This window comes from Gadus chalcogrammus, chromosome 18, assembly GCF_026213295.1.
Source record: "Gadus chalcogrammus isolate NIFS_2021 chromosome 18, NIFS_Gcha_1.0, whole genome shotgun sequence".
Taxonomy (NCBI): Eukaryota; Metazoa; Chordata; class Actinopteri; order Gadiformes; family Gadidae; genus Gadus; species Gadus chalcogrammus.
In genome coordinates this window covers 17,729,021-17,873,199 of record NC_079429.1, presented here as the reverse complement: position 1 = coordinate 17,873,199, position 144,179 = coordinate 17,729,021, and the positions used below count along the sequence as shown (strand labels likewise).

The window sequence follows — 144,179 nt, the reverse complement described above, 5'->3', positions numbered from 1 at the left end:
CTGTTCTAAAATGTAGGTTGTGGTGACTACAACACTCACACTCTTGTCAAGTGAGAATAATGTTATTTTCACAACGTATTTCATGACATTCTCTCATGCATCTTTCTTTGAACAGCTCTCTCTTCTAATTTCATATCCAATTCAACCTGTAGAATTCTCATTTTCATGTCATGCTCTTCTTTCAGATATTTCATTTTCTGCTCATAAAATTCAAAGGCTAACTTTTCATGCATGGACATCCTTTTTGGTCTCTGCTGGAAGGTGGTGGCAGCATCTTTTCTCCGGGATGCCATACCAGATGTGGAGGGTGCACAGTCACTGTGCACTGGCTCTTCCACCAGTGTTAGAATGATTTCCTCTGGGAAAAACATCACAAAACATCACATGGTCCTTAGAATGAATTGAAAATAAAGATAGACACAGACAGTGGAATAATCTGTCTGTACAGAATGAGGTAACTAATTCACTTTCTATGGTATATTTACCATTTGTGCTCAGTTCTTCATGTCCACTGTCCAAATGGTCATCATCTGAGGCCTGTTTCAGGTAGCTGGTTTTGAGGCAACCCCGAGTTTGTTCGCTCTGAGTTAATGGAAACTCTGGGTTTTCCGTTTCAGGTAGCAGGTTCAGCGCAACCGAGAGTTAGTTGCTGCGGCAACATACGCCGTGGACCTAACCTGCTCGGGAGGTGGTTAGACCTACTCTGAGTTTGTTGTCTATAAGGCTGAAGGCAGCTCTCCGACAGAAGGAAGTGTTAGAAATGGCATGTCCTTTTCTAAGAGAGCCCGTGGACGTAGAGGCTGCGATCCTCAGAAGGAATCTCCGTGAGGAACGATTATTAAGACCCCGTTTGGATATACTTTCTTTTCCTGATCATTTTCTTCACGAGCGCTATCGTTTTTCAGCGCAATCTATCATTTATTTAGACCAACTTCTCAGCCCCCATGTTAAGTGTCAAACGCAACGGGGGCATGCTTTAAGTTCAATTCAAATTATTTGTGTGGCACTCCGTTTTTTTGCAAACGGCAGCTTTCTTTACAACGTCGGTGACGCCGAGCACATTTCAAAGGCAACCGTGTGTCGGTCTGTCAGAAATGTGACTTTGGCACTGAAACGTTTTCTTTACACGTTTGTGATGTTTCCAAGTCACCGACCTATATGAACAATCAAGGAAGAGTTCTACAGAATTGCAGGTAACAGTAGCAACAATGTAGCCTATTTGTTTCTTGGAACGTTTTAATTTAATAAATAATATGCACAATTTAATTAAATTAATTAATTTGTAATGTTCTAGATTTTCCGGGTGTCATCGGGTGCATCGATGGAACTCATATTCCTATTAAAGCTCCTTCAGTGAATGAAGGAGACTATGTTAATAGGAAGTCCTTCCACAGCATCAATGTGCAGGTACAGGTGAAGGCCTAGACCTTCAGCATTTTAAATTAAAGATACTTAAAACAGCCTCTGTATCTAATTATACTCCTCTGCAATTTGAAGGTTGTATGTGATGCCAGAATCATCACCCAAGTGGAGGCAAAGTGGCCGGGGTCTGTGCATGACGCACGCATATTTCGGGAGTCTAATTTGAGCACTCGCTTTGCCCGTGGTGAGTTAAGCCTATATTTGAAGGATTTATAATCCATATTTGTTCAGATTATTAATATTTCACCTGTATCGTAGGAGAGTTTGACGGTCATGTTTTAGGTGACAGAGGGTACCCCTGCCAGCCTTGCCTTCTGACCCCGTATGCCGATCCCGTGCCAGGACCACAGCAGCGCTACAACCTGGCGCATATGAGGACGAGAGCCAGGGTCGAAAACACTTTCGGGATCCTGAAGGCAAGATTCCAGTGCCTCAAAATGCTGCGAGTCACACCAGAAAGGGCATGTGATATAATAATTGCATGTGTGGTTCTTCACAACATCGCGATTTTGAGAGGGGAAAATTGCCCACCTGCAGTTGCAGATGAGCAGCCCATAAACCCAAACCATGCCATGGATCCACAGGACGGAAGGGTGGTTAGAGATAGACTCTGCCAAAATCATTTTGTTTGAGTTTTCTATGTAGGCCTAGTTAAATGTATTTTATTATTTCCGAAATGTTTTCTTTGGCATTCTTTCGCCTTCCTGTATAATAATAAATTTAATTTAGAGGCGCCTTTCAAGACACCCAAGGTCAAGTTTGTATGATAGTAAACTCGTGTGACAGTCCCAGCCTCTGGTAGGGGTTGACACTGTTCAACAAAATAACTTGTCCCACCACAGCCTGTGTTCTAATAAAGACATTCTACTTTTTATGAGGATTTCTTTATTTCCTGAAAGCACAAAAAAAGTCATTCATATTGGGTATGTTTTGGGAGCAGGAAACAGCATCCCAGTTTGTACCTCACCCACCTTTAACTTGTGTTCCAAAATTTGGATCTCCAAAGCATCCTTTTGCATCTTTTGCCTTATGTGGTCCATTTCTAAGTCTGCTTTGTTTATTTGTTTTCCCAGATAGATTTTATAGAGCTCTTTGACTGGAAGCTATAGGAATGCAAAAGATTACATTGGATTTCACAGTGCCAAGTACAGCGTTTCATTATAATTCCAGGGAGAATCTTACAGAGGTAAGCTGTGAAGTAGAGCTAGAAGTGGATGGCCTCTCATTGAATTCGATTTCATCCTGTTTGAGAGAAAGAAGATGTCAGTTTTAAATTGTACAACGCTATCATCAACTTTTAGATGTTATTTTTAAAAGGTGTTAACCTCAATAGGCCTTTCCTCTTCCCTTTCAAATGCCGCAGACAATGTTTCTCCATCATCTTCCTGTAATGACATTAACAGTTGGGTTCAGCAATTATCAAGACATTATTAATAATCTGTGGAAGGTGAAGAATTGTTACAATTGCATGGAGGTTGGTGAGGGCATCTGGTTCCAGTAGGTTGATGACGCCATCAGTAACTGGAAGAAGATGATTAGACAGTGAAATTATTACTTGAGCCAGAATATTGCCCCATCTAATTTGCAACGCGCTGGGTTGCGTGTACACATTTAATTATTTTGAATAACCAACCTCTGATAAAGGCACTTCTATCCTGGGGGGTGGGGGGATCAGAGGAGCTCCCTCCAGGGATGCCCTCAGCCACAGGACGCATACTCTGTTGGCTGAGGGCCATCTCCTCAGCCACTGTGAGGGCTGCAGGTGGTGGACCCCCTCCAGTCTTCCGGGCCTCTGCTTTTTTTCGATTTGCTAACGTGGAGGAAAATGTTACCCTAATATTCAGTAAGCGCTATTTTGAAGACACATATATATGTATATACATACATGCATACATACATACATACATACATACATACATACATACATACATACATACATACATACATACATACATACATACATACATACATACATACATACATACATACATACATACATACATACATACATACATACATACATACACACATACACACATACATACATACATACATACAATGCATTTTGCCTAGGAGTAGCCTTCTAATATATCTAAATCCTATTAAATATTGGCAGTGTTGGGGTGGCTGAGAAATGTAAGCCTACTACTTACATTTACTGCTTAAATATAGACCCATCACATGGGTTGGGTTGAATATAGCTGTTAAATTAGGTAGAGCAGGCAAAACAGCACTATTGATTTGATTTCAATTAAACATTAGTTTACCTGTTTGAACTATACTTCATTTTCATTTGCTGCCAAGTCCTCTTGGGGCAACTCGGGTTGTTCCTGTGTAAATTGACACACAGACACACACACAATTTACATATTGAATAAGTGGAAGATATTAAACTTTCCTCTTATTTTATTTTACTATTTTATTTTACTCACGCATTGACTTGTTCGGCTAGTTCCTGCCAAGCTCTCTCGTGCTCTCGTTGCCGTGGTGGTATTGCTTTTTTGGGTGAAAATGTGTTCCTGCTCGGCATATGCGTGCATTAATATTTCTAATTCCGTGTGTGAAAAGTAACTGGATCTACGTTTTTGGTCCATATTGATCATGTTATCAGAGATCCATTGATGATGGCTCTTTATAGTCAACAGGCACGCCCCCAACCCAGCGTGAACACGTTCAGAGTTGATTAACCCAACGCTGATCACCTGTTCTGAAAACAAAAACCCAGAGTTGCTTTTCAACCCTGAACTCTGAATCAACCAACTCAGAGCGCAGGATTAAACTCAGAGTATGTTAAACCAGCTACCTGAAACAGGCCTCTGGTATACCATCCAGAGGTTGCTGGTCCTCCATTATCCCAGTCAACAAGTCAGCCAATTCATCGGTCTTGTCTTTACTAGGTGGGGGTCCACCACCAGTAGTAAATCTCTCTTCTGGCCTCTGCATTCCTTTTTTTCAAATCTAATATGATGTTCTTCCACAGAGTCTATGAAGGCAGATATCATTCAATATAAACAATGTCACAAAACTATATGACATCTGTGATATACAGATCATAATAGACATGTCTCACCTGCAGTTGCTGTAACGCTCTTGTGGTTACATTTTCATTTGCATTGAATTCACTGCAAATGGCAGCCCAAGCACTCCTCTTCCTTTGTTCAATAGCAGCACTATGGCCTTTACTTTCAATAACAGCATGATTTCCCACAATTTGTTTAAGTAGAGTTTTTTCATACTCAGTATAGTTCTTTGAGCGTGTTCTTTTAGCTTCAGCCATGTTTGGTGTCAAAATTCCCTCCAGCAAAGCTCTCCTCAATTCCATTCCAGGTTTTTATGAGCACCAATAGGCTAACAGGCTGTGCTCCCACTTAGGCTAATGAGGCTTGACCCAGGTGTTCTCGTTTAAGCTTACTCCAGGACTCCACAGTCTGGGACTAATTTAAGACAAATGTAAGCCACGCTCATGAAAGCCACTTACATGACCTAGCTTTACTAGTCTGACTTGGGCCTACTCCTGGCTTGATATAAGCCTTGTCTGCGAAACCGGGCCTATATCTAACTCGCAAGTCTGAACTACCGGATGTTTTGGGCGTGGCCTATGTGAAGTGGGCATGGCCGGTGTTACGTAAATGCTACGCCTTCCTCACCAGTCTAAAGGTGCTGCCATCTGTGGCTGGAGTAGTTATTGCAGTTTATATGTTCAACCCTGCTTCATTAGTGGCTATGTGAGGGTAATACAGCTTGTGTGTTCGATCCTGCTTCATAGTGGCTATGTGGGGGCAGCTTATGGGGGCCTGCCCGTAATTCCGACGCCTCATTGTTCCGACGTCTCAATGTTCCGAAATATTTCCCATTAGATCGACATGCCACTATTCCGACGGTTCAATGTTCCGAAAACCAAACCCATTGGTCCGAAGGTCCTTTAGTCCGACTTTTCAAAAAGGAGGCGCATTAGGCCGACGGTTCAATATGCCGAATAGGAAAAAGAGTTTTATACCTCGCTCGCTCTCACTCTCACTCTGTGTGTGTGTGTGTGTGTGTGTGTGTGTGTGTGTGTGTGTGTGTGTGTGTGTGTGTGTGTGTGTGTGTGTGTGTTGAGAATTAGACCTCCGCTCTCTGTCCATGGTGCTGCAACACTGTGTCGAAAAGAAGTGAAGCGTTGTCTTTTTGCACTCCAAAATTCATCGTGAACGTGATATGTAGGCCTAGGTTGTATTTTGGAGACAGAGAGAGAGTGAGAGTGAGAGAGAGAGGGAGAGGGAGCGAGCGAGGTATAAAACTATTTTTCCTATTCGGCATATTGAACCGTCGGCCTAATGCGCCTCCTTTTCGAAAAGTCGGACTAACGGACCCTCGGACCAATGGGTTTCGTTTTCGGAACATTGAACCGTCGGAATAGTGGCATGTCGATCTAATGGGAAATATTTCGGAACGTTGAGACGTCGGAACAATGAGGCGTCGGAATTACGACATGGCACCAGCTTATGTGCTTAAAATACGTAACAACACACACACCCTTCTCAGCCCCTGAAAGCACTGAGCCTGCCTCATTTTCTCTCTGCCTTTTTGAATGATTGCATTTTTATATTAAGTGCAGTATTCTTTGGAATTTAAGGAATACATTTTCTAATTAAAATGAGAATCCACAAACCAAGATACTATTGATTGCGTATAAAATGTTAAGGATATTTGGGAAGATAATGACAATGTTGATGACAAAAAAATACAATTGAAGGGTTTGATTTCAAAACGCTATATATATTGTTATTGTGAATCTCCAGTGATAAACAAAATAGCGTTCTATTTCATGTAGGCTATGCCCTTATGGGCTTGTCCCGTGCGCGCAGTTGCGCGCACTGAAAATTTCAACTATGCACCAATCAGCGTGGGCACCACCCACATTTCCCACGGTATCGTGTCTATATAAGGCGGTGTATACCGTCGCTCATCCTCCCTTTTCTTTCAGCACTTGTGCTTATCAGCGGAAAATCGAGAATACATTAACCCTTTAACTGCCGCACCAAGAAAGCTGCTATGGAAAAAAAAAAGAAATTGTATTCCCTTGGGTTGATTATAATCAGAATCAATAAAAAATAATTCAACAGGACCCATATTTTTTTAAATATCAGCCTCTACCAAACGATTGAGATGTCACTTAATGGTCGAAGTACCGGAACTCCGAGAAATAGCTCCAAATAGTAGAAAAAGTCAAATATTTTACCATTGGATCCAGTTTTTTTTATATTGTCAGTATTGCAAAACACACAGGAGAAAAATTGCACCTCTAACCCTGCGTTCACACCAAAAGATGCATTTGCTGCCCGAACGCGTTGACGCCTGAGTTTTGCGGCGCGTCAAATCAAGTTTTGCGGCGCGTCAAAAGTTTTGCGGCGCGTCAAAACTTTTGACGCGCAGCAAAAGTTTTGACGCGCAGCAAAACTTCTGCTGCGCCGCAGTTTTGCAGCGCGTGAAGTTTCGCGGCACGGCAAGTTTTTCCCGCGGTGCTTCTGAATTCATTCACAACCATGGCCGACATTATGAGCATCATATCTCTTTACCTGTTGTGGAAGAGGGAGAGACGTCAGAATGCTCGTCGTCGTTTATGGGTTCATGAGACCATTCGGAGCCGTACAGAGCTCGGTGAATTTCACCGTCTTCTGCAGGAGCTCCGTCTGGATGGCGAACGCTTCCAGCGCTATTTGAGGCTGACTCCGGCCCAGTTTGATGACCTGCTAGCTAGGATCGGTGCTAGGATCTCTCGGTTGGACACCAACTACAGGCGCTCCATCTCAGCTTCGGAGCGCCTGTCTATCTGTCTCCGGTGAGTGGTTTCATAATTTGTGTCTCAAAAATCGAAACATAAACATTTGACTTCAGGTTCACCAAGCAGGCGTTTCCATGGTAGACACTACCATTATTATTATCCTCTTCCGACAATAGTATAGTATGTAGTCAAATACAATAAATAGATCCATTATGTTGATCAAATATGACTCCTGCCTTTGTAAAAAAAATATATTACAAATAAATGGGGAAAAAATATTGTAAATGTATGATACCTATACTATCTTCACTACAACACTTTTTTTTAATTCTGCAGATACCTAGCCACTGGGGACTCCTACAGGACCATCGCAAATAGTTTCCGTGTTGGGATCTCCACTGTCTCCAGCATTGTCCCTGATGTTGCCACTGCAATCTGGGACACTCTGGTGGAGGAGTTCATGGCTGTGCCCAGCACAGATGAGTGGAGGTCCATTGCAGGGAGGTTTGAGGAGCGGTGGAATTTTCCTCTTTGCTGTGGAGCATTGGATGGGAAGCATGTGGTCATTAAAGCCCCTGTTCACTCAGGATCCCAGTTCTACAATTACAAGGGAACTTTCTCACTTGTTCTCTTGGCGGTTGTAGACGCAGAATATTGTTTCCGGGTGATTGATGTCGGGGGGTACGGAAGAACCAGCGATGGTGGGATTCTGGCAAACTCTGCTTTTGGTGCAGCTTTTCAGTCTGGCACCCTTCAAATGTAAGCTTGCTGGTAGTTCTACCAGGAGGACTCAAATCACGCGCGGCTGGCCGCCAATCACCAATCACCAGCTACCAATCACCTGCCTACACCTGCTCTATAAAGAGTAGTCTAACATATGTCTTTGCTGCTCAGGTCTTCGTTCGACGCATATTGCTGCTTTACTGTGCTTCTGATTATCGCGTCGCTTAGTTGCTACGTCGGTTAATACACACCAAGAGGTTATAACTTCGGATTCGTGCTGGTCGGCCTACTACTTCTGGTCCCGGCAAGCGAGCGCAGAAAGCCGTTTTTTCGGTCCCCGGTATCCTCAACAACACCACCAACAAGTTCCCAACACGGACATCCGCCTGGTTCTACAAACCCTCGCCGAGTTGGTGCAAAGCATTGGCGCCAGGATGGACGCCGTCGAAACGCCATGCGGAACTCCCGGACGGGTCCAGGCCCCCAACCCGCTGTCGTCGGTCGCCACGGCGCCTTTCTACTTCCAGCAACCATCAGGCTCGGCTTGCTCCGCCTTCACAGGCTACGCACCTGGCACGTGCCCTGCTACCATGGCTACTGCAGTCCCCGCGTTAGCCCCCGCAGCGTATTTTCTCTCACAGCTCTACAGTCCAGCTTCAGGTTGCGGCTCCCTCGGTTGGGTTAGGGGGTTTATTCCAAGGGCAATGGTTTGCTGAGGGATGGCCAGTCGAAGCTGGTATGTTCGCCCTCGGGTCAGAGTCGTCTGCGCTGTTCGAGCTTTACGCTATCGTAGCAGCTAGCGTTCTGTGGGGCAAAGCATGGCGGCGTTAACGTATAACCATGTTTTGCGATAACAAAGCAGCGTCAAAGCGGCTGGGAAGGTGGTCTTCCACAGCATACGGATTTTACATCCGGTTGAATTCGTTGAGTTCGTTGCACACGTCGGTGTGGTACAACACAGAACTCTACGTCCGCAATCAAAGGTTCATAATTATCTTTATACCGTGCACTGTTCGGTTAACTCCTTGTGTCTGAGGTTTTTCCCTTCACTTTAATATGAATGAAGTTGATGGGTTTTAGGCACTGTGGTAACTGATTATTATTAAAAGGTTTTTATTGACGAAGGGCCTTTTAGATTGGTTCAGCTGCTGCTCACTAACTCTCACGTTCCTCTGCTCGCAATGCGATTCACATATCGTTCAATTTATTCAAAAGATCCAAAGACAAAGAACGGGTACATTATGGTATCATTTTATATTATTATTTATAGTCTTATTGTTAATAGTTTCAGTCGCGTTGGTATTTAATTTTTCATTTGCTCGTTTAGCTACGTATGACAGTTAACAATGTTGGTGTAGGCCTATTACAATTATTTACGCGTGTAGGCCACTCCAACGCACTCGATATCTCAAAAAGATTAGTGTGCTCTCTCAGAGCTGGGAGATTTCATCCTTATTTTAACATATTACTCGAGACGGTGTTTTCTCACAGTTCTACGGGTTCATGCGTTCCCGGGTTCATGCGTTCATGCGTACACGTCTCTTACTCAGACTTTTTCCCCTACACGGGGTATTTAATTTTTCATTTGCTTGTTTAGCCATGTATGTCAGTTAACAATTTTGGTGTATTACAATTATTTATGTGTGTTGGCCACTCCAACTCACTCGATATTTTGAATAGATTAGTGTGCTCTTTCTGGGAGTTTTCATCCTTATTTTAACATATTACTCGAGTCAGTGTTTCTCACAGCGTTCTACGGGTTCATGTGTTCTACGGGTTCATGTGTTCTACGGGTTCTTGTGTTCTACGGGTTCATGTGTTCTACGGGTTCATGTGTTCTACGGGTTCATGCGTTCTACGGGTTCATGCGTTTTACGGGTTTATGCGTTCTCGGGTTTATGCATTCTTGGGTTTATGCGCAAATGCGTACATGTCTCCTACTCAGACTTTTTCCCCTACATGGGGCCTAACTTTCGCTGATGTCACCTTCTCTGCAAGGCATTTTTCATCTAAAAAGCTGAACAAGGGTTGCCGGTCGTGTCTATCAAACGGCTGGGAAGGCGGTCTTCCACAGCTTACGAATCCTACATCCGGTCGAATTCATGGTTCTTCCTTCAAGCGCACACGATGCTCTAACGTCGGTTAAGGCAGGTTTATCACGTTTGCTACTACAGCTGTTTTTGGCGGTTTCCATTCTAGTCTTAGTCTTTGTGTCAAGGTGTCACTTTTGTTTTTATTAGTTTAGACACGTTCATACTCTTTCTTGTGATATGTGATAAGTATTTTAAGAAGCTGCATTTCCCTCACATAGCCACAAGGGGAGCAAAACCTTATTGAAGGCTGCTCCACTATAGAAGGAGCCGAAGCCTTTACGTCACCCCGGCCACGCCCACTAGGCCACGCCCACTTGACGTCCTCTCTAGCGGGTGGTTTCGAACTCGAGAGGCCAGAGATCAATAGGTAGACGGCAGAGAGCCACCCCGGGCCTATGCCCGGGGGCTTGAAGTAGATCACGGTATTTTCCTCTCTCACGCGTTAGATACAATTCCCTCCGTTAAGCTTCAGTTACCATACCGAAACATGCCGACTTTATAATAAATGAAGTCAGTTAAAAGCATCCCGGGATTGGACAACTTTCTTCAAGAATATGCAACATATTGAAATTCCGTTTAGGTATCATCAAAGATACAAGTGCGTAGATTTGTTAAATAAGGTAAACGGTCGAAAATTGATGTTATGTCTTAAACAGTTGAAGTTCCGTTTGGACAAAACGTTATTACAGTTTATCGCCTAGTTTAGGTCAACGGAAATGAAGACATTTTAGCAGTCTTATTTTGTAAAAACACTTTCAGTCTCGTTCGTATTCGCCAACAACATTGCACTACGCATTTAATTATAGTATTGTCATATGACCAGCATTGTTTTCCTCACGCGATAAAGGTTTGTTGATGACGACATTTAGTCATAATTTTCGGTGTCAAAAGCAACACTATTTGCAACTACTGGTGGTGGTGGTTATCAGGTACTAAACTCATAAAGCAAAATCGGCTATATAACTTAAGGTTAACCTGCAGCAACCCCGGCAAGTTCGACCACGTCGGTGGATCATCTAGAAAACACTCTGAGTTCGGTGTCACGTTGGTGGCATATCATGGAAAAAATAAAACTCAAGGTTCGCAGCGGCGACCCCGGTGAGTGCGTTGACCAAAGCGCAGCGGTAACAACTCGGGCACTCGTGACTATGACCACGTCGGCGGCACGTTATCTATTACTCATGGTTGACTGCAGTAACCCCGGTGAGTGCGTTGACCACGTCAACGCACAACTGGGGCACAACTCAGGCACTAGTCGTGAGTTCGTTGCACACGTCTGTGCGGTACAACACAACTCGACGTCCTACATCCGGTAGAATTCAAGGTTCTTTCTTCAAGCGCACACGATGCTCTCTAACGTCGGTTAAGACAGGTTTCACACGTTTGCAACCATAGCTGTTTTTGGTGGCCTGTTTCCTTTCTAGTGTTGGTCTAGTCTTGTGTCAAGCTGTCATTTTAGTTTTTATTAGTTTTAGTTACATTCATACTCTTTCCAGTGTTATCGTAATTCCATTTAGATATTATCGAAGTTACAAGTGCGTAGTTTTGTTTAATAAGGTAAATGGTTGAAAATTGATGTTATGTCTGGAACAGTTGAAGTTCCAGTCGAACAAAATAACGTTATAAGTCTTTATCGCCTAGTTTAGGTCAACGAAAATGTAGAGACATTTTAGCGGTCTTATTTTCGTAAAACACTTTTTAGTCTTGTTTTATTCGCCAACTATATTGTACTATGCATTTAATCACTGCTATTGTCACATGCCCAGCATCCACGTTGCGTCCAGTCTCGTTTTTCTCACGCGATAAAGGTTTGTTGATGACGACTTAGTCATAATTTTCATTGCCAAAAGCAACACTATTGCAACTACCGGCGGTGGTGGTTATCGGGTACTAAATTCATAAAGCAAAATTCGGTTTCATAACTCAGGTTAACCTGCAGCAACCCCGGCGAGTGTGACCACGTCGGTGGATCATCTAGAAAACACTCTTGAGTTCGCTGTCACGTCGGTGGCGTACATAGGAAAATAAAACTCAAGGTTGCAGAGGCAACCCCGGTGAGTGCGTTGACCACGTCGGTGGTAACAACTCGGGCACTCGTGAGTATGACCACGTCGGTGGCACGTTATCTAATACTCATGGTTTGACTGCAGTAACCCCGGTGAGTGCGTTGCTCACGTCGGTGGGAACAACTCAAGCACTCGTGAGTTCGTTGCGCACGTCGGTGCGGTACAACTCAGAACTCTAGTTTGTTGCAGCAACCCCGGTGAGTGCGTTGTCCACGTCGGTGGGAACAACCCAAGCACTCGTGAGTTCGTTGCGCACGTCGGTGCGGTACAACTCAGAACTCCACGTTCGCTGCAGCAACCCTGGTAGTGCGTTGACCACGTCGGTGGGCACAACTCGGGCACATGCAAATTTAATTACCACGTCGGTGGCATAATATCAAACACTCAAGTGCAGGGCACTCGGAGTTCATTGAACACGTCGGTGTTCAACACGGAAGTACACAATATTTGCTGCAGCAACACCGGTGAGTGCGTGACCACGTCGGTGGCACATCAAGGGCACTCGTGATTTCGTTGACCACGTCGGTGTTCAACATGAAAGTTCACAATACTTGCTGCAACAACACCGGTGAGTGCGTGACCACGTCGGTGGCACATCAAGGGCACTCGTGAGTTCGTTGACCACATCGGTGGTTCAACGCGAAAGCACTCAGGTCACGCAGCGACCCCGGAGAGTGAATCGACCACGGCAGTTGGTACAGCACGAAAGCACTCGTGGCTCGCTGCGTAACAGCTGCAGAGTGCTCTAAATTTTAATTGATCTCGCTGAGGTATTTCAAGTCAACTGCTTTTACGTGATTCATCGATCTCGCTGACGGTTTTAAGCTTATCGTTTTACGGTATGTATGATTGACTCTTAATATGTCGTATATTGGGTATGCCTTTTATCTTCCAGAAGCAGTATAGATCCTTGTCCACTTCTTCTACGCGGGTATGTATGGTCTCATTACCTCCTTTCGCTATTCTATTTTTGGGGTCGGCTCCGCCCCTGCCAGTCCCGGCAGGACATGCCGAGTTATCACCTATTTCCGGCGTAGGCCTACGTCCTCTCTTTTGGGGAAGGCTCCGCCCCTGCTAGTCCTGGCAGGATACGCCGAGTCCGCACGTCACCCTGGATCAGTGACGGGGCTCATGCCAAAGATTTACCATGCAAAATATTCCCATGTCGTTATTTAAATAAATCCTGTTCATACTTATCAGTGATCGAGTCTTTATGGGAGAAATGTAAGCTTGCTGGTAGTTCTACCAGGAGGACTCAAATCACGCGCGGCTGGCCGCCAATCACCAATCACCAGCTACCAATCACCTGCCTACACCTGCTCTATAAAGAGTAGTCTAACATATGTCTTTGCTGCTCAGGTCTTCGTTCGACGCACCTCCATCCACCCCACCACCACCAGGTCGGCCTCAGTCTACTTGTCCAGGGGAAGGCTCCGCCCCTGCTAGTCCTGGCAGGATACGCCGAGTCCGCACGTCACCCTGGATCAGTGACGGGGCTCATGCCAAAGATTTACCATGCAAAATATTCCCATGTCGTTATTTAAATAAATCCTGTTCATACTTATCAGTGATCGAGTCTTTATGGGAGAACTGCCTGCCGACCTGCCACTACCAGGAGCTGACCACCGAGGACCACAGCCACATGTTTTTGTGGCTGATGAGGCCTTTCCACTTCGGAAAAACCTCATGAGGCCATTCCCTGGTCGCAACCTGGCAAGAGAGCGCCGGGTTTTCAATTACCGTCTGTCCCGAGCTCGGATGGTTGTGGAGAATGCCTTTGGGATCCTTTCTTCCCAGTGGAGGGTCTACAGGCGTGCCTTCGAGGTCAACGTTGAAGTTGCGGAGAAGTGTGTGAAGGCTACCTGTGTTCTCCACAACTTCATGCGGAGGACCACCCCCCCAAGTGCATTGAGGGGGAACATCCCAGTTGGCGAGGTGGACCCACTGCCAGGTCTACGGAGAGTTGCTGCCAACAACTCAGCGAGGGAAGCCATCAGGATTCGGGAGGCCTTCAAGTCCTACTTTTCTGCTGAGGGAACCGTCCCATGGCAAGACAACGTGTAGCGCACCAGCACACCCAAAACGGCTCTTTTAAGAGCCACCCACCCATTACTATTGAGCAAACTTCCTGAAATTACTGTATTGACAGTGATCTTCTGACTTAATGAAGAATGTCTCCTTAACATACAACAGTAATATGCCATTATTAACTAAGTTTGTTAAAGTTAGTTTATATTTTGTAATCAGGTAACTGTGACAGTCCTGAGCCGTCTTGCTTCCCTTCTGCTGGCCTCTGTTCTTCTTCCAGGGAAGCTGATTGGCTGGCCACCTCATTGAGGGATTGAACTCACCTGTAGGAAGCCGAAGAAGCAGAAGATGGGGGGGAATCCAACATGGCGCTCTCGCTCTCCCACCTGGAAGTCTGGTGCTGCCTGGCACCCAACTGGGTTTTGTTTGGGGTTGTTATTCTAGCCCTTTAGCATACTCATAGTTAACTGTAAACACAACTCTACACTACAGAATGCTGATTTGTGGGTTTTTTCGAGTTACTAAATAAATGTAACGTTCATTTAACTGTTGCTGCGTGGAGCTCCCGTTCTTGGTTGTGCTCTTCAACGAGCAGGGCACAACATAACTGACAAAAATACCTTAAACCAAGTTGCTTGGACCCCAAAATCTGTGGCACAAAATAATTTGCAACATTTCCCTCAAGCAACATAAATGGCCATTCAATAAAGAATATGAAGACACATTTTTGGTATAATTTTTTTTTATTGGTGTGTGTGTGTGTGTGTGTGTGTGTGTGTGTAAACAAAAAAACAAAACAAAATGGGCATGGATCATTCCCTGCAACGATTGTCACCCCAGAACTTAGTCATCGACTGGTCCAAATGGATTTATCAAATTAAACTCTACTGGATTATGCACACAGTTTGCCTCGTGCAATAATGTATACATTTGGAGGCAATCATTGCAGGGAAGGAAGTATGGCTTTTAAAAAATGCTCATCCTCTGAGAGGACAGGTGGAGGCACAGGTGCGTTCTTCTTCATCAGCACCTCCAGCAGTAAGGTCTCTATCTCAGTCTCCCTTCTTCTGTTTTGTGTCCTCACTGTTTCAAATGGAAACAACATTTTTGGGTCAGGTAACAGACAAAAATACATTCAACATGAAATGCTACGAGTACATAACTAGTCATACTCATAACATACCATTCATGCATAGGGACCCTTATGACCACATAAAACGAAGTGTAGCATAAAATAAATGTAATTTCTCTCATGTTAAATGACATACCTGGGGCAATAGGAGGAGTGGTGACAGCAGCAGTAGGTGGTGGTGGGGGAATGGGTTCAGAGGCAGCAGCAGCCTCCGGCTCCTCGTCATTTTGAGGTGACAAGCGGTAGTTATCAATCTATAGAACAAATCATGCTGTGTATGGGCATGCATGTGTGTCTTCGCTTATCGACCAACCTCCTAGGTCACACGCTGTCCCTGCTGCTGCCTCTGAACCGTGGTCCTCGACTGGGTACTCTGCAATCCTGTCTACCTCGACCCCCAGCACCATATTGCTACTGGTCTCCCTCGGAGTAACAAATGGGCCGAGGAAAGACAGGATTGCAGAGTACTTCCAATTCTTCAACGGACCTGCTGCTGACCCACTCCTCTTTCCTGCCTCCTCCCTGCGTTTCACCCTGAGGTATGTGTCCCTCAGGACCTTCCACCTTCGTCGGCATTCCTCCTCTTGACAAGAAAAAAGCCTGCGCTGTGTGTGTAATTCGAACTGAGCTGTTGAATGCTAACTGCTAGCTTGGTCCATTTGATAGCTGGAATAAAGTAACTTTTAAAGTAAAGTAAATTCAAAAAGACTTACCAGTTAGCCCGACCTCCTCGCTGACCTTCAGCCAAGCCTTGGCCTTGACCGTCCGGTCCCGGTAAATAGCCAAGGTTGTGTTAAAGATTGCCGGGTGTGCGGAGACGGCAATGATAATTTTCTCCTCCATTTTAGCGCTTTGTTTGCTTTGTTCTGGATCAGGTAGTGAACTCTAGGTCACTCCAAATGAGTAACCCTGATTGGCTGTTACGGCATGTCACTCAGTGGCAACGCCTCAGTGGCAACGCTGTTGAACGCTGATTGGCTGTCATCACGCGTTTGCTGCCGAAAAGTTGAAATATTTCAACTCAAGCAGCATTTGACGCGCCGCAAAATACGTGAACGCGCCCTGACGCGCCGCAAATCAAGTTTTGCTGCCCGTTTTCTCGGCAGCAAATGCTGCAGCAGCAAAGCAGCAACGCGTCTCTACATTCACTTTGAATGGGATCACGACGCGCGTCAACTTTTTGCATCTTTTGGTGTGAACGCAGGGTAACATATCTCATCACACTTTCATTGTGTGGTGGTCCAACAGCACAATTATTTTTGGGGCGAAAAATGCACATTCCTAGTTGAATACTAAGCTGGTTTGCAATTAAACATTAGAGAACAATGCAAAAGCTGGGAAACATTGGAAAACACAAGGACACATTACACTTTTGATATTCTTTATCTCAACACAACTGATCTCTGTGGTGGGGCAACAGCACCAATGCAACAGCACCATGCTCTTTGAGCATTAGATCCACTTTCCAATTGGAAAACAATGCAAACACAGTTGTACAACACATTGCAAAAGACACAAACACATTTCAACAACACAAAGCATCAGTGCAACAGCACCAATGCTTTTAGATCCACTTTACTTCTAGTGGTATGCTGCAAAGCATTCCTGGTTTGCAGACAAACACAGGAAAACATTGCATTTCTGACATTTCCATCTTGACACACCCTTCGGACAGAGGTTGCATCGCCCCCGCTTGTCACTGTGAAGTGGCCAATGTCCCATGTTGTCATAGCGCACATCTGGTTGGGGTTTTGGTCGTGAGGGTCGTGGGGTGTATTTTTCATTCTCTGGTGGGGGAGAGCTGAATGATGTTCGGCCAACTTTGGTTGCATACTTGTTGACTTTGATCAGACTGTGGGCGACTGCCAGGCGAAACCTTTTTAGACACAAGGGTTTCTCGTTCAGTAGGCCACAGTCCCTTTAGTAGACCAGCCAGGAATTGGCGATGCACAAGTCAAGGATGTATCCGAAGAGGGGAAAGTACCATCTCCTTGACTTGGCTGGGGTCTTGTACAGGTGCACAAGCATGTCGGACAGATCAATCCCTCCCATATGCTCATTGTAGGCAGGGATGAGTGACGGGCATGGGACAGCAATCTTTGCCTTAGACTCTTTGCTCCACCGTTTCACAGTTGAAAAAGGCATGATCCCACAGGCGTTGCTCAGAAGATTGACACATTTGTTGTCAAACCATTTGACTGCAACCACTCCGTCAGCAGACATGTAATCACATGCTCCACGTCCTCTCTTCATCAGCTCTTTGTCTGTCATCAAGGGAGCTCCACCAATACGGTTTGGTCGGACGGTGCCAATGCACTTGACACCCAGCAATGTGTGCAGGTCTCTGACCAAGTTAAAACTGGTGAAGTAGTTGTCACAGAAGACGACAGAAAGGCGTGGCTGTGCTATGGTCTTGCACAGCGTTGTCACTACTTTTGCTCCCAAAAGTAGCGTCTGCTCCTGCTCACTGAGGACAACATTGAAAAATGTGGATGCCCCTTGGTACATCAGCAGGTCGTGGATGATGCCAGATGAACTGGCTCGGCAGAACATCTTGAAGCCCCATTTATCTGGCTTGTTTGCAATATATTGGCGAAGACTGCCAGCCCTTGTGCCTTTATATGCGACCATGACTTCATCCACACTGTGTTTGTAAGTGGATGGAATCAGAAGGCATTGCTCTCGAAGCATATCAAAGAGGGGACGGATTTTGTAGAATCGGTCTGGACTCTGATTCCACTGATGATTGTCATTGAAATGAATGTACCTGCGTAAAAGCTGGAATCTCTTCTTTGGCATGATATCAGCTATCACCTCGAAACGTGACTCATAGTGCCAGTAGTCCTCCAGTGATGGGAAGGTAAAAACACCCATGAAGAGTAAGATTGCCAGGAAATCTTGCATCTCTTCAGGGCTTGTCTTGATGGGATCCCCCAACTCTTGGGCGGAGTAGAGATTGGTATGATGGCCAAAATGTTTTATCATCTCATCAGTGAAAAGCCTTTTGAAGGGTGTCTCTACAGCCTCAGGGGGTTCAAATCTTGAAACCGGAGCCTCAAATCCCTCAATGTCTTCATGCTTCCAGATGATCTCTTTTCCTTTGTTTGGACCTGAGGGGGAACTTGGGTCAGGGGTATCCCCCGTCTCCTCCAAGGAAACTGTTTTTAGGGCGCTCTTTCCTTTTCTGCTTTTTTTGAGAGGCGGCTGTGTAGTGGAGCTGCTTGTTGAGGGAGCCTCTTCTTCCAGGGATTCAAAAAGACTGTCACCAGCAACTTCTGCTGGTGGGGGATGATAATCCGGATCCTGTATTAGGTCATCATTATCACTCAGATCAGCATCCGAATCTTCAGGACGTTCTGGTACAAGGGCCAGGAGAGTGCGTTGTCTTGCACCGTAGAAACTCTTAGCATCCATCTAGTTTTTAAAAACAATTTAAAAAATGAAATAACAATTATTATTATAATTATAACACATTATTCTTCAATGGTATTCATTAGTATACCAGCATCTTTCATTTGGTTAAATTGGAAATAGTTGTGATAGTTAGAATTTTCCCGATTTCTTTTTAGATATTTACCACATTTATTTTGAAAACAACTCAGAAATTGTCAAAACTACATAATTAAGAAATTATTTCGGCACATTTATGTTGGAATAACATTCCATGTTTAGTATTTAAAGCAATAACAGATAAAAGGTTTTGATTTCATAGAACATTGTTCATTATAAATTAGATTAGCTTAATTTGTCTATGTCTACCATAAAGTGCCAAATCAACCGTTTGGTTGATGTAGTTTAGAAAAAAATATTTAACATGTAAAAGAGTTTATTTTGCGGAATAATTTAACAACATTCTGTTCAGTAAGCTTTCTTATACTATAATATGTTAAAAAAATGTACCTACCTTTCAAATTTTAACCAAAAGCCGTTCACATCGTGGGAGCTATTTTCTCGTTTGGGATTTCCTGTTTTGAGTGAGACTTAAAAGGCGTACTATTGGAAAAAACAGTGACATCTAGTGGCGGTCTTTGGGATAACATACCTCAACCGAATGGTAGAGATGACTCAATCAGGTTGAATTAAGTTAAACATTCCTATCAATAAGATATTGTGACGTAAAATTAGCTCTACCAAACGGTTGAGCAGGCAGTTAAAGGGTTAAGATGACTTAGACAAAACGGATCTCCCAAGCCGGTGGCAGCGGCTCGGGCGAGGCCATGGACAAACGGCCCTCTTCAGGGCCACCTGAGAGCACTCCTAGAGCTAGGCCCTTTTCAGGGACCCTATGCGCCTCCTGTCCCTCCTCCCTGGCACTGGGTGACGGGCACTTGGCGTGCTTTTGGTGCCTCGGCGCCGACCACGCCGCGGCTGCTATGGCGGCCCCCGTCTCCTGTGTCGCCTGCCGGGAGAAGAGGGGATCCTCTCCAGGCATCTCTTCTTTTGCACTTCGGTGGACCTCGCTCAGGCCATCGACCTGTTCAGGGCCGGGGCCCCTGACCTGGACGACGACGGCGGCATCATCGACGTCGACGATCTTGTTGGCCTTGGTTTCTGCCAAGCGGGCCCGTGAGCTAACCGCTCACCGTCTGTCAGCTCGAGTTGCTTGTTGCTAAACGAGGACAGCTCCTTTGCGTTGCTCAGACCTAATCCTCCGTTCCTCCCGAAGAACATTAATAGTTATTTTCGGTCTAGGGATATCGTGCTTAAGGCTTTTCACCCCCCGCCTCATTCTAGTGAGGCGGAGGCGGAGTTGCATCTCCTGTGCCCGGTGCGGGCATTGGCTATGTACGTGAATCGCTCAGCCGCGTTCCGCTCCACACAACAGTTGTTTGTGTGTTATAGTGACGCTAGCAGGGGCCGCGCTCTCTCTAAGCAGCGGTTTTCTCGCTGGATATGTGAGGGTGTTTGCTTAGCCTACTCTCGGCAGGGCTTGGCGCCACCGTTAGGCGTTACGCCTCGTTTCCACATACGTACATTCTCGTATGCGATCCAACCGTCTCCGACCGAAAGTCCATTCATTCCTATGTGATTCTCCGTAATGTCAGTTTTTCCTCCGAGACTCCTCCCCTCCGTAAAATTTCTGTCCGGTATGTCCGTAATATACGTTCAAAAAATTTTACTTTCACCGTCGTTTTACGGAGATACCGTATGAAAGTTTTTATGTTTTTCACAAAACATGTAAGTACCTGGCAGGCCAAACTCCTCACGATCTCTTTCCAAGCCTGGTTGGTTTTGTTTTTATCTCTGTATATGTCGATCCTCATGTTCCAAAGTACCGGTCTCCTAAAAACGGCTATTATCATACGCTCCCCCATCTTTTGTCCGTAAATAAATTCATGTCCGTACGTAAAACACTTGCGACTCCTTCCGTAAATTTACGGAAGCGCGGATACGAAAAACATACGTATGTGGAAACGAGGCGTTAAAGCTCACTCCACACAGAGCGTGGCCGCTTCAACGGCTCTACTCAAGGGCGTTTCGGTGGAAGACATCTGCGCGGCTGCGTCTTGGTCTTCCCCCAGCCCCTTTGTCCGTTTTTACATGTTAGACATGTCCAGGGGTTCACTCGGCAACTCTGTGCTGGAGTCCGGGATCCCTTTTACGGCTTAAGAAACATGTTCTTTAAAGCGTCATGGTTGGATTTCCTCTCGCCGGCTGGCGAGTTGGACTTGACTACCAGTCTTATGCTGCTATCCATTTGGATGGTACGCTGGTACGAACGACCAGCTTCAGCGAGGACGTGACGTATTTCCCTTGCTCCAGCCTTCCAGTTTGCCATTTGTGTCCGACGAGTTTGAAAAGAATGGACGCCAAAAGGAGAGCAGTTTTGTCGATCACACTGGATACTTTCCTAGAACAGGAAATCATGGCTGTGATTTTCCTGAAACAGTTCCAGAATCTCGTGGAAGAAGATAGAAGTAAACGCAAACGGTATGTCCTCATTTCAGTATGTTTACCCGTGTATAGACGTTTTTGCAGCGTTATAAAACGCTCGAAGGCTAGCAAACTAGCTGCCGGTGTGCTAAAAACAATAGCGACGTTGACTGTTGTGATACCGAAGTGTTGCTCTGTATTTCTATAATCTTCTATCAACTTCAGAATAAATGCATTTTAGAAGCTTAAGATAACGTTTGCCGAACGTGAATGTAACCTTACATCTACATGACAATACAATGAACACCCATATCTTGACTTTTTCTTTAGTTTATGTGGATTTGCAGTTAATGATGTAATGCAATAGAAACACAAAACAGAACATGATTGTGAATGAATTATTGTTATCTATATTGATAACAGTTTTCTCTCTTCCTCACACAGGGCTGTGGTTGAGGCTCTGTCTGTGCTGCGGCCCAGAGTGAACATTATCCTGAAGTCTGGCACAGTGGCAGAAAATGCTAGACATGGATGACCACACATTTGCCCGGCATTTCAGAATATCAAAAACCCGGTTTGCGGTCCTTAAAGGGTACCTACAGGAGGGTGGCCTGCAAAGTGACCACAACCATGGGCGGCCCCCCCTGCCTATTGCCAAGAAGGTACTCATGTTCCTGTGGTACATGGGCAACCAGAACTGCTTCCGGGAGATATCAGACAAGTCTAACGTCTCATCTTCATCAGCAAACCGCACCATACTCCAAGTGCTAACCATCATGTCCACCCTTGGCTGGGCTTTTGTCTCTTGGCCTAAAGGCTGTGAGAAGAGGGTGTCTGCCACCAGCTTCCAACGCACATGTGGCCTTGAGAGGGTCATTTGAGCGATTCACATTAGAATACAGTGTCCACGGGTCAGAGGAGTGGACTACATGAACAGGGAGTCCTTCTACTCTGTCCTCCTCCAGGGGATTGTGGATGCTGAAGGCCGATTCATCAATGTCTTCAGTGGAATGCCTGGCAAAGTGCATGATGCCCGGCTGCTGCGGTCCTCCTCATTTTTTGAAGAATGGCAGGAGAGGATGGGGGAGTACTGTCTGCTGGGGGATAGTGCATACATCGGTCAGGATTTTCCCTTCATCATCTCCCCCCGGCATGACAACGGGGCTCTTACTGATGCAGACCTTCGTCGCAACACCGACATCAGCCGGGGAAGAGTCATCATTGAGCAGGCATTTGGGAGAATGAAATGCAAGTGGAGACTTGCAGAACACATGCTCTGTCACTATTGCGAAGATCATCTTGGCTGCATGTTATCTTCACAACTTTGCCCAAGGTGCCTCGATAGGTTGTGATGAACACCCAGATGGATGTCCAAGAGAGGATGATGCCAACCAGTAGGAAGAGGTATTCAGGCAATTCTTGGCCAAAAAAAAAAGACTATTTCTGACTTCTATTATGTTCATTATTCATTACGTTCATTCATCTATTACGTTCACTATTCCTGTGTTTTGGAATAAAAGTGTTAAACCTTAAAAGTTATGCTTCTTCATCTGTAAACCAATTTATATAATGGGGGAAATGGAAAGGCTTGGGTAGAATAGTAATCATATTGTAGAACCAGATCAAAACATTTAAGTCAATGTGTGAAAGGGTTAGGGGTTAGGGTTCGGTTTTTATAACGACGTTCGGCTCTTGATGGTCATGGACCCTGGGTGCACTGGCACACCATCTCCCAATCCTTTCATATAATTTTCTTCGGTTATTTCTTTTTTTGTGTTATTTTTCTTTTTTTGATTTATATTTTTTTCTTTTTCATTTTTTTGTGTGTTCTTTTCTTTTTCTGTGAAGAATAAAAATAAAAAGATAAAAACAGAGGAAGGGAAGGAAGAGCAGGGGGACCAGCAGCTGGGGTCTGAGGAGGCGCGGAGCAGTCTATTTTGTACCCCCAGGGGGATCAAAGGGAGCAGGGTGCCGTCATCGCCAGAGTGCCCAGGGGGCCGGGGCCCCGAGAGACCTCCCATAATGGGGTAGTCGGCGCAGCAAACGGGTCGATAAAAACACTTCTAGTTAAAATGGTGCATGCTAATAATAAAAGTGGGGGATCCAAGGATCCTGCCCATCAACCTTTCGTATAAGTATATATGCAAGAATAAAAATAAAGGAAAGATAAATATATAGATATATAAATAAATACGCACTCATACGTACTAGTTCATTCACACTAATATTGTCATCAAATGGTGAAACATGCGCATAAATAAAAATATATATATATATGTAAAAGAAAAAAGGAGCAAGCTGCAGTATCGAGAGAATTCATTGGTGAACTGCAGGAGCCCTTTTAATAAATAAAACAATTCGCATGCACATATAAAACCATGGTAGGAACATATAAGACATAAATCAAACTTAATAAATAAAATAAATAAGATGAATAAATAGGATAAAAATAGATAAGTGAATAAATAACAGTAAAAGAGACATAATAAAACCATTCAAACATTCAGAACATCCTGTTGTGTGAGGGAGAAGACATAAAATATTATAAAAGAAAGCACACAGAAGGGGTAAAAACATGCAACACATTAAAACGCGCAGTCGACCCGATGCCGCGCAAGAAGAAAACCCAGGGAGGAATCCCGAGACAATCCAGTGCCCCCAGCACCGGACCAGCGCGGACCCTACTCCCTGATGTTAAGGCCCAAGGGGGTAACGGTCCTAAGTTTGGATATCCATCTGTGCTCCGCTGCCTTCCTCTGTCTGTCCGACCAGCACGCCTTCATCTCCAGCCCGGTGATGAATAATGAGGTAATGGGGTGTGTTTGGAAATGTTTGACTATTTGAGTGTTGAGTGTGCCTATGTGTATTGTATATAAATGTTGTTTTAGTCTGTTGAGTATGGTGTGCTTTGTTTCGCCGACATAGATGATGTGGCATTCGGAGCATGTAATGGCGTAAATGATGTTTTTGTCCAGGATGGTGAGTTTTTGTATGATAGGGCTGGAGGTGGAGGCGAGCTGGTTGCGGATGACCGCCAACTGCTGGAAATGGCCTCGGTGTTGAGAGGGGGCGCCTCCAGTGTCCGTGGAGAAGCGGGCCCGCACCAGGACATCCTGCAGGTTCCGGTTTTTCCTAAAAGCTGAGATGATTTTGTGATTTTGAAGTGCGGGAATGTTGTGTTGTGCGTGTGTGAATATGTGCTGATGAGGGGTATGATGCGTGTGTGTGGCTGGCGCCCCTGATCGTCTCCGCTCCTGATGGCAGGGGTCCCCTCAGGGAACCTGTTTGGGAAGACCACCTGACTCAGGGATCCAGGCACTCCTAGTGGAGGTGTCACGTTAAAATTGTACCGGGGGCGAAAATTGTACCGGCCTACGTCATCGTTTGTTTACATCCTGACAACCTGACAACCTGCCCTGCAACAGACGACGCGATGCAGAAAACATGTTTCCAAACGACGAAATAACATAATACAGATAGCGGATCGCTATCTGTATTATGATAGATAGCGATAACACTTGTTTTTACTTTATATTTGTATTGTATTTAATTGTTTAATCGAAACAATAAAAAAAAAATCCCGCGAGACGGGCGATCGCGTCAAATGACGCGTCAAATCACGTAGGAAGGTTCTTGAACATTCTAGACTATGAAACCTGCTTAAAACACTCAGTTTACTAGCTAAATTCGATTAAACAATTCAATACAATACAAATATAAAGTAAAAACAAGTGTTATCTAGCGATCCGTTATCTGTATTATGTTTCAAGAACCCTCCTACGTCATTTGACGCGATCGCCCGTTTTGCGGGCAAAACATTTGTCATTTGACGCGATCGCCCGTTTCGCGGGCAATTTTTTGTATTGTTTCGATTAAACAATTAAATACAATACAAATATAAAGTAAAAACAAGTGTTATCGCTATCTATCATAATACAGATAGCGATCCGCTATCTGTATTATGTTATTTCGTCGTTTGGAAACATGTTTTCTGCATTGCTTCGTCTGTTGCCGGGCAGGTTGTCAGGATGTAAACAAACGATGACGTAGGCCGGTACAATTTTCGCCCCCGGTACAATTTTAACGTGACAGAGGCCCCACCTCAGCCGGGCTGTGGAGGAAAGGGGCGGACACCAAGTCCGTCCCTCCAGTGTAAGTGAGCCGGCTGAGGTGAGGCATAGAAGAAGGGGACTGGTTAGGGTCAGGGAGATGGTGGGGGCCCACAGTGGAAGCCGCAGGCTGGTTAAAGTGAAACGGAGTGGGTGACGAGGGGTTATGGTGAGACGTGGTGATTGTGCGCTGACTAGAATGTAACGTGGTGGAGAAATGGCTAGGGTGAGACGAGGTGGGTGGTGAATGGTGGAGAGGAGACGGCGCGCGGAGGGTTAGTGGGTTAGGGTTAGGGTTAGGGCACGGGGTGGAGGGGTTAGGATTAGGGTTAGGGTGAGGGTTAGGGTCAGGGCAAGGAGAGGTAGGGTTAGGGTTAGGGTAAGGGGAGGCGGGGTTAGGTTTAGGGCAGGGGGAGGCGGGAGAGTCCAACACACTGGCAGCGCCCAGAGACGAGGACCCAGACGGGGAGGAGGATCCCGAGGGGGCCCGTCGCCCGAGCTCCGCCAATGTGCTGGACAAGATGGAACGCAAAAACCGCTTGGTGTACCCCCTGCCCCTCAGGACCCTGAAGAGGGTCCTGGTCGCCCCCCGCATGTCCGTCTCCTCTGTGCAGAGTCTGTGAAACCGGATGATTTGTGATTTAATAATACCCGCGAATGTGTGTTTGGGGTGATAACTACTTTTATGGAGGAGTGCGTGTGTGTCGGTGGGTTTGAAAAAAACTTTTGTATGAAGGACTGTTTGTGGTGCATTTGTGTGTGGGAAAAAGACAGTTGTATCTAAAAAATCTATGTGTTGTGCATGTTGTGTATATTTAACCTTAATTGTAGGGTGATGTGTATTGAATATGTGTATGAATTGTAGGAAGTGATCTAAACTATGTGGCCAGACCCCGAAGATGTCATCCAGGAACCGACAGTACACCTGTGGCAGCAATGGGCAAGACTGCAGAGCAGACTGTTCGAACCCAGCCATGTAGATGTTAGCATAGCTGGGTGCGAACTTCTTGCCCATTGCTGTCCCGTGCGTCTGGAGGTAATGCTTATCATTGAAGACAAAGTCATTCCTGCGCAGCTTTATTTCTAGGAGCTCCAACAGGTGACTGTCGGGCCTGTCGGGGTCTGGGTACCGGAGGAGTGCAGAGCGGACAGCCCGCAGGCCGCAATCTATGTCGATATTGGTGTATAAAGAATCTATATCAATTGAAAATAAAAACGCTTGTGTGGAAACCGGTGTGTTATTTAGTGTTTGGATGAAGTGGTAGGTATCTTTGATGTAGCTGGGGTGTTTCCGGGAGATGGGGTTGAGGTAGTATTCTATAAACTCAGCTGCTGCAGAGGACTCGCTACCACAATCGGAAATGATGGGCCGTCCCGGCGGCACTAAGAAGGGGACCGTCCAGGACTCAGGCGCCTTGTGGATCTTTGGCAGAAGGTAAAAGAGGCGTTCGCGTGGAGTGTCTGGACCATCTAAATATATTTTCTGTCTATGTGTAATGTATTTAAGTTTATGGAGGTCAGTAAATATATTCCGAATTTGATGTTGTGTGGCCAATTGGAGTGAATCCTGTATGGGTCTGTAATGTAATGTGTTCCCTAACTGTCTGTGTGCTTCTAAGAGGTATTGTTGTGTATCTAAGATGACTATTTTGGATCCTTTGTCTGCAGGTTTAATGACTATGTGTTTGTAATTACGCAGGTGTCTAAGTGCCATATATTCTTGTTCAGTAATGTTGGGTGTTTCTAAGGTGTTGGTTGAGTGGTTATGTGTGGCTATGTATTTATTGCAACGGAGGAGTGTGGTGAGGTTCCCCGACAAGACGCCCGGCGGTGGTTCCCAACTGGACGGTCCCTGAAATGGTGGAATGGGCCCACCGGGACGGTCATGGAAATGTTCTATTAATTTTAATGACCTGTTGTATTTATGGATATCCCTGAGGAATTCTAATTTGTCTGAGGTATGAGGGGTGGGGATGAAGCTGAGGCCCCTCTGCAGCAGCTGAGTCTCCATTTCTGACAGATGAAAGATGGTTGATAGATTTAAAATGTTAGATTCCTGGGGGCGGGGGTGTCCCTGTTGGGACTTAGCCCCCGCCCGAAGTTTAAATGAGACAGCCAGTGTTGTAATATGTGTGATGCAGTGTTGGTTGTCCAATGTATGTCGTCGTGAGCTGTGTAGAATTCGGAGTGGTGTATTTCAAATAGTGTATTGTATTTAGTAGTGATGAATGCATTAAGTTTTGTTAGTAGTGTCTGATGTGGTGCTGCTAAGTGTTTGGAGAAATTAATGATGGGGACATAGATTGTGGCCTGCGGGTATTTTTCTAAGGTTTTGCGGTGCAGTGCCTGGAGAGAGCCCGTTACCGACTCAAACAGGTTCTCCCTGTGGTTGATGCCCAGAGAGAGCACCACAATCTTGGTGTGTGCATTGGGGGGATTTTTATCTAGAATCTGTGTGATGTGTTGGAATTTGGCACCTGGATAACTGTCAATTTGGATATCTATGTGTGTGTGGGGAGGGATCCGACTCAGGTTTGAGTCACCGATGATCACTACGGGCTTGGTGGAACAAATAGTCCAATCCCTAACTTTATGCCCAGTAGGATCGTGTCTGTTTATTTTGAATGTCATCTTGTTCGGTCGAGGCTGCGTGCCGGTGGGTACACTCGGCCGCCTGCGCTCGGGAGTGATAGTGCGGGGACTTAACGTGGCCGAATTGAGGGCGTCATGGAATTCAAGCTGCAAAGTGCGCTGTGAGGGTGTGCTCGCGGACTGGACGGACCGCGGAAGAGACTCTATGTTGTTTGAGGTGTCCCATCATCATTTTGTTATGCTTAGCCACCTCATTGGGTCTCTCCGCTGTACCTGTGCCAGTCCGGTTCTGTGACTGGGGCCGCTGCTTGGTGGAATCTAAATGAGGGGGAGGAGGAACAGAGTGAGTGGGGGGTGGACTGATGTCTAATTCTATCGAGGGGGAGGCTAGGGTGACTATGTGGCTGAGATTATGTGTATTAATGTATGTGTGTGTAGGTGCCGGTGATGCTAACTCTGGGCTGGCAGTGGGAGAACGCTGTGAGGATAACGGGCTACGCAGTGAGTGAGTGACCGTATTGAGAACCTGGGCCTCCACGTGGACCGTTTTCCCTGCTGGGATATTTAAGGTGGGGAGCAATGGGAAGACCGGGGAGGTGGGCATGTTGTTGGGGGTAGTGGGAACAAGGGGTGGGAAGTCCTCCGTAGAGAGGATGTAATCTGGGTTAGGGTCCCCGATGGGTGGGGCCCCAACCCAGGCAGGGGGATGAGTAATGGATTGTGAAGGGGATAGAGGGGGTTGGGAGGAGGTGGAGGAGGAGTGGGAGCTGGTGTCTGGCGACCCCCGGTGGTAATGTAAGAGCACAGCAGGGGTCTAGCCCCGGCTGGGAGCGTCAGGGTGTTCGCCAGACGACTCCTTACTCGTGGGACCCTGGGGGGAAGGCCCGGTGGTGGGCTCCTCCTGGGGGGATTTGGGAGAAGGGGGACCTTTTGTAAAGGTCTCGGTGCGGAAGGAGGGGGAGGAGGGGGACGAGAGCGGAGGGGGGGAGGAAGCTGGTTATTGGGTGCTGTGGTGAGAGGGACCCGAGAAACCGGGTTCCTTGGCTGGGGATGCAATGGCTGGGTACGGGAGCTATGGAGGAGGGGGCGGGGGGTGATGAGAGGGATAGGGGGTCTAGGAGGTGGTGAGGAGAGGACAGGGGCGGCAGTAGTTAAAAGTGTGTGTGCCTGAGGGAGGGTGGTGGGCCGGAGCCGGTGTCTGTACCGGGTGCGAGCCCACTTCGCAGCCACGTCAAGAGCGCCCCCCTCAAAGGGGAAGCCTGTGGGAAGGAGGGTGGTTAAAAGTGTTTGGAAGTGTATTTGGAGGTCTTTCAGGTTACTCCTCAGCCATTCGTCTGTGTTCTCCTGAACTCTATAAGAGATTTGTGGGTTGGGGCAAGCAGGTTTAATAAATTCTGCTAGCTTTTTCACCTGTCTAAGCATCCCTGGTGGAGGAGTGTTGGTGGTGATGGCGTGTGTCATAATTGCCTCGTGATGTATTGCCTGTATTATTTTAAAGTATGTTTTGGTTATGAGAGTGAGTGGGGGTAGGGAGTGTGTGGGGGGAACCGGTTGTCTATGTATGGCTGCATGTGTGGAGTGCATGTGTGTGTGTGTGTGTGTGTGCGTGCGTGTGTGTGTGCCTGTGTCTCCATAGGAATGGGACAGGGGCACAAATCTGGAACCCTGCTGGTGCATAGTAACCAAACACAAATGGGGAAAGCCGGGCAAGAAGAGCCAGTAACAATAAAAAGGAAAAAAGACAATAAAATGATAAAACCAAGGATAAATAAAAGGAGATAAAACAAAGGTGGTGGATCTGTGGGGTATAAAAACAGGTTAATACCAGCGGGATGTAAAAACTGGGCTTACCCCAAAGCAAGCCAGGTTGTAACTCAAGAGTCCTTGGTGTGGATGGTTGTGGTGGAAATTTGGAAAGATTTCCACCAGGTAGTCCTTGGGGCCTTACAACTGAGGCCTAGTTGGGGCTCAGTTGAGGGCAGATGGTTAGCTCCTGGTTCTTCTGGTCCGAAAGGACTTCTTTGGTCTTGCTTAAACGTTTTAAAAGGTTTTTTCCTTAAAAATTGGTTGTTAAAAACCCCAGGTAAGCGCTTACCATAAAAAAGTAAAGGAATAAAAAGGAATAAAAGGAATAAAACAGCTCCGCCCGCCTGGGAGATTTGGGTTGGTCACTTTAGCTGGAGAAGCTATTAAAAAAGGAATAAAAGTAATAAAAAGTCCCGATGGCATGGAGGATTTGCCTATTGAAAGAACTCGGGATATTAAAAAGTGGGGTTAAAAAGGTAAAAAGGAAGGTACCTGACGTTTCGTTGTAGTCAACTTCTTCAGAGGCATTAAGGAGGCACATTTCATCAAGTGAAATGCATAGGTAATACAAAAAAGTTATCTTCAGAACACATTTAAATTGTAGATACTGCACTTTGAGTACTTTGTAGTACTCTAGTTGTTCGAGGTAATACAAAGGCAGAGTGCAGAATCTACAATTTTGGGTTCAAAGCTCATATCGTTGGTCTTTTCTTTTTCGATAATATTTTCCTTCCTATAAAGGTATCACCACTATTGTACCTGCAACAGGTTTGGCTGACCAGTATGAAAACTTTGAAGGCATTTTTCTCAGTTTCAATGTTGGCGTATGTCGTGTTCTTTTGGAAAAAGTCTAGAATTGACACATGATGAATGGCCTCCTTTATGGGCTGAACGCCTCCCTAGGCTCCGGATCCCTCCTTAGCGTGAGACAGAAGCCTCTTTGAATTGGCAAGGGCATGTGTCCTGTTGGTATGAATTTCTGAATTATGTTACACGTAGTTACTGCACTTTGCCTTTGTAGGGCAGTATACCAGAGGTCACTAAATGGCGTACTCCGGTCCGGATCCGGACCGAGTGCCGGTTCTTTCTGGACCGCGACACATTTAAAAAAATATATTGAGAAATTAATAATAATATTGACAGAGCGTATTTATCAACCGGCGCGGCTTTTTTGCAGCTTGTCCAGCTTCCGTATGTACGTCATGAGGTCATAGCGCTTCACGCTACTCAGCCAATAAAAAGCGATTGTTTAGAGTGCGTGGAAAGAGAGGCGGGTAATTGTGGAAAAGGCTCGCTAGAGAGAATCTTTAATAGGTCCATGGAGAGAAAGAGAGAGGATCAGAGAGAGGATCGAAGAGCTAGCAAAAGGAGAGATAACAGCATGTCGTTATAGTTGTTTTTGGCGGCCTGTTTTCATTTTAGTTTTAGTCTAGTCTTTGTGTCAAGCTTTCATTTTAGTTTTTATTAATTTTAGTCAAGTTCATACTCTTTTCAGTCTAGTCAAGTTTTAGTTGACTAAAAGTCTGAGCATTTTAGTCTTATTTTAGTCAGATTTATCCATCACTATTTTTGTCTAGTTTTAGTCATATACAATTTTATTTTAGTTTATTTTTAATAATGCAATTCTATTTAACTCAGTCAACATAGTATAAGTACCTAGTAGTATAGACAAACAAACATTTTTATTTAGCAAAACCCATTTCACAATTCAAACAAGGTAATCTTATTATAATGTTATTGTTAGCTTATAGACTCAAGAATACATCCATTCCAGACACGGAAGACGGCAAGACGCTCTGATTTGAATTTACAACATATTTATTTTCCCAACCAATCATGTTAAAAGTACACACACATAAATTTAAATAAAAAATAAAATAGCATCACATGACAATGGCAGAAAAAAAATTATGCATTGAAGTTTAACATAAAGAGAAACAAGGTGCTTGAAAAAATAGTGCAAATAAAATGTGTGTGTCTGTGACTTGTATTGCTTGTAAACTGAAGTCAGATTTTTCATCACAACAATTATTTACAGATAACAACACTACAAATGGTTTTGAACTTAGGCAGATGTAATAGGATGGGAAGCACTGGCTGCATACAGTGGAATTCGTTGAGAGAAAAGAACAAACAGACAGTACTGAATTATGACTACTGACTAACTACTAAACAAAAAACAGCAACTACATAAACTGCAACCTCCTGAACAAAAAAACAACTGCCCAGCACTCATAGCTCTATGGCTGTTAACACTGTGGGCCCTATCTTGCATCCGGCGCAAGTGACTTGGTCACTGGCGCATGTGTCGTTGCTAGTTTACAACTGGCGCAGAGCGTTCTTTTCCCACCACCGCCACTCGCCGGTAAATTAGGGATTGATCATGCGCCCCAAGGGGCGGTTCGGCGGAAGGAGGAGGCGTGTTCTGGCGCAAACGGTATTTTGCCGTTTCTGAATACCATTGCGCTACTGACCAGGAAATACCTGGTTTAAAGTCAGTGGCACGTTGTTCAGATGCTATTTTAAGGGCGCATGCATACATGCGCATGCGATGCATACGGATTGCTTGTGCACCTCGCGCATACACTTTGCTTCTCCCATCTACCTAGCCGCACATTCTTGGTAAATTATTTGGGAAAGAACAGCTGATGCAGCGGTAATAATAACTTTTAAATCAATGCATCTGCAAACAGCGTACAGCAAACACATATTTTCTTGACCAGTGTTGGGGGTAACGCGTTAGAGTACTCGTATTCGTTTTTTTCAGTAACGAGTAACCTAACGCGTTAGTTTTGCGAATTCAGTAATCAGTAACTCGTTAATTTCCAAAATAACCACTCGTTACTCCGTTACTTTAAGAATTTCCCTCGATAAGGAAAGTCCCGGGTTTTCTGCATTTAGTCAGATGCTGCTGCCCTGCTCCTTGTCTCTGTCTCTGTCTCTGTCTCTGTCTCTGTCTCTGTCTCTGTCTCTCTCTCTCTCTCTCTCTCTCTCTCTCTCTCTCTCTCTCTCTCTCTCTCTCTCTCTCTCTCTCTCTCTCTCTCTCTCTCTCTCTCTCTCTCTCTCTCTCTCTCTCTCTCTCTCTCTCTCTCTCTCTCTCTCTCTCTGCGCGCGCACACCTGTGTGTGTAAGCTACGTGTGTTTGTACCGCGGCAAGATGGCCGAGAAGATAGCCTTAGATTCCTGGAGGTACGCTCATTATTTTGAGTTGCAGAGCGAAAAGGACAAGAAGAACATAGTGGTCAAATGCAATCTGTGTGTAGGTGGAAAACTTCTGTCAACTGCCAAAAACTCAACCTCGAATTAAAAAAAACATCTCTCCTCAAAACACCCCTCCACCAAGTTGGTCGGACTTCCTGCCGAGGGAATGGAGGACAGTGGTGGTGCTCTGGCTGCTAAGCAACAGCGTCTTAGTTTTAGTGCTAGCTCGGCTGTGGCTAAAACGGTGTCCGCCAGTGAAATCCACAAGCTTGTGGCTGGTTACGTAGTTGAGGAGATGCTCCCTATTTCTACTGTTGAGTCTCCATCTTTTCGTAGAATAATCAATAAAATACCAACGACAAGCAAAACAGGGGAAGCGATGCCGGATCGAAAAACCTTTGCCAATTACTTAGACAGGCGGGTCACTCCAGGCTGCTGCAGTCATCGTCACTGTCGCTGCTAGTTGTATCATCCAGGATGACCGGTGAAGGACTCGGAGGAGGAAGACTGAACTGCTGGGGACCTGGAATGTAGAAGATCATCGTTAAGCGTACAATTTGGTAACATGGGTAATGTTTGGCTTTCTTGCTTTCTAAATCAAGCTTATGGTATTAATGCCATTGACTTGAATATTATTCTGTTCAATATCAATGATGAAGCCCTGTGATAGTTTTAGCAGCATTTTCTCTCAACACGTGGCTACTGATTGATGTGCTAACTAGCTTTTTTAATCTCTAGTGCTAGTTAGATGTTTGCCAAGAGTTAGTGGGAGACTTTCCCACTTCCTTACTAAATTCGTTCAAATTCGCTCATCATCATTGTTCTAAAATTAAAGAAATAGTGTTGAGCAAAGAAGACAAGTTTGAGGGGAAAATAACATCCCTGAGACCGACGTCGTACAGTAGCCTAGTTATGCTATTTTGCAACCATGCTTTTGGCGATAACGGGAAACGTGCTTTCTACATTTTATGGTGAAATCCAAACATTACTTACCGATTTTAAGAACTACGATTAAAGTTACCAATTGCAAGTGGGAAATGTAAAAAACGTGTGGATAGGATATTGTGCCAATTTGCCATTTGGGGAGTTTATTTTTTTTGTCATTACGTTTAGAATTGACTTTATATCTTGTCTTTCCATAAGATGCAAGGAATATGGCTACATGGGTTTATATTAGAGGGCAAATGTTAAAGAAATACAAGTCAGATAGTACATGTACCCACCATTGACAGGAGTGCCACAACGCGTTTCACCCAATGCGTCTTCAGGTTCGAACCTGAAAACGCATTGGGCGAAACGCGTTGTTCGCTCCTAAAAATAAAGAGAAAAAAGAACAGTATCCAGTGTGCGGTGTTTAATGAACTTTTCATATTTGATCACGTTTTCCTGCCTAACACCTGCACCTGGAAAGCTGAAGGGTTGTGCACAAGGACTTTCATGCACTTGGATCTTTGGTAATGCATTGTAGCAAAGAACTGAAATATATCAGTATTATAGAAGTCATGACTATACCAGGGCCTTTTCCTGGGATTTCTCCCTCAGAAGATCCTCCACCCTTTGAAGGTCTTCCTCGCAGTTCATTGGGAACTTAAATTCCTCAGATAGAGTGTCTGCTGCTGCTGCTGCTGTAGTTTTTTGCCTAGTAAGGGCCTGGAGGAGGAGGTTGTTCTGCCTCACCAAGGCCTTCAACTCCTCCACAGCACGCAGGAGTGCATGATCCCGTTCTACAGGACAGAAAAACATCATGACTGTCATGTCAAGACCCTTTGCTAAAATTAACAGACTTAAGTTTAAACAGATTTTCAGTATTGCTGTGTAAGGCCAGATGTTTGTGTACCGAATTGACTTTGAATGTTGCCAGAGATCTGGGCAGAGCCTGTTCAAGAGCAGCTGATGTGTGGGCAGCAACTGTAGGCAAGAAGATGTATATTTATAATCAGAGTAGTCAGTGTATTGAAGTTCATTACATTCAAATTTCCCAGATTCGAGACATTCAAAAGAGATAGTGAGTAGAATAGCAGAATTCAGATTTGGAATGATGTGTTATACCTTTATGTATGTCCTGCTGTGATGATCTAAAAGCAGGTGGGGAAAGCAGGGGCTTGTGGAGGACTCCTTTTTTTTCTTTTTTCTTAGCCCTATACATTGGAACAGTACAAGAGTATGAACAACAACAGTTTTGTAAGACTGCAAACTTGCCAATCACAAAATGTCTTTATGTGAGTGATAATGCATGGCCATCTGTAATCAGACCTTGTATGCTTCTCCCCCTCATCTGCAGGCACAGTTTCTTTCAGCTTTGAGGAAGGGCTGCATTAGAAAATAAATCACTCAATAAGCATGCATTGTTTTGTGTAGCTGATGGTTTTCATAGTATAGATTACTGCACAGTGCTTAAATTCTCCTTTTACCCCCTTCATCATCTGATGTCAGGGTGCTCCTGGTTTGGGCTTTTTTCAGGTTCATACGCGCTGCATCATAATTGGCTGTTGAAGACAACAATGAAGTGAGTAAAGCTTTTAAAGCCTAAGGGGAGAAAAGTGGTACATCCTACTTTTGTCTGTCTCACCACTGTTTCACCACCTCCACAAAAAACTCTCCCCAGGTCTCATCTGGCATAGCGCTTTGGATGACTGCAACTTTCGTCCGCTTGGTGTCTTTATACGGTGGCCAAAAAGACACCTTGCCATCCAAACTTAGCCACGAGGAAGGCACAACCTCCACCTCGTTTGACTCGGTAAAATCCACTACCGCATACATCTAAACAGAAAATAAGTTTTGAAAAAGTTGAACACATTGAATTTAGATAACCGATTTAATTGATTGAAATATGAATCATTTTTAAATTAATTTAGTTGTGGTTGAGTGGAAATGCCACAAGTTTGTTCTTGTATTCTAACGTGACCATCTTAAAGTCAATATCTTTAACGGCAATTGACGTGGTCTCTTCTGCCAGGTTCCCAACCACAGCTGTCCCCAGTGCAGTTGAATCAACAGGGTGGTTGAAAAATGGACGTTGGTCTAAATATTGCCTCGCCACAAAAGACGTACCACCAAGTGTCCTGCTAATTGCCTCTATTTTAAAAGTGGCACCACCACACGAAACTGTGTTGTTCCCATCCTTTGTGGACAGGGTAAATCTATCAGTGGCGTACTGTGTTGTTGAGGGTGAACTTTGGTTATGGGAAGATGGACAGACTGGGTTGATGCTGGATTTTTCCGTTAATCGTTTAACAATTTGTTGTAATGTCTGGTTTGGCTTTCTAATTAGTTTCTTTAATTTATACAAGAAATTTTCGAAGGGAAAGGCTGAAATTTGGGGTAGTGGGCCATATTTTCTAACATCACTTGCCAGGTGGATCAAGCTGTGGACGTTATACACCAAAAAGTCCCCATAGATGAAAATTCTGAACGAAAACTACCAGGAGATTTTCCGCATAGTCACAATAACGGTGGTGGAGACGGGGGGAACATAAAATTGTAATTGCTACGTGGAGTAACAGAAAATGTTGATACATGTGTTTTGGTAGTTTTTTTTTTAATGCAATGGGGCCAGTGTAGAGTAAAAAAGTCCTAAATTCAGTGGCCTTCCACCGATCAACCTCACGGATGGACCTTCCCTTGCGTCCAAACTCCTTTGGCAGCCTCTTGCCCAATTTGATTAAGTTCTCCGAAATAATGCAGATGGATTGACTCCCAATGCGGGTTGGAAGGGGCCCTCTCTGCCACAGCCAGATCAACTTTCTCATCACTCCTAGGCACACCAGGTGCATAAAGTCCAGCACAAATTGGGTCACCAAGCCTACATCTAGGTGTTGTAATGGACTGTCGCCCTCTTTGTGATGTTCCTGGTTGACTTTTGTGGCAAAACTGTCATCGGTTCTGAGAACCGCATCTGTTTCGGAGTAATTTTTTCAAGTTCTAGTGTTTTTATTTGTCACATACAATAAATTGAAGTGAAATGTTAAAGGGTCAATGCTCCACACTGTGCAAAAATAAATAAATAAAAATAAATAAAAATAAAATAAATTAGTTAATTTATTTAGATAAAATAAAAAATGTAAATAAAATCAAATTAAAAAATAAGGTGTTGAATTAAAATTTTGAATTCAAGTGTCTCACTGCCTGTGGATAAAAACTTCTCTTCAGTCTCTCAGTCCTTGAGTTAAGGCTTCGTAGGCGTCTACCCGACGGCAGCAGGGTGAAGAGGCTGGCATTGGGGTGTGTGTCATCCCTCCTGATGTTTTTTGCCCTCGACTCCACCCTCTTGTGGTAGATGTCCTTCACGTTGGGTAGGGACGCTCTGATAGTCCGCTCAGCTGAGCGCACCACCCTCTGTAGGTTGGCCTGGTCTTGAGTGGTACAGCTTCCGTACCAGACGGAGATGCATCCTGTGAGGACGCTCTCCACGGCTGAGGAGTAGAAGGTCTTCAGGATGGAAGGGGTGACCTTGAATTTCCTCAGCCTCCGGAGGAAGTACAGTCGCTGCCTAGATGACTTTGTCACATGTTGTGTGTGGAGGGTCCAGGTTAGGTCTTCAGTGATGTGCACACCCAGGTACTTAAAACTAGGAACCCTCTCCACAGGCTCCCCGTTGATGATGAGGGGGGTGAACCCGCTGTCCTGCTTCCGCCGGAAGTCCACCACCATTTCCTTTGTCTTTTTTATATTTAGGGCCAAATTGTTGGACTGACACCACAGTGCCAGGTCTGCCACTTGGTTCTGGTAGGGCTGCTCGTTGTTATCAGAGATAAGACCCAGCACCACAGTGTCGTCTGCAAATGTAATGATGGAGGTTGAACTTCCGGAGGCTGTGCAGTCATAAGTGTAGATGTTGTACAGCAGCGGGCTCAGAACACAACCCTGGGGGGAACTGATGTTGAGGGTCAGCGGCCCAGAGGTTACACCACCCTCCACTTTCACCACCTGGGGGCGGTCAGTAAGGAAGCTGAGCACCCAGTTGCACATTTGGGTGTTGATCCCCAGCGACCTCATCTTGTCGATCACGCGGAGGGGGACTATGGTATTGAAAGCTGAACTGTAATCAATGAACAGCATCCTCACATAGTTCCCCCCCCACCATCCAGATGAGTAAGAGTGGTGTTTAGCAGGTTGGAGATGGCATCGTCTCTGCTTCTGTTTGCTTTGTAAGCAAACTGGAGGGGGTCGAACGAGTTTGGCAGGGAGGTGCAGATGTAATTTTTCACCAGCCTTTCGAAACATTTCATCACTGCAGAGGTCAGGGCCACTGGACGGTAATCGTTCAAACATGATGGTTTACTATTTTTGGGCACCGGTACAATGATAGACTTTTTAAAGCAAGATGGGACGACAGCTTGGGCCAGGGATGTATTAAAGATCATGGTGTACACTGGAGCTAGTTGGACAGCACAGGATTTAAGGACCCTTTCAGGGATCTGGTCAGGCCCGGCAGCCTTTTTCCCATTTACCCCTTTGAACACCCTCCTCACATCACTCTTGCTTACTATGAAGGGGGGTTTGGTGTTATTCCCAAACATGTCGGCCATGACTACCATTGAGTTATGATCTTCACTCTCCATCTCAAACCGTGCAAAGAAAGTGTTGAGTTCATCAGCAAGGGAGGGGTCAGAGCTACACATCGAGCCGGCCTTGTTCTTAAAGTCTGTCATTATTCGCAGGCCCTTCCACACACTAGCGGGGTCACCAGCGGTGAAGTCGGCTTCCACTTTGTCCTTATATCGGCACTTTGCAGCTTTTACGACCTTCCTTAGGCCATAAGCAGCCACTTTGTAGTCCAACATGTCCCCCGTAGTAATCCCAACATTATAGGCAGCAGTACGCGCTGAAAGTGCTGCTCTGACAGTTCCATCTACCCATGGCTTCTGATTTGGGAAAACTTTTATTTTGACTGATGGTATAATGTCATTTACCAGTAGGTGTATGTAGTTCCCGACTACTTCCGCAAACTCACTGACGTTGTCGGAGGACTCCCGGAACATTTCCCAGTCAGCGTTGTCAAGCGCGTCTTGCAGCAAGCCTTCTGATTGGTCATTCCAACGTTTTACTTTTTTAGTCACCACAGCTTCGTGAAGGATCTTTTGCTTGTATTTAGGGAGAAGGAAGATGGCAACGTGATCGGACTTTCTGAATGCAGGCAGGGGGATAGCCTTGTAGCTGTCCTTGAACGAGTGTAGCAGTGATCCAAGGTGTTGTCTCCTCGCGTCGGGAATTGGATATGCTGTTTAAATTCAGGCAGGCCCCGGGAAAGTTTGGCTTTGTTAAAATCACCGAGAACGATGATAGCAGCTGCCGGATGACGATGTTGTTGTTTGTTTATCACCTCCTGCAGCTCGGATATGGCAGTATCTGTGTTGGCTTGTGGGGGGATGTAAACCGCGGTGGTGATGATTGCGGTGAACTCAAAGGGGTAGATAGTGGGGGCGGCACATAATGGACAGATGTTCCTGATGGGGAGTACAGCCCTGGGAGAGAACGGTAATGTTCCTCGGATCACACCACTTGTTGTTAGTCATGAAACAAACTCCTCCACCCTTGGACTTTCCGGACTCTTCCGTTCTATCCATGCGAGTGATGGAGAAATGCTCGGCGGGTGTAACAGAGTGATCCGGGATAGATGGGGACAGCCAGGATTCGGTAAAACATAAAATGCTACAATCTCTGACGTCACGCTGGAAGGCAATCCTTGCTCTAATATCATCCATCTTATTCTCTAGATACTGGACATTTGCTAGCAGAATACTGGGCAAAGGTGGATGGTTTACCTTCCTCCTCAGTCTGTCCCGGATCCCCCCTCTTCTCCCTCTGTGTTTTGACCGTTTCCAGGGCTTGTCGCTATTACTGTTATGACCGTCAGTTTGTCGGAGAATCTCAGCTGGAAACGCCGACTTGCTGTCAAAAAGCGTGCTAACATAAAATATGCCGCACTGATCCCTTATTTCTAAAAGCATTTGGTGATCATATGTGATCATACTAAAAGTCACATCAGTAAAAAAGATTAAATATAAAAAAAAGGTAAAATGCACAATCTAAACATTGAGACCCTGACGGCGTCTGGACACAGCCGCGCCGTCACCATGGCAAAAATGTAGGCGTTGGTTCGCCCATGAGCCCTCTTGCATGCACCTTTCGCAGCCGTAATAGGAATTGTGTGCTTTTATGTATTTTAGAAATGCCCTTGCCGGTGCATCACAGACAAAACAGGAAATTTCGATTTTAATTTTTTTTGACTGATACTCCAAGCCATCAGATGCAAGCTTCCCCATCTCTGCCACAAAGTCAGAGAGGTACTCGCTTGCATCGGTTGGCTTGGAGTATCCACAATATAAACCAATTAGAAATGGGGATCTAATGGGGTCCTCTTCAATTAGTGCAAGAATTGGCCAAAATTGCTGGCTGCTGCTTTTAAAAAGGGGCAGGCCATCCACATTTATTTGTAGTTTTAGTGCTTGGTTTAGCTAAGTCCTGTTCTTGCATTCGGCCCAAGATCCCTTTTGCCACACCAAAATAGTGCATGTTCCCCCCAGCTTTTGGTACTATCACCGCATAAGTAGGGGTTGACAGGAGAGTGCGGCCGTCTTTTGGCAGTTTGGAATCTGGGAAGTGCTTGCGAAGCACGGAGAGCAGGCTGGAAATGTGGGAAATTGGTGTATTTGTTGTGATTGCCCATTCCTTGAGCTCATGTCTTAAGTCCCTTTGAAAACTGCCCCCCTCCTCTGAATCTGAGCCACTGCTAGAGCTCGACAAATCATTGAACTCCCAGTCATCCTCGCCAGAGGAGGCGCTCTCCTCTGATGCCATTACCCAATCCCCATCTCCGCTTTCAATTGCGTCGTCGTTGTCTATTTCGGTGTAAGCTGGGACACTTGGTGGTGTATCTAATGTGTCTGCGCCAGCGGCCAGGTTCCGCTGGCGCGGCATCCGTTCCTCTTTTAACATGCCTTCGCAGCGACCTCTTTGATAAAATTATTTTACTCTGCCATTTTTTGTAATTTTGCTGTCGTAAGAGGTAGGCTATAATTGAATTATTTTGTAGCGGCTAGACGGTAACCCGGCTGGCGGCTAGCTAGCTGGCTGGCGGCTAGCTACAGTTGTTAGCGAATTTGTGTACAACATTACGACTAGCGCTAGCAATTTAGCCGGTACTTTGTCAAACGGGTGGGGTTTGCCTTACCTTGGCTAAGTGAACCGGTTTACTTTGTTTTTTTTGGTATTGAATGCCGTGTTTACTGGACGATGTGAAGTTGTGGGCATCAAATTTGGTTGTTGGCAGGCAGCTGACGGTTATTTTTTGTTATATGGTCGCGAGCTTTGTTGGCAGGCAGCTGACGGTTATTTTTTGATGTTATATGGTCGCGAGCTTATTGCTGTTATTGTTGCATATCATATCAGTTTGGACCCGTTTCTCTAAAAAGAAAACATGCTACATCAGGGGTCCTGTACTGATGAAGCAATATTGTAAGCAAAGCAATAAAGTAGTGTTATCAGGGTAGCACCAGTGCTATCTTGTACTCATTTCCCTAATATGTGGTTTATCCCCCCCTGGTTTATCTGTCCCTACTCCCCCAATCCCTTAACCTCCCCATCTACCAATACTTTTCAGTTCCCATCTCTCAGACTTACCTGATCCTCCATCCAAACTCTGATGTTGGAATCCATGCTGTCCAGTCCATGTGAAGAGCACAGGAAGGCTTGTTGCAGCACACTTAATAGTAAGCTGTGTGTGTGTGTGTGTGTGTGTGTGTGTGTGTGTGTGTGTGTGTGTGTGTGTGTGTGTGTGTGTGTGTGTGTGTGTGTGTGTGTGTGTGTGTGTGTGTGTGTGTGAGAGAATGATGTGCGCTCCAGGGTTTGACATTAGCTTTTTAGCAACTGTTGTGACTTTTCTTTCCAAAGACTTACCTGTCAAAGTGAACACTGAGACCGAAATTGTTTCTAGCCACAACCAAGTTTTACCAGCGCTTTGCCGGTTGGCAGGTGCCAATGTCAAACCCTCATGTGTGCCCATGACTGTGTTTGACTGTTGATGAGCATGCATTGATATTAATCTCTCCTTATTCCATGTTGTGTACTGTGTCTGTTTTTACTCAGGTAGGGTATCACCATATGTCTGGTTGAGCTCCACAAAAGATCTCGTCTGGCTCAGCTGTTTGAAGCGCATCTACCTAAATGTGTCATTGTAAGGTGGTCTCCCTCTCTCCCTCCCTCCCTTATAACTCCTAGGCACACCAGGTGCAAAGTCCAGCACAAATTGGGTCACCAAGCCTACATCTAGGTGTTGTAATGGACTGTCCGCTTTTAAAGCCTAAGGGGAGAAAAGTGACCTGGGGGCATATCCCTTCCTTCAAGCAATCACCCTTGCGGAGGTACCTTCCCTTACACCCAAAGTCCTTTTCTGTACATAGTTTCTCATTTATTTATTTTGTCTGTTCAGTCAAATTGCAATGGTAAGATTGTATTTATATATTGCATTTCATTTTCATCAGTTGTTTGCACTGACATACACATGACAATTAAAACTTACGTTGTACAATTTTATACATCAGTGTTTTGCCTTTTTTTCTTGCTAATGAAACATCTTAGCCTGCAGTGAGCAGGGTCGATCAATCATTGTGTTTCAATGGGGTTCTTTGCTCTTTATTCCACTGTTCCCAACCAGGTCAAATGCAATCTCTCCATATAAGCCATTAACCTCACCATTTAAATCCATACGAAAACACCTGAGATTAATGCTTGGGGGGAAAGGGTCCCATTGTGAAGAGGGCCAACAAAGGTGTTTATAATTCTTTTGACAATTATGTATCAATTTGTTAAGTTAAAATCGTTAGATTGGTTTTGCAGGTAAGTGAACAGCCTGACTGCTTTGAGCCCTCAAACTTCAGCTACACTGTTGTGATGGTGGTTTCTGTTCTACTGTAGCATACAATAGGCCTACATAAAGAAGGCATTAAAAACAAAGGTGTTGGGGGGGGTGGGGGGGTCTTGCATCATGTGTGCTCAACATACAGCATGCTATTGCTGAAATGGCTTTTTTTTGGGGGGGGGGGGCAGCACGCTGTACCTATTGGGTTTTACATATTTAAGATCAATTGCTCCATGTTCATTAACTTGCACGTCTGCCTAAATGAAAGGGAAAGGGGAAAATCTTCTTTTTCAGATGAAAATGTATAACATTTCTGAAAAGTAAAAAAAAAATACAATGGTACAGCTCAAACGGGCAGTCATGGGTAAGCGGTTAGGGTGTCAGACTTGTATCCCAGAGGCATAAATGCAATTTCGTTGTGTGCCGTGTTCACTTGTGTGCTGTGGAGTGCTGTGTCACAATGACAATGGGAGTTGGAGTTTCCCAATGGGCTTTCACACAAATGTGCTTTTTTTTCTGGGAACTGCTGTACCTATTGGTTCAGGCTGTGTTTACAATCATTGCTTCTGTTACAATATAGAGCATTGCCTGCTCTATATTCAACTGAGCCAGGTCAAATTCAACCTCAATCCATCTATCACACATGTAAGCAGCCTGAGAGCTTGTTGGAAAGTGTACCACTGTGTGTGCCTAAAGGTGTTCATAACTGTTTTGCCAGCATAAAGAGTTCAAAGTAGGCTAAAGGAAAAACATGAAGGCCTACCCTACTGTGAGGGTTATAATTCATGCCAAGCTTGAGGTCAGTTGTTTGACGCCAAAAGCTTGGTGTTGGGCCAACGATGGACCAACAGTGGGTTGACGTTGGAAGTCCATGGATTAAAAAAAAGGTTCAATTCCACAGTGCTGAGTTAAAATGTTTAGAAAGTGATGAGCCTGTGACTTACAAAAAAATTCCTCTAACTCGTGATTTTTTTACGTCGGCTTTCTGACCAAACGCCAACGCTTGCTGCTGCTTGAGGTTGGGCCAACGATGGCCCGAGGGTGGTTTGACGCCAAAGCTTGGTGTTGAGCCAACGATGGCCCGACAATGTTTTGACGTTGGAAGTCGGGGATTAAAAAATACATTCAGACCGACTAAATAGTAAAGGGAAATGTTTAATTCGACAGCGCTGAGTTAAAATGTATAGGAATTGATCAGCCTGTGATTTTTTTTTTAATCTTCTAACTCGTGATTTTTTACGTCGGCTTTCCAACCATACGCCAACGCTTGCTGTTGCTGAAGCCGAGGTTGGCATGAGGGCGGCCCAACGTTGGAAATCCACCGCCAACCTTTCCAACCAGTCGCCAACCAATGCCGCAGTTGGGCCAACGTGTGCTTGCTATATGGGGTGACAGTGTTACATTTGAAGATCTGAACAATGTGCTGTCCGGCTCTGATGGTGATGCCAATGACATGATCAGTCTCCCTCCGCATCACAGATGCGCCTCACACACGCTGAATCTCATATCCACCGACATAGAGAAATGGTTGTCTTCCAACAGTGACACACGAGCAGTGTACAGGAGTGCCACCGCTAAATGTTCGGCACTCTGGACCAAAGCAAGCAGGTCAGCAGTAGCATCAGAAACCGTGGAAAAATTCAGCAGGAGGAAGCTGCTGGTTCCCACATCAACAAGGTGGAACTCCTTCTACGAAGCTTTGTGTAGGATCACAGACATCACCATCACTGACCTACAAAGCTTATGCACGCAGCTCGGCATGAGGTGCATCACTGACAAGGAGTACCACTTTGTTAAAGAGTACTGCATAGTCGTCAAACCGCTGGCCATGGCCCTAGATATACTTCAAGGGGAGGATAACTGTTTTTACGGGACTACCCTGCCCACACTGGAGGCCCTGATGACGAAAACACTGGATCTAAAGGCCAACCTCTCCCGGATGACATCTGGGCCCCGTTTCCCGAAAGCGTCGTTAGCCTAAGTGGATCGTGAAGTGCGTCGAAAGGGCATCGTAGAGTTTTCACCGCGTTTCCCGAAAGCATCGTGGGGAACGAACGTCTTGAAAACGCTCGTAGCTAACGAGTACTCCAGGGGTGCTCGTAGGTACTCGTAGGACGCTAAGAGCATCGTCAGCTATAGCCTCAGTGGCGACACCATCGGACATTCCGTCTATTGGATGCGTTTTATTAAAACGCATTGCGCCTTTATGTTCTTAGTTTGGTAATTAATAAAGATTATTAATTAATTTATTAATAAAGATGTTCAAATGGCCAAAATAAAACGGGACAGTCCAGAAAATGTTTGCGCAGGCAGGGCACTCAAAATGTGTGAGAGAAAGTGGGGGGATTTGTGCAGACTGAAATAGGCTACTCATAAAACGTAGCATAAAATAATGTAAAAAATAAATTAAAATAACGAAATAAAAGAAATTAAAAAAAATAAGAAAATAAATAAATAATTTTTTTTATAAAAAACAAGCAAAGGAGCAGGCAAAAGGCTGGGATATGGTGGGGATTGGTCACGTTGACGGGAATGTTTAGTGACATGAGGGAGGGTGGAGGGGGTTATAAAAAAGTCAATCACTATTCGACGCGCATGAAAACCAGCCGCGTAGTTATGAGGGAGGCCGTCCTCACACCGATCTTCCTCATCGTCATCGTCCTCAACGTCCTCCGGTTCAATCAATGCCACCCCAGCCTTAGCTGCAATGTTGTGCAACATAGCCGTCACACATATCACGGCGCATGACTTGGCCGGAGAAAACTGGAGCCCTCCGCCTGACTTGTGAAGGCATCTAAAGCGCTACTTCCACCTCCCGATCGTGCGCTCAACGATGCACCGGGCCAGACGGTGGGCTTCGTTGTATTCCTCATCATGGACGTCTCCCGGGTTATTCACAGGTGTGAAGAGAAATTATTTAAGGGGGGAAAATGCCGTGAAACGCACAGTGCATTCAGGATTAGGACTGATATATGTCGGTTTAAGCCTAATGAATTGTGTTTTAATGTCTTTAGCATTCATACAATTGCAGTCTATTTTTTTCGTAGGCTACTCTGCTGTTGTCCTTGATGGGGATATATTTTAACCCTTTTTAATACAATTTTCCTGCGACATTCCTGCGTCTCCCCCTCCTACGGAGCCCATTTCAGCACCGTGTCAGTAGACAGTTACAATCCTACGACGTCGTGAGTGCAGCGAATGCGCGTTCACGTTAAGAGGAGTTTCGGGAAACGCTCCAAAGAAATTGACGATGGATCGCAAGATCCATCGTGAGAATGATCGTACGAGCGTGGATCCATCGTTATCGGGAAACGGGGCCCTGGCCTGCCCGATGTCATAGTCAAGGTAACTTCGTTTTTCTTCTTCTTCTTCGTAATAGGCCTTATAATAATAATAATAATAATAGTAATAATCTTATAGCCTAACTGTAGGCCCAAGAGAAAATGGAAAGGGATGACTTGGGCTACAACTAAAAATGATGTCATAATAAATAAGTAGAAATCAAGAAATACAGAGAAAAAAAGAAGGCTTAAAACCAACAGGATGCAGAAACAATAAGGAGTATTATATGGTGATGACCTTTAATGAACATCGATTTACAGGTTTCAAATGAATTCATTTTAATATCTTGCAGGCCATAAAGACACGTTTTGCATCCACGCTGGATAGCAAAGAGGCTCTGCTGGCTGCAGTGACAATTCCTAAATTCAAACTGCGCTGGTTAAGGGATGATGAGGCCAAAAAAGACGCAGCGAAGTGCATGCTCGCTGCCGAGTGTCGTGCCCAGGGTCATCCACTGCCAGAGGAGCTGCCACCCGCACCTTTCAGCGGAGGAGAAGACGAGTCCGACTTTTTTTCATTTACACGACAAAGAGGACTCAAATTCGGTGGAGACTGAAATTGCTGATTATCTTAAGTCAGGAGTCGAGATCGACACATTAAACAAGTTCCCCACAATCAAGGCGGTATTTTTACGCTTCAACACCCCAACACCCTCGAGTGCGCCTGTGGAGAGGCTGTTCAGCCTCGGGAGTCTTGTTCTCACTCCTAAAAGAAATCGACTATCAGACAAACGTTTTGAGCACCTTCTTCTCCTACGTTTCAACCATTACTTTGGTGATAAATAGGCTAAAGGTAGCCTACGTGATTGTTATGAATGTAGGGCTATAGGGTCACACGAACATTTTCAGTTCTTCAATGTTTTTTTAGTGCCATGCACTGTTCTTTTGTGCAACGCATACGGTTAAATTGAGTTAAATTTCCAATTCTAAAAGGTTGCGTGCCTACCTGTTAAGCACTTTGTTAGGCGCCTGCACTTGTAAAGTGGATAAGCTATGAGTGACGCACTGTTCTTTTGTGCGCAGCCAATACGGTAAGCTACATTCTGTTAAAATAACTGCTTGTTACCGGAGTATGTTATTCATGGAAGCTGTTCAAATGATCAAAGGATGAATGCCTGTTTAATAAAACGTGCAATATGATGACTGTCTTTCCTGTCATTATGCTATAGGTTCATGATTGATTCATAAACAGTCAGCACTGTTGGTGCATCTAAAGGAGGATGTGTGTTGTTGTTGCGCTAGGCGGACACGCACGCACCCCAAACGCATTTTAATTGTTGGTAACGCACGAGTACTCTAACGCGTTTCTTTTATTTATAGGTAACGTAGTAACGTAACGGATTACTTTTAATTGATAGTAACAAAGTAACCTAACGGATTACTTTCAAAAGTAACGATACCCAACACTGTTCTTGACAGAGAAATCGTGTCGGCCCACATGCCCATATCTTTTAGGATTGATGAGTATTTGATCGTGAAAAACATTGTTTAACCGCGAGTGAGTGTTAAAAAGAATGAATGAATGCGGGTGCGCTTGTGTGCTGTTTAAACACACGCAAACTAAACACGTAACGCATAATACAATCAATGGCAATGTCTATTACCGCGGGGACACATGCATATTAGGATAGCATACAATACTGATAAGAAACAATGTTTATAATGTATTGCGTATATCATTAAATAGAACCACAGTTACCGCATATCATATGTTATATCATATACGTTTTCTTTGCCGAATTTATTTAATTTATTTGAGGACTCAGTATTTCTGAAGTTGTGGAAGAAAACCCCTTATTCCATGTGTGAATTAGGCCATATTATTTGGCAATAAACTGAGCCATTTGCAGTTTGAAATTCATGTGCATCTGTCTCATCGGAGACTGCAGACGCGCTGTCAAAATATCAACTCGTCCGATTCAAATGCGCTCATGGCTCTTAAAGGGGATGGGAGCTGGCACTCTCATTGGTTTGTTGGACGTTACGCCCAAACCACACCTACGGGTAACTAGGCTGCTTCAAACCAACCCTTTTGACACTTGCGCCGCGACGCAAGTGTCATTTATCCGCCTGTAAAATAGCGATAGCGCCGTAGAACCGCCCACAAAGCTACTTGCGCTTTGCGCTTCCCACTTGCGTTTCAGACCGTTAAAATAGGGCCCTATGTGTTGGACTCTGAACTTACCTGAATATAAAAGGTTGAGGTTATGAAAGGTTGCTTATCAAAATAGTGTGTGTGTGTGTGTTTGTGTTTTAAGGCCAGCCATTAACTACTACTTAGGCTTGTTTACTTTGAGGAAAGCGCTTCTTTCCAAAATGTTCCTAGCCCTGTTCCTGCGGCTACAGGAGAGGTAACCAGTTACACTGAAGACCCTCTCTGTAAATGCCTGAGAGGCTTGCATCGCCAGGAGGTCCAAGGCCAGAGGTTTCAGTGTTGGAAACGCAGTAGAACAACACTGAGTTAACCAATACTCCATGCCGGATTCCTCAACCTCAGCACTTGTAGCAATAGTCTGGTGGGACTCAGACAGCCCCTCTTTATATTTTAAAATCTCCTCCCTGATGTTGGTTGTCTTGGGCATCTTGGGCCTCGATTGACGATTGGCACTGAAGAACTTAAATCTACACCGTTTTGCGGGGGTTGACTCTGGAGCCTCTGCACCCTCATTTGCGACTTGCTCATCATCGGTCAACTGCTCTTCTCGTATTTCAACTCTTTGTGGCACAAGATTAGCAATGTAGTCTTCTGCTTTTCTGTCAAGATTCCGTACTTCGTTGTCATAATTTTCCGGAATGGTTTCAGCTACACAAGGGTCCACAAAGCATGCTGCTGCAGGAAGTGGTGAGAAGTTGTCAGCTGTTGTGTCAAGAAACACACTAAAGCGCCTATCCATGCTGGACAGCACCTTCTGAGCCAGAGTAGCTGCATCTTTGTGGTTTCTCCCATGTGCAAGTGAGAACTCCGACAGGGTTTTTTTGAGATCCAGGAGTGCTGGCACAACAAGGGAAAGTGATTGAGTGTCACTTTCAAGTGACTTAGTGTGCTCCGCAAATGGCAGAAGAAGGTCTCTCAGAATCCCGATCTTCTGCCACTCACTGGGCTGCAGGCTGTCCCAGCCCATGGACTCAGCCACAGATGTGAGGTGCTCCTTGACTTTAAGACAGCGCAAAATCATAGCAAAGCAACTTGAACACCTGGTGGGACAGTCTTTTACCAGAACCATAGCACACTAAATAAATAAATAGATAAATAGACTAAATAAATAGATAAATAATAATCCTGCGAAAGTGACCTGTATCAGGTCGCGAGCGTCTGCGCAGTGCAACCTGATACATCCCCAGAATTAAACGAGACGAAATAACGTTGTAGTAATTTTCATTGCCTAGTCAACAAAAATTAAGAGACATTTAAGCAGTTTTATTTTGTAAAACACATTTAGTCTCGTTTTTATTCGTCAACAATATTGCATTATGTATTTAATTATAGTTATTGTCACATGACCAGCGTTTACGTTGCGTCTCGTCTCGTTTCCGTCACGTGATAAAGGTTAGTTGACGACGACATTTAGTCATAATTTTCGTTGACAAAAGAAACACTACATGTCGGTCTCAAAGAAAGAAACGTAGACTCCAAAATCGAGCTTTCAAGGATGAATGGACAAAGCAATATGTCCAGGGTTGCCGCGGATCTTGAAAAGTCTTAAAAGTCATTAAATGAGAGTGCTTCTCCATCTCCGGAATTAAATTCTGCGGTGCGGCGGGAAAAAGGAGAAACGGTAGCATACGACGCTGTTAAATCCATTTTTGCAAATCCCTGTAGCCATGGGCAAGTGCAAATTTAATGAGAAGTGGCAAGAGGAAGATAAATATCGCGGCTGGCTAAAACCATCGGCTGATCTGGTGTGAGCTGTGTATAAAAACCTTCAAACTCGGAACAATGGGCTGTGGAGCACTGGATTCACACATGAAGTCAGAGAAACATCAGCCGTATTTAAAAATTCAGAAAACTAATATGGCCATTGACCCGTTCGCTGCTGCTAAAAGATTTCCAAATATGCCCGACAGTCTCCGCAACAGATTCAGATTTTATTTGTCACATACACAATACATTGCAGTGAAATGTTCTCAGTCGGCTCCATGCTAAATAGTCACATAACAAAACCGTAAATACATTCAAGATTAGGGATGGGGATCATTAATATTTATTGATATCGATACCATTTTCGATACTCCTTAACGATCCGAGTCTTTATCGATATACCACTATCGATACTTTCCTATTAATTGGTGGAAATTCGATGTGTTTTTAGTGATGAGGAAAATCTTTAGGAAATAAATAATTGTATTTTAAATTAAATATGTAATTCTTAATACATATTGACATCAGTAGTTTTAATTATATATACTAAAATGATTCGAGCACTATACAGTTGTATTAGTAATACAGAAACATGAGTAATACAGTATTACTCATGTTTCTCACCAAAAGCTCAATTTACCGTTTCTCTGTTACATTTGAACGCATCATGATAACCGTCGTTTTACAGAGCCAACCTCAACACATCATCACGCAGCACATCTGAAACTTTATTTACTTTTTAAGATAACTAGCTTGTATGCTACGATTACAACACCGATTACACAATTGGATTACTATTTTTAACTGACGGGATTAGCGACAATGTCTGTGTGTGCGATTACCGTTCGTACTTTGAGTGGATGATTAAGACAGCCCCGTCTGTGGTGCGACAGGAGACGGAGGAGACAGGGGGAGTCTTTTAAATTCTGAGACAGTTGAAGGTACTGCATTTGGCCTTTATTTGATGCACAATGCTAATGTGCTTGGCCATTGAGGTTGTGTTCCCCCTTTTACAATAAATTATTTTCGCCCGTTCAGCCACCCTCGCGAGCAAAGTTAACCGCCAGACTTCACTTGTTTCACTTAATACGTAATACATGTTTGCCGTGACGCGACTCGAGGGACACAACATTACGTTACAGGACCTACGGGATATTTTTTTTATAAATGAGCGACGGGACTCGATAGTGGTATCGATTAGCCCAAACGTTAATGATTTTCGGGTTTTTGAAAAAAGTGGAACCGGGTCCTTGATAGAACCGGGTTTCGATCCCCATCCCTACACCTTAATGAACTAAATTTAAAGCTACAGGGCAAGAAGAACTCTGTTTGTGATTTGATGACAGCTGTCAGCTCCTTCCAGAGGAAACTGGAAGGGTTCAAGGAGACTGTGAACACTTCCCAAACGTCCAGGAACAGATTTAGGGAGAGAGATGGTTCTCAAGGTCTGCGCCGATCAATTGGCACCAGTGTTCACGGCTATATTCAATCTGTCCCTGGCACAGTCCATCATCCCCATATGCTTTAAAAGGTCCACCATCATCCCCATACCCAAAAAACCTAGACCAGCCTGTCATAATGACTATCGCCCAGTTGCTCTTACCTCTGTGGTGATGAAGTGTTTCGAGAAGCTGGTCAAGGCCCACATCTGCTCTTCACTGCCCAACACCCTGGACCCTCTACAATTCGCGTACCGGCCCAACAGATCCACTGAGGATGCCATTACTCACATATTACACAGTGTCCTATCACACCTGGACAAGAGTAAGGAGAAAGTGCTGAACTATGTGAGACTATTATTTGTTGATTATAGTTCAGCCTTTAATACCATCCTCCCCTCCACCCTCATCAAAAAGCTCAGGAGCCTGGGGCTGAACGACGCCCTCTGCAGGTGGATCCTGGACTTTTTAACAGAGAGACCTCAGGTGGTGAAAGCTGGCCGGCACACCTCATCCCCCCTCACCCTCAACACAGGGGCCCCCCAGGGCTGTGTTCTGTCCCCTCTACTGTACTCCCTGTACACCCACGACTGTGAAGCCATCGCAGACTCAAACACAATCATAAAGTTTGCTGACGACACCGTAGTGGTAGGCCTAATCCAAAACAACGATGAGACGGCCTACCTGGAGGAGGTGAGGTGCCTGACACAATGGTGTCTGAAAAACAATCTGCACCTCAACGCCAGCAAAAGAGATGCTGGTGGACTTCGGGAGGACACAGGAATGGGACTACACGCCTGTATCCATCAATGGGACCCCTGTGGAGAGGGTGGATACATTTAAGTACCTCGGTGTCCAGATCACCGATGATCTGACGTGGTCTACCCACCTGGACACCGTGGGAAAGAAAGCCAGACAGAGACTGTACCATCTCAGGAGGCTGAAGAAATTCAGAGCCTCCAAACCAGTCCTGCAGAGCTTCTATGCATGCACCATAGAGAGCATGCTGACTGGGAACATCACCGCTTGGTATGGGAACACCACCATTCAGGACCGTAAGGCTCTGCAGAGAGTGGTGCGTTCAGCTGAGCGTACCATAGGGGGGAAACTCCCTAATCTAGCAGACATTTACACCAAGCGGTGCAAGGGCAAGACCAGCAGCATCCTGAAAGACCCCAGCCATCCTGGCTACGGACTATTCTCCCTGCTCCGCTCTGGAAACAGATACCGCTCACTGGCGGCAAAAACTGAGAGACTAAGGAAGAGTTTCTACCCCCAAGCTGTGAGGTATCTAAATGCCACTGATTAAAGCACTTTGAGCAACTGCACTTATTGATATATATATATATATATATATATAAGTAACCCCCCCACCCCGCTCCTTAGACTTTGTGCAATAACCTCTGACATATTGAATGTATTTACTGTTTGTTATGTTTGTTATGCATATATTTAGCATGGAGCCGACTGTGAACATTTCACTGCAATGTATTGTGTATGTGACAAATAAAATCTGAATCTCCTCATGCTGACTTCATGGACAAGCTGATTGGAAACTTCAAAAAACACTTTGACAGCTTCAGCCTGGGATCGCAGCTCCTCTTGCTCATTCAGAATCCATTCCTGGATCTGCTGGATCTCTCCAGATGGAACTGATTGATCTGCAAGCAAATGTTGCACTAAGGGCGTGTTCACACTGGCAGTTATTTTTTCAGGTGCGAGTGGATGTTTTACATTATATTCCTATGATACATAGTGTTTTTGTCAAAACATCCCGGGTGCTTTTAAAAACACCGCTGCCAGCGGGTTTTTTTCACTGCTCTGGGTGGTTTTCAAGTTGGGAAAAGTTCAACTCGCCAAGAAAAAGCACCCGACGTCAGGCAGTTTTTTGGAAAAAAAAAGTGAGCATGTTGAACTATACGACATGACCAACAAGTTGTACCATAACATCTATCACAAGGAGAGTATCTGGAGGACGATCACTGGGATTTTGGGACATAAGTGTACGTATTCATTTTAATGTTTTTCTGCTCACCTAACAAGCTAACCAGTTAGCACAGCTGAGGGCTGTTGTTACGGACAACGCAAGCGTTAGTAGCTGCTTGCGAAAGTCTTGGTAGGGCTAAATCCTAGCCTGTTGTTTACTTTTATTCACTGTAGGGGAGGATTGCCGTGACAAATGGAAATACCTGAGAGGCAAGTATGGCAAAGAGAGAAAGGAAATGAAGGAGAGGAGTGGATCAGAGGGAGGCCATAAGCACCATTGGAAATATGTGAACATATTATCTTTCCTGGAGCCTTATGTACAGGAAAGGCTCACTGTTAGCAACTTCGACCAGCCAAGCCAGACAGCAGAGAGCATTTTGAATGCAATGTGTGAAAACAATGAGGTAAGACTCGATGAGATTGAGCTAATGTGCCATGATGAAAAGGTAAATTCATAATTGTAGGCTAAATCAAATGAGTGAAGCTCATCAGCTGTATGACTATGTCCTGTGTTTAATCATGTGGATTGCGAAGGATTATTATTTTTTTTTATGCTGTGTGTAATGTTGTGTTTTGTCCTGTGTTTCCTTTACCTGACAGACTACATTCGATGACAGTGATTAGTCAACCATGTCCTGGGCCTGGTTCTTCGAATGGCAGTTAATCTAGGCCCCAACCCTCTCAATCTCCACCCCCACAACCACAACAGCAGCAAGAATTGGGGCCCATGAGAATTCAAAGAGGGAGGAAGAGGCAGGCCACTGCAACCATAACCCCATACCAGCAACAGGTCCTCAGTGCCATTGCTAAAGAGGAGAATGGGCATTGGAGCCTCGCAAACAGGCATTGGCAAAGTGTTGAATGAAGTGTCACTGTTTTTTGATATTGAATTTGGAGAAGAATGAATGAAATTATTAAATTAAATTATTACATTTATACACTGACATCTGCTTTTTACCTCTTTCTTTACATTAGATATTCTAAAGGAGATTTAACATTTTATCTTGTTTTATCACTTCAATACCCACTTTGATATACATAGGAGCCACACAATTTCTATTAGGTATACAACATTTATTCAAACTTATGTCAGCTTTATCGTTCATGGGTGTGGTACTGCTTCCAAGATTCAGAGAAAACTTCACAACATCATCTGGTGTTTGCTGGTGATGAAATGGAATAGCTTTTAAGCAGAAACTTTGGGTAGCTCTTAAAAGAGCTGTTGGTTTTGTTGGTTCTTGTAAGGCTTAGATGTTATCCTGCCAGGGAACTCGTCCAGCTTCAGACATGAAATACTGAGCAAATCTCCCTCACTTCCACAACATCTCTGCCAGCATTGTTGGTGCCAAGGCGAGGTGCGTTCTGGAGACCTTGTGATGGCTCAGCTGTGGGGGCCTTTACCACGTTCTCTGCCACTTCTGGAGAGACACACAGCACCCGACGGTACACTCTCCATTGGGATGCCAGTATGTCAAACGCACACTCGACCACTCTGCGCAAATGAGAGAGACGGGTGTTAAACACTTTTTTTCTCCAGTGTTGTAGCCAGGGTATGGGCACACGATGTTACGGCGCAAGGGGAAGGCTTCGTCTGCCAAAAACACATGAGGCATCGGGCCAAGATGTTCTGCCCCTGGGAGGATGGAGTCATCCGGGATACCCAATGTGTTCTGCCGTAGGGCAGTACCAAAAGCGGAGGAGGAGAGGGTTCCCCCATCACTGTTTCTTCCATAGGCCCCGATGTCAACAAGCCTGAAACAGTACCTGGCGTCGTCTACAGACAGAAGGACGATGGAAAAAGTGCCTTTGTAATAGTAATAAACAGAGCCACTGGAGGGAGGAGCCTCAATTACTATGTTTTTCCCATCCATTGCCCCTAGGCAGTTAGGGACATCCACTGGAATCCAGTGGCTATCTTTCTCCACGCTGCTTTGTCTGGAATAGGCATGTAATCTGGCAGGAGGCAAACCCAAAGAGCTGTGCAGACCTGATGAACTATGCCTGCCACAGTGCTGGCACCCATCCTGAAGGTGAAAGCGATGGACCGGAATGAATCGCCAGTTGCCAGATACCTGCCCAAAGAGTGATATTTAGTTTAGTCTGAAACAATTTAGCAAGCATGCCTGTTGATCTTGATGGTGGCCGTTAGCAGTTAGATAGCAGTTTCTATTTCATTTGCAGGCCTGACAGTCAGGTAGGTAATGCTAGCAGTCCACATTCTGTCCAGCGAGGGGCGCTATACATATAAAATATGCCTACGTATGCTGAAAAAGTGAGACCCAGCTCTGCAACACCAAAGAATATGGGAGGCAAGACAACATAACTTACATTAGACCTGTAGCTAGGTAACCTACTACCTGCTTGTTACAAGCAGTAAAATAAGCTACGAGACATACGTCTGATTTCATAGGCCTTTTTATAAATATATTTGTGGATTTACCTTAAACAAATGCTGAGTCGTTCCTCTGGACTGATGGCTTGCCTCATATGGGTATCTTGCTTTATTATTGAAGGCGCAACAATGAGCAAAAGGGTTTCAAATTGACTCTTGTCGAGTCTGAAATACGCACTGAACCGTGCATTATCAGACCGTAGCTCTTGTATCAAACTATGAAATGCACCGTACTGCTGCCGTCCCCGGTTTATATCATGCACCCACAAACGGGAAGGTTCGTCGTTATCCTTGTCGTTGGCACCTAACGCCAAAACAAGGGCTGATTTTCTCATCCTCGCCATTGTAACTAGTTGACACTGATTCAAGTAGCGTAGTCAAACCACTTTGATAGGGTAACCGATTTGGAACGTATATGTGCTCTAGAACATTGTGCTCTAGAATGAACTAGACAAAACCCCCCTGTCAGTTTTTTAGTTGGTAAAAGAACGCTCGGGTTAGGTGTTTTTTTTATATTAGAAAACTGCCCGTGTGAACATGCCCTAAGAGATCATTTTGGGGTAACTGACCATGACACTTTCTGGCTACAGACAGTGCCTGAGACAGTTTTCCCTTGTCTAACGAATGTAGCACTGTCCACCTTGACCATGTTTGGCTCCACGTATAGGTGCGAGACAACTTTCTCCACTATGAAAATAATAAAAAATAAGTACTGTTCTAGACTCACCAATGAAAACCTACATATGTGCATGAGAATGGCACTGACTCCATTCCAGACAAGGTTCAAGTTACTGGCAGGGCAAGCAAAAGCCCATTTCTCCCACTTAAACATTTGTGAGATGCAGAGAGTGTGAAAGATGGTAATTAAACCTGTGTTATAATGTTCATATTTGTTCGAAAAATCAAAGCACATTGTTTAAAAAACAGACTTCTAAGTAATTTTTTGTGTTAAAATTTGCGATACAGGCCTGTTATTCATGATTAGGCTGCTTATTTATTTTAGTTCATGTTTAATGTGCCTGTATTGAAAATATGCGATAAATATTGTTGACATTTTATTGAAAATACTACTTATTGTACATACAATAACTACATATACCCATGAATCATAGCACAAGTTAGACATTTGAATGGTTCAGACCTTTGCTGGGCGGAAATTTGAGTCACTGGACCTCTTTGAATTCTAATTGGGTACACCTGATCTAGCAGTTGTGCAGAGCAGAGTCAGGGGACTGTGTTATTTAAATGCTCTTTATGCACATATCAGCAACCCTTTTCTAAATCAGATGTTTTCAGTCATCTCAAAAAGCATTCGAAAAATCATGAAACAGTGACGAGCCCATATAAGGATTGTAGCTATCGCACAAATGTGTACTCCTCATTTAATTCCCATAAAAGTAGAGAACACCAAGAACGTCTTGCATCAGACTTTCAAACTGATATTGTCAGTGAGGATCCCCATAATCTTCAAGCCAGTATTTCTGAGGGAACTAGTGATTTGCATGAAGAATGCCCAGGCCCGAGCAGAGAAGTGGGGGTTCGTACACCTTTTTCAAGGCCATATTCAGCTTTTGCAATAGCCAGGAGTCGTATTGCCGCTAATTTAGACCTACATTTGGGATCAATATTACCTAAGCTGTAATAAACCATTAACAATTTGTTTGGTCTGGCATAAGAACCCAGGGGATTGCATATTTCGATCTCATCTGCATACACTATTAATTGCAATATGTTGGGCTTCATAGAATACAATGGATGATTTATGAAAATATCCCCATCAACAAAGTCATGTAAGTATCCCTCTCGGCTTCTTGGTGGTACAGTATTAAAAATGGTAAAGATTCACGAATCAGAAAAGAAGTTGCTTAAGGCTTTCAATTAGTGGCACATAGTAAAAGCCTCTGTTTCGTATGGCCGTAACTTTTGAACTGCCCTTTTTGACCCAACAAATTGTCTGAGAGACAACGACTTCTTCTGGACTCAATGGACTGAAATGTTCTGAAATAGCTCTTTCTAGTCCATTTGCAGTAGTGGAGAAGGGATCAATGAAATTATCAAATGTAGCCAGTGCCGCATCTTGACACAACACACAGGGAGAGCTGCAGCTTCTCCCTGATCAATCAGACAAATACCACTTAGGCTATGCTATTGGCCATTTGTAGTTAAATTTAAATCCCACTTAGCAAGTCAATTTTAAATCATTTATTCAAAGTGTAAACTGATTGCTTATATTAGCTGCTTAGAGCTTAGATCCAATAGAGTTTTTCAATGAATTTCAAATTCGTTATTCTAACAACCTCTACACATCACATTCCCCCCGCACATAGAAAAGGTAGCAGAACTAGGCTCAACTGCATTGCATGATTGGGCCTCAGGCATCTCTGGTGGGTCCTGCGTTCCAAGTTCGAGAAGAAGGTCAGGTGATGATTCCATGGAGCTGTCCATGGTAGGAGTCATAGAATTGCTAAAATATCGATACGCCAAAGTTTTCTAATAAAGGTGGTGCTGATGTGGGTGTCGTTCTCCATTGAAATGGTTGACATCCAGACGTTACATACAGGGGATGTGTTTGTTTCAGGTGACGAAAAAATGAGTTAAAAACTTTGAACTCTGGCTCACAGCCATCAATCCCACAGAAAACCCAAAATTCTGAATTACGACCATGTGTGACATTAATGTGGCTGAGAAGATTCTTTAATCTAAACGCAACAAAAATGATACAGATCATGCAGCGCCACACCGACATGTCTCTGACGAGGTTGATCTGTGATTTTGGCGGTTCCAGAGTTTCACGGCTGGCTACCCTGTTACCTGTTTGGCCTTCCTCCTGATCTCCTGATAGGTTAACCGTCAAAGCAATTGTGTAAAAAAAACATGTATATTATTACATATGAGACAACGTAGCATTCACAAACGATCCTGAAGATTCTCTGAAAAAATAACATATCATTTTTTTAAAAGATCTTCTGCGCCTACTGTCCGTCACATCTGAATGACGTTAGTGAGGTGAACAAAATCGGCGCCTAAACAGGACTGACGCAGCAAGCAAGTTATTGATGAGTCAATTTCTACTGAATGCAATTTAAACGTAAGTATTATGCTGCTTTGTCGTGCAAAATTGTTTTAGGACTATTTTGTTTGACTGAGGATATTGATTCCACATTCACATTCATTTGGTAACAGCCAGCTACAATTTAAAAAAAAAGCCTCAATGGCTAGCAAGCCATCCACATAGCTGATGTGTAAATCATTAACCAGTGGTGGACAGTAACGAAGAACAAGCAATTCGTTACTCTACTTAAATAACTTTTTAGCGTATCTGTACTTTACGAGTATCATTATTTTGTGAGACTTTATACTTTTTCTATATTTCGTAGGGGAAAATCTTACTTTTTACTCCACTACATTCCAAAAACCTGTCGTTTCTTTCAACGTTCCATTCCACGACATGCTTGCGTGACCATAGGCATAGCTAACCATTGCGGACGTCGCGGAGCCTAAACAATGTCAATATTTAACCTAGAAACACCCTGTCAAGCCTGAACGGTTACGTTAAAATTATTAATCGATTCGGAAATAACGGAAATATGATTGTTGTATATATTGTTGTTGGGTGTCTTTTTCAGGACAATTTCAGGACTTTCGCCCCGGATAGAGATTTTTTCACACATCCCACGTTGTTCACTGGGGTCATATTAATCTATAACAGTTGAGATAATCTTCGCTAAATGAAGTGCATACAAATCGTATCCAGGACCTCTAGGATTTATATGTAGGCTACGCATATTGAATGAGATATTGCCTCATTTGCATATATTTTTTTTTTTTTAGACAAAGTGTAATACAAAAAGTATTTCTCTTAATATGAAGATTTATCTGGTAAAGTATGAGAATATCTATAAAGGGAAAAAAAAAAGTCCCATTCACCACGTAGTGTGATACTAGTGTCACCTGTCAGGAATTTCGTCACGGGTCATATTCAGGGGCGATTCTAGGGAGTGTGGGGGCCCTAGGCAGAGGATTGTTGACGTGGGGGGGGGGGGGTATGGAGCGATTGTTGACGGGGGGGGGGGATCCCTATTTAGCTCATGTACCAAACATACATTTTCTGTGGCTGTGTCACACACACACACACACACACACACACACACACACACACACACACACACACACACACACACACTTTAACCTTTATTTACATCTATGTGGCTTTATTAAAACATATTGTCAACCTCACCGTATTTTCTGCAGGATCTGCATTTTCTAGTTTCAAATTATATCAGTATCAGGTATCAGAAAACATTGTATTTAAACCTTAAATGATTTGACTGAGTGTATAAAGGACAAACAGGACATTGGAACTATATTACACCAAATTACTTTTACTTTTGATACTTAAGGTCATTTGAAGCGAGTATTTTTATACATTTACTCAAGTCAACGTTTAAAGGGAGTATTTCCACTTTTACTGGAGTAATATTTTACACAGGTACGTGGTCTGAGTACTTCGTCCACCACTGTAGGTAACTATCCCAGAGGAGCTTTTCTGAACTTGATTCTGTTTTTGGGACAGGGATATGAAGAGCTGGAGAACTACTGTATGGAAGCATATATGTAGCAAAATTCAAATGGCAATGCAATTTGCAATTTGCAATTCAATAAGTAATTACGTTATGCAATTGACAATGCATTATGCAATTTCATAATGTAATTTGTAAATACGTTATTCAAAGTGTATTTTAATATGCAAAGTGACAATGCAATCCTCAATTACATTTGCAAAAGTTACAATAAAAGTTACAATAAAAATACAATAACATTTTGTCATTCTTTGAGTTCCTTTATTCAAATTGAAAAAGGTATAGCGTCCCCGTGATTGCAATCCACTTCGCCACGCTCCGTGTGTTGCGATATTCAAATGACATTTCAATCCGCAAAACGGAATCCAAAGAGGAATCCAAAAAGTCAATATGCAAAGTGGCAAACGTATCAGCCAATCAGCGTCTGGGCGGGAACTACGTCACTTCCTCGTCAGACCGGCTGATCATCCACGCACGTGGCACGTTATTTTTTATGCCTACCATTGTGCCCTATCAGTTATTACTACTGCAATACGTAGTAATAACTGAAAATGGCGGAAAGGACGGTCGCGCAACTGCTGCGGGAGGCCGCTGCAGCTCTAGATGAGCAGCGGGGTGGAGGGTCAGCGACCAACATGCCTGCCCCGGATCGCACCGGAGAAGGGCGCGCAAACCGGGGTATGTAGGCCCCTACTGTTCAATGTCACCTTTATATACGACGGAGTATTTGGGCCACACGTGAAGAAAAAAAATATTTTTGCCGTGACGAGATTAGAATCGACACGTCGAAGCGTGCAGCGGATGACACCAAGTACTCATCCGCTTTAGTAGTGCGGCATTGCCATCACAGGTTGCATTGACGGTTTTAGTCGGCTATATTGATTGGATGGAGGCCTACACCACAAACAATGACCAGAGGGTTAAGGTCGACTACTTCGTGTCATCCGCTGCACGCTTGGGAGGATGCCCGGAGCGTCTGCGTGGAGATTAAAGTCGGTATGATGTTTCAATTTTATTCTCGACATTTCGAGTTTAATGTCGACATGTTGACTTTAAAGTCGACGCGTCGATTTTAATCTCGTCACAGAAGAAAAAATAAAATTCTTCACGTGTGGCCTGGGCCCCGTTTCCCGAAAGCATCTTTAGCCTAAGTGGATCGCAGAGTGGGTCGTACGAGCATCGTACAGGTTTCACACCGTTTCCCGAAAGCATCTTTGGTAACGAACCTCTTAAAAACGCTCACGAGTCACGAGTAGCTAACGAGTGCTCCAGGGTACTCGTAGTACGCTAAGAGCCTCATTAGCCTGCTATAGCATCAGTGGCGTAACCAGCGGACATTCTTAGTATTGGATGCGTTTTATTATAACACATTGGTAATGGTGTATCACGTGCGTCTGAGCCTAATGTGGGCCATTATGTTCTTAGTTTGAGAGATTAAGCAGGCAAAAGGCTGGGATATGGTGGGGATTGGTCACGTTGACGGGAATGTTTAGTGACATGTGGGAGGGTGGAGGGGGTTAAAAAAAGTCTCAATCACTCTTCGACGTGCATGAAAACCAGCCGCAGTTATGAGGGAGGCCGTCCTCACACCGATCTTCCTCGTCGTCATCGTCCTCAATGTCCTCCGGTTCAACCAAAGCTACCCCAGCCTTAGCTGCGCCTGCAATGTTGTGCAACATAGCTGTCACACATATCACAGCGCATGACTTGGCCGGCGAAAACTGGAGCCCTCCGCTGGACTTGTGAAGGCATCTAAAGCCCAACTTCCACCTCCCGATCGTGCGCTCAGGATTAGGACTGATATATATGTCGGCCTAGGCTTAATCAATTGTGTTTTAATATCTTTAGCATTCATATTATTGCAATCTATTCTTTTCGTAGGCTACTCTGCGGTTGGCCTTGATGGGGAGATATTTTAACCCTTTTTAACCCCATTTTCCTCCGACATTCCTGCGTCTTCCCCTGCGTCATAGCCCGTTTCAGCACCATGTCAGTGGACAGGTAGACTACAATCCTACGTTCGTCTTGAGTGCAGCGAATGCGCGTTCACGTTAAGAGGAGTTTCGGGAAACGCTCCAAAGAAATGATCGATGGTTCGAAAGATCCACCTTTCGAACCATCTTACGAGCGAAGATCCATCGATATCGGGAAACGTGTGGCCAATACTCCGTCGTATTTATATATTAATATGATACACGTGGAAAAAAAAATAACATCAATAATCAATTAAACTAAATAAATAACTTAAACAAGAAAAGTTTAGCTAAAAACTAAACTAAACTGTGCCCCCCCCCCCCATGTCACCCCTGTATGTATTACAACTAGTATGGAGGAATGTCTGCATTATCTCAGCATGTATAAAAAGTGTAAAAGCCCTACGAAAATATTCATGGCCACTGGTTGTTTTATTGCAGGAGAGGTTGTACGGATGTTTAGGCCATACCAGGCCCCCCACCAGCGCCGTCCACATCCCCCACGTCGCACACCGAAAGCCCAAACATTTACACACAGGTTTTTCTGTCTCACTGGAAGGCGCCAGGAGGAAGTTCCTAATCCTGCTCAGCGATTTCTGTCGGAGAGGGCAGGACTGAGGGAAAAAAAAATTACATTTCCAGGTAAAAGTACAAAGCATTATGTCCAAACTGTTGAATTTGGGGGAACGTATTGTTGTTTTAATTTTCTTGAGCTATTGAGTTAAGCCAGAGGGGAGCTGTCACGTTAAAATTGTACCGGGGGCGAAAATTGTACCGGCCTACGTCATCTAGTAATCCATTCCAAACCTGCCTGGCAACAGACGATCGCGTCGAACGACGTGGAAGGTTCATTGAGCGCGACTAGACAGATAACACTTATTTTACAAATTACATTTATTAGGGTTCCTAACTTTATATTTGTATTGTATTGCATTGTATTTATCTATTTCCCTACACAGTAATAGCTAAATGTTATGGGGATAACGTGAATAATAATAATCATTTACCAGTAAGTAAATGCCTGCTCACCTATCTATCTATCTATCTATCTATCTATCTATCTATCTATCTATCTATCTGTCTATCCGTCAATCCGTCTATCCGTCTATCCGTCTATCCGTCTGTCTGTCTGCCTGCCTGCCTGCCTGCCTGCCTGCCTGCCTGCCTCCCTGCCTGCCTACCTACCTATCTCTATCCATCCTCTAAATGTAATTAAGGAAATTAAATTAACACAAGCTTGCTAGACTATGATACACATTAAACATTCAGTTTACTAGCTAAATTCGATTAAACAATTAAATGCAATACAAATAAAAGTAAAAACAAGTGTTATCTAGAGATCCGTTATCTGTATTATATTATTTCTTCTTCGGCAACATGAGCCCGATTGAAACCTGCCTGGCAACGGAGAACCCCTTACGTAATCTGTTGTCCGTTGCCTGGCAACGGACAACTGATGACGTAGGTCGGTAAAATTTTCGCCCCCGGTACAATTTTAACGTGACAGAGCCAATACTAGGCAGGTAGGTTGTACATTTGTAAATCCAGACCATTAACAATTGTTTGTGTCACTTGATTTCTTGATTGCTTGATTTCTTTTTACAGATAAATTCTGCACTGCTACAGAATTCACTGCAATTCTGCTATCTAACTATCCGGCCCTGAGGGACTGTGGGGGATACCAGCTCCTGAGGGCCAGGGGAGCTACAAGGTCAAGATGCCTCATCCCCATCGACTGTCCCAGGGAAGGGTACACGCCACACTACTTATGTAGTACGGCAAATATCGGGCAGGCAATTCTGTATGCCAGGCCCCTTCAAAGGGATATTGATCTTGAGGTAACAATATTTTGTTTATGAAGACTGTAATTACTTTGCATGATTGTCTATATCTATATTCTATCCATCATGTGCTGTATGTCAAATTGAGCATTCTGCATTAGTTCTGGCAGGCTATGTAGTTAATGTAGCCATGGACTCTCCCTTCCTTTTCCTTTGCCCTATTGCTATTCTCTAATCAAGTGGTTAATCTTGCACCTAATCTCTGTATTTGTTGTAAATTCCTGTTGTAGAGTAGTATGTAATTTCCTTTTACACTCAGGCAACAGAATTTGAATTATCTAGAAGTCGCTTTGTAAATTAAATTGTAGCCCACCATATCAGCTGTTAGTATGCTAAAGCCAGCCCACATCAGCTGTTCCACACCAGCTGACAGAACTCTTTCTCTTCACTTCATTTTGTCTTTCCAGACCATCTCCCAGACAGAGGAGCCCGGGCCGCACACACAGTGTGAGGTGGAGTGTATGTTCTGTGGTCAAGCGATTAACATGGCCAGCATCCAAGACCACATTGATGTCTGTGAAATGTAGGTAGTCACCCAAACAATTATAAAAAATGTCTACACAACAGACCTGACACAATGCCTTATGGACTTCCTTTTCCAGTCATGTGCAGTACAGTGAACAGAGATAGCACCATTGTACAACCTGTGAAATGTTTTATTAGCCTTTGTCTTATTCTTGCCCTCTGTCTGTGTTTACAGTTCACATCAACAATCAACCTCGGCTGCCCAGACCTCTGCTGCCCAGACCTCGGCCCAGTCCTCTGCTGCCCAGACCTCGGCCCAGTCCTCTGCTGCCCAGTCCTCTGCCCAGTCCGCTGCCCCGACCTCAGCTGCCCAGTCTTCTGCCCAGTCCTCTGCCTCAACCTCAGCTGCCCAGTCCTCTGCCTCGACCTCAGCTGCCCAGTCCTCTGCCTCGACCTCAGCTGCCCAGTCCTCTGCCTCGACCTCAGCTGCCCAGACCTCAGCTGCCCAGTCCTCTGCCTCGACCTCTGCTGCCCAGACCTCAGCTGCCTCAACCTTGTCCACTGGCAGAGTGTCAGAGATTTGCAACGAAGGTGCTTTCCCTACATTACGATCAGTTTTATGTGGTTCTGTATTGATTTGTTGGATGTGTCCTATTGATCCAGTTGATTTCATTTTTTTGTAGCTTAGATTTACTGCATATGATTTTAGATGTGCGTATCCATCTCTTTTGTGTCCGCTATTTCATGTAAGAGTTATGCTACTTGTTTAATACTTAGAATGGAAGCTGGAGCCAGATACCAAGGCAGCAGCCAAAATGTTTCAGACCCATTTGCTGAAAGATGCCGACCAGAAACCAACCTTAAAGTTGACTTTGGACATGCACGTAACAGAAGAGGACAGAGAAAGAGCAATTATTGGCTTCTACAAGCAGACAAATATTGATTGGACCCGTCCTTTTGAAGTCCAACCCAAGGGTATGTAAAAAACTAAAACATGTATGTATCCTCACCTGCGACTTCCTTACTCGGTTGCACTCGGTAAAGCACTTGAACTTTTACCTGTATACCACAAGTTAGCCCCCCCCCCTCTCCATGCTGAACAAAGCATGTACATATGTATTGTATGGTACATCTACTACACCTAGTAACACACCTAAAATGTGCAATCCTCAAGAATTTTTCATTGTTTTGTATATGACAGGAGACTGTGCAATTGGGGATGGCGTGAAGAAATATTTCTTTTCGCTATGCCTGAATAAGCTCCAAACAGGCCTACATTTACACCTTGGTAAGTCAATGTTAAGTTATACGTTTCTGAATGTATGTGGATATACGGATGTGCTGATAGCTCAGTTCTTGGTTTATCTCCTTAGACTACACTGGTGGGAAAACAATTCTGTTCAATGGAGCGGCAGACCACTTGGTCCCATCCACCTCCTTGCCATTGCTCCAGGGGGATCTGTTCCGCCTGGCAGGGAGAATAATCGGACATTCTTTTTTAAATCGGGGTCCACTTTTGAGTGGGATGGGCCAGTGCCTTTTCCCTCTGCTGGCCAGCAAGGACATGGGGGCCATAGACGCTGCAGTCTTGCAGGTGGAAGATTGTCCAGATTTGGACATTGTGGAGATTGTCAGCCTTGTAAGTGTAACAATTCAATTTGTGCTGCCTCTTTTCATCTGCCCATGTGTCATCTAATTGTTGACCAGTGTTGTATACAATGATAACTGCTTTCCAACAGCTTGAAAGCCAGACTGTCCTGACCCCCGAAAATGTGGACCAGGTGAACCACTTGGCCCTCAGCTGGGACCTGCCCAATCTCACAGAGAACAACAGGAGGTTGTTGGCACAACAAATCCTCCATCATGTGGTATGAGCCCAATCAAATATAAAAATAATAAGAAAGCTATTTACATGTACAGTAAATGTGTTCTTGGATACAGTATGCTGCTAAATATGGTTTCCTGTGCCATCTCCTTTCTAAAGGTAATTGTCAGACGTGAGAGGCAAATGGCGCAGTTGCGGAAAGGGCTGAAGGACACACGCGTCCTGGAAATGTTAAAGGAACGGCCTGAACTGGCATCTGCCCTGTTCCCCAGATCTGCCGAGGCAGAGCTGGAGCCAGAGGTAACCTGTCGTGCCTACAGACCATGTACAGGGCTTGCATGGTCGTGTTTTTATAATGCATGTTCTCTTTCAGATGATAATAGAACGGATTGTGTGGCCAGAACCAGACAGCGATGAAGAGGCAGAAATTGATGACTACTGCAGTGTGGTTGCTTACCTGCGGCAGTACATCAGCTTAGGTGAGAAATAGCTACAGCGCTCTCTCTCACTTATTCACACACACAGACACACACAAACCTCAAGCAAAATGTGTTTTTTTGTTGTCTGTTCCTTAGCTTCATCCTCCGAACTGCAGCAGCTAATTGAGTTTTGGACGGGGTGGGCGGCGCTGCCGGACGAGCTGTACGTCAGTGTTGACCGGGATGCCACCTACCCGACAGCTTCTACCTGTTTCACCACATTGAAAATCCCAACAGGATGTGGTTCCTACAGGGATTTTTGTTTTAAATTGGGGGCAGCCGTGAGCACCACTAAGTTTGGTTTTAGAAGGATCTAGGTTTTGGGTCTTGGTTTCTATCATTTTACCTTGTCTTACCTTTTTAGTTCATATTGTTCATTTTCGTTCATTTTCTCATATTGTTCATTTTGAATAAAAGCAAAGCTCAATAGGCAGAAGATAGTTTGTCACAGTATTGTCACTCATTTATATTATTTTGGTTCAGTTCATGCCAATGGAACTGCAGTATGTTTGGATGAGGAAAAATTAAGCATACACTGCATGTAAAGGGGAAGGTAGATTCATATATATTTACAAACATTAACAAATATTTACAAATCCTTGGAGAGAACATCATGCTGTTTGAAAGATGTCATGTAACTGCTCAACAACTGAGCTGTAAACAGCAATAGCGTCATTCAGTGAAACATTTCGCTGAGGCAATCGTGAGAGCTCCTCAGCAGTCAGTTCACGTGGTAGTTGGATCTCCGGAACGTCGACTCCAGCCAGGTCTTCCAGGTCCGGACCATCGACACTGGCACCATAAAGATCGTCAACCTTAGGAAATAATACCAGTATGAGCAATCAGAGCAATAGCAATCTACATAGATGCATACAAAGACATTGCTAGAACCATCAGAGTAAATTACATGAACAGAATTAGGAGTTGCATAACCTCTATGCGGATGTTTGGAAACCCTATTTCAAATTTACAATTTACAATACAATTTACTTATTGTAATATCCTAGTTTTGGGCCCATATTTATAGCTGAACCTACCTCTGGGGGATCAGCAACAGCACTTATGTTGCGTAGCCACAGCTGGTAGGGTGACTGGCTATTTTCAGTCCTCAGGCTGTGAAAATTCCAGGCATCTTGGAAATGCCTGAGATGGCTCTGGACCAATGACAGGAAAACCCAGTGGAGAGCGAAGAGGTGGATCTCACTGTCTGGATTCAACATCCATGATGCTTCCATTTCGTGGAAGAGAGTGTGGAAGAGATCGAGCACTTGTGTGTAAACATCTCTCCAAAGTCGCTCGATTCTTAAATACAAAAAAAATAGGTTAATTAACATAAAATGGCCTCTATGACTTTAAAATATTGAGTTGTAAAAGATGTATAAAGCCAAAAGAGCTTGGTTGGTTGTTGGTACAATTCAATAACCTATTCAACTTACCTTTGATTATGCACACTCCTCCCAGTTATGTGGGAATTGCGGTTGGGTCCGCAGTTGTCCACCATGTAATATGCCACCTCAAAGTTCTCTCTCCCCTTATCCGACCGGACACGAGATGGCACACCGTACTGCCTGACCGCTCCAAGAAAAGCATCCAGCACTGTTGTGGCACGGTTGTTGGTGGCTGCTGACAAGAACACCACTAGGCGGCTGAAGCCATCTATCCCACCGTGGATAACAAATCTCCATCTTTTTGTTAAAGGATAAAAGCTGTATAAGTTTACTGAACTATAACTAATGTCAAATACTTGCCTGGATTATTTGACATTCATTTACCCACCGTATTAATTTGTGATTGCCATCAATATGCCACATACAGTTGGGCCCAGGAACTGAATATTGCCGCCTATGTAGAGTTCGGTTGGCCAGGGCTCTTTGTTCTGTGCCCTCTGGGTCCACTCTTTTTAAGGATTGGCGTACTCTGTGAACTTCACATAGCACAGATAATCAAGAACAGACAACAGCATCAGTCGGGTGCTTATAGGTACAAGAGGTAGGTGGACATACTTTGGACCAGATGGCCTCTTCCCTGGAGATGGTATCGCAACATCCGGTATCCACACAGATGGATCCTGTGGATCTCCAGCACCAGGGCGTCCAGCTGCGTATCACTCATCTCAGAATACATGTCTGACACACTTAGGAAAGGGATAAAAAAATGTTTGTGATGAGCTACTGTTCCACTCTCAAACGTGGTCATAGTAATTGATGAAGAGAAACTCATTTTCGTCGGCCAGCGAAATATTTGACTTTACAGACGTGTGTTGCCAGACAGTTACCATACTGGCCACACACATAAGCACAGTCATCGTCATCCCACACCTGTAGTTACATTAGCCCCCCCCTCATACGATACATTGTAGAATACATACTGTAATGGTCATGTTTGAAATTCCCTTAAAAGATAGAGTGGTGCATGCCCCCCACCCCTCGTGCGTGTCGGTGTCGGTGTGTCACTATATTCTATCACTGACCTGAGTCCATTTTGTTGCATTTTGCGGTGTACGCTGGTTCTGTGGACACCATACATGTCCGCGATCTCCTGCACCTTTAGGCCATGGGAGAGGTATCCCTCTATTGCCTCCAAGGGTATCTCCACGGTGGGTCTCCCGACCCTATGTTTCGCACCCAGTACCTGTATCACTTGGGAAATATTCGTGTTTGCCACACTGGCGTCAAAACGTACCAGTGAGGATAGGTCGTCTACCCTATCTCCCAGAACACGCACTCTATCTATTGCATCTGTGTCTTGAACACGATTGTTCTCAACATCATCTGCCAAACGTCGGAGCGCATCAATAATCTCCTCCATTGGTGACCATGGACCTGACACGAACGTGAACAAGGAAATTAAGGAGCAAGTGACGTAGTTCCCGCCCAGACGCTGATTGGCTGATACGTTTGCCACTTTGCATATTGACTTTTTGGATTCCTCTTTGGATTCCGTTTTGGATTCCGTTTTGCGGATTGAAATGTCATTTGAATATCGCAACACACGGAGCGTGGCGAAGTGGATTGCAATCACGGGGACGCTATAGCTTTTCAATTTGTATAAAGGAACTCAAAGAATTTGACAAAATGTTATTCTATTTGTATTGTTAGAACTTTTGCAAATTTAATTGAGGATTGCATTGTCACTTTGCATTTTAAAATACACTTTGAATAACGTATTTACAAATTACATTATAAAATTGCATAATGCATTGTCAAATGCATAATGGAATTCCAAATTGCATTGCCATTTGAATTTTGCTACATATATGCTTCCATACTACTGAGCGGCTGACGCAGCATGGATGACTTGGATGACACAACACTGTCTGTGTTACAAGGTAAAATGTATTTGGTATATTTATATAAAGTATTAGTGAGTGCATGCTAATCCAACTGCGTGTAGGCTAGACAAGATTAAACAAGTCCGTGAGTGCGGGCTCGGTTGGCATCGTGGAGGAACGTGCAGCTTATTTGCAGAGATAAGTAGCTAGCCTACTTTGTGTAGTACTGGGGATGATTAGTTGCATCCGTTATCCACGACTTGCAGCAAAAGTAGCTAGTCCACCTGGCTGTCTGGCAAACAATAGTACCATTCATTAACGCACCGGAGATCAAAATAATAAGCTGACAGATTTTTCGTTCTAGCAAAAATTTCCCCATATCAGCTTCTGAGCAATATTTTCTGTAGGTTTCATTATATCATCCATGTGTCACAATCAACAGCTTTCTCTGCAATGGGGTTCAAAACTCAAATTGCAGCGAACTCTTCCATGCAGTAGAGTAGGGCCAGTGAAATTTGAAATACTAAAGCATGTTTGCTTGCCTGTTCCTTCTAGGTAGGGGTCTGTAGTGCATCTAGTAGGAAGCGGTAGTGCCCTAAATGATTTATTTAAAAAGCCTATGTTATCTAGGTGGGATATAAACTCGTAATGAAACATCTCCCACCCTACCATATGCCATAGAGAGCAATTTTGCAATGTATTTTTATTACAATGGTTTTCATGGAAAGTAGACATGGTGCTCTAATGGGGAGTGGATCCCAAAATAATGTTAGGTGTAAATTCATCCATAGCCCTGTTGGTGAAGGTCACATTTTGCTGTCCTGTCTACAGTCAAATTTGTTAATAACCATTAGCCAGGTCAACCTAATGGATCATCATTATGGCATTTAATGAGTAATAGGCATTTTTGACATTATTATGTTAAGTTGCTGTTAAAATGAGGGTGCATTGAAAAAAAGGAAATCATGGTTTGATAGTGAAGCTGATTATGTTTCCTCTTCCTGTAATTTTAAAGCTGCTAATGTTGATGAAGGGGTTTTAAAAACCCTCTCTCAGGAGTGTTTTTTTGGATATTTTTCCTGGACCACAGAACTTTATGCGAAGAAAGGAGTTGTGGGATCGAATTCATCCAAAGGTAAATGTCCACATACATGGCTAGAGAGAACCTGGCTGTTCAAGGTCTGTAGGAGAATTGGCAAAACTAATAGAGGATCAACAGTTATTACTGGCAAAATATAGATTGTTTTTCTGGCAAAGTGTTTTTCTGACACCACACTGTAACCCTTAATAACAAATTTCATTTAATTGGAGGTACAGAGTGAGAATGCAGTGAGTTAAGCCGTTGATCAGCCATCCACAAATGCCATGTTGCCAAGCCCGCCAAGACAGCAATCGATAGTTGCGTATTGTAAATAGATTCTTTGAGTATAGGCGCAGCCATTTAAGGCTATCGCTATTGGGTTATCCCTAGGCGTGAGCCGTAGCACTGAAAAATGTGCAATCCCCGCCCACCAACAGCGTGGGCCTCAATTACGTCCGCGGGCCTCAACAATGTCCGCATTTCGCAGAAATAGGCGGGCGCCGGCGGACGTTCTGCTCCCAATAAACAGCTTTTCTTCAGCTATTTAAAGGACAATGAGGCGACGCTTAAAAGGCTGTTCTGCAAACAGGGGTTCATACATTGAGAAATAAGTTTGGAAGGTTGAATATTCATTCTAAAAAATTTGTGAAGGTGTACATTTACACCATTGCAATGAATTTTTCTGAACTGACTTTTCAGAGATTTGACCACACAGGCGCAAGCTTTGAATCACGTAATTATTGGCAGTGTTCTATCGCGCATTCGTTTTGAAACTCCTGACAGTCAAATGTCTGAAATCATTGATCTGCAAAAAGGGGGGCGGGACCATTTGGCTCTAAACCTATTGGTTGTGTTGTATTTTAAGCACATAAGCTGCCCCCACATAGCCACTAGGAAGCAGGATCGAACACACAAGCTGCATTACCCTCACATAGCCACTATGAAGTTGGATCGAACACAACACTGCAATAACTACTCCAGCCACAGATGGCAGCACCTTTAGACAGGTGAGGAGGGCGGAGCGAAGACGTCACACAGGCCACTCCCACTTGATACTAACCAGCGCGGGAGAGAGATTGGAGGGCAGAGAATCATAGGCGGACCCGCAGAGAGCCTCGGGCCTAAGCCCCGGGGCTCGGAAGTAGTTCGACGGTATTTTCTCTCCACGTGTGTTAGATACAATTCCCTCACTTTTGCTTCACAGTTACCATACCGAAATACTTTAACAAATAAAGTGAGTTAAAAGCAACCTGGATTGGACTACTTTCTTCAAGAACGCGACAGTGGCTCTCTTACAGACATCGGCCTGCTGGCACATGACATCTCCACCGTGGCGGCTGACCCTCATCGTCTGGCCGAACGGGTAGTCACCGTGGCGAAAACTGCCGGTGTCATCCTCTGCCTCTGCTCCACCGGTGCGGTGGAAGCGGCCCGGACGACGAAGGCTGCTTCCAAGTAGGCAGAGAAATTCCGGAGACACTTCTCCGGCCCTCCACCTCAGCAACAGCGCTCCACTCCGGGCTCCCGTCGCCGCAATAGGCCTCCGACAGCCACTGTCACGGCGCCACCGGCAGCTCCTCCTCCTGGCCCCCCGGCTTACCAACCTTGCCCGGCTTACAAGCCCCATCCGCCTCCATCCCAGGCTGCGGCGAGCAGCCAGCAAAGGCCCCAGGCAGCGGGCTCATGGGGCTATGTCCCGCCCCACAAGCGCCGGCGAAGAAAATGACGGGGCGAGGGAGAAGCGTGTGACAGCGAGAAAACTGCTTTTTTAAGAGCCACCCACCTCTTTCTCCCCACATCCCAATTAACGCCGGAGCCATTCGGCCCAGCCATAACCGTTTCACATGCATAATCCACCACATATACTGTAGGCAGGCCGTCAATAAACCTTGTTTTATTGATCGAACCAGCCCTACGTTACTTTACCCTCGTGGCGGGACGGATACTTCCACGTCGCAGTGATCCCCAAACACAGGAAATTCCTGCGTTTCTCATTTCTGGGGTCACACTACCAGTCCAACCGCCTCCCGTCCGGCAACAGGAATGAGAGTAGTGTTCTACTTAGATGATCTACTTTTGCTGGCTCGCTCCAAGGAGGAAGCAGCTATTCAGACAAGAAAGCTGGTATTTCACCTGTCAAATTTAGGCTTCGCCAAAAATTGGAAAAAAAGCTTCCCCCTCCCCTCACGGAGTGTGATGTATTTGGGGGTAGAGCTGGATTCAGCTGTAATGAGAGCACGGTTCTCACAGCAGAGGATGAAGACGCTGTGGTCTCTCCTCCGCCGCTGTTCCCCGGGCAGCGTCGTGACAGCCCTCTCTGTCATGAGGCTGCTGGGCATAATGTCAGCCGCTCAAACGGTGGTGTCGCTGGGGCTGCTTCACATGAGGCGGCTGCAGAGATGCCTTTCTCGCCTGCGCATCGACCCGGTGCGCCAACGGCGGAGCAAAGTGACCATTCCCCGATAAGTGGGCCCCGATTTGACCCACTTGGGCGATCCCCGAACCCTCACGTGAGGAGTGCCGTTGGGCAGAGCAACATCACACATCTCAATGTACACGGATGCTTCTCTGTCGGGCTGGGGAGGAACATGTGGGTTTCACGTGCCGGAATGGCATACCAGTTTCAATGAACTGCTGAAGGAACATCCCAACCTTGGCTCTTGTCTCAAGAGGATAGACCTCGTCTTCTTCATCAGCTGACTCAGTCGGCCAGATGATGTGATCAATCATGACCTAGTTGTCACAACTTGTTAGTTAGATAGTTCCTCCAAATCATTCTTATCTGCTGAGTAAGTCTGTTTGCACTTTACACTTTTTTTTTGTATATTAATGTTCAATGGCACTAAAGGATAATCTGATTTGATCAGGACACAGTACATCTCAGGAAGAAGAAAGCAATTTTACAGTAACATAAATAAAAAATATTTACACAATAAACAAAAGGTTTTTGATATAGTAAGTATAGCAACTCATAATCTCCATGGTGAGTACCAGTATATACGTAGATAGAGTACCCATTGTAAACTTAACCTTTATTGATTTGTACCTACATCAGTTAAAAATTAAGATGTTTCTCAAGTCTGGCATTTGTTACATATTTTAAGCACATAAGCTGCCCCCACAGAGCCACTAGGAGGCAGGATCGAACACACAAGCTGTATTACCCCCACATAGCCACTAGGAAGCAGGATCATTCACATAGGCTGCAATAACTACTCTAGCAACAGATGGCAGCACCTTTTGACAGGTGAGGAAGGCGTAGCCATTATGTCACACCGGCCACGCCCACTTGACTCTAACTAGCGAAACAGTGAGATTTGAGTTCAGAAACATCCGGCCGGCCATACTCGAGTTAAAGTTCTGCTGGTTGTCGCTCCCACGCGTGTTAGATAAAATTCCCCTCCTTTTGCTTCATAGTTACCATACCGAAATACTTTAACAGATAAAGTGAGTTAAAAGCGATCCGGATTGGACTACTTTCTTCAAGAACGCGGCACATTCTTATCACTAGTTGTACAATGTGTAATTTGTGCTTGTGATTTGAAAGTATATGCTGCTTAGCTTAAATTTTATACTACTATGGAGGCAGCCATTTGTGTACAGCATTTGAGTCCAAAACAAGTGTCTCCATGGGGACAGTAAAGTATATTGTTTGGTAATGTTCCTGGGGGCTGCAGATCACTTCTTTCCCAGATGGGAAGATAGCTTCAGCCACATCTCTTCTTTCGGATAATATCGGCCACACTCCAGTTTCTTTTAGGCCCTTTCTCATTTGTTTTCTCTGAGAAGAAGTTCTTCCCAGAATCTGCAACAATCGTAACACACATACACACAAAAAACATACATTTCACATAACAAATTAAACAATAACTGAGAATGTGAATAAAAATCAATATTGTGGGTTGTAGCTAATGATTAATTCACAATAAATCAGTGGTCTTACTTTAGAAAGCTGTCCTCGGCTCCTGTCTGTTCCCAAAGTTACAAATCACGGACTGCAGTGCCTTTTCAAAATAAATACATGCAGGCAGCATCAATACGCTCAGTGGGAACCTAAGGCTTACGTCCAGGGCCGCTGACAGGTTTGGCTGGGCCCGGGACAAAATTCTCTCAATGGCCCCCCCCCCCCCCCCCCCCCCCCTGAATCACTGTGTCTTTCTCTTTCTCTCTCCCTTCACTCTCCTCCCCTTCTCTCTCACTGGTAGCCTGTTCTTCCTCTATCTCACTGGTAGCCTGTTCTTCCTCTCTCTCATCCTCTTTGGTAGCCTGTTCTTCCTCTCTCTCATCCTGTTTGGTAGCCTGTTCTTCTTCTCTCTCATCCTCTCTAGCCTCTCCTATAAAGGTGAACATATTTCGATAAAAAGGGCTATATCTAAATTAACAGGGGTCAAAATGAACCATTTAAAAAATAACAAATTGAAAACCCCTTAATTTGACGATTTAACACAGAAAATAATAGACTGATCAACTTGGCTAACTCTATCCCAAAGACTACAAAAGTTTAAAAATCTAAGGTTTTTTTTTTGTTCCCAAAATTGTCAAACGCCGAAACACAACCACAGAATTCCCTTGTGCAGCTCCCAAACACATGACGTCGGGATGACAAGCCCATTTATTACGGATAAACCAAAGTGAAAGTGAAGTTATGGCTTTCAGAATCATACCACAATAAAACTCACGCTATTGTATTCACTTAGAGCTCATTAACTGCACATTTCATCGACCATTTTTCACTTGACCAAGGGGAATCATGTCAAGGGTACTTTTATTTATCGCCAGACCCGCGTTTATGTCCGCTGAACTTCCAGAGAATGTTTGGGGAACAAGGCGGAGCCCATTCATCTGGCGAGTTTCAAGTTAACGGCAATCAGAAACTAAGTTACAGGCTACCCCAAAACGTCACGTTTATAACCCATTCGTTACATCCAACTCTATCTAAATGGCAATTTCGCATGTTGCCATGCCACTGGCTTATTTTAAACCATGAGCCGCGTTACACTGGCTGTAATTCAGCTGACTGGGAATGATTCTCAAATCAATTCACCCTGATTGGAGTGCGCAGCGCGTGCCTGCCTGATAGATATAGGCGTATGAAACACAGTGTAATAAAGCCGTTGTAGTTATCAAATTATTCAATGCCCCCTGTCTGTCTGATATTGATCTCCGTGTGACTTGCTCATGTGGTGCTGCGCTAATATGTTTGACACGCCGCCTGTGCCTGTGTTACTTGACGACGGGGCTGGAAAAAGTTGGCCGTGTCTTACCTGGCTGTGCTGCACAGCTGCCTTTACTGGTACCGGCTGCAGCATCACCTGAGTCTTTTCTGAAATATTTATTAATATTTATAAAGAGATCCCCTCAGGCTTTCGGCTTCTTCCTCTCTTTTTCACCTTTCTTTTTTTTTCAGGGCTCCTGACTTGTGCATGTTGAATCAACTCGCGCACTGACCACTAAAGGAATGATGTCGTCTTTTTTCTTCTCCAAAGACCAAACCATTTTGGCATAGGGGTGATAGGGGGTTATTGGCCGTTTTTTCAAGGGCAATGAAGGCAAACAATCTAGGAGTCATTAATTGAATGCAAATAAAGCACTTTTCTTCTCTAAATCAACACATTTTGAAGTATACATACAATAATTAATCCCAACTTCATGGGGGTCCAGTTATGGGCCCCCCCCATTCAAGGGCCAGTCCGGGGCCCGGGACAACGTACCCGTTTGTCCCCCCCTGTCGGCGGGCCTGCTTACGTCACCCTTTCAGTGGGGGTAACTAGACGTCTCAAAAAGGTCGAGCTAGACACAGCAGTCCATTGATTGGAACACTGAATATTTGCACAAAGGTAAGATCTGAATTGAATGAAATTTAACTTTTTTCACTGTTGTGATAATGTTTTAGTCAAAATATTTAGCATATTTTATCCTTTTATTAAATAAATAAATATAAAATGACAGATTCAGAACCAGCCAAGTATTGAGTTACTGTATGTTAAAAAGCATCAATTTCAACAAACATTACATTCATTACCGCATGCTGCAAAAGCTGCCGATGAAGATATCATATATATTTCCTTCCATTCTATGAAAAACAATACAATAACATAAAAAAAATAAGTCAAACATTTCAGTGACATTAAAAATGTAAAATTAAAATGAGGGAATTATTTTTAATTTAGTATTCAGCCTTAAGGAACTGACATCCACGTGTATACAATATTAACGAGTTAGCTCAAGAAACATGGCCACCATTGACCAAAACGTCTTCACAATGGCGGGCTAAGCTGCTACTTTCACATAACTGTTGGAAGAAGTGGTTTCACTGAATCATTTTGAGCCAGTCCGACACAAATGCCCTGCTAGGCGGGCAACATTCAGATCCAGAAGTCCCTTCTCCAGCAACATCTTCATGAAACAGACTGCTGTTTGCTGAAATTTGAAACAATTAAATAAACCATGTACCACGCTGTACCATAATTAAACCTGTAAAAAACATTGAATTAATGAAATATAAGACATGCTGAAGGCAAATTTATTTAGTACCCATCTCCACAAAAGCTTGCATGGAATTGTATGTCCTCTTGGGAAAGTTTTGTCCACATATTGGACATATTTCCTGAGTGAAAAGAGAAATGTACAGGTTTTGAAGATATATATCATCTTGAAATCACATAGGAAAGTGCCAAGTTTAAAAAGAGCTTGTTTATAAAATGTGATGAATTGAGAGTGAAAAACTCTATTATTCGATCTGTTAGGCTACTTTATCTGCTTACCTTGATTAATTGTCAACGAAACTTCCAAACGCGCATCAGTGGGCTCCGACTCCGAACCTATAGGATCTGAACTCTCTGACCTTTTCAAACGCAACTTAGTATCAGGTGCTTGGTTTTCAGCGAATCAACGATCAGAGAATACTGCCGTGATCACGTTGTACGTAGGCAGATGTTACAGCTGTGGTAGTCTGCTCCCGCAGAAAATTAACGGGAGGATTTTTTATTTTGGCGTGACATTTCTTGCGCGTGCGTGACAGCGTGAGATTGATAGTGAAAGCGTGAGAGTCACGCCAGGGGTGTGACTGTTGGCAACCCTGCCGTCAATAACAATGCGGGTCGTCTCAATAGGTGGGTTTCACGTGACGTCACGTTGCTGCATCTGTAGAGCCAGTTCAGTGATTTAAATGGTATTACCCTAACCCCTAAACTTAGTCCTACTCCTGCATAACCCTAGCCTTATAACCCTATAACTAATGTTGACCCTTCAGGGCTGTCCATACCATGAATTAACTATGAAAACAGTAAATGTCGAGCTTCATAGTTATGGTATGGACTCTCCTCCCACTTCATAAAACACTTTTTTAGTTGCAGTTCTTAATTTGGACAGCCTCAAACCACAAATCTTACCTCTGCCTTACCCTAATTCAAACCCTAAATACCTTGTAGCGGCTGTGGTGAACCGTAATTCTTCTGGGTAGCATACGGCCTTGATCAACCTCTTCGATGGTTGCTGGGGGTTGGTCTTAAGCACTTGTTTTATATGCGTCCAGCTCTCTGCCTAAACCAAATAATGCTTGCACTCTGATTTCGAGTTGCCCTCTCTACAGACTGGACCTGGGACAGGGTGAGCTCTTCCTGCTGGAAATCTTGGCATAGCTTTTCAAGGTCTTTGGGGGGTAGCTGCAGAGTCTCTGGTGTCCGGTATTCAAGTAGAGTTTTTGGAAGCATGCTAGATATGGGGATGAAATCTTTGTAGTACGGCTCCCTAGCCATCAACGCTGCACTCCTTGGGAAGTTTTTGTTTAAGGTATCAAAAAACCTAGCATACGTTTCTGACCCTCTCGTAACCTTTGGGCATGGAAGTGATTTCCCAACCTTGTTTACAGTTGTCCCTCCATCGATGGAACGGTCAAGCTTTTTTTTTTTTTATTTTGCAGAGGAGAAGTCAATCTCAGCTACTGGAGCAGCAGGAATCTGAAAATAAATTAGCACAAAGAAGATCAGTAAGTCCACATTTTTGTGTTCCATTTCTGGTTTGCTGTGAACGTGTCACCCTACCTTTTTCACATGTGATGGCATCAGCCACTTGCACTGCTCAGTTGTGCAGGAAGCGATATCTCTCATCTTAACCCCAGCTTCAACGGAAAACAGAACTGCCCCAACATGAGAACAAGATTCTGAAAGTCTGAATAGAATACAATATGACATTTATTTATTTTTGAACCTCAAATGCAATCGACACCACGGGCAACGTTCAATCTATATCAGCACATTTTGATAATCTGCAATATAGCCTACCTATACTAATATGGAGTATCACTTTACACTAATTAACATTTTTATCCCTTAAAGCTCTCTCCCTGCAGGTTCTGAAGTACACTGGCAGTATGCTAGCAGTAAGTGTGTGTGTGTGTGTGTGTGTGTGTGTGTGTGTGTGTGTGTGTGTGTGTGTGTGTGTGTGTGTGTGTGTGTGTGTGTGATCTCGTGGTAAACATCCTAGCCTACATAAATTACTAACCCTGCCATGCAATTGCAATGAGCTGCAATGACATCCCCATCCTCCTTCGCAATTATCTTCAGCGGTGTTTCGTTTGCTCTCTGAGAGTGGTTTACCTTGAAACATAAACGACTGTCAGGCTAACGTCGTCGTCAAGATGTGTTGCATGTTTGTTTACATGTAAAGCCGTTACTGCTAGCTGCTATCATCTTAACACATCAAATAATATAACAATATAACTCACCCTGGCGAAGACCAAACAATATCCGTTGTGGAGCCGTTTGGTACCAAGTTTGTGGACCCATCCGCTTACAAAAAAATTGTACGCATCCATACTTTGTGTAGTATGATGTTTGAAGGACCAGATAGTTGGTTATGTCCACAGCCTCGATGGTCGGCAGATCCTTATATTCTCCAGAAAACTCACTCATCTTCATGAGGTACGGGTCACTCCCAACATATTTGCTCACTAATTGTTTGTATCGTATTCTAGAAACTGGCTCTAAATCTACAATACGGACTCTCTGGAACGGTTTCCTCCATAGACGTAGGCTGTGTCCCAATTCAGGGGACGCATCCTTCGAAGGCTGCATTCGAAGGATGCGTCGACGCCGATTGCGTCACAGCGTCGCGCCAAGTGCTGTCCCAATTGACCTATCGCAAAACTCCGCCCCCAAACGGTCATTGTCCAATCATACATCCTAGCAACCGTTACTATGTAAACAAGGTCCGACAAACAAAGTCCGACAAGCAAAATGGTGAAGCGATGTGCCTATGGCGTATGTAAATCGGACAGTAGGTACCCCAAGAGTTTGGCTGGGGGAGTCGTGTTCTTTCCTTTTCCAAAGCCGAAAACACAACAGGAGCGGTGCCTACGATGGATCAAACAGTGTGGAAGGCCCCACTCCCAGCTAAATGTCACGAAAATAAACAAGCATGCATACGTCTGCTCCAAGGTAAGGCTAGGCTAGACTAACGCCATAGTGATAGCTAGCTAATAATACTGGATATCAAAGTTATGGTTACTATTAGCAAATATTGTATACTACTAGTTAGTGGTGCAACGGTTCACGGATTTCCCGTGATCCGTACGGATCAACCCTCACGGTTCGGGACGCAAGTGATCCGCGGATCGGCTGATAATTTATTTTTTTTATCAGCAGTCTTGTTATCTTTATTGTTGTTGTTGATCCGAAAATGATCCGACCCGTGACTCAAAAACCGTGACCCGATCCGAACCGTGAGATTTATGATCGGTTGCACCCCTATTACTAGTATATCATTGCCAGAACGTTACCCTCTAAGCTTAGCTAGCCCTAGCGTTACGTAACGTTATGTTTCGTCAGTTTACATCAAAGTTGAACATAGCGTCCCAACAGGCAATTTAAACTTATTTTGTTTTCATCTTTCATGTAGCATTTTGTGAATGGACAGCCTACCCCTGAGTATCCCGACCCTGTACTTGCTGTACAAGTGTCGAACCAGACTAGGGAGCAGCTCGGAGGCTGTCGAAAGCCACCCCAAAAACGGTAAGCCTAAATTACATGTCAATAATGTTTGATTTGAAGTGCAGTATATAACTCTATATTTAACCTGTTAGTACAGGTCATATAGCCTAACGTTACTGTTACTGTAAATAAGAACATGTTATTGACTCGCTGGTTAAATAAAGGTTAATGATGATGATATACAATATAATAGAAACAAAGTACTGTAAATTCATGTCCCAAAAATCTATACAGATGCAGATTAAGTGTGCAGGATGCCTCTGGCTCCACCTCCAGCACTGATGATGCAGCCGAGACTCAACAGTATATTGTTGACAGTGGTGAGTGACAAGCCTTTGACCTCTGTTCAGAGGTCAAAACAAACAAGAAGAACAAAGAAACAAGAGAACAAAATAAGAGTCCATACATACATACAGTAAGACGATCACGGATTTATCTCACTGGTATGTAACATAGTAGTCAAAGAAAAATGCATCAAGCTTGCTCTTCATCTCTTCCCATTTTGCAACATCAAATTGTATTCTTTCTAGGTGGTAATCTTCCTCACATTTAACAAAAAAATCACACCATGACATACCCGTGAGCCCAAGCTGCCCCATTATTTGATAATGATGGGCATGACACTCTTTTAGTTTATAGCGTCCATCTGCCTGCTTGCAAAGGTAAGGACACTCTGTAAAGCTGTTCTTGGATGGGCACTTAATTTCTAAAAGCCCATAGCTTGGGCTTTCACTCCCTCCTCTCTCTATCACCTTACGGTCAGGTGAAGTACCAAGGTGTGGGGCATCAGGATTTACAACAAAACCACATGGATACACTAGATTACCTGTGAGCTTCGTGTACTGTGTTGCTGCTATGGGCTCTTGTTCTACACCTCTTTTCATGGCCTTAGTTTGTACTGATGCGGCACTCTTTAAGCTTGTAGCAAGTTTTTCATGGTCAGCTCTCCTAGAGCAGATTCTTTTAAAAGAGGTTGATGTTATTCGGGCAGACCTTGCATGGAACCACAAGTTGTTTGTGCTCTGTTCCCTGGTTTCCTGTTCCAGAGCTATAGAATCAGGCAAAGACATTTTCAGTTCTGTGTAACAACGCATGGCACTTTCACTCAGAACTGTGCAGAAGCTGGTGGGTTGGGATGGCAGAGGAAAGTTGGGCAGGTCATCTGGTTGGCTGACAGGAGTTACTCCAGGATCAACAGAAGACTCTCCAACTTGGCAAACAAGTGGCAGCTTTAAAAAAGGGACAAAGATAAAGGATTATCAATAACATGCAAACATTTTTTCATTACAGAGAGTACTGAGCAACCCCCACTTCCTGGATGCCAGCTAGAAAGGGAGCCTGAGGAGGAGCAGAGCACTGAAAAGGAGAAGAAATTAGAAGAAGAAAACAACAACATGAAATTGAAATTGTCTTTAAAGGAAACTGAAATAGAAAGGCTGAAAGCACAAATTAGCACACTAAAAAAAAAAACTCTAACACCTGAACTACTTGAAAGCAGTGAAATCCCTAAAATGTTGGAATACAGTACTGGGTTTACATATGATCGATTCAACCAACTGTGCACAATATTTGGCATCCCAAATGATCCACACACCACTCAAATAAATGTGCCCTTAAACTACAAGCGCAATGATTGGCAAGTTGCTGAGATGCCCCTCCGTAGCCAGTTGCTGTATGTTTTAATGAAACTCTGCAACAACGAAGACCTAAAGAACCTTGCCTTTAGATTTAATGTAACCACACAAACAGCAAGTACTATTTTCAATTCCTGGATTCATTATATGTTTGAAGTATTAGGTGAATTACCAATTTGGCCTCACAGAGATGTCATTGCACAAAACATGCCAGAAACCTACAAAGCAGACTACCCATCCACATTTGAAATATTAGATTGTACAGAGCTGAAAATCGAAAGGCCAACGTCACTGGTGTTGCAAAGCCAGAGCTTTTCAAACTACAAAAGCACAAACACCCTAAAATCGCTAGTTGCCTGTGACCCCCGTGGTGCTGTGATTTTTTCATCTGCCCTCTTCACAGGATCCATGTCCGATAAGGAGATAGTCAGGCAATGTGGTATCATCCCGTTACTAGAGCAACTTATAGAGAGTGGCTATTTGCAAAGAGGGGATGGCATAATGGCTGATAAGGGCTTCTTGATCGAGGAAGAGATGCGAGCAGTCGGACTGCAGTTAAACCTGCCACCGTTTTCGAGATTTAAGAGGCAAATGCCCGCTGGAGATGTGCTGGTGACAAAGCGCATTGCAAAGCACAGGGTGCACGTAGAGAGGGCCATCGGTAAAATAAAAAAGTTCAAGATGGTGTCAGACAAAATTCCTAATACAAGGTTAGGGATTATAAATCACATCTGGTATGTGGTGAGCATGCTTTCAAACTTCCAGCCACACATACTTAAGTAAGGGACAGTCTGGGACAGTCGTAGCATCACATGGCAACAAATACAAAGTATTACTACATGACATTATTACTGCTTTAACCTGTTATTTTTACTCACCACTGTGGGGCATTTTGTCAGCCTGAGCTGTGGAAGGTGCTATAGAAATCCTTGTTTCATGTTTTTATGTGTAGGTGTATATAATATGTCAGCCCAATTTTCCTTTTTTTTACATTGTAAGCACAATTTAGAATTTGTAAATGTCAAATTTTAATGAAACTTTAATAAAATCTCACCTGGTGGCTTAGACCGCACCCCACTGCATACTTCCTGCCTCCAACTTCTACCTCAGGTGCAGTTTCATCAGCAGTGTAGCTTATAGGTGCATCTGACATCTCCCTCAGTAGACCATACACTGCTGTCCCTAACTCTTTCCTTTAACAAATACATTCAGAGGTGAGTATTATTGTCTATCATGTTCCACAGTACACAGGAATATGTTCAGAACAGTGTGACTGATGGTGTTGCTGTAGAGTACATGGAAAGTAAAATACTTACTTATTGTGGATATAGCTGGACATGATGGGTTTCCGCTTGCGGTTGACTTTGGCCTTGGCTACCACCACACTGCTCACAGGTTGTACAGTTATTTTTTTACCCCTGGCTTTGTGCCACTGCTGAGGCTGGCTTGTGGAGGAGATGTCATTATGTCTGGCACGGCACAGGTCCAGGGTGTACATAAGGCCCACAATGTGAGAGCAAAAACCTGGTGAACTGATTTAAGCCAGAAGTAGCATTAGGTGTTTGTTTTGGAAATGCTATTTGCAGTGACTATGAATTGCTTATGTCAACCAGCCTTATGACAATAATGTTACTAGCTAGTTACTGCAATATTAGAGTGCCTTGACATGTAACCTTACATCCATGTTGTAACAACATATTGTAACAAGCTAGACTCTGATGACGTTGCTTCTAGAAAGGATAGTTGAAAGGATGTTGACTAGCTATCTAACTAATTTAAATATTTCAGTCAACATCCTCCTGAAGTATACAAGTGTCCTGAACTTACCCGGCAGTGCAAGAGCATAACTGGTCCAAAAGGCTGTGCTCGTTGCATGTGAGGTAGAGATCATGGGGTTTCTCCGATTTTGCCATTGACCGGTACGCTTTCGCCTCGACAGTCGTAGTGTCCCCTTCTTTGTTTATTTTAATGTTTTTAATGTATCCCTCCACCGCATACTGTAACCCCTTTTGCCTCGATCTGGAGGATATCGCACAAGTATTGCTCCAAAAAGAGTCACTGACACGCACCGCTATATTTTTCCCCGACATGACACAGTGTTGACACTCCGTCGGCGTCAAGAAGCTTGTCGGGCTAGCAACGGTAACTAAGGGGGGCGGGGCTTTTGCGAAAGGTCAATTCCAAGGGTCCTTCATATGCGGCCTACGAATGCAGCCTTCTTTTCCCGGATTTGAAGGATGCATCGGCTGTATCCTTCGCGGCCCAACGTATCCCAAGATCCTTCACGGCCCAACGAATCCCTCCCAAGATTCATTGCGCATTCAATCCAAAAAATAAAACAACAATGGCGGAGAATGTGGATTTGAGTTTATCATTTAAATGTAAGTATTTGGTTTCCAGTCACTCGAGTATTTAACGACACAAATGTTAAAATACTAATTTGTATCGTTAAAAACACAAATAAGTTATCCTTAAAACTTATTTCATTAAAGTAATAGGCAATATAAGTAAGGTAACGTTACAGTTAGTGAAGCTGTAACGGTAACTTAGAACACCCGTTAAGCCCTATAGTTTCAAATTTAAGAGGTCAAAATGGTTATATTTACCGAAATTGGGGCGATTATATAGATAATTTGCTATTCTGTAATGTTAGATAAATGGACCAACGCGAACACAGGTTGTGGACCCTGGTTTTCAGACCGTAACGTTACAGACGTTGGGATTGATTACACAGCTAACTTGGTTATTTTGCTATTTAAGCTGCTTTTGTTTGTTAGTGTGAAGTAAAACTAATTCTAACATTTGGTTTTGCTTTAGGGAGCCAGGAGCATACTGCTCAATTTATCAAACTGAGGGGGGAGAACGACGAACTTTTCACCGGGGTGAAACATTCGGCGAGTGTGGCTTGGGGGTAAGGAAACAATCGTTTATTTATATCGCCAGTTAGTTTATAAAAATTATTATAGGCCATTTGTCTATCTACATTTGACCATCTTGTAAAGGTTAGTTAAATTAGCCCTCATTAAAAAGCAGGACAGATACAACATCCACAGAAATCGTTTACTACGATGTCCTATTTTGGGTTATTAAAGAAAGAAAGACAAAAAAAAGTCACAGCTCGCATCAGTACTAGACGGCACTAGAAAAACACACAAAGAAAAAGGGTGTTTTGACTTCTACTGGTTGTCTTATTATTATGGGCTTCATATAGAATGAGGGCTAATTTAAATGTAACCTTTACAAGATGGTCAAATGTATATATTATGAATGGCCTATTGTTAACATGGGCTATTAACATGATTGATAAATGTGTCTCTTGTTTTCTCTGATTAATAATCTCTCTGTGTTTAGGACAATTCTGGAGAAAATAAGCCTGTAGGGGAAGGTGACTCCCCTGCAGGCAAAGAAAAAATGGGATAATTTAAAAAATATATATAAAGTATGTACAGGTCATTTTAAATATACATTATTTGTTTTAACCATGCAAGTTAATAAACACTTTTGCTGAAATTTGTTTTGATACTGCTGTTGTTGTTAACTGCCATGATTGATTTCCTCTGCCTTAGGATTGCAAGTATCCAGGGTCAGGAGAGGGTGTAGGTGGGAAACCCACTGCTGCCACTTGGCCCTGGTTTGTCCTCATGGATGAGGTATTGGGACAGAGGCATTCCACCAACCCCCCTGTCCTAATTGCCTCCATCCTTGAGAACACACCAGGGCCAAGTACAGCAGTGGTGGAGGTGGAGGAGCAGGATGAGGAGGAAAGACAGCGGCCAAGGTCCAGGAAGAGGGACAGAGAGGACGAAATGTTCCAATTGATTAAAGAGGACATGAGGCTAAATAGGGAGGCAGAGGAGAGAAGAGCCCAGGAGAGCAGGGAGAGGATGGATAGATTTTTTTCAATTTTGGAGCGTTTGGCTGACAAATAATTTCAGTTCTGTTAACACATTGTTTATTATTATTATTTAACTTATTTAACTATTTACTATTTAACTTATTTAACTATTTATTAACTAACTTTTTTATTAACTATTTATTAAAACGCTAATTAACTTTTTTATATTAACTAATTTATTTGTATAAAACATGTATAAAACAATAAAACTATTTACAACAAAACATTCATGTGACTATTTACAACAATTATTATAAAACTACTATATACAATAACATAATGATTCAGCAGAGCAGGGAGCCCCTGGTGGTGCTGCTGGACCCGGATGGGCTGCCACATTAAAGACTCTGGTGTCTCTCCTGTCAGTGGGACATCCAGGGGTGGTCTCCAGAGTGTGCTGGATATGCCTCTCTCCACTGTCCACCGCACCGAATGAGTTTGCAGGGCTGACTCAATCGACGGCTGCCATGTCACTAAAATGTATTTGGAAAAAAAGGGCAAGAATGCATACTAAATACTACGCAACCTTATTTTGACAAAAGAAATCTTGCCACAAATTATTTGAACGGGTAAAACTATTCTACAAAACATTTTAAATAAATAGAAATAGCTTTTCAATTATATTACTTGCCTGTATATATTGGTGGTCAGGAGGGGCCTCCTCCAGGGCAGACACCTCTGCAGACAGCTGGTCCCGCCAGGGAGCACCACTGACTGCCTCCAAACCATCGCCCCCCTCATCCTCCTCTACATTGTCCTCAGGCTCATTCTCCTCCTCTGGGGCCATGATGTCATCGGCCCCAAAGCAGATGTTGTGGAGGATGGCACATGCTGTTATGACCTGAAATGGTAAAGAAAAGAAATGAAAAAATGATATATACCTCCTGAGAAAATAATAAATGTTTTTTTGATTTACTCTTAGTATTCTAAAAAATCCTGTTGAGTGATTGCTTACGTGAGGTACGAAGGTGTGGTGCACCTCCAGCGCTTGCAGGAAGATGGCCCTGAACCTGGTCTTCATCATTCCAAAAGCACGCTCTATAATGGAGCGTGCCCTGGAATGATGCCAGTTGAAGCGCTGGGCTCCCACACCTCGCACTGGCCTCTTGTAGGGAGTGATGAGGGGTAGTGGGTGTTGGAGGCAAGGGTACCCGCCGTCTGCAAGGATGAAGTGCCCTGGAGGAGGGTAGAGTGACCTATACAGTGGGCTGTGGCGGAGGACTCTGGAGTCATGGACTGATCCAGGCCAGCCCACGTACGTATCAAGGAAGCGGCCCTGATGGTCACAAACAGCCTGCAGAATTATGGAGGAAAACAGTTTCCTGTTCCTGTAGCAGTGACCATCAGGGCCGCTCGGTGGCTTGATACGGACATGGCAGCCGTCGATTGCTCCCGCTGCTTTCCCAAAAGCGCGGTGTCTTGCCAGCCCTGCAAACCCATTGGTCACTGCCACCAGGTCTTCAGGGGTCTTCGGGAGGTGGATGACCTTAAGATAGGATAGGATAAGATCAACTTTATCATCCCATACAGGACATTTACTTGTTACAGCAACTCAAGAGTCAAAGATGGAGGAAATTAGTGATAAAATAAATATAAATATACTTTGTGGCGAATGGCCACCACCTCCTCAGTGACCCTGTGGACGATGCGGTGGACAGTAGAACGAGGCATCCCGAACACTCTGGAGACCACCCTGTATGATGTCCTACTAGCCAGCCAGAATAGAAACACCAGGGTCTCAATGGTGGCACCCCATCCATGTCTCCGCTCCTGGCCGAGAAGGTCCAGCAGCACTGCCAGGGCCTCCCTGCCCAATCGGAAATCCGTTTTGGTGTCCTGGCCATTAAAATAACGGTCCAGGACAGGAACCGTTGGATTGATCCTGCAGTACATGGGTCTGGGCTGTTTAGTGAAAGAAACAGAAGTAAAACTGTTGAACAATAGCTGGATATTAAGTGTGGAGAGTTTAGATAGATAATGCTTAAATATATATCTATCTATCGTTATCTATCTATGCAATAGTTATATATATATATATATAACTATATATATAACTATATATATATATATAACTATATATATATATATAACTATATATATATATATATAACTATATATATATATATATATATATAACTATATATATATATATATATATATATATATATAACTATATATATATATATATAAAATATATATATATATATATAAAATATAGTTAATAGTTATATATCAATCTAAGTTACTCAACCTTTATTTAGCTGATTAATGACAGAATTTTTTTTTTATATTAATGTAAGGTTGAGACTATTTTAAATATGTAGTTATAGTGTCAAAGTTCAATGACATTTACATTTACGCTAGCCATATAACACGATAATGTTAACAATACTGCTGGTTAAAAGTAAGGTAACACAGCTTTACCAATCTGTGGTCGTCTCTTGCTCGGAGCCGAAGATATATCCCCCGTCGGCTCCGGCGGTGAGTATTCCCCAACTCCTCCAATAAAAGATAAAAAATAAAATTATAATTTCTGGCTCCATTTTTGTTGGTTTCTTTGTAGGTTTATTGGGTTTCTTTGTTTTGTTTTTTTTCGCGCTGTCCGGTATAACTTCTGTTTACTAACAGGTCAGGTCAGCTGTCCGGAAATGCTCCGAAAGCTAGACCGTCCCATTTCTTCGGCCTTCGGAGTGTCCTTCGCGGTCTACGTAGACCGCATCCTTCGAAGGACGCGGTCTACGAAGGATGCGTCCTATGAATTGGGACACAGCCGTAGTCGCCATTTTTACTTCCGGACAGCCATTTGGAAACCGCGCCACCTTACAACCACGTGACTGAAACCAAGCTATTTGCGGGACGTGTACAAAGTCATGGAAATGCGGGACTGTCCCGCACAATGCGGAACTGTCCCGCACATAGAGAGACATCTGGTCACCCTATGCGAGGGGAATAGTAGTCACACACTCACTCTGACAAAGCACCTGATTATGCGTTGAATTATGCGATCGCATAATCACGTTTTTCTGGAGGGACTGGTTATTACTCTCGATCTGAACTTACTTTATTTGTTAAAGTATTTCGGTATGGTAACGTATGGAAGCCCATTTCCGCCACGTAAAAGAAAAAAAATGCAGGTCACAACTCATTATTTTGAGATAGTATCTCGTTATTTTGAGATAGTATCTCGTTATTTTGACATAGTATCTCGTTATTTTGACATAGTATCTCGTTATTTTTAGATAGTATCTCGTTATTTTTAGATAGTATCTCATTATTTTGAGATACTATCTCATTATTTTGAGATAACTTCTCAACAGGACCAGACCAGTCATTGTAGCCTAATTGTAGCTTATCCATAGTTGCTACATATAGCCTATTATTACAGTAGATTAGCTGGAGATGATGAACTCGATTATTAAAGATTATTTCAGACGGAGGTATACAAATGCTGAAATTTTGGCTTGATTATCTATGGAGCACAACATAAACATTAGTAAAAGAACTCTAGAAAGAGTGCTTCATAGAAATCAGCCGTACACCACCAGCGTTCAATACGTTGGTTCCCCGTGCTTGGACCTAGAGTGACACAGTCTGGGGAAATGCCGTTTTCACTGCCGTGAATAAAACTTTGCATTGCGGCAATGTGTGTGTTCTCCGTCCCGTGATCCAATCTCACTTTCAATGGGCGACCATGCTGCATCACTGAATCAATGAAATACCCCGCTATAAGACGTAGGTCGCTGTTAGTTGAGTGGGTGTTTAGCCAGATCATCTTTGGCGAGAACCCATCAATGCAACCACTGATGCATATCCCATACGGCTTCAATTTGTCATATCCATCTATGTGCCACACATAATTCGGGCCACGACTGACATTATAGACTCTACGTCTCAGACGGTGCCGTGCACGGAGATCCACGCCACCACCATCCATTTGACGCAGCAAGAGACGAACGGTCTCTCTGTCCGTGATGATCCCTGCCATCCAACACTTCTGTTGCATCCACCTGTAGCCATGTTGTTGGCCAGAGGACTGTAATTGGCGATGTATGAAATCGGCTACTTCTCCGATGTCCGCCTTATTGCGTCTTCGCCACAGCAGATTCCTATGAAGCACTCTTTCTAGAGTTATTTTACTAGAGTTTATGTTGTGCTCCATAGATAATCGAGCCAAAATTTCAGCATTTGTATACCTCCGTCTGAAATAATCTTGAATAATCGAGTTCATCATCTCCAGCTAATCTACTGTAATAATAGGCTATATGTAGCACGCACCTATGGATAAGCTACAATTATGCTACAATGACTGGTCTGGTCCTGTTGAGAAGTTATCTCAAAATAATGAGATACTATCTCAAAATAACGAGATACTATCTCAAAATAATGAGTTGTGACCTGCATTTTTTTTCTTTTACGTGGCGGAAACGGGCTTCCATAGTAACGGAAGCAAAAGAGAGGGAATTGTATCTAACACGCGTGGAGAGAAATACTGAAGAGCTACGTCGAGCCCCGGGGCTTAAGGTGCGGCCACACCAGACGCGTATCTCGCGTACTTCGCGTATAAAATCGCCATTTTTTTCCATAGGGAACCATTGGTTTTCACGCGTATAAGCAACATTTTACGCGCGTATGAGGCGCGTATATTTACGCGCTATATGCGCGTATATTGCGTATATCGCGTACATTTGAAGAGTTCAAAAAATTTAACTTTTTACGCTCATACGCATGACGATTAGCCGCGTTGCTCAATCAGCGTTGAGCTTGACCCGACGTCACTGGCAGAGAGTAGTGAGCTTGGACAGAAGCATACGGCCGACATCTTTCTTTATTCTGTGTGGAAATAGTAACATAGTTACGCCATTAAATGCTTTTATGGAAACATTTCTAGCGAGAAATGTGCATTTTACTTTCATAATGTTCGCTCGGTGAATGTGAAGGATGTTTGGTTTGATAGTTATGACGAAGAGGGAACGCTCCGTTCACTTGCATGGACAGAGTCTCTGGTTACTAAGCAACCTCAACGTCTTGGAGGACTATTTCTCTGCTGATCAACACTACAGACACTACACGAACAGAAATGGAGGTGGATCAAAATATCATCGTCGCCGTGTGCGGCCGTCCTGTCATGTACGACACCACGATCGTGTCGTACAGGGACAGGAACAAAACAGAGAGGGCGTGGGTCGACGTGGCAGAGGATATTGGCGTTCCTGGTAAGATCAGTGAATAATGTGTGTGTATTTTGCTTGGCTTCAGCTATCGGTTGTGTTCTACTATGAAAAAAGTTAGCGCCGGTTAGCGGTAGCACCAGTTAGCAGTAATATTAAGTGATTACGCTTGTCAGGTTACACAACTTAATATGTATATATGTTCTTGTCAGTGGACGTATGTCGCAGGAGGTGGAAGTCACTCAGTGACAGGTACATGAGACACAAAAAGAATGAAAAGGAGGGAAAAAAGAGCGGGTCAGCGGCAGGGAGAGTGGACACGTGGAAATTTGCTAGGGTCCTGTCCTTCCTCGACCCCTTTGTCACCCCGAGGGAGACCAGCAGCAATTTACCTCTGGGGGCAGAGGAGGTTGAGGGGGACGGGGCTCCAGAGACTCCACTGTCAGGGGCAGGAGAAGATGAGGAGCTTGAGCAGGCAGCAGCATCGCACAATACAGGTTTGTTGACAAGTGAAGACACGTACAGCTTCTGTATTATGGCCACAGGAACGATTTACAGTGCGGCACGATTCTGTCTATCTTTAATGTGCAATATAGATATATATCATCCAAGCAAAAAAAAAACAAGTCTTCTTTCTCAATGACATAGACCAGCCCAGCAGTGAGTCTGATATGGAGGACGCTGATGCTGCTCCTGCTCCTGCTCCTGCCCCTGTCCCTTCCTGTGTACCTGTCCCTGAGGCTGCCCCTGCCCCAAGACCACAGGGCGGTATGTACAGGACAAAGATGTATAGCATTAATTTCAGGGGTTCAACTATGTTTATGGCTAACCGTTTAAGCTTTAACTGATAAGAAGACGGTTTATGGATTACTACTAGTGCCGTCAAGCAATTTAAAAAATTGATCAAATTAATTACAGGCTCTGTGATTAATTCATCTAAATTAATCGCATACCTATACGACACTTTTATGCCCGTTTATAAACAGCTGTATAGCCTACCGTTCGTTTCTCTCCCTTCTCTCTCTCTCGTAACTTCTTGATCCTCCCCTGATTAATTAATCGAAATTAACGCGTTAATTTGACAGCCCTAATTACTACTATAAGTTAAAGTTACAACACTTCAAACCAAACACGCATGCATGTTCCAACAGGCTTTTCACTTGTGAAGTATTGCACTAACTTACAAATGATGGTGTTTTACATTCCATACAGCGACGAAGAGGAAGCGAGCAGCCAGGGTACCGGAGGGGAATACTGTCCAGACAGCCATCCTCCAGGCCCTGCAGAGGCATAATTCTGTGCCTACCCCTACCCCGCTTTCTGGGAATGAGCACTTTGCCATGGGCCTAGTTCCTTCCCTGGATAGATTGCCACCTGAAGTACTGGAGTACGTTAAATTCCAAATCCGTAAAGTCATATTTGACCATTCTAATTTCACCGTTCAATTGGAACCTATTTAAGCTTATTAGCTAGAGGTGGTGACAATCTCTCCAGGGAAAGAACTAGGCTGATGTCACTGTTAACTGTTCATTTGTTATTGTTCTGTTCTGTTTATATTATATTGTTCTATGTTATTTTTATTATTTATATTTTTATAATTATTTTTTAAATAAAATATTTCTCTCAACTCTTCTCTAAATATATGATTTTAAGTTCTAGCATGCATGGACACAAATATACATTTTTAATAACACTACTTAATTGAACAATTTTAATAACAATTTAATAATAATGAAGGAATCCCTTTTGTTTTGTGTGGGTGGCTCTTAAAAGAGCCGTTTTGGGGTTGTTGTGCACTGCACTATACGATGGTGTCATGCCACGAGAGCGGGGGAAAGTCTTGGGCGGGCTCATCTAGGCGAGTGATGTAGGCGCGTATAGCGCGTATGGCGCGTATGCGACCATTTTTGACACAAAATGGTCAAGCAACATTTTACGCGCGTATCTCGCGTAAAAAGTACGCGAGATACGCGTCTGGTGTGGCCGCACCTTTATGTCCGGGTCTCTGCGGGTCCGCCTATGTCTCTGGAATCTCACTCCCTCGCTGGTTAGGGCCAAGTGGGCGTGGCCTATGTGAAGTTGGCGTGGCCTGTGACGTTTGGCTCCGCCCTCCTCACCAGTCTAAAGATGCTGCCATCTGTGGCTGGAGTAGTAATTGCAGCTTATGTGTTCGATCCTGCTTCCTAGTGGCTATGTGGGGGCAGCTTATGTGCTTAAAATACGTAACAGCGTAAGGGCGTGTTCACACAGGCAGTTTTTTTTTTTCAGGTGCGAGTGGATGTTTTACATTATATTCCTATGATAGTGTTTTTATAAAAAAATCCTGGGTGCTTTTAAAAACACCGCTGCCAGCGGGGGTTTTTCACTGCTCTGGGTGGTTTTCATGTTGGGAAAAGTTCAACTTGCCAAGAAAAACCCCCGACGTCAGGCAGTTTTTTGACAGCTGACCAATGAACGAGAACTTACGTCACTAGGAAAGTCCTCAAAACACGTATTGTTTAAATATGGCTTGCCTCATGTGAGTGTCTTGCTTTATTATTGAAGGCGCAACGATGCGCAAAAGGGTTACAAAATTGACTCTTGTCGAGTCTGAAATGCGCACTGAACCGTGCATTATCAAACCGTAGCTCTTGTATCAAACTATGAAATGCACCGTACTGCTGCCGTCCCCGTTTATATCATGCACCCACAAACAGGAAGGGTCGTTGGCATCTAACGCCAAAACAACAATCCTCGACATTGTAACAAGTTGACACTGATACAAGTACCGTCAAACCTCTTTGATACTGTAACCGATTTTCAACGTATATGTGCTCTAGAACATTGTGCTCTAGAATGAACTAGACAAAACCCCCCTGTCAGTTTTTTAGTTGGTAAAAAACCGCTCTGGTCAGGTGTTTAATATAAAAAAACTGCCTGTGTGAACACGCCCTAAGAGTTGTTCGAGCCACCGTCCTCTCGCGACGCTCCATGGCCCCGGCCCTTGGATTAGAAAAGCATAACAGACATGTAGTTGAACAGTCGCGGAGAACTCTGAAAGAGAATTCATTAAAATAATCATATTTAAGAAGCAAAGGGCCAGAAATATTCAGCCAAAATAGGCCTATTGTTTGTACCGTGAGGAGACACATTACTCATGGTTAATTGTACCGTGAGGAGACAGATTACTCCCTCTATTTATATCGTCAAGAAAACTTTATTTCTCCGATCATTTAAGTTAAACACTGTTACCTCCGGTCTAGATTAAATAGGCTATTGCCTTCCCCGTTGTATCCCCAGTTGCATTTTCAGGCATTGGCTTGAGATTCATATCTCTGGTGGTAGTGAAACATGCTCTGGTCTAACGATCTGGAGAACATATTCCTGGCTGGTTTTAATCTCCTAGCGGTTCTGTTGTTAACTTGACTAATTTAGTGTGAATGCAATATAAACTTCGAACACCAAGGGTGAAAGTCAATGTGCATGAATCATAACACATTTTTGTAAATAACCTTATTTCCTCAGGCAAGGTTGATGCACGTGACTAATCTTTTCCCTGCAGTTGCAGAATATGCCTCACTGACGGTTAATACTACTAACCGGCTTTTTCCCACAGGAATTCAACGCAATGTGTTTGTCTAAGTACTAACTAAAACGATCTGCAAAGTACTCAGCTTTGTCTATAGGCGCCATCCCGTTTTGGTTGAAGCAACGTGGTCCCTTTGTTGAACGCGTGTGATGTTTGTTTAAATCGACAGCTCCATTTTGTGTGTGCCTGTAGTACTGTTCTTTAGGGCGATAGGCGCCATCTTGTTTTCTGTAAAGACCCCATGGTCTCTTATCTGGAACATGATACCCCAACCCTCTCTCTCTCTAGCTGTGTTCGAAATCGTTCCCTATCACGGTTAATTTCATGCACTATATAGTGCACTTAAAATACCCAAAATTTGAGTGTAAATACGATGTACCCTACATGTTACTCCCGTATACCACAATGCAACGCGGCCGTGTTTTTCCGAATGAGAAGAAGCTGAATAACTGCAAACACATTTAATGATGGAGACTCATCAGGCTTTCGTTTAGAAATGTCAACAATTTATTTTGAATCTAACATAGAAAATGTAACATTCAAAATTAATTATAAAAAAACTTGAACAAGGAAATTCAACATCAATACAACCTCCAGCTTTCCTCGTGAGTGCTCTCTGCACACAGCGCAGAGAGCAGGGGCCTGTACTACGAACCTCGATTAGAGGGTTAGCGAGGTATGTTGAGCACAAAGCCTGGGTTAGCTGGACCACGAAAGTCGATCTCTGTAAGCGTCGCTGTATCACCAGGGTGACTTATGCTCGCAACCAAAACCTGGTCGGGAGCAGGTTTTCAGCTTAGTCTACCCGGAGATCGGCTACTTAAATCGGCGTGCGCAGCTTCCTAGCCCCTCCTCCGACAATGGCGTCACCATTTGTGGGTGTTCCCGTGGACCTCGGCGCACTTATCGTACAGGCCTCTCTCCGGAGACGGAGGGTTTTTCGGGACAGAACCGATCCCTTTGCATTGTCTGACGATATTCTTTATACAGATTCTCATCAGAGGGTATTCGTTATTTGATCGTCCTTGATGGACCGTATGTAGGCAATGCTACACAAAGAAGCTGTGCACTTACTGTTGCGCAGTGTGTCTGTGTTTCAAGTTCAAAGGTGGCCCCACGTTCAACGTACATTAACCTTGGATAGTCAAGTGCCGTGTTGTCGATTATCCCTTACATAACCGCTATGTCAGTGACACAATTAGGCCTAGGCATTTTTTAATCTACAAATGAATACTGTATTATAGCTGTGAGAATTGTTAAGAAAAATCACCTCCATAGTGGCCCTGGAAGTCTCCTGCAAGAATCAGGGAAACCTATTATAGGACATTCTTTCCGAAAATTAAACATTTAGAAGAATACGTGACACTTTGCTTTGATAGTTATTAGGGATGGGCGTGAGGAATCGATTACTCGAGTACTCCTCGTTACAAATGAACTCGATTGGTGGACAGGCAAACTCGAGTTTGCATATTGTGGCAACCCGGCCGTTGCCAATTAAGAAGATGAGGAGCACCTGAGGAACCGGTGGAGAAGCAGCTTAAATAGCCTGCTTCTCCACTCATTCGGGGCTCTCTCAGCCCTGTGGCTCGTGCTGAGAGGGAGAGGGAGAGGGAGCGGCGGTCGCGGGAGAAGCCGGGAGCCATGCTGACCTCACCGACGGACCGGACCCGGAGATCCCTCACCCTTTTTCCCCAATAAATGGAAGAACTTTAGTTGCCTTTTATTTTACCTTTTTTAAGTGGTTATACGCAATGAAAACCGTTGACCCACACCCTATTTGGTCCGTCTCCTTCGGGAATCTCAGCCGCCGACGATCGGGGTTGCCACAGTGGTGGAGAATGCGGGCAACGCGATCCCTTGGCGTACCCCAAACGAGACGAGGCCGCGGGGGACGAGGCCGCCGCCGCCGCCAGAGACGCCGCCACCGCCGCTGCCACAAGAGACAACGCCGCCAGAGGTCTGGCCTTTTTTAAGTGGTTATACGCAATAAAAACCGTTGACCCACACCCTATTTGGTCCGTCTCCTTCGGGAATCTCAGCCGCCGACGATCGGGGTTGCCACAATATACACACAGAGACAAGTTTTCTGAAGCAAATGTATACATTTTCTGTGTGGCACCACTGGCGCGTGCCGTGCACAAAGCAAATGAAATGCATCAAATTTCTGCGCGTGCCGTTCCGTGTGTGCACAACGCCAGAATTCAAAAAGTTAAGAGATGGCGGTTAGAGCAAAGCACAGCGAAGTATTGAAATACTTTACAGAAATAGGAGATCATAAGGTGAAATGTCAAATATGCCAAGCGAAATTGAGCTACCAGAGTACTACAAGTACTATGCGGCAACATATGCTCCTGAAACACAACGGTGAGTTCGGAAAGCAGACCTGCAGCAACCAAGTGTTATTTTCCCTGCCACAAGACGTAGCTGTAATCGGCCGTGTATAGAATATCACAACGCTGAGTATTTTTTTAGTTCATTTGCTGCCGTTTTATTAGCAGCTTTAAATTATTTGCAATGGTTAGGCTACTTGTTTCGTTTAAAAAAAACAAAAAACTTTAAAGGCCTTTGTTCAAAGTGATTTAAATTGTGAGAAGCATATTTATTTTTGCAAGGAAAATGTGTTTTGTACGTTTGCCATAATAAATAATTAATACTCTGATAACTCTTGACTGTTTTGATTGAGAATAAGCATTACATGTTGTGTTTTTTCTTGAAAGTAGTCCAATCCTTGGTCGCTTTTAACTCACTTTATTTGTTAAAGTAGGCATGTTTCGGTATGGTAACTATGAAGCATAAGGGAGGGAATTGTATCTAATGCGTGTGAGAGAAATACCGTGATGGCTTCAAGCCACGGGCTTAGGCCCGTGTCTCCGCTGGTCTACCTATTGATCTCTGTCCTCCATCTGAATCACGCACTTTTCCCCGTCCAGTGGGCGTGGCCTATGTGAAGTGGGCGTGACCGGGGTGACGTAATGGCTCCGCAATCCTCACCTGTCTAAAGGTGCTGCCATCTGTGGCTAGAGTAGTTATTGCAGCTTGTGTTCGATCCTGCTTCCTAGTGGCTATGTGAGGGTAATGCAGCTTGTGTGTTCGATCCTGCTTCCTAATGGCTATGTGGGGGCAGCTTATGTGCTTAAAATACGTAACAATGTTTGGTTGGTAATATTGCCGTTCATCATTAGGCCAATTCCTGCTGCAGATGCGTTGCATTCTAAAAATAGATTAGTTTTAAATGAGTACTCGTTTGATCCTCGAGGAATTAATTCGAACACTCGAGTTTGGAATTTACTACTCGTGCCCAACCCTAATAGTTATATACCTCTGATTGGCGAATGATTGTCGGCGGCTCCTCCAAAATAATGTTTGTACCTTCAACTAAAAATGACACAATTAATTTACACAATCATTTCACATTTGATTAGCACGACAATTATTTATGTCCATTGCCAATACATGAATACATACTCATCACAAACGCCTTGGATGTCGAGGCAGTGGGGTCAGAGGACATCACTACCTTCGTTATTGGCGAGAGCCAGCTCCTCCGAAGTGTTGAAGGGCGGTGGAGCGGTCCCCCTCCCATTCGTATTAATTTGGGTTTTCTATGAGATTAATGATTGGAGCCCAGGCCATTGCAAGGCTTGTTCACCTGAAATTATTCAAATGGATGCTTACAACTTACCACATTGAATAATATTTTTATATTTATTTTTGACTTGGCCCCATGTTCGTAGGAGCGTGCTGGCATCACATCTATAAGGGTAAAAGGCATGATGATACATCATATTTTTTAGACAATATGCAGAATCTTTTCACTTACGAATTAACACGGTCGGCTATTTTTTGCCAGCGCCACCCTATCCATATTATGGGCAACCGTGTTCCCCTTGGCTGTGATTTGGCTCGTCTTGGGTGAAATACACCGCTCTCGCTCGATTCATTTTGCATAAGGGTGTTGGGCAAAATAACCTGCTGAGCACATCACATGTACATTATAAATATAGCTAACTCCTACCCCAGCCTGATCAGCACATCACATGGCAGTCACCTTACAATAGTCAACTCTTAACGCCTGATGAGCACAACACATGGCAGTCACATTCAACTTTTAAACACATAACACACACATGATAACATAGTCAGGTCGAGGCCAGAGCTAAGGCCCCATTTCTCCGCCAGGCAAATGGTAAACACTCAGACAATGCACTGTTTCATCCTCAGAACGGGAGGGCCACAATCAGGAGACTCTTTGAGGCGCTCCCCCATCAGGAGGAACACGAGGAGATACACTAGGGCCTGAGAGCCAAGGTCACGCAAAGACACACAGAACCACATACGTCTCAAACGCACACACCTCACCAAGAGGAAGATACTGCACTGTTTCATCCTCAGAACGGGAGGGCCACAATCAGGAGACTCTTTGAGGCGCTCCCCCATCAGGAGGAACACGAGGAGATACACTAGGGCCTGAGAGCCAAGGTCACGCAAAGACACACAGAACCACATACGTCTCAAACGCACACACCTCACCAAGAGGAAGATACAGCATAAAACTGTATCACACAGACACTTCTCCCCTTTCTTCTGAAGCAGACCTTCCACGGAGGCGAAGCTCTGGACGAACCATCAGCGCTGATTAGGGACTTAGACATATTCGATTTCTCACGCTTTATGACTCTGTATAACCGTTGCCACTTTACTTAATAAATCCAAGGTCCTCGTGCCGATAGACTTTATTACCTCTCCGTCTCATTTTATCTGATCCAGTAACTAGACAGACCGTTTTTCCCTTCAATTTGGTGACCTCCGACGTGATTTTTTCTGAATTGAACACGCAACTGGGAAACGAGAGACGGAGAGCGGCACGACCTCGGGACCCCGGAGCACCGGACCGATTCCTGCAGTCTCACCTCGCGGCCGCCCAACAAAAGGTAGGCAGAACCTGTTGATAAAATCCAAACTCTGCATAGTTATATAGGAACCACATTAGGAGGTGAGACTGTGAGAGCGGTTCGCTACGGGATATCTCGTGGGGACGAATAGAGTTGCATTCCAGCATTTCCCCATAAACCCGATTAACCCTGAACGCGTGACACATCGAATATCGGCTCGTTGCATGGTGAAAGAATACCCTCGAGACCATAGGGCCTATAAGAATCGGTCATAGTGATACAAGACTACCGATGGCCGAATAATGTATGCCTGGGCCAAGAGTGGAGCCCAGAGGGATGCCTGGGCCGCGGGTGGAACCCAGAGGGAATGAGAAGGGCCTATAAGAATCGGTCATAGTGATACAAGACTACCGATGGCCGAATAATGTATGCCTGGGCCAAGAGTGGAGCCCAGAGGGATGCCTGGGCCGCGGGTGGAACCCAGAGGGAATGAGAAGGGCCTATAAGAATCGGTCATAGTGATACAAGACTACCGATGGCCGAATAATGTATGCCTGGGCCAAGAGTGGAGCCCAGAGGGATGCCTGGGCCGCGGGTGGAACCCAGAGGGAATGAGAAGGGCCTATAAGAATCGGTCATAGTGATACAAGACTACCGATGGCCGAATAATGTATGCCTGGGCCAAGAGTGGAGCCCAGAGGGATGCCTGGGCCGCGGGTGGAACCCAGAGGGAATGAGAAGGGCCTATAAGAATCGGTCATAGTGATACAAGACTACCGATGGCCGAATATTGTATGCCTGGGCCAAGAGTGGAGCCCAGAGGGATGCCTGGGCCGCGGGTGGAACCCAGAGGGAATGAGAAGGGCCTATAAGAATCGGTCATAGTGATACAAGACTACCGATGGCCGAATATTGTATGCCTGGGCCAAGAGTGGAGCCCAGAGGGATGCCTGGGCCGCGGGTGGAACCCAGAGGGAATGAGAAGGGCCTATAAGAATCGGTCATAGTGATACAAGACTACCGATGGCCAGGTAATGAATGTGTATTAAATAATTCTATGTGGTAAGAAGGTTAGAGTCCCTTTGCAGAGGAAACCGTATGCCTGGGGCACGAGTGACACACAGAGAGACAGTGTGTGTATGCGTGAGAGAGGCTGTGTGTGTGTGTGTAAGAGGCCCAGAGAGAGAGTGACGGAGTGGCTGTGTGTGTGTGTGTGTGTGTAAGAGGCCCAGAGAGAGAGAAAGAAAGAGAACGAGCGTATTTGTGGGCCGGCTTAATATAGAAATAAATCAATCAATGATAACCCAGCTATGTGTGCAACGCTTGCTTGCTTTGTTATGCTCAACGCTATTTTACCGTGTCTGATGTTTGTGGCTGTGGGAGACAGAACGAGAGGTCTGTCGATATGTTTCTGTGTGTGCGTTTAGAGGAGACAGAGTGAGAAAGGCTGTGTGCGTCTCTGTGCGCGTGTACGCAAGAGGTGATGTTTCTGTGTGTGCGTTTGGAGGAGACAGAATGAGAAAGGTCTGTTTAGGTGTGTGTGTGAGAGGGAGCGAGAGAGATAGCAAGGAGAGCTAAAGTCGGAGGACGATCGAGAGGGACCATTTTCCCTCTAGACAGTTGGAGGTAGTGATAGAGTGCGTGTTTTTCTAACAATGAACGGTTGTTTCAGGACCACGAGAAGGGGCTCTGTATGGTTTTCAGGCCCAGAGTGTAATCCCCTTTCCCATATGTGTAGTCCTCCCATTTGAGGTCCCCGTCCACCATATTTGAAGTCCTCTACTCCACCTCATGTTGTAGTTCCCCTCCCTAAAATTGTATGGAAGTTAGAACCTGTGAGGGTGTTTTGGTTCGGCCTGACGAGGCCTGTACCAATTTCGGTGGTCAGCTTCTAGTTTTGTGTATATAGAAATTTGGAAAGGGGGAGCAGTATTAAGTTATATATAATAAAGTGAAAAGTTATTTGTGAATGAAGGGACAGAAGGATCTTTTTGTGTGTGAGAGATAGTTATTAGGCCTTGTTCCATGATGGAGAGTTGAGGATGTTGCATTCCAGGCTTATCTGTTAACGGTCCTAGCTGCTGCTTGACCCTAAGGGGAGTGAGGAAGGGTGAGAGAGAGAGAACACATTTCCCCCCCCATTTGTCGAGCTACACCATTCAGGCAGTACAGAGAGACACACTAACACACAGTACAGAGAAAGGAAATAGAGTGTGTTCAACTGAAAGCGTGTGGTGGCCATACGCCATAAAATACCACATATCCAAGGAATGCAGGTAGAGCTCTGTTGAGTTTTCAGGCTTTGATCAATTTGTAGTTCCCTGTCTGCCATGTTTGAAGTTCCTTGTAGTCTCTGTCCATAGGTTTCACCTGAACAACCCCTCTGCTGGCCGAGAAAAGGAACTACCCATGGTTTCTCTCACACCCAGCCCCCAGAGCACACTCGCTTTCAAGGCGTTATGGCCGCACCCAACGTGGGTGGGAGACACGCAGAGAGAGAGAGAAGCCACATTCCACCCTTATCTGTTGTCTTGCACCAAACAGCACCCCGTACTGAGGAGGGAGAGAGAGCGTGTTCTCCCGAAGGAGGGAGAGAGAAACAGGGAGACACACAGTGGATATTCACATTATGGCTAATTTGTTTTAGTTTTAGTTTTGTTTTTTGTCTTCCTAGGACAACAGTTATCATTCATGATGATGAACATCGAAGTTCATGAGGAGGTTATAAGGACAATAACGTTGATACTTTAATGGGACAACAGTGATGCTAATCTAATGCAATTGGACTAAAGAAGGTGTTTCTATTAACTAAGTGATTCATATTATTTTCACACAGGAAAGAATAATTGAATAAATATGGATATGATAAAGATGAGGATAATAATTAAAAAAATATATATACATAAAGTAAAAACGTAATCTTGATAAACTGTACAGGTAGGACTACACCTATTAAAATATGGGGTGTATCTCTTTGGTCAAGGATGACAGGTGGATTGATGCCACATCTGCTGGGAAGGGATCCTACATGCTATGTTGTCAATTTGGATTCGGAAGTAGTGGGTTTACCTTTCAAATGCCACTACTGCTGCTGCAACACTTTAATAATTTTAACTCTGATAAATGACTTTTTGTTTTATAGTTTCCCTGAGGAGTATTCATTACGCACACACATTTGGCTGCATAGGGCAGTTGGGGCTGAAGACTCTGTCTCCATCCCTCCACTTTGCGATCTATACCACCATATGGGTGGGGATTGATTGTATCCCAGGTATGGCATCCTGCAGCGAGCCAGTATGGAAGGCTGGTTAGCCAACGACGGGTAAGATCCCACCTTGACACCCGGGACGACCTAAGGCAGGCACAGTCACGATTACTTGGCAGAGTCGCTGTGGGCATTGGCTTACTTGATCATGAAGTCACGAGCTGCAACAATCATAGGAAGTGCCGGGTGGGGTGTAAGGTGGAGGAGGAACAGGGGTCAGATATGTCAGCTCTGGCAGCAGAGGTGGTCTTGGAACGGGGCATGTCGCGTTTTATTTTATTTTATTTTATTTTACCTTTGTGGTATAGAAGCCCACTAACGCATGTACGTTTTTCGGTTTAGTGCATGACTTTGGAACAGCGTGGTTTCAGGCGGCTGATGGTAAACCCACCCATATTGGGCTTTGGTTTTGGACATACTGGTTTCGATTTCCCTTCCCAAAAGATTGGCTTTAATTTGCTGATGGTTAAGGTTAGACGTTGGTTGCACCAACGGCGTTCTTAGATTTGCTTATCATTTAATGTGCATGGTTTTGACCATTGCGCAAGGGGGGAGGTATTGAGAATTAAAAAAAAATAATAATAATAATAATAATAATAATAATTAGAAAACAAGGTTTTTCTTCACCATACTTGCAAACAATGATTGACATCCAGCTAAATGAGTGTGAAATACAGTGTTCAACAGATGGGTAGAAGCAGTCCCATCAAAAGACCAAAGTGCGACTACAGTAATCAAGTTTCTGACTGGAGAAGTCAAGGCAAGGTTTGGACTTCCGTCAGAAATAAGCTCAGACAAAACGTTTATTCAGAGAACACTCAAACAAGTGATTCAACATTTGCATGTCAAATAAAGACTAGATTACGCCCCAATCCTCAACCACAAGGTATGGTGGAAAGAGTGAATGGGACGCTCAAGACAAAAATTAACAACATTTGTGCAGGCACTAAATTGAATTGATGCACTACCACTGACACTAATGAGTTATCGCATGAAAACTAACAGAACGACGCATCTAACCCCGCATGAAATGCTTAAGGGTCGACCCATGCCTTCACTTAACATTCAAGGGTCCCAAAAGGGACTTCCATTAGAATAATTAGAAATAGGATTAAGGAAAATATGTTTGAACATCTAACTGTTGTACATAAGTTTGTAATTCCAGCAAGAGGAACACAAAGTTCCAGGGCCAGAGGAGGAGCCAGATGCAGACACGCCCGGAGCCGACCAACTACCCAAGGATGATGCAATCAGATTTCGGCAGGGTTTGAATCAGTCCTGTTTTGGTGGTCCACTATTAACAAAAATGTTGTTTGGATAAATAGTATATACTATAATCAGCAAAGTTTTGTCAATTTTTCCACGGATAAGGTCAAGGGACTATATAGATATAGATATGCTATTGGCAGAGCAAGGAGGGGTGTGTGGGATGATAAAGACGACATGTTGTACTTTTATCCCCAATAACACAGCACCGGATGGGTCGGTGGCCAGGGTGCTGGCAGGGTTACAGTCCCTCAGATTAGATTTGGCAGAGAGAATTCCGGCATTAATGACCCCTTCACAGGATGGATGGAGAGCCCAATGAGCGATGGGCGCTACAGGTGCAGCAGGTGCCATCCAAGCTTACCTGGGGATCGAGAGTTTGGACGAGGGACCACCAGAGGGGCCCGACCTGATCCGGCTGGAGAACATGGAACAGACCCCTGCCCCACTGTCCAAGAGCCCCCCACGCAATGCAGCGCGCCAATACATGAAGATCACCTGACCCCCCCCCCCCCCCCCCCCCCCCCTTCCCCATCCCAGCCACTACAAGCAAACCCCACCACGACACCCCCCTCCCCCCCCGCCTGTGACGTACTAGTAACCTCTCCAGGTGGGCTGCCCCATTCCCGTCCCCGCCAACGGCACCACCCCCCCTCCCACCTGATGCACCCACGTCGCCCGGACCAGGGATCTGCGTTCCGGTACCAGGGGCTGCGGCCCGTTCCCTTAAGGCTTGAGGGCGCCCCTGGCTGTATTCGCTTCTGTACGCTTCACTGTTTTTAGCCGCTCCCATATCTATGCCCGCGTCTACGCAACCGACGCCGGGAACGCAAATGTTGTTGTTTATATCGCTGTCCCACTAGATTTATCAGATGAGGTCCTGAGCGCAGTTGAATAAAAGGGTCTAATGCTCAGGTGGCGCCTTGCGACCACCTGCCCGTGATGACGCTCAGGACTATTCCGTGGTTTCTTAGTTGTTCCCGTGCCCCGGGCCTACCCTGGATACCCCATGCGTGTGATTGCTTATTGTTACACGACCAGTTAACTCCTCCTCACATCCTTAGTGTGTGGTCATCTAGGGATGGGTTGAGGGGGATTGCCATTCGTTGTGTACCTCATATCTTTCTGATATTATTATTGTTATTTAGGGACACGTTTCATGGTTGCATTTCTTTCCTGTGATTATTATTGTGTAGTGTCTGTGTGATTGTTGCATTTTTGTTATTGTTTACTGTTAGTCTTATTGTTGCTTTTTGCTGATACTGTTATTGTTCGGAGTTTGTTTTATTGTTGCAATTCGTTGTTATTATTATGGTTTGGTGTTGGTTTTGTTGTGTGGCCAGCTTTGTTGTTGGTTGTTGTTTTTTTTTTTGGTATCGTTTGATATTTGTTTTAGTATTGTTGTATGCTTGTTGTATTTTTATTTTTTTTATTTTTTTATTTTTTTTCTCTTTTTTGTGTATTATCTGCGGCCAGTATTGTTGGTATTGTCTGCTCGCGATGTAAGGCCGGGGTGGATGCCACCCCCTAGGTGGGGTGTGTATGGCATACCCATGTCTGAAGCATGGGTAGCGTTTCTCCCACGTGGTTCCCCATACACCCGGTCCAGCGAGTTGTTTTAGTCCCATGCTCATGGTTGTTTGTTTTTATGGTCATTTGCCTTCTTTCTGTTATTTCTAATGGTGTTATGATGGTAGTCCCGTGCTGGAGTCCTATCCCTCGTACCCCAAATGAGTAAAAGTCGTCTTGCGACGACTTGAGGGGGATATGTTGGGCAAAATAACCTGCTGAGCACATCACATGTACATTATAAATATAGCTAACTCCTACCCCAGCCTGATCAGCACATCACATGGCAGTCACCTTACAATAGTCAACTCTTAACGCCTGATGAGCACAACACATGGCAGTCACATTCAACTTTTAAACACATAACACACACATGATAACATAGTCAGGTCGAGGCCAGAGCTAAGGCCCCATTTCTCCGCCAGGCAAATGGTAAACACTCAGACAATGCACTGTTTCATCCTCAGAACGGGAGGGCCACAATCAGGAGACTCTTTGAGGCGCTCCCCCATCAGGAGGAACACGAGGAGATACACTAGGGCCTGAGAGCCAAGGTCACGCAAAGACACACAGAACCACATACGTCTCAAACGCACACACCTCACCAAGAGGAAGATACTGCACTGTTTCATCCTCAGAACGGGAGGGCCACAATCAGGAGACTCTTTGAGGCGCTCCCCCATCAGGAGGAACACGAGGAGATACACTAGGGCCTGAGAGCCAAGGTCACGCAAAGACACACAGAACCACATACGTCTCAAACGCACACACCTCACCAAGAGGAAGATACAGCATAAAACTGTATCACACAGACACTTCTCCCCTTTCTTCTGAAGCAGACCTTCCACGGAGGCGAAGCTCTGGACGAACCATCAGCGCTGATTAGGGACTTAGACATATTCGATTTCTCACGCTTTATGACTCTGTATAACCGTTGCCACTTTACTTAATAAATCCAAGGTCCTCGTGCCGATAGACTTTATTACCTCTCCGTCTCATTTTATCTGATCCAGTAACTAGACAGACCGTTTTTCCCTTCAAGGGTGAGTCAAATGACGCGATAAACGCCCCTTTTATGTGAACGCGCATTGAACCTAAAGCAGAAAACCTGGTTCGACTAATTGAATCTAAAGTGAGCGTTGTGGTACCATTTAACTCTGATTGCGAGTTGCCTCTCTGTCGAGCCAGGTTTTCCCAAGAAAGCCCTGGTATGTTCAGCGAGGTTCGTGGTATACCCCCCCGATAAAGAGTGTGTTGAGAGTGTATTGCGATTAAGTGGTGGCCTTATGCCATAAAATAACATATTTCAGTCGGACAGATAACAACTCAGAGGAGTTTCTTTTATCGATTGATAAGTTGACACACTGACTGACCCCGCAGCTTCCTCTGCCAGCCGTCTCCATAAGGAAAATCCTGGTTAAGATCTGACTTACTCTAAAATTATTACAATTAATCAGAACCATTGAGTCAAGGCCTAACTGGCATTTTTTGCATCAATTGGAGACAGAAGAGTTTTACTTTCTTACTACTCAAACTACTACTGAGGAAGCAGCTTCAGAAAAAATATTATTCTGCTTTTCCTAATCCAGGTAAACTGAAAATAATAAAGGCAGGGCAACAAGCTGCATTAATTCTAACCATCTATTACAATAATTATAAAGTGTAGCTAATAGACTTCCCTTTTAGGATGCCAACATATTAGATTTCATCAGCACATATTGCTTTGGAGATACCATACTGCTCCAATGACTTCTTGAAAGGGAAGATACTAGTCTGTGATACTTAAATAGACCTAAACTGGTCTAGAGGGACATAATAACTAATTCTTATTTATTTCTTTGGTGACACTCTGTATTGTAAGCAACAAAAAAATATTGTTTGCTCATGATGTCCTCAACAAAATTGTGCACATCGGCATCTTTCGCAATGAATGCACCATCAAAATGCGGTTGTTCAGACCTTAATAAAACAAGAAAGAATATTATTTTAAGTATGTTTAATTATGTTAACTTCACATAGCATAAAACCACTCATCCTTTAGACAAAGGATTCTGAAATCTGTAAACCTTTCGGTTGCCATCTGCACACAGTGCCAGCATGTTGGGGGTACATGCTGCGCAGGTAAAGTGCTCCACACTTGACATCTTCTCACATTTGTAATTACAGAATTTATGCTCCAAAAAGCTCCTTTGGAAGATGTCTCCATGTATTTTTCCAGTCTGTACATTTTACAGTTGATAATGAAAGAAGGAAGGATAGAAGGAAAGAACAGGAATTGGTAAATTAAAACAACAATAGTTATATCCTTGTCACTACTTTAGGCAACTTTAGTCAACACCAATCTTATTCTTCCAAAGTGAGAAGTCTTCCCGTCCAACATCCGCAAAAACCCCTGTCTTGATAGATTTGGTGCTGTGGTTTTCATTTCTTCAAACGTTGTAAGCAGATCAGCTGCAATCAATGTGTCGCTCTTGACAGACGCTGGCCAATACCCACTTCTTATTAAATCATTTCGGTCAGGTGTCCACTGGGCTGGACATGACTTGCATGCCAAGTTTGGCATCCTAGATCATACCGACCTAAAAACATTGGTAAAAAAAATGTAGAACAGTAGATGCATTGTTATTTATAACACATTAAACATGAAAATATTTAAAAATAAATACATGAAAATAAATAAAAAGCAATAGATTATACCATTCATGGTAGCCAAAATGATTGCTCTGCCAGCTGACTTCATGAAGTTTGATGGTTCACAAGAGCACAACTCCGGTCTGACAGTAGGCAATAGATTTACGAAAAAAATATGCTCAATTATCAGTGAGATGGCTGAAAAGGGACAAATTAAGGCCTTGTTTACACGATGGGAAAACGCAGATATTTCCACGCGGTTTGGCCTCTCATTTACACGAAAACACAGTTTTTATCACAGAAAACAATCCTTTCTAAAAACTCTGGCCGAAGTGGAGATTTCTGAAAACGCCGGTTATGTGTTGTCGTGTCAACGGGGAGAAACTGGGTTTTAGGTTCTGAAGCGTCACATTATGCGCCAGGAAATGCTTAACGTCATATGAGCGCCCTTTGTTTCCTGTTTGTTTGTTACAGGAAGACCCTTGTGTTATTCGTTGTTGTTGATTCTGAGGATTCTGATTGGCTTTCATGGCTTTATCCTTCTCCCTACACTGCCGCCCATAGGTTTGGCATAGTTATAATGGCGCTCAACGGCGTATTTATGCGTTTTGATGTAAACGACAACTTTTTTGAAAACGATGTGTGCACAATGTTATTTTTGAAAACGGATGGGGGGAAATATTTGTTTCTATAAATACCCTGCTACGAATGACTGCTTGAGATAAACAGTGGCAGCATGTTATTTGGAACCTCATTGCATGACAGCAAACAGTGATTCTAATGATACGGCCTTGCCGCCACTCATCTTTGGCTGCAGATTGACGCGACGACCATGATTCTGACGTCGACGGATGGTCCTTTGTCCTAATGTCCATTGTTAGAAGGTCCAGAAGTTTCTGCATCTCATTTTCTGAAGAACATATTTTTTTATATATATATAAAAAATATATATGTAAAATCCATTTTTCCTTTTTTGCTAACTTGCTTAATTAGAGTAAGTTGTCATCCTACTGTTGAGAGCACTCTGACACTGCATGATCCTCCCCAGCTGACTCAAAAGGGGCAGAGTCCTCGTGAACATCCTGAGAAACAACTGAAAGAATGTACAGACAGAAAAGTAGAGATGAGTTTAATCTGTTAAAAATTAAATGTTATTATAGCGACTAAAAGCAGTCACATTAAATTGCAAAGAAAACAAGTTCTCACAATGAATAATCAACCCATTAACCACTGATGGTGGCTAATGTCTGGAAGACTTTCCTGCAGGAAACAAGACAAATTTTTAAGGGTGATGTCTGAATATACTGTTTTCAAAACAGGAGATCATAATATAATAATATTATGATCTCCAGTGATCTCCTGATCTAATAATCCATTAATTTTCCAACTAGTCAGCCTTTAGGAGAGATTATGTAAGTGGGTAATCACAACAAATAATCTTGAAAGACATAAAATACCTGTAGCTGAGGCTCCCATCCGTGTTCCTCCACTTCTGCTCCTTTTGGGAATTGGACGACCATCATAATCCCTCTCCACCCATTTAACTTCACCTTTTCTAGATGCTGCTTTGCCCTTTGCCTCCTTTTTCTGCTTGACAGAAAGTGATCATTGTATGATGACACTTTGTAATTGTGCCATTTATCAAAAGCAGTATAAAGAAAAATATTATACAAAAACGTTGGCATAAACAATATTAATGCAAGATAACTCTCACTAAAGACTGACACTCACTTTTTCTCGAGCAAGAAGCATATCAGCAAGGAACATAGACTGCTCTGCTTTGCCTCTGTCTTGCTGATTTGCCATTTCAACGGCACTAAATAACAAAAGCATAAACAGCTTGATAAGAAAAATAAGAACACAGTGTAGGAGGATTAGGCACAGTCCAGTAAAAGTAAAAGGGCATGTATGTTTGGACAGTGAGTTGGGTAAATGATAGAATATATATAAGATTGAGAACAAAGTACTGACTTGGAGACAGTGGCTTCTGCAGTTAGAGTTGGAGACACAGACGGGACAGACGGGATCTGTAAGACAGAGGAAAATGAAAACACTATAATTTATCTTGCAACAGGAATTACAGGATTTCTTATGTTAGAAATGCAGAACTGTTAGAAGAGACAAAATAATGTAAAATGATGCTTGATGGACCTTGTCTTCAACCATCCATGTTTAGTCACATTCAAAATGACAGTTGATATCTACTACTAAACCTATTAGAATTATTGACATCAAATCAATACATTGTTAATCCAACATGGCCTTAAGTGATAGAAAAGCCCCATAGTACAAACATTATTGTTAAGGCTAAATGCAAGCTACAACCAAATAGCGATTTTTAAATTGACCTTTTCCGAATAGATTAAACTAACATTAAATAATGTAGATCAATGAAGATATTACCTTTACAGAATTACGATGGATGAGAATAAAGGGGGGCTGTAGCATTGGGGCTTACTATAATTACATTTTCATATGGATCTATATCTCTTTTTGTTTAAATGTATATGTTTGAACGTATTTTTCCTAATTACCTTTTATATGTGCCTTATGTTCCTGTATGGAATAGCCTTATAGATAATGGAAAAATACTGTTACTATACTCTGTTAGGCCCATATTTTTACATAATTATATATTGTTTATCGACCTCTGACAATATAGAAATGCTTTTAGATACAACTAATGACAAAATAAAATAATAATAATAACCTTTCAACTAACGTTAGCGATCAAGCAAGGCTATAGGGGCTAACTTGTTGAAGTTAACTTCACTGCTCTTACTAAGTCTAACATTAGTTGCTTTCTATTTTACATACATTTTACATAAACCGCTACAGGGTTCTCAAAGTTTTGACAACTGAGGGCCAATTTAGGAACCCAAAATTTGACTGAGTGCCGCCAAAAGAAAAAAAAATTGGAGGGAAACGCCGCCAGCATCCCAGTGGTCAAAAAAAACATTGCACCGTGGACCTCTGGGATTGAGGTCAAGTGAGGTCTGAATCACGAAACTGAGGTTCACGCCTCGTTTCCACGTACGTATGTTTTTCGTATCCGTGCTTCTGTAAATTTACGGAAGGGGTCGCTAGTGCTTTACGTACGGACATGAATTTATTTACGGACAGCCAAAAAGATGGAACGCATGATAATGGCCGTTTTTAGGAGACCGGTACTGTGGATCATGAGGATCGACATCTAGCGAGATAAAAACAAAACCAACCAGGGTTGGAAAGAGATCGGTGAGGAGTTTGGCCTGCCAGGGAATTATATGTTTTGTGAAATATATTTAATTAAAAAGAGCGGGTGACCGTTGATAGCATGGTTGACCAATTCATGTTTGCTAATAAGTTTTAGGCTTATTATGCCTAATGAATACAGCCGTATTGTTAATAAATTGGTTATGACAGGTAGGCTATTTTACCCCTTTAGCATAGTGTTATAAATATCCCAATTTACTCAAGTATGACACAATAGGGTAGGCCAGATTACTTTGAAATGTTTAATGTTGGAAAGTAAAGTTTTTTTATTGTCTTCCCAATAATATGGAATATGTTGCTATACCCAAACCTGATACTGTACTGTAGTACAGAGGTTTTCTTTTAGCCCAAGCATAAATAGAATGAAGTAATATAAAATCATAGGATCATTAATGTTTATTGTAATGTAGAGTTATCTGAAAATGTAGATATTATTTGAAATGGCAACAACTTAATATCTATTTCCCTTGTTCTCTCACAGAAAAAGACTAAGAAAAGGTGGCGCGACCTGAGGGATCGATATGTGAGGGAGAGGAGGGAGGCATCAGAAACAACAGCCAGTGGCAGCGCTGCCAGCAACAGGTGGCCCTGGTGCCATGCTGGACTGATGGCCTTTATAGACCCCTTCGTGGCATCCAGGATGACGACAAGCAACATGCCAGAGAGTTGTGAGAATGGTGTGGATGAGAGTGTGAATGAGAGTGAACTGGAGGCCTTCTTGGCAGCTACCAACTCCAACTCAGCCTTTGAGCGAAACCTGATGCTCGCCCTGGAGAGAACAGCTGGCCCCAGTCTCACTACTATTCCGGTCGTGGATGAGGACGACCATTTCCTGCTAAGCCTCCTGCCATCACTGCGGCGGCTGGAGCTTAGCAAGAAGGCACTCTTAAAGCTCCAGATACATCGCCTGATGTATGAGGCAGAGTTTCAATGTAAGTGGGCAATGGTTACAATATACTTGTTAATTGTTATTGCAAATATTTCCCTGACTTGATCGACCTGTCACTATAACCTGGCTGTTCTGTCTTTTTGTCATTTGGCTTTTTCAGAACAAACTCCTGTGACCTGGTGACTCCTGTTCTTTTAATTTAAAATGTAACACGACCAATAGCACTTTAAGGTGCTATTGCTAACCTATAAAGCCTTGCATGGATTATCTCCATCCTACCTGAAGGACCTGATTATTCCTTATAGTCGTTCTCGGTCCCTCCGGTCTTCGGGAGCCGGCCTTCTTTCATTGCCGAATGTTAAAAAGAAATCGGCTGGACAGAGAGCGTTTGCCTATCGAGCCCCCTTTTTATGGAATAGGCTGCCATCAGTGATCAGGGAAGCTGACTCTGTGGAGCTATTCAAAGGAAAGCTCAAAACGCACCTCTATAATCTTGCATTTGGAGTGTGAAAACAACAGATGCGAAGTGAAGACCACTCTGTTTGCTTTCTGCTTTTCTTATTACATTATACATTCCCACTATGTACTTTTCCGTTCTAATTCACTATTCTGTCTGTTCTAGCGTGTTGCGGGTACTGGACTGGATGCCTGGACTCTCCTCATGGATAACCGGCCAGAACCCCATCACCATTTTAATATGATGTACATGTATTTACCTGTATGTCAATTGTGGCACCCATTGCACTCCTGACCATCCCTGGAAGAAGGGATCCCCTACACTGCGTTTCTTCTCAAGATTTCTTCCTTGCTGATTCAAGGGAGTTTTTTCTTGCCCGTGTGGGTGCATGGGTAAAGGGGGTGTCACAAATATTTGGCCTGTTAAGCCCTTTGAGACTGTAATGGTGATTAAGGGCTATACAAATAAAATTGAATTGAGTTACAATTCTATTTTTTTTAATTAAATAAAATCACTTGATTGTTTATAAAAAAGATGGTTTCTGATTTGGTTCTTTTCACTTTAAAGTAAATAAGACAATGTTACAAGTACTCATAGAGCAAATTATCTGACAAGATTATATGACAAACAACAAATAATTTACTTTATCAGCCTGAAAAAAATATCCTTTCATAACCTATGCAAATATTTATTCATAACACAGTGAAGATGCGTGTTCAGAAAAGTATACTGTACAAATTCATATGGGTTTTAGGGACTGAGTATGTGAAGTTTGCTCTTTATTGATGTGAGTGGCCCTGAAAAGGGCCTTTTTTTTATGAAGATGATGGTATCAAACTATTATTCTGCCATGAAACCTTGCCAGCAGCGCTGTTGAAATAGGTCATGAACCTCTCCCTCTCCTGCATCACTTCCTTGGTGGAGTTGTTTGTTCCAAGACGCCTGCCTCCTTCTAAGGGGACTGCTTCGTCTCTTGATGGAGGTGTGGCCTCTGTTGACCTCAGCAGGTTGTGGAGGATGCAGGTTGCCTTTACACAGGCTTCCACATGCTCAGGATTTTGCCCCATCACTCTGTAGTACATTCGGAACATGGATGCAAGGATCCCAAAGGCACACTCGACCACCAGACAAGCCCGAGACGGACGGTAGTTGAACAACCGCTTCTGCCTTGTCAGGTTGTTTCCAGGGTAGGGCCTCATGATGTGCTTCTGCAGAGGGAAGGCCTCGTCCTCCACAAACACGTGTGGCATCTCACCAAGCTCGGAAGCACCAGGAAGGCTTCTGTAAGCTGGGATGTGGAGTGTGCCTGCTTGAAGGGCTTTTCCGAAGGCAGATGCTCTCAGGGTACCGCCATCACTCCCTTTCCCATAGGCACCGACGTCCACCATCCTGAAACAGTAGTTTGCATCCACTACTGCCAGCAACACAATCGAGAAGGTCCCCTTATGATTGTGGTACATGGAACCTGAGCAGGGTAGAGCCCGGATCGTGACGTGTTTCCCATCTATCGCACCAATGCAGTTGGGAAAGTCCCACTCCTTCTTGAACTCCTCTGCGATGGCTCTCCATTCCTCCTCTTTTGGCATCTGCATGTGAGTTCTCACAAAGCCGTCCCAGATGGCATTTGCGACCTCTGGCACGATGCGTGAGATCGTGGAAACACCAACCCGAAAGATGTACCCCAAGGACTTGTAGGAGTCCCCTGTTGCCAGGTATCTAAAATCAGAAAGACAAAAATAATTTTACCAGGTAATTTACTATTAAAGGCTGCAGCGATTTTGATTACAATGTAATCAATGCTTAGACATGCCACACACATCTTGCTCTTACCAAGCTGTAAGTTGTGCTGTTTTCTGTATATATCACCAAATACTAATGTCAACATCTGATGGCATTACTGTTTTGTGTGTGTGTGTGTGTGTGTGTGTGTGTGTGTGTGTGTGTGTGTGTGTGTGTGTGTGTGTGTGTGTGTGTGTGTGTGTGTGTGTGTGTGTGTGTGTGTGTGTGTGTGTGTGTGTGTGTGTGTCCTATATCTCTTTTAATAAAATAATATAAAGTATTTCGAACATAAAACATGCAAGCTTTTTATTTTGACTAACATGTTCATATTATCTGTTGTGAAAAATAAAAAATAATCAAAATTATAGTCCTATCAATAAGCTTACCTCAAACAGATTGCCAGGCGCTCCGCAGGGGAGATCGCCTGGCGGTAGCTGGTATCCTGCCGAGCGATTTTTGGACCCCCGACGGACAGAACAGAATCGAACAGCAGCTTGGGCAGTCGGAAGAAGTTTTTAAAAGCATTTCCATCCCAGAGTCGCAGCTCCTGGACCAGCCGGTGATAAGCGCCAAACTCCAAGCGCTTGGCCAAAAACTGCCTTGTCCAGCAGGATGCGTCTCTGCCATCCCTGGCGATTGCGCCAATACAGTTACGCGATGGCAAGCACTCTCACTCGTGTTGGTGTCATCGCAAAGTCTATTTAACAAAAATAAAAATGAGCGCTAAAATTGAGGGAAATCACAGCAGTAGACTATAATTATATAATTAGGGGTACCCATAGCCATAAATTAGGCCTATACAAATAATACAATCAAATCAGACTGTATTTTATATTAAACTCATACAAACGAATGATCAAACAGATATCTGACTGTTATTTATGTAAAACATATAGATTAAACTGATCTATAACCATTATAACCATTTCATATCAAAATGATGAAGTATAGAGGATCCGAAATTAGAAATACTCACAATTTGTCTTTCAAACTGACAATCAAAAGCAAGCGAGCTAGCAAAACTTTCATACGGTATCTCCGTAAAACTACGGCGAATGTTAACATTTTTGAACGTATATTACGTACATACCGGACAGAAATTTTACGGAGGGCAGGAGTCTCGGAGGAAAAACAGACATTACGGAGAATCACATAGGAATGAATGGACTTTCGGTCGGAGACGGTTGGATCGCATACGAGAATGTACATATGTGGAAACGAGGCTGCAGCCTTTCAAAGTAATGTACAGTCGGATTAAAACTAACAAAGGTAAAAGGATTTAATTGAAAGCTAGAGAGAGTCGACTTCTCTCTTTATATTAATTTATTTTTGTTTAAATTAATATTGATATAATAATAAAAAAATATATATATATATGTATATATATTTTTTATAGATAATAATGATTCCGCGGGCCGCACTTTGAGAACATAATAAATATACATAAATATACATAGCATGACGACATCAATGGTCAATCTTATAAAACCTATTTCAAACAAAGAAATTATACAAATTAAAAAAGCATTTCAAGCATGCTCATCTTACCAGAGATCGGAAGATTCTAATACTTCAATGCTGCTTGTTGAATTGTTGACATTGACATGAATTGTCGCTCCCTGTTGGTAGTCCTCCATTAAGCAGGCAAACAGGTGTACTCTTCAATCTTCTTCGCTGGTGGCCAGGCTGCAAATTTTTTATTTTGCAGGGTGGTAGCGGGAAGCTCGTGAATATTCATGAGGGAACTCATCCCTGATTGGCTGGGACTTGGCGGGACTTGTTGGCTGGGACATTGTCAGAGGGCTTGTGAAAATCACGAACGCAAATTAATTAAACTTTGTTATCAATCAACACAAATCATTTTAGCAATAATGTGACACATGATACCCACCTACTACACGGCAACTCTATAGCTACCTTTCTGTAAGTACAAACGTTAGCTCACTCGTCTAAAAGCCCCTGTGAAACTGTTGTGTCACAGGGGCTACTGCAGTAAATCCTTTTTGTATTTATTATATTTTATAACGTCATGTATAGCGCATCGCAGTGCTTTCGGCAGCTGGTGATTGTTTAAGTTGTTTTTTTCTAATTGTTTGTCCATGTCTTGATATTTCCATTAAGATTCCATTCTGTTCTGTTTCTAGAAGTTGTGAGCATAATGACAGGATTTATTAAAGCTTGCACCATTTAGCAGACCCATGTCAACTTTGAGGAGATGGAGCTGCTGGAGGTTAGGTGTAGATGGATAAGAATAAAACAAAAAAAAGTGTGGTTAAAGCAAGGTTAATGTCAAACTACTTATGTTAATGGTGCTCCAGGTCAGGGCTGTTAGCAAACAAATAATGTGTTCCATTGGTGTTCCAACCCCTTTTTCCCCTTTAGTAGTAAAGAGGGTATAGATAAACAACCTCTTCTGGGTGGGTTTTAAATGTATATGTCCCATTGGCAAAGTTTAGTTGTAGGCTATTGGGCAAACGCATCACCTAAACAATTTAAACAAACAACATCAGTAAAAGGAAATCAACTTCTATCATCCGTGCATGGTGCACGCTTAAGAAACTTAAAGGCATAGATATTTGGTTACAACAGGTTCAGGTTACTTTATTCGTACCCGTAGGTAAACTTGTGTTGCAATTTAAAAGTGAGCTTCCGTCACACAGTTAATACAACACATACACACAAACACAAATGGGACAGTTACATACAGTGGATAAAACAATTAAAGCGCTCCAGTGCTAATCCAAATTTGGACACTTAAAACTGACCAACATAATTAAAATATAATAAAACCCTGATAAATGTAGCAGTTTCTACAGCTTGTTCTTCCTCGTGATTGCAGCTGGTACAAAGCCGTTTTTAAAACGCTTGGTTTTAAACCTTGGGACTAAAAACCTTTTTCCAGAAGGGAGTAGCTGAAACTCTTTGTGCAAAGGGTGCAAACGGTCATTTAAAATAGACTCGGTTATCCGCTGTACCTGTCTAGTGTACAGGGAGGCCGGGTTCAGCTGAGATTCACCAATTAGCTTACTGGACCATTTTACCACCTGATTAAGAGAGTTCCTGTTCTTGATAGAGAGACTTCCAAACCGTGAAACCAAAGAAAAGGATACAATCGATTCGATAAAAGCATGATAAAACGAGGTCATTATGGTTTTATCCACCTGGAAAAATAACAGTTTCCTCAGACAGTGAAGACGCTGGTGTCCCTTTTTACACACAGCAATACAATTTTCTAAAAGCATGTATGCATTTGCCTATTTAAATGTCTTTGGTGCTTCGACAGAAACTCTTACCTGAGGACTATCAAGGACTACCATATCTGTCAATTTTTGGCTCTTGAGGGCAAGAACTGCAACATTTCTTTTAAAGTAAGACTTCACACTGAGGAGGAGGTTCGCATATGGCTTCAAGCCTTTCAGAAGTCATCACAAATGACATGGCGGGTGAACAAAAGCTACCCTGCGGAACGACAAAGGCAGAACATGTAAGGCAAGGCAATTTTATTCATAAAGCACATTTCAGACATGGGGCCACTCAAGGTGCTTCACAGGGTTAAAATCAAATATAGAACACACATACAAAAAAGAAACAAATTTAAAACATGGATAGAAATACAACATTTAAATAAAATAAATAAAACATTTGAACAAAAAATAAAAATGACAGGTTATAAGGGAAACAAGAAAGTTTTGAGACCTGATTAAAACGAGCTGAGAGTCTCAGCGGACCTCAGACTCTCTGGCAGTCCGTTCCAGATATTGGGCGCATAAACGCTGTATGCCGCCTCCCTGTCTAGTCCTAGCTCTGGGGATTTTTAAAAGACCTGTCCCAGACGACCTAAGAGCTCTGGTCGGTTCATAGCGGATCAGCAGATCAGTCATGAATTTTGGCCCTAGACCATTTAGGGCTTTATATACCAATTTATATATATATTTTCAATATTTTAAAATCAATTCTCTGTTTGACAGGAAGCCAGTGTAAAGACTTCAGAACTGGGGTGATGTGATCCACTTTTTTGGTCCTAGTGAGGACTCGAGCAGCAGCGTTTTGGATTAGCTGAAGCTGTCTAATTGATTTTTTTGGAAGGCCTGCAAAGACACTATTACAGTTGTCAAGTCTACTAAAAATAGTCCTGCTGAGACATTAGCCCTTTAATTCTCGATATATTTTAAAGGTGGTAGTAGGCTGACTTAGTAATTGATTTAATGTGTTTTTGGAAATTTAAGTCGGAATCTATGACTACTCCAAGATTTCTAGCTTGGTGTCTGCTTTCTAACATAACAGATTTAAGCTGTGCGCTGACTTTTAATTGTTCATCCCTCGCACCAAAGACAATTACTTCAGTTTTGTCGTTGTTTAATTGAAGAAAGTTTTGGCACATCCAGTCATTGATTTGTTCAATGTACTTACTTAGTGCTTGAATCGGACTATAGTCTCCTGGTGATATAGTTATGTAAATTTGTGTGTCGCATAATTATGGTAACATAATTAGTTCTTGTTCATAATCTGAGCTAGCGGTAGCATGTATATATTAAACAGAAGAGGCTCAAGAATGGAACCTTGGGGGACCCCGCATGTAATATTTGTTCGCTCGGATGTGAAATTGCCTATTGACACATAGTAGTCTCTTTCCTTTAAGTAGGATTCAAACCAGTTAAGCACAGTTCCAGAAAGTCCAACCCAGTTTGCAAGTCGATCTAGTAATATGTTGTGGTCAACTGTGTCGAACGCAGCACTGAGATCCAGTAAAACTAAGACAGAACTTTTGCCACTGTCTGTGTTTAAGTGGATGTCATTGAGGACTTTATCCAGTGCGGTCTCAGTGCTGTGGTGTTGTCTAAAACCTGACTGAAAGACATCAAAGCAGTTATTCATCTGATGATAAACAGCTTTTTCAATGATCTTGCTTAAAAATGGTAGGTTGGATATCGGCCGATAATTGTTCATGAGTGATGTATCTAGATTTTTCTTTTTTATGAGTGGCTTGATGACTGCTGTTTTCAGGGGCTGTGGGAATACACCAGTGCGAAGGGACATGTTGACAATTTCTAGGACTTCTGAGGCCATGCAGTTAAAGAAAGTTTTAAAGAAGCCTGTGGGCAGAATGTCAAGGCAACAGGAGGAGGAGTTCAGGTGTTGGATAATGTCATCCAGGTTTTTCTTGTTTATCAGAAAAAACTGTCATGGCATCTGAACTTATTTTAAATGGGTACAGAGATAAAACATATCTTGAACCTGGTATTGATGCGGTAACAGCTTGTCTTATTTTATGAATTTTCTCGGTAAAGAAGGAGGCAAATTCATTGCAGGCCCTCGTGGAAAGATTTTCAGACGCTACTGTCACAGGAGGGTTTGTTAGCCTGTCAACAGCAGCAAACAGGGCACGTACATTGTTGCTGTTTTTGGTGATGATGTCAGAAAAGAAAGACTGCCTTGCATTTCTTAGTTCTAGGTTAAAAGTACGTAGTTTCTCTTTGAACATATCATAATGAACATTGAGATTTGTCTTTCGCCACCTTACGGCACTCTCTCTTTTCAACTCTGACCTGAGGATTAAGTGATTCCATAGCAGGTGCTTTAATATATTTTTGCAAGGGTTGAGCCAAAACCTTCATTTAGGCCCCGTTTACACGAAGGGAAAACGCAGATATTTTCACACGGTTTGGCCTCTCATTTACACGAAAACGCCGTTTTTGTCACAGAAAACGATCATTTCTAAAAACTCTGGCCAAAGTGGAGATTTCTGAAAACGCCGGTTACGTGTTGTCGTGTCAACGGGTAGAAACGGGGTTTTAGGTACTGAAACGTCACATTATGCGCCAGGAAATGCTTAACGTCATATGAGCGCCTTATGTTTACAGTTTGTTTGTTACAGGAAGACGCTCGTGTTATTCGTTGTTGTTGATTCTGAGGATTCTGATTGGCTTGCATGGCTTTATCCTTCTCCCTACACTGCCGCCCATAGGTTTGGCATAGTTATAATGTCCCAACGGCGTATTTATCCGTTTTGATGTAAACGACAACTTTTTTGAAAACGATGTTGTGTGCACAATGTTATTTTTGAAAACGGAGGGGGGGAAATATTCGTTTCTATAAATACCCTGCTACGCATAAACGTGGCCTCAATGTGTTTGAAGGTGGACCTAAGATGCCAACACAACACGCGGAATTCATCCTAAAAAAAAAATGCATTTTTCATGTATGTCATTCTCAAGAGGCAAAGCTTTTCAAAGAACAGAAAGTCCAGGTGAGATCCAAATATAGATTTGCTACCCCAAAAAACAGACTTGCTGTTTTGTAAAAAAAGTCACTCTGTCTCAGTGTTCTAAATAATGTAATGATAATTGTATTGTACTCAGATCTGCTGATGTACACATCAATGAAGGATTGTGTCTCTACATCACCCTGAAACATGCACATCATCACCTGCTCATGTGTGCTGAGGCTATGCGGCACCGAGATGTAGCACCAGAGACCAGCAATAAACTGCAGACTCTTTTTGAAAGTGGCCACTCTCCCTCTTCTGCTCTTACCACACTATAATACGACCTTCAGGAAGAGATGGGTGACTCATACGTCTTTGAAGCTGCTGATCGCTCCATTTGTCCAGATCTAAGTTTCTGTTTTAGGTAAGTAATAGTAAAACATACAATTGAATGTGATCACTATTATCAAGTGAAAGATTCTGTGATAATTTTGGTAATGTACGTGATATAATGTACTAAATCCTGTGTATAATTGTAATTTCAGGCTTTATTACAAAATTTTCCAGTGGTCGTACGGGGAGTTATCCGGGGACGCCATGCTCTCCAGCCTACAGGCATCACTTGATGCGTACAACAAAAAGGAAGGGGCAGAGTGCGGAAAGATGTCTGCAGATTCTAAGAACGTAATCATTGTTTTATGCAGTCCCCTTATGAGGCGAGTCCATTCAATGGTCCCTGAGAGTGCAGAGATTGTCTTTGTGGACTCTTCTGGTAATTGCGACAGAACTAATAGAGTGTTCCTGATCTTGACCCACTCAGCCAATGGAAGACTGCCCTTGGGTGTGAGGATGATGACCTCATCCAAGTCTCATAGTGTCATCACTGCAGGACTGCAGCTCCTCAAGAGCATTCTTCCGGAGGACGCATTTTTCGCAGAGGAGAGCTTGGTCCACAAGTGGTGATGACTGATGGCTGCCAGGCATTAAGGCAGGCCCTCAGCGATTGTTATCCCCAGACAACGCCCATCCTCTGTGTTTTCCACATTTTGCAGGCGATGTGGAGGTGGCTGTGGGATGCACACAATGTGGTACCAAAGTCTGACCGTCAACACCTGCTACAGCTCTTCAAGGCTATGGTGTACGCAAAAAATCCAGGAGAACTTGAGGCCTCATATCATGGGGCATTAGAGGACTCCACGGCAAAGCTTCACCCACGATACTGCAAATATCTAACGGTTATTTTCAGCAGACGTGAGGCCTGGGCAATTTGTCTCCGCACCCATCTCCCCACATGGGGGAACGACACAAACAACTATGTTGAGAGTGCGATGAGGGTGCTGAAGGCCCAGGTCCTCTATAGGCTGAAGAACTACAACATCACCCAGCTGATGGCCTTTATTACCACCAGGCTGGAGGCCTACTATTGCCGGAGGCTCATCGACGCAGCAAAGAACAGAATCAAGTTGAAGTCGAAAGAGGACACAAGAAGAACCAACAATGTATGAAATTGTTACATGGTCTATTATTTCCGTTTTAATTCTCAAATGATGCTAAAATTCATGTCTCCTTTGATGTGACACTGTAGCAGGATGAGGTGAACTTCATGGTTGACATCCACAAATTACGGAAACTCACACCAGCTGCCAGGAAGGGATTTTATGAAATTGCAACAGGTATAGTATCTTGGTCCATAACTTTGCCTGTGTTGTGGCAAATGCTGTTGTCCCTTTTTCTGTATGGACAGCACATGGGGATCTCTAAGACAGGGCTATGGGTCCATTTACACCAGATTTGCCCTTCATCGAATGCTTTATGTATTTTGATACAGTATACGAAGAAATAACATATTCCTCTGCCCTACAAAGGAAAGAACAACATACCAGACAACTGGTACAGGGGAATGACTGAAGATCAGAATGCAGACCTGTCTGTCACAGGTAAATAACTTTCAATGAATATACTGTTTATTAGACAATCAATATTTAATTCCTTTAAATTGTTCTTTATTTAGATCCCCTTTGTGAAGCTGCAGCGGAGAGCCTAGAAAGCCCAGCCCGAGGAGTGGACGAGGCTGGCGATAGTGATGGCTGCTCAGCTGGTGAGGAATCATCTGAATAAACCAGGAAGAGGTGGGCAGAATTCAAATTAAAAGTGTTGTAATGTTATGTGGTCTTACACCCAAACAGGACAGCAGAGAAATAATAAAACAGATCAGTGGGAGAGAGATGGATGGGCTAGGCTTGCTCTGATAGTGACCTTCAGGTCATCTGTATTGTTGGGTGTGCTGTAACTCATCAGAAATGATGTGTGTTTGAGGGGGGATGGTGACACACACACACACACACACACCAGAAGTTACTACCATTTAAACACACGCACAATCACAAAAAATGTACTTGCTACTAGTAGTAACCATGAACCAATACTTGTTGATGTACTTGTATGTTGTTGTTCCCATTGCCAGCAGGCTGGAAATTCGGGTCAAGGGGATGATGGAGGGCCTCATTGAAAATGTACAGTCTGGGTTTGACTTGTACAAGGCTCCCAGGAGAAGATGCTGGCCCCCTATGACAGAATGACAACAGACAGCCGGCTAATCTCTGCACTGGCCACATTTGGCCGGCAAAGTGCCCCTGCCGGATCAGTTGCTTGGAGGATGGCGAGAAGGGGCATACAAACAATTATGAAGATTGGAGTGCAGCCGACACCTGTGGCTCGTCGGAAGACGCCACTTGGAGGCAGGCGTGCCCTCATTACTGGGCCGCCAACAAAAAAGCTCAAGAAGAGAGCACAACTATGGAAGGGCAAAGGGCAATTCACTACCCAAAAGGCCGGCACCACATAGTATATTCAGTGTTGTGCCCGAACGCGTTCATTGAACGATAGTTCATGAACTCGTTCATATTTTGGGCGAACATGAACTGAACGTACTGTATTACTGCCTGATTAACGTTACTGTGAACTCGTTCATTCTGGTGCATGTGAACGGGACGCTAGCTTAGTTTAACTTCGTTCAATATGGGGGTTATTTGTTTATCAACACGGCGGATGCGCGCGCAGAACGCTGTGTTGTTTGACCGGTTGCCATGGTAATCTCTGTGTGGTTAATTTGAAGTTGCGGTGAGTTCAGCTTACTGTTACATTAAACTGTAATCAGAAAATGTGATTATATGCTGTAGACCCTATAGTATCTGTCGTATAAAGGCTGGGACGAATTTCAAATGATATATATGTACACTTTATGTTGAAAGTATCGCGATTCCCAATGAAACGAATGATTATTTTTCAAAACGAGAGCTGTTAAATTGTGGAAAATGAATTCAACTGTAATCAGAAAACGCGGTTATATGCTTTAGACCATATAGTATCTGTGGTATAAAGGCTGAGACGAATTTCGAATTATAAATATGTACAATCCATAACGTTAACTCTCTGGCTCAAAATTTGTGAACTGAACTTTGAACTAGTTCACGTAGAAAGTGAACTTTCCCAACACTGAGTATATCCCAGTGTGTCACTGATTGTGTTGCACTTGGCAAAAATCACAGTAAAATTTGTGATTTTTGTGAAAAAGTGTTTTTTCAAGTTTTTTTTGTCCTTCTAATTGCATTGAATGCAGCCTTATGCATTTGTTTTTTATTATTATTGTTCTTGTTTAAATGTATAGCTGTCATTCGTTTACAAAATAGATTTACTAATGAAACGATTGATTTACGTATGATTTCTGATATTTGTTCATAGTGGTTCTGCCACACCCCACAACCAATTACATTATAGAAAGAAGGGCCATAAAATCTGTAGGCCTATCCATAGAATAATTTTGCATAGGGCTACATGAATTTTAATATTGATTTTCACCTATCAATCCACCTCCTACACGGCAACTCTATACACTAATCCGCTGCGTTGCTGAAATGTCACTTGCCGCTGCCCTCTAAAGGTTTTTCATTGAAAAGCATCCTGCTCGCGGACTTTTCGTAGTGACAGGTATAAACAACAACATGGAAAATTCGATAGATGTCAGGCACTGTCCAAAACTTACCGATTAAGGTAATTTATTGACAACGTAATGTATTAAGATGTGTATTAATTGATGACAACAATAAAACCTAGATGCCATTACTAGCTGTGTTTGCTAATATGTTCACAAGTTGCAAATAGCTAACCACGACCAGTTGTAGCAATAAAGTACATGTTCTTACAGGTATTCAGGATTATTTTATTAATCGTCTGGCATGCGATGAGCTTCGGAGCGCAAACTTCAGGGCACTGATTGAAGGTCAGAATTATATGAGCTCCGGATGGATTGGCCAGATACTACCAGCATCGCAGATCAGCTCATCAGGTTAAAATGTGTTGTGAGGTTTTCACAGGCAGTGAACTCTTACCATAATGTGTCAGTAACTATACAGAGAGAAGATGGCAAAATTCTTGAATGTGTGTGACTCCGGCCGAGGGAAGTGTTGTAGCCATACAGCAGGACTACTGTACAAAATTAAAGATGCAACAGCAAGAGGGTTCACAGGCCTGGCCTGCACAGACACAGCATGTTCTTCCCAGCATAATTGAACAGCTTATGTACTAAAAAAAACTAAATAAAAAGGAGAACATTTCAACAACCGCCTACCGGGACCAACACGCTACTTCCGTAACAAAACACGGAAAGTCACGTGATTCCAGCAACTCAGCAATGTCGACGCTGCTTTACTTCCTGTTTCGCCGGATTAGTGTATAGCTACCTTTCTGTAAGTGCCAAAACAATAAAATCTGTAGGCCTATTCATAGAATATTTTTGCGTAGGGCTACATGAATTCTAATATTGATTTTCACCTATCAATCCACCTACTACACGCCACCTACTAATACTAACTCGTCTAAAAACAACTACTGTATTACATGTGTCACACTATTGATACAATGATTTGTGTTGATTTATAACAACGTTTTATTTATTTGCGTTCGTGATTTTCACAAGCCCTCTGTCAATGAGGGATGAGTTATTTATGAGTTATGAATATTCACGAGCCAAGTCCCAGCCCATGAGGGATGAGTTCCCTCATGAATATTCACGAGCTTCCCGCTACCACCCTGCAAAAAATAAACTCACGGCCAAGCTTAGGTAATGCTAAGTGCTAACAACTGTACCGAGAGGATGTGGCTGCGGCAGGCTAACCTGACAGCAATCTAAACAAGACGTCATCCCCCGCTCTCAGATATACGTGTTTCTAACAAGATAATATCATTAAAAGTTACATAAATTTATGGTTTAATAACACAACCGCAGAAAACGTGAGCTGCTAGTTTAGTGAAAGCAGCGTCCCTAGCAACCTGACGTCGTTGAAACATGAGAGCGAGCCCACCACCTAGTTTGCCCTATTGCACAGTCTTCTGTGATGCTTGTCCTTACTGATCTCTTCCCACTTCCGCATGCGCTTGTATGACTCTCTTAGGAAAACTGCTCTATCATTAAACAGCGAAAAGAGGGATGCACTTTCCACAACACTGCCTGTTGTGTCTGCAAGATTCAAAATACGTGCATAACACCATACATGAATCTGATTGGGGGACTGCTCAGAGAGGAATGTAGAAAACCCTCGATACTGTCCCTGCATATTAGCTGCTCCGTCTGTGGAGTTGCCCACACATTTGCCAATAACGATATTAAGATCCTGTAGCACCTTTTTCAGGAGCTTTGCAAAATGCTGCTCTGTAGATGACTCACACTCCACCATAGCAATCATTCTTTCATGAATGACATCTGTTAGATATCTGAGGATGATGGAGCATTGGTCTTTGCTGCTGATATCTTGTTAGGTGTCAATTTGGACTGAAAACACGCCAGCTTGTCTTCTTGACTTCTTGTCTTGACTTCTTCGGCTATAGTGGCCTTTATCAGTTGGCTGATGATATCCACAACTTTATTGAATGTGTCTTTTGACAGCAGTGTAACTAGAGACCCTCTGCCTTTTGCACCAGTTTCAAGTTGCTTCCTGCTGTTTTCTATGCAAGTGTTTACATGTTGTTGTAGGCAAATGTCATATCTACTCAAGAGTAGAATCAACTCTAGGATGTTGCCATGATTAATAGCAATGTTTTCTAAGCTAGGGTGACCAGATTTGAGTTTGTGAAAAAGAGGACACTTCGTCGCTGGGGGGGGGGGGGGGGGGGGGGGGGGGGGGGGGGGGGGCGAAAACATGGGTATTTTTTCTTTAGTTCGTCCGTGAACTTACATTTACGTTTAGGCATGGCTGCAGACAGTGGCGATCCTAGGTCCAATTGCGCCCCGGGCAAGATTGTTGAGGGGGGGGAGGGGAGGTACGTGAGCCTACGTGAAGTACGTGAGCCTACGTACTTCAGTGGGGGTTTCATTCCGTCTATACACGGCACCTTCTCAACGAGCACATGAGATCGGTCGCCCAATGACAGACTCTCTCTACAGTCAGCTCGCGCAAGAAGGTGGAACGTAAGGGAGATACCATTTCCAGAACTTGGAAGGCCGTAATAACCATAGACATATACAATGGTAATAACTAGTAGGTTATGTGAAAGACCCAGAAACACAAATATGCGACGAGGCAAAAAAAAAAAAAAAGATAATAATAACAATAATATATATATTTTTTTTTTTTGCGACGAGGCAAAATACCGGACGTTTTTGGAATCCCTGCCGGACGCATTTTTTAGGTCTCGAAAAGAGGACATGTCCGGGAAAAAGAGGACGTCTGGTCACCCTATCTAAGCTGTAACCTGCCTCCTCATCTCCCCTGTAGCTAAGGCCACATTTACCGATAACTTATAACGTCCACAATGCGCTCCATCACCTGACGTTTCTGTTTCACTTGGTCAGCATGCAATGACATTTGGTTGCCAGTCAAAAGGCTTTGTACATTCAGAAAGTAATCATCTGCACTATCTCTGTGTGTCTTGCTTTTTTCGTGTTCCATTATTCTTTGGTGAATGTGTTTCCAGTCTTTCATGCCTCTCTTTATGAAAGGGCCATCAGTAACCAGAGGCGCAAATGCTAGACAAACAGAGCAGTACAGAGACTGATTTTTTTTCACTGTAAGTCAGCCACTTGCGGTTGGTTCCATCTTTGCTGTTGAAAACTTTTGGTATTGCAATATTAGGGGTTTGTTGAGGATGATAAGAACACTTAAAAATGAAGAGGACACATTGACCAACTTAATATTCACAGTGTTTAACCAATGGGTGTTAGAGACACAGAGTATACACCTTTTTCAAGGGATAGCCCATATCCCCATAAACTAAGGGGTAAACAGTATCTACTCCATGTTCAACTGCAGTGCCATGTAACTCCTCACACATTTCACTCCACTCTTTTGAAATGAGACCTTTGTCATGCATTTCCTTTAAAGACTGGAGTGTTAGGCTTGCAGGTAATGCATAAGGGTCTGCATGTTTCGTCCTCTCAAAATGTATACACTCTTTGGCTGGGTTTCCTGATGCTATTCCAATCTTCATAAGTTGCTGACAGTTTTCAAGTTCGCAATCAATGACAGGTGCAAATGTGGATTTTCTCACGTGGATGGGAAATAGAGGGCCAGATTTGTATTTAGGGGTGACATATATTCAATTTGGTGGTCGGTGCACATCATGGGCATGGTGTTGACAATGTGAACTTCTCTGAAGTGCTTTCTTGACATTAAGCATTTTAAGCCTGGCTGTATTGTTTTACTTGCCCAATAGCAAAATATACTTGGCCAAAATGGAAAACGTAGGCCTATTAAGAAAATGTATAAAACCAGGTATATATAAAACAGGTATTTGTTGAATTTTATAATAATTTATTATAATGTAAATACAAATACAAATATAAATACAAAACATAACAATTATGGTCTGCAAAGCTGTCAAACCACCAACAATGAACAGTGGATCAAATTAGTTGTAGATTAACTTTGGCTAATGGTGGCAGTTCTAGTACCAAACAAACTGATATATTATGCAAAACAGAAATGTCTGGATTGAATGTGGACCAGAGCTTCAAATTTCCATTTCATTTTCTGAGCCATGCCTAAACTCCCAGGGGTTGAAACCTGGCCGACGCTGTCTTTGGCAGGTTGTCCACCACCTGTGAACTGCAGCTTCAGCATCAAACTTATCCAGTGGGGGGCCATCCACTGACAGGAACATCAGTCTCTGCAGCTGAAGAGAGGAAAGACTTGACCTCCAGTCAGTCTTCACTCTCTTCATTGTTGAAAAGCCCTGCTCACACACTGCCGTGGGTACTGGCAGGATCAGGTACGCCTCCATGAGGGGGGCCAAGCTCTTGAAACGTTCTCGCTTTTCCTCTGAAACACAGAAATTAGAATTTCATATAAATTAAAAAATGTAACCATAAAAAAAATTCTAAACAACTTGGCAGGTACTTGGCAGTATCTCAAAACATTTGACACACACCTGACTCCCAGTTATTTTTTCTTTATAATATTTAAAGATGAACAGTGTTGAACTGCTCTATATGAAAAGTCTCCTAAGATAACTTATATGATTTGGCACTTTACTAATCTGTCACAAATTCTACACTCTATATTCAAACCTGACTGCAAGACACTCATGAAGAGCTCCCTCATCGGCACTGCTGCTCGTCCCTTGGCAAAGATCTTGTAGTGGTTGTACTCTGCTAAAACCTCATCGACTTCAATGCCAGCTTGTCTCAATAGCTCCTGATAGAACGTGGCCATCACCCTCATTTCATCGACACCACACTGCCTGAACCTCTCACTTTTAACTGGGTCAGCACGATTGCATGCTGGCCAGGACAATGGGTCAAAGGCCCTAAACTTTGCAACCATGTCCCCTTGCTGCAGATCCTTCAGCCTCTCTTCTAAATGATTGATGATCAAATCTTTTAACAGGAAAGTTTAATGTGAATCATTACATATTTACTGTAAAGGTTAATTAATCAATCCAAATCACACACACATATTTTTTCTCAGACTCCTTTATGGCCTGGTTGACCTTGGCCATTTGGGGACCCATGTCTACCTTCAAGGAAGTGAGTTCCCAGAAACAGGCCTCCTGGCTCCCAACTGCTTGACACACAGTCAGGACATCTTTTTGGAACATTTTGCTCAAGGTGACAAGGTGGTTAAAAACATCACACATGAAGCGGAGGAAGAGCAAATTATCGCATCTTTTCAGGTAGGAAAGTACCTGTTTGGCCCTGCCGAGAACTGCAGCTGAATGCTTAGGGAACCTCTCCACAGACGCCATGTCTGCAAAATGTGCAATCAGTACAGGATAGCTGTCACACACAATCTGTAAAAGATATCATTACTGTATTGCACCATTTTATATTGGTCAAATTATAAACAAGAGGATTAACTCAACAGGTTATGTTTAATAATTTACTAAAGTTCTGACCAGTGGCGATTCTAGGTTTTGACTTTTGGGTGTGGGCTAAGCCCAAAGGAAGCTACAGGGGTATTTGAAGTATATAAATGGGGGGGGGGGGGGGGGAGATTAAACACGTGTTGACTAGTCTCTAGCTCTTAAAGAATAAATAAATTGTTTATAACTTAATCTTTTTATCTGAGTTATAAACACTGTTGTAGAGATAGTTTTATGTAGTATTATATTATCCATGATTTTTCTTTTGTCCTGTCCAAGATTCTGTGACCATTATTTTCTTAGTTATTATGCTGTTGCATGTCTAAGCCAATATATAGCAGTGTGAGCTAAATAATGCAGTTCCGAACCACTAAAGTGATGAAAGGATAATCAAATGGATGTGAACTGTATTAACAAATTTCATTCTAAAACAAGCTAAAACTCGACAATCTCAGAAATTACCATATTTTCCCATTTTCTTTGTATTTACAGTTACTGAAACACATTGGTTTTCAAAGTACACTATACATGGTATAGATGGAAAATGGATACAAAAAATTTGAAGACAAAGTAAAATGTGAATTTCAAAAACATATTGGTATCAACATACAAAAATACAACAAAAAAATCAACAAGTACACCCTGTACTAGACAAATACTATTGGAGACAGACAACTATTTTGGGAGCACTAAACTATGTCCCCTCACTCAAGGACTCAAATCTATCAATCACTCGTTCAGGATATATTTTCCTCAGAACATCACTCTCATCAGACATCACTGCTAGGTGATGGAGTCTCTTTTGCTCCATGGTCCTTCTGGGCCAGCTATGGAGACGTCTTAAAGCACTGAAGGACCTTTCACAACTACGGCTGCTGACTGGTATGGTTATTGCAGCCTGAATAGTTGCCTTGAGAGGGGGGAACATGTCTGCATCTAGCAGGTTATATACTGCAAGCATGTTCCAAACATCACCACCACCCTCTCTTCTGCACCTCAAGAAATTTCTGGCTATCACCACCTCTTCTGACTTAAGGTCAATGCGATAGTGAAGTGCCAGTGTTGTCAAATCTGGCTCGGAAAGGAATTTGTTAGATGTTGGACAGCACGCCATAATTCCTTTCAGCAATTCTTCATTCACATCAGAAAACCTTTTATCAATTTCTGAAATCATTCTATCTAAACAAGGAAAGAATTATTTGTGTTTTAGGTCTTCTAACCTTGAGGAATGACTAACCTCACTACCTGCCCAACGAGAAGACTCGACAACAAAGTCTTCCATCCGTTTAGCCTTCCGCTTCTGGAAAGAGGATGCTCTGGCACTGATATGTCATTGGCCTCACATAGGGCCTGAGCATGCAGATCAGCAGCAGTGGCATTGCTGCGTTTCTCCTTAAGAGAATCAGTCACTGCATTTTTGTAGGCCACTGCTTGGGAAAGATCAATGGTCTCCTTCTGCAGGTATCTATGCAAACCTGCTGTAACTGAGAGAAGAGACTGGAAAACAAACAGCAAATAGATTGAAGAGAATTTACAGAGTTTTGACTTCACTCCCACTGCAAGGGGTGTGTTAATAGTGGAGAGGCACTCGATGATGGCAGGGAAGTTTGCAAGTACTGCGCTCACAGAACGCAGTTGACATGCCCAGCGTGTGTTGGATAACTGGACAAGTTCAGTTTGCTGCATCCCTAGATTTTTTTGAGTTTCTTCAAAATTGTGGTGGTTCACAAGAGAAGAATTGAAAAAAATTGGAGATATTGTCCAGCATGTCAAAAAACTCTTTTGCCTCAGAAACTGATCTGCACGTGTGACATTTGACGAGATTCAATTCATGTGCATAACAACGCACATAAATGGCTTCAGGGTGCTTCTTTCGAAAATGGGCTTGTACGCCCCCCAGTGCCCCACTCATGACAGCTGCTCCATCATAAGTCTGTGCCACACATCTCAAGACATCAATATTATTCACTAATAATTTATTCTCAATTGCAGTGCATATTGATGCAGCATCAAAATATTTTAAGTCTTTAAGGGATAGGAGCCTTTCCCTTAGAGCACCATCTGCAACATATCTCACAGAGTGACAGCTGTTATAGTTGCTGTAACCTCTTGTGAACAACACTGTATCATTTGATTCTGAGTGTCAGATGAAAGATAGGTTGTGTTTGCTGGAGGCGTGTAGCTTTGCAAGAAAGGGTCAAAATTCTTCAGGAGGTCCATGCACTCCAAGAAATTCCCTCTGTTATTGCTCTCAGGCGATTCATCGTGACCGCTAAATGGAATACCCTGTTTCCCCAGCATACTTGTCACTTCCACAATACGTTTCAAGTATTCCCTTCTCTCAGTTATCTCACTGGAACTTGCAGTTTCTATTTGCTGTAGAACACTGTCTGTTGATTTACTTACTTTATAGCTATGCCAGAAGAGTACACTGTCTTTGTGGCATTGTGTGGTTTCATGTTTCTGAAACATGCTCAGTGCATGTTTCCAATTTTTGATACCACCATTAACAAATTCCTCCTGTTTTAATCTCTTGCCGAACACCCTACAAGCAAAACAGAATGCAGCATTAGGGCCCTTACATAGTCAACGTATCGCTACGCATACGCGTCCAAAAGGCTACGCGACGCAACGCGGTCGACGGTCGCGGTCGACGGTCGCGGTCGACTCGGTCGACGCGTAGCAAAACGCGTCCTCCAAATTTTTGTTACGCGACGCGCCGAACCATGCAATACCATGCGTTGTCGGTGGGGGCGATACTGCAAATATTGTATGTTAATTTCAACTATAGGTTATATTAACATAATAATATTAAAATTCGAATGAAATGGCGGGCGAAGAGGAAAAATTGTGCGAGCAAATTAGATTATATGAGCATTTATATGACACTTCATCCATGTTACATTCCAACAAGAATGCTTTGGAGAATGCGTGGAGGGAGGTTGCAAGTGCAATGGAAAAATCGGTTGCAAAAGTTAAAACAGACTGGAAAGCTGGCCGGGACAAATACGCCAGAGCACATAAAAAATGGAAGATCGCGTGCAGAAGTGGTGATGGGCAAATAACTTTCAGCTATCCTAAAATCATGACCCAACTTAGCTGGTTGAGCGAGTTCATCCGGCACAGGTCCACCGAATCAAATTTTCCGGTATGTAGGCATAATCAATGTGTGTGTGTGTGTGTGTGTGTGTATGTGTGTGGAGAGACAGACTGTTCTCAATGTATTTTGTAATGGTAGGCTATTTACTTGGTCAGGATGTTTGAAAACAGGTGTCTTTCTGTAGGCAGGTGAGGAAGACGATGAGGAGGAGGAAAGGCCTAATTTGCAGGCAGATCAGGCACCTCCATCAACCCCCAACCCCGCCTCATCCCCATCCCAATTTCCACTTCTATCTGACCCTCTAACCACTACCTCTTCCACATCTCACCCTTCTACCCCTACCTCTTCCCTTCTTCCACCCCACCCTCCCACCGCGACACGAGTGGCTTCTGCTACCTCTTCCTCACTATCTGACCCTACCACCACTCTGATGACTTCTGCCTCTACCTCTTCTCTTCTTCCACCCCACCCTCCCACCACCCTGACTGCAGTGGCTTCGACCGTTCCTCAGTCAGTTACCCCATCATCTCATCCCCCTACCCCGACATCATCAGCCTCCCGTGGGGGTAAAAGAAAGAGGAAAAGCGTCAGGCCGAATACTGATCCATGCGAGACTGCCCTCCTCGATAGGCTGCAGGAAATTCGGCAGGATAGAGAGAAGGAAATGGAGAAGGCGAGAGAAAGGGAGAGAGAAAGGGTGGAAGAGAGGGAGAGAGAGAATGAGAGAGAGAGGGAGAGAGAGAGGATGAGGGAAAGAGATATGAATGACATTCACTTCTCCTTTACCAATTACCTGTGCCAAATTCATGCGAACCCTTCCACAGGGGCAAAGTGCTTTTTTGATGCGCGACATCAAACAGTTGATGCGGGATTACGAGCCAATTTAATCATTTTCTTCTCACCCGATATTCTTTCTATTACTTGCCTTATTTGTTTTAGCCTATTTTAATTAATTACGTAATGTTTTGTGTTCACGTTTTGTGTGTTCATGTTCTGTGTCTTCATTAGGGTGGAGCTTATTTATGAACTCTTGAAATATGATCTTCTTACCCTCTCATTTTGTTCCTATATATAAAAAAATAAATCTGGCAAAATATGAGCACAATTGAACAATATTTAGAGGTAGCTCAATGACCGTGAAGTTTCTCATACCCAAAAGCTGCAGCCGTCTTTTTTTTTTCTCGTTTCTTTACTCCACCACAGAGATGTTTGTCCAATCCTTGGAGAAGCTCTATCAGTGAGTATGGTTGTTCAAAACTTGTTCTAGGTTGTTTATAATGTTTTGTGCATTAAAATAGGGTTCAAAGCATTTATGTTCAGTAGTGAAAAACGAACTAAGAAAGAGGGGGCGAAAAACTGTCATTACTCCAGAACTCGCAGCTGCTCTAGATCGCACAAAAGTGTCAGACCGCAAGGCTGCTTTATCATAGCACAAACTGCCAAAAGCTTGGGGCAGAACATTGATGAACTTTCTCTAAACAGAGACTCAATTCGCCGAAACAGAGTACAACACAGAGGCCAGAGAGCTGCAAACATAAAGGCCAAGTTTCAGGGTAACGTTCCCCTTGTTGTTCATTGGGATGGCAAACTGATTCCGGATCTAATTGGAAAAAAGAAGGTTGATCGTCTGCCAGTATTGGTTTCAGGGAAAGGAATTTCTCAGCTACTTACAGTTGCCAAGCTTCCATCCGGAACAGGCGAGGCTCAGGCTGCTGCTGTCTTCGGAGCCATTCAAGACTGGGGCTTAGCAGACAGCATCCGAGCTATGTGCTTTGACACCACCAGCTCAAACACTGGTCGGATTGCTGGTGCCTGTGTCCTTCTAGAGCAGAAGCTTAAGAAAGAGCTCTTGTCACTGGCTTGTAGGCACCACATTATGGAACTGATAATTGGTGCAGTGTTCCAAGTATGTATGGGAGCCACATCTTCTCCCGGGGTTCCACTCTTCAAATGGTTCCAGGAATACTGGGAATTTATTGACACAGCAAAGTATGAACCGGGGATTGCAGCCGATGATGTGGCAGGTCTTGTGGAAGACATAAAGCTAAGCACCATTGATTACGCCAACAAGCATCTTGAACAGAGTCTACCAAGAGATGACTATAAAGAATTCTTGGAACTCGTGGTTGTGTTTCTCAGTGCTGCTCCTGCACGAGGAGTGCGATTCATGTCACCTGGTGCAATGCACCACGCCCGTTGGATGTCCAAAGTTCTATACAGTCTCAAGATCTGGATGTTCAAGGCTCAGTTCAAACTGACTCCCGCAGAAGAGAGAGGGTTACGTGATGTGTGTGTGTTCGCAGTACGTGTCTACCTGAAAGCCTGGATCTCTGCTCCTCAGGCATCAGGTGCTCCTTCCAGTGACCTGCTGCTACTTAAGTCCCTGCTTGAATACTCATCAATCCATTGAGCCATTTCAAAGTCAACATCACGCAAGTTTTCCAAACACTTATGGTACTTGTCACAGGAACTTGTTGGCTTGGCTTTCTTCGACAGTCGGGTCAGTTCGTCAAGCAAGAGACGGATGGTTAGTGCCATGCAGAATGAAGAAAACCAAGAGCACGATCATTCCAAGCCAATCACTGTTCATCTGGATTCATTCAATGACAAGAACTTAGAAGACTTTGTCACAGCAAAGTCAATGAAACTGATCAGAATCATGGAACTTCCAGATGGATTTCTCGCGGTTGATCCGGACTTGTGGCAGGACAGAGATGATTACAAGCAGGCTACAGAAGCAGTCAAGTCTCTTAATGTTGTCAATGACCAAGCTGAACGTGGAGTGGCACTCATTCAGGAGTACAGTGGATTACTAACCTGTGATGAAACGCAGCTGCAATTCCTGCTGCAAGTTGTTGAGGACCATCGCAGATTGTATCCTGATAGCAGGAAACAGACTCTGTCCGGGCTGCCATGAAAACAATAAATCTAGAGTTTGCTGGACACTGATATTAGTTGTCAGAAACTGAACAAGAATTCACTATTACTGTGTTCAAAATAAATAGTGTTGTTTAAAATACATTTGTAGAAATACTCCTAAAAGTTGTGTAATTCGTTGCATTTTTATAAATTTCGTAATCTTTGAGGCACTTGAGCTACCCCTAAACATAAGAATTTATTGTTCAAACTTTGCATAGAGTGTTTTTTTATTATGCCGCACAGATTAGGGGGGTAAGACTTAAAAAAAAAAAAGGAAAAAAAAATGTATTCGTTTAAGCTCCACCCTAGTGTTCATGTTCTGTTTGAAACATAAGTTCAGCATATAGCCTCTTTGAGTGAATGAAATTTGAAAGCGTGAGTGAATGAAAAATGTGTGCATGCATGGTGGGTCAAGTTTCTGTGTTTGATAAATAAACCCCTTTTCTCTAATAATGTTTCCTACCATATAATTTCTGTGGACATTATGCGGCAAGCTTTGGCTATAGGCGTACACTTAAATACACTTAAATAATTTTTTCATCTGTCAAGGCAGTAGCTCGTTGTATAAACATTTTATATGGATATGAATTAATGAGTTTGACGTAAACCAAATTAGTTAACTTGTGTAATGTGATAACTAATAAATTAAAAGTCATGCTTCCAAGGGAAAAATACATTTATTGGTCAGTGCGCATACCCAAACGTAGCACATTGTACTAGTGGGGAAACACGCCAGCATCTGACAGAAAATAATCTGCCAGCTGCTCCCTGACAAGGGCCGCTCTTTGAGATGGTCTGGCTCTGCCGACCGAACACCGTGGTCCGTCGACCATATTCCGGTCCCCCTCAACATGCTGCCTCCACTCTCCAGGCTGGACCTCTCCGGTGTCAGCGGTCGTATCCACAAAGGAGGCGGGCATGTATCTGGCTCGTTCGGTGGATGCCAGGAAGTTGTGGAGAGCCACGCACGCCTTCACAATTTTCACCGCCTTTTCAGGTTGGCAGTCAATTGGACGGCCAAAGATTCGGAAGCGCGCAGCCAATATGCCAAAGGCATTTTCCACTACGTATCTCGCCCTGGCCTGTCGGTAGTTGTAGATGCGCTTCCTATCCTGCAGGTTAGTACCTAATGAGAAGACAAATAAGTGTCATGCAGGAACACAGAACAGATGAGAGAACAGATGACTTGGCTGACTCCAACTTAACACGGCTTTTGAATAGTAATGGTCAAGTGTGCCTGCCTGGGTAGGCTATGCTCGTTAGACTAATTCATGTATAATTAATTAAATCATGTATAATTAATTAATGTAATAAAAACAATAAATAGCTATTCAATATTTTTATTCTCACCTGGATAGGGACGCATCAGGTTCACCTGTAGGGGAAAGGCCTCATCCCCCAGAAAAAAATAAGGACTGGGCGTTTTGGTGCCTGGTAGGACAGCAGGGGCGGCTAGATTGAGGTTGCCCCCTGCCAGTCTGGATCCGAAGGCACTGCGACCCAAGACACCTCCATCGCTCTCACGCCCGTATGCGCCAACATCTACATAAATAAATCTATAGTTGGCATCAGCAGCAGTCATGAGGGCAATGGAAAAAAAAACTTTGTAATTATAGAAGTCACTTCCCGATCGTGCTGGAGCTCTGAGTCTGACATGCTTCCCGTCAATCGCCCCGACACACGGGAAACTCCCACTGCCTCCAAAAGTCCTCCGCTATGTCCTGCCACTGACCGCGGGAAGGAAAGGCCATGAACTCCCCCTGAAGGGCGTCCCAGATGGCAGAACACATCTCCTCCACGATGCCCGACACAGTGCTGGTGCCCATCTTGTAGCTGGCCGAAAGAGCTTGCAGGCCGATGCCGGTTGCCAGGTACCTCAAGGTAACGGCAAGCCTTTGGGAAGCCCAGATCGGGTTCCGGTGGTTTTGGTGAGAGTCGGGAAGATTACGGATGACTCGCGAAAGGAGATCATCGAACTTTGGCGCAGACATACGAAAATATTGGAAATGCCTCTCCTCGTCCAGGCTTCGCATTGGAAGCACCAGAGAAACATATTCCCCATCCCGATCTCGTGTGGTATTCAAAGGGCGCACATACCACCGCCTATCTCTGCGCTTCTTGCGTTGTCGTTGCCGATGTAAAAGGAGCAATAAAATGCACTCTTCTTCCGTAGACATTTTGATCGGAATGGCACTCGGAATGTCACCCGCAATATAAGCCGCGAAAGACCGGTGATTCTGCTGCCGCCCGTGGCGTGAGTGGTGTATTGCATGTAATGCTTTGCCCGCGTCGTTCGCTTATGCTGTGTAGACTATGAAAGGAAGCGCGTCGCTCGCGTCGTTTACGCGCGTTGCTCGCGTCGACTATGTAACGGCCCTTACTTTCAATGAATATTCAAGCCAAGTAAAACTCTGGAACCAGTTAGACTGAAAGGCTCTCTTTTGTGTTCCAAACTGATCTTGTGGGTACTGAGGCAGCTTCAGTTGTTTAGGACCAGTGTCCTTATCACCTAAATCAAAAGCCATATCTGCAGACACTGTTGCTTCCACTTGCTCCTCTATCTGTGCTTTTTCATGCAACTCTCTGGTCTGCTGCTCCCGTTCACCTTCCAAACACTCTCCCTGCTCTGCTCTTCTCTTTCTCCTTAGTAACATAAACATAAATTGCACCCTCTGTGGGTCCCCCATCTCTCAATCCTGCTCTTGCCCTCTTTGCATTCACACTCTCTCCATGCTCCTATCTCGCTCTTTACATACATTCAAACGTTTAATAAGAAAATAGTTATAAACTTTCAAAATAATAAATAAATAAAGCAAACAAGCCGAGGGGCAAATGCCTGAGGTAAATACAGCATATGTAGGCCTACACTATAACCTGTCCCATGTGCAGGGGGACAGAGCTGTTTGTAAAGATTGAGTAGATAAATATGGGCAAATGCAATAAATGTGGTAAAAATTATGCTTATTATGGTCTTCTTGACCACCTGATGATGTTAACACCTGTTTCATCTTGCTCTCTCTCTTTTCCTCCCTCTCTATTCTCATCTCCTTCTTCGTGCTGTCAGCCAAAAATACAAAGTAATACAGTATAACAACAAAAATGAAGTCTAACTCATTATCATCAATATCATCTAATAATCTATTATATATTTTGTATCTAGATTTACATTCTCTCACCTGGCTGACTTCTTTTGAAAAAAGAACATATGTCCATCTATGGAAAGCAGAAATTTGCATAAAGTAACTATGAATTAAAATGACTATCATTGTACGCACAAACAGATGATCATGGGTAGGCGCGTCGTTAGACCTCGGCATTCGGGGCTATAGCACGTACTGTAGTAGTACTGGCTGCTCTTCTGAATATATGCAACATTGAAGACGATTGCGTTGAGTTCTGCGGACTGTTCTGCCTCCGTGCTGTCTGCGTCAAACCTGAGTGACAGCGGCTGCACTTATCCCGCCTCCTGCGAATTTACGTAATATCCCTACCCTTGCAATGCCGGTGTCACACCGAATTCTGCGACCCGTCGAAATATGTGACCCCAGAGGGCGCTGTTGCACATTTTCTGCAACACGCACGAGTTTGAAGCTAGAATCGGAATGGGTACATTCGTTTTGTGACACCGGGCAATACTTTCTTTCTTGAAAGCGTCTTACTGACTGTAGCGTCTTATGGGGAAAGAAGCAACGGTGATTGACCGTACTAAACACCTTATCCATACTATGGGTCTGTGAAATGCTAATGAAATCAAATGTATTTATTAAGCACATTTAATACGTGTGCAATTATTTATTTATGTTTTTGTTATAATGCCCACCATTTTTATTTGTATGCCCACTGTTATTATTATTTGTTACTGCCGTTTTTGAAATAAATATGAACTAATGCCACAATTATTCATGTCTGCGATCATCACAGAGTCCACAAGCAACGCAGGTCGCAATCAACGATGCCACAATAAATCTAGCGCACCGTCGAATTCTGCGCCCACACTGTAAATGCAGGGGAAATGAGGCAAACCCCAACCAAATGTTTTCAGGTCATTTGTCGTCCTCATATCTGTATGTACACACACTTAATCATGTCTGCGATCATCACAGTCCACAAGCAGCAGGTCGCAATCCCCGATGGGTCACAATACATGACAGCAGACCGTCGAAATCTGCGACCACAATGTAGCCTAAATGCGGGGAAAACGCGTTTCACCGTTACCGGAAACTAGGCTGAATCGCGAACGACTCCTCTACGTTCAGTCGAGTTTCCGGTGAATCGATTCACCGGAAACTCGACTGAACGTGGAGAAGTCGTTCACGAATAGTATGTTCGTTCAGCCTGGTTTCCGGGAGCGGTAAATCGCATCATGGAATGGACCCCATTGCACGGTTCTCAGCTGAGTCAGTCAGACTCAGTGGAGTTAGTGCTACCGGACTCCTCGTGGCGAACTGAATCAAGCGAACTGGGTCACGGAAACGAATCATTGAATCCACCACTAATGACGTTGGATGTGTCTGATTGGATCCACTTTATTAGCAGCAGTTTCAAGACAAGTTTCAACACTTTATGAGCAGCAGTTTCAATATATTGTAGCCTATATTGTATATATATTATATATATTATGGAGAAACAAATGTTTGATGAATTGAGGGAGTTTCCCAATGAAATGGACAAGAAACAGCGCTGGACATTTCGATGACGAGCCTCAAACTTTTTGATCGATGGTAGGCCAAAACTAGATATTTAATATATTATTGCAATAAATAATTTATCAATAAATTATGCAGTTATGCTTTGCAATTCATGTGAGTCTGTAGGCCGAATTAAACTAGGTTTAAAGGGTAGCCTACTCAATAATTGCCATCCTATCTTCTAGACGGCGAATTGTTTTATGTCAGACGTAGGGGCTCGGACAAGGAGGAAAAGGTGAAAGTGGTCTGTGGGGCAGCTGAGGCCGACGCCTTATTTAAAGAATTTCACTGTAGTGACATTGGTGCACACTGCGGCCAAGTTCGTACCAGGAGCGTGATCTCACAGAGGTTCTACTGGCCTGGAATGTCACCGACATTGAGAATTGGGTTTGTTTTTGCTTTCATATTTAATAATTTTCTACTTGCTATTCAGCACAAAAAAAACGGCAAATCACATGAAAATGTCTTCCATAGGTATCACAATGCACGGTGTGTCAGCAAAGTCGACATGACCTCAAGCTTGGCACAGAGTATATACCAATAAAGGTACCCATGTTCCTATAGATGGGAGGAACATTCATCATATTTTCAACATATTTCATGTGTGAATAACATATCAATTACCTCTTTCTTTGTCTTTCTCTCTTGGTTTTCAAACAGACCAAAGTTCCTTTTGAACTTATAGGCATGGACCTGGTTGGCAATCTTGTAATGACTGATCAGGGAAATCAGTACATCTGTGTGATGGTGGACTACTTCACTCGATGGTCACAGGCCTATGCCATCAAATCCAAATCTGCAGCCGAGGTCACACAGTGCATTCTCAAATTTGTCTACCAATTTGAGGTGCCACAGAGAATACTTACTGACCAAGGCAGAGAATTTGTCAACCAAGTATGTATTTTTATCGCTATTTTAGCAAATATTTGAACTTTCAAATTACTATGTTTTATTTATTCAATGTTACAGTGGGGTTAATTTGTTCTCTGCACCATTCATACAGATCAACACCGAAGTGTGGCAAATTTTGGGGATAAGGAGGAGTCTCTGTGCCCCATACCACCCCCAGACGAATGGGTTGGTGGAGAGATTAAATGGCACAATACAGAGGTTAAGAGATGCATTTTACAATTACATCAATTGACAAAATTACCTTGTTAAAAATCGAAGAAACAGCATTTAACCTACTCAAATAAAAGGGTAACATTAAACTTTTTTCAACTCTGGGGAAGCTCACAAGAGAAAAACCCAACACATGGGATAGATACCTGGACGCTGTGATGTTTGGTTTGCGCTCCAAAAAGCAGCTCACAACCCGCTTCTCTCCATTTTACCTGATATTTGGGAGGGAAGCAAGGTATCCATCTCAGGTGCAGGAAAACTATAAGGTTAGTTGGAATGTTTATATATATTCTCTTGTTCTTCAAAAAACTATTTTGAACAATTAGTGAATGACGTTACATAGTTATGAACTGTAATCAAATTAAATAAGCAATTTTGTTTTTTACAGGTCGATGGGTCCTTTAAGGAGCAGTTTAATGAAGAGGAGGTGGCAATGGATATCGAGCAACAGGACAAAGTTGTCAGCATTGTCCAGCAAAATGTGGAGAAGGTTCAGGAGAGAACCAGAGGGAGACTGCAATCCCTGAAAAAGAGAGCGAGCTTTAAGGTGGGGGACGTGGTGTGGAGGAAGAACGTCCGTAGCCTACAGCGGAAAGGGGGAAAGCTGGATCCGGAGTTTCTTGGGCCGTTCACAGTGGTGAACATTGAAGAGAAAAGTGTTGACCTTGTGGATAGTTCAGGAAAATCTATCCACAAGGTCAACAATGATCACCTGAAGCTGCACACTACCCCAACCCCAAGAATTCCTCGGAGGTTGAAAATTCCCCCAGTCTCTTCCATTACCTCCACTCTACCTGCTGCCACCTCCACTCCACCTGCCACCTCCACTCCACCTGCCACCTCCACTCCACCTGCCACCTCCACCTGCCACCTCCACTCCACCTGCCACCTCCACTCCACCTGACACCTCCACTCCACTTGCCACCTCCACTCCACTTGCCACCTCCACTCCACCTGCCACCTCCACTCCACCTGCTGCCACCTCCACTCCACCTGCTGCCACCTCCACTCCACCTGCCACCTCCACTTCAGAGAAATGTATGTAACGCTATGAAGCTCACTCTGATATTCTAAACTTTTATGTAAATGTTCAACCTTAAAAGTTCAGGTAACTCAAACAAAACAGCTGTTCAGGAGAGAAGATATTGAATCGATTTAATAATTATAACATTTTCTTTTTTTCATGTAAGATGTTACAGAGGCTTGGGACGGCAAAAATTTTCATGTTCTGCTGTCCAGAATAGGACCATACAAGATGTTTTATTGTGAAATCTGGAGGACAACTCCGGGTCAGGAACTTGAGAGTGAGGTAAGCTTCAGTATTTTATTCTCC

General features: G+C 43.7%; 6 protein-coding genes, 1 long non-coding RNA gene and 1 pseudogene across 7 annotated transcripts in view; 4 read left to right on the top strand and 4 right to left on the bottom strand.

The window, feature by feature from the left end:
• Positions 1-17,148: 17,148 nt before the first annotated feature.
• LOC130371052 (piggyBac transposable element-derived protein 3-like) lies at positions 17,149-18,642 on the bottom strand. Its single transcript, XM_056576679.1, has one exon. It carries the CDS (start codon positions 18,640-18,642, stop codon positions 17,149-17,151), a length of 1,494 nt encoding a protein of 497 aa, XP_056432654.1.
• Positions 18,643-32,777: 14,135 nt separating this feature from the next.
• LOC130371278 (uncharacterized) lies at positions 32,778-42,191 on the top strand. The gene is made up of 3 exons (XR_008893168.1): positions 32,778-35,316; positions 41,413-41,521; positions 41,898-42,191. It is a non-coding gene; the product is annotated as an uncharacterized LOC130371278 (long non-coding RNA).
• A 25,596-nt stretch (positions 42,192-67,787) lies between these two features.
• LOC130371051 (uncharacterized) lies at positions 67,788-72,886 on the bottom strand. Its single transcript, XM_056576678.1, has 7 exons — positions 72,762-72,886; positions 72,502-72,646; positions 69,320-69,480; positions 68,853-68,983; positions 68,626-68,773; positions 68,286-68,534; positions 67,788-68,151 (listed from the first exon to the last, which is right to left on the bottom strand). Exons 1-7 carry the CDS (start codon positions 72,884-72,886, stop codon positions 67,836-67,838), a joined length of 1,275 nt encoding a protein of 424 aa, XP_056432653.1. The 3' UTR covers positions 67,788-67,835.
• Positions 72,887-85,637: 12,751 nt separating this feature from the next.
• LOC130371050 (putative nuclease HARBI1) lies at positions 85,638-88,661 on the bottom strand. The gene is made up of 4 exons (XM_056576677.1): positions 88,322-88,661; positions 87,675-88,205; positions 87,351-87,560; positions 85,638-85,673 (listed from the first exon to the last, which is right to left on the bottom strand). Exons 1-4 carry the CDS (start codon positions 88,610-88,612, stop codon positions 85,638-85,640), a joined length of 1,068 nt encoding a protein of 355 aa, XP_056432652.1. The 5' UTR covers positions 88,613-88,661.
• A 25,833-nt stretch (positions 88,662-114,494) lies between these two features.
• Positions 114,495-117,095, bottom strand: LOC130371049 (uncharacterized). The gene is made up of 3 exons (XM_056576676.1): positions 117,007-117,095; positions 115,845-116,087; positions 114,495-115,395 (listed from the first exon to the last, which is right to left on the bottom strand). The coding sequence occupies exons 1-3, from the start codon at positions 117,093-117,095 to the stop codon at positions 114,495-114,497; spliced, it is 1,233 nt and encodes a 410-aa protein (XP_056432651.1).
• A 578-nt stretch (positions 117,096-117,673) lies between these two features.
• LOC130371048 (uncharacterized) lies at positions 117,674-124,996 on the top strand (annotated as a pseudogene).
• Positions 122,095-123,518, top strand: LOC130371273 (uncharacterized). The gene is made up of 2 exons (XM_056576996.1): positions 122,095-123,162; positions 123,249-123,518. The coding sequence occupies exons 1-2, from the start codon at positions 122,626-122,628 to the stop codon at positions 123,504-123,506; spliced, it is 795 nt and encodes a 264-aa protein (XP_056432971.1). The 5' UTR covers positions 122,095-122,625; the 3' UTR covers positions 123,507-123,518.
• Positions 124,997-142,710: 17,714 nt separating the features above from the next.
• Positions 142,711-144,179, top strand: part of LOC130371047 (uncharacterized) — a 10,821-nt gene continuing 9,352 nt past the window's right edge. Inside the window, exons 1-3 of the mRNA XM_056576674.1 lie at positions 142,711-142,834; positions 142,957-143,112; positions 143,235-143,663. Coding sequence (XP_056432649.1) covers positions 143,005-143,112; positions 143,235-143,663 — 537 coding nt within the window. The 5' untranslated portion in view covers positions 142,711-142,834; positions 142,957-143,004. The remainder of the gene's footprint in view (positions 142,835-142,956; positions 143,113-143,234; positions 143,664-144,179) is intronic.

Coding starts and splice junctions, on each gene's coding strand:
- LOC130371052 (XM_056576679.1), bottom strand. CDS start 18,642: ATGGATGCTAAGAGTTTCTACGGTGCAAGACAACGCACTCTCCTGGCC.
- LOC130371051 (XM_056576678.1), bottom strand. CDS start 72,886: ATGAGCCCGCTGCCTGGGGCCTTTGCTGGCTGCTCGCCGCAGCCTGGG. Junction 68,984..69,319: donor ATGCAACAAAATGGACTCAG/GTCAGTGATAGA, acceptor CCCTTTCCTAAG/TGTGTCAGACATGTATTCTG. Junction 68,152..68,285: donor AGGAGTGTGCATAATCAAAG/GTAAGTTGAATA, acceptor TTTGTATTTAAG/AATCGAGCGACTTTGGAGAG.
- LOC130371050 (XM_056576677.1), bottom strand. CDS start 88,612: ATGTACTGCAGGATCAATCCAACGGTTCCTGTCCTGGACCGTTATTTT. Junction 88,206..88,321: donor TGGTGGCCATTCGCCACAAA/GTATATTTATAT, acceptor TCCTATCTTAAG/GTCATCCACCTCCCGAAGAC. Junction 87,561..87,674: donor ACCACACCTTCGTACCTCAC/GTAAGCAATCAC, acceptor TTACCATTTCAG/GTCATAACAGCATGTGCCAT.
- LOC130371049 (XM_056576676.1), bottom strand. CDS start 117,095: ATGGAGGACTACCAACAGGGAGCGACAATTCATGTCAATGTCAACAAT. Junction 116,088..117,006: donor TTAGAATCTTCCGATCTCTG/GTAAGATGAGCA, acceptor CGCAATCGCCAG/GGATGGCAGAGACGCATCCT. Junction 115,396..115,844: donor CGCCTGGCAATCTGTTTGAG/GTAAGCTTATTG, acceptor TTCTGATTTTAG/ATACCTGGCAACAGGGGACT.
- LOC130371273 (XM_056576996.1), top strand. CDS start 122,626: ATGACTGATGGCTGCCAGGCATTAAGGCAGGCCCTCAGCGATTGTTAT. Junction 123,163..123,248: donor ACACAAGAAGAACCAACAAT/GTATGAAATTGT, acceptor GTGACACTGTAG/CAGGATGAGGTGAACTTCAT.